The sequence below is a fragment of the Dasypus novemcinctus genome, chromosome 6, assembly GCF_030445035.2.
Source record: "Dasypus novemcinctus isolate mDasNov1 chromosome 6, mDasNov1.1.hap2, whole genome shotgun sequence".
Lineage (NCBI taxonomy): Eukaryota > Metazoa > Chordata > Mammalia > Cingulata > Dasypodidae > Dasypus > Dasypus novemcinctus.
Window position 1 is genome coordinate 95,107,479 of NC_080678.1, and position 144,175 is coordinate 95,251,653.

Here is a 144,175-nt window from a genome sequence, read left to right on the forward strand (position 1 = left end):
AATCTAACAACTCCCCAAGGAGCTAGAAATCACGGACCTTTTGCCAAGGTGGTCGGTAGAAGGGTTGTGGACGAGGTAGCCTGCATCCTCTGGCGTCGAACGTGGGAGCCTCTCCGGGTCTTCTGCGCATGCGCGCGCCCCTCCGGGCCGCTTTGTTTTGGCTTCTGTGTGAGATGTTGGAGACTTCCGGGAGGCCCGCGCGTCTCAGGCCCTGGTGCTGGTGGCAGGACGCGGCCGGTGAGTCCCGTAAGTTGGGGCGAAGGCCGAGGGATTTCGGCCGGGGGTAAGGGTGGGAGGAGGAGGCAGGAACCGGTGGGGGCCAGGGGCACTAGCTCAGGGTAGGCGGGGCCGGCCTTACCGCCTGAATTAGGGTAGAATCTTGCTTGTTTCTTAACTGGGTGAGAACTAGCACGTACCAGCGCTTGCTACCAGTGACAGTGTTCAGTATTACCTGACTCCCATGATCCTGGGAAACAATGAATTGGAATAAATTTCCTCAACCCTTGTGTTACGGAAAACGCCCTAGTGCAGAGACTCGAGGTTGCCCCTTGTTGATGTATGAGGAGGCCAAGCGCAGACCCTCCACATTCCCATTCTTTGTCCCATAAATGATTAACTGAACTGCTTGCCTCTACTGATCAATCGGAAGTAAATGCTTGTTAACCAAACTTGTGGTGAAGCATCTCTCCTTCCTCCAGGCTCCTTAACTCTAAAAGGGCCCCACCCAGAAAATAGGCTGCTGCAGCATAAAACATTCTCTGTTCTACTGTCTGATCACGCCAACTCTTCATTCCACTTCCCCACACCTTGTTTTTAATCCTATTTATTAAAGTAAAACTTCATGTAGCCTAATCCTTGAGAATCCTGCAGACCTTATGACCAGAGCATTCTCCCTACTGCAGTGGTTCCTTCCCTCTATTGCAATAGTCCTTTCCCCCTTTTACTATAATCCTTTAGAATAAACTTTTTCCTTACCAAGTCTGGATTTGTTTTTCATTTGACACAAGTGAAGTCTAATTTTCTCGTCTCTAACTTTAGGGGTCGTGTGAGGCTTAGATACCCACTCTCCCCCACAAGGAAACTGGCCTCCTTGTGGGCTCTCAGTAGATGTTTGTTTCTCTCCAGGAAAGAACCTGAGAGAATAGAATCCTGCTTAATCCTCCCAACCACTTGTAGTCACTGTTGGGTTCCATGTTTTAACAGTGAAACCCATGCTCAGAGAGGTGACAGAAACCTTCAACGAGTCAAAGGAGCAAGGCCTGATTCTATACATTATTCTAAATCTCAGATCTTCACTAAAGGCAAGCAAGTGCCTCTTACAGCAGTTGCAACTTCATGACCCTAACACCTAAAGGAAATAATTTTGCAGTGAGTGTGGCTTTGGATTTTGGGGGACTTCTTGTCTCCAACACAAATGGAGGCTTCCAGATCCCTCCAACATTGTCTGGCCTTGACTGTGCCTCGGTAGCACCAGTTTGCATTTACAAAAGGTCTAGCTTGTGTTTTATAGAGACAAGACAAGAGCTTTAGATCCTAAATGAAGAGCCAAACAAAAAGGCTTAGCTCCAGTTTTTTGGGAACAAGGAAGATCTTGTAAGGTAAAAAGAGGCTCCAGGAGCAGGAATCTCTTCTTAGAAGGACTCTCAGCTAGGTGGCCCCAGAACTCAGCAAAATGCAGAGCCAAGGTAGAAGGTCTTGGCTTGCACAGCCAAGACTGGATTTGCACAGCCAGAAGGATTTATTCCTGCCCGAAATGAGTGAGATCTCATTAATGTCACCATATCCAAAATCCCTTCCAAACTGAGTGATGGCAGAGGCTTTGGACCAGCTCTGAGGAGAGGGAGGTAAGCTGTGACTAGGAGAGGAGAACAAGGGTGAGTAAACAGAAACTACTGCATCCTAGGGAGTTCTGAAGGCATCATCTGAGAGTAGGAGCATACCAGTTACAGATGAGGAAAGTATTTTCCCCATCCCTTCTTTCTTTACACACTTTTTTTTGTCAAATTTTTTTGTCTTTATTTTTTTAATGTTACATTAAAAAAATATGAGGTCCCCATATACCCCCCATCCCCTCACCCCCCTCCTCGCCCCGTAATACACACTCTTTTCTAAATTTTGAGCTGCTCTGAACATGATGGCACAACTAAAGATGATATTGATGCTCCTGATCTTATAGAATGTGTTAGGAAGAGCTTTAAGTTTTATTCATTTCTGCTTTATTTAAAAGATGTGGTGGGAGTGGGGATAGGAATGGGCAGGAAATAGGCCTAAAAGGTTAAGGGACTGGTTTTGCTATGCAGTCAAAAGCAGACATTAAGTCTCTTGATTACTCAGGCCAGTGTCTTCTGTGTTGACAACACAAATGAGTCAAAACCAGTTTTTGTTTTTTTTTTTAAAAGAACCTGAACCCAAATTAGAACAAACTTTTTCCCAGAAAAATGTTAGAATAGAGCATATGTTTTCAATAAATCAGTAGAAAACAAATACTTTTATTTGCATGATGAAAACTAGCATGTCCAATCAAAATCACATGTGGACATGGAAGTGTTCTCTCCTTCACTCTCTTCCATTCTGCCCTTTCAAGAAAATTCCCTTTAGAGGCTTTTCTTCAGGTGCATTGTAGGACTTTTTAGGCAGGTGAGTCCAGGAACTATAAGGCAGGCCACAGCTCTCATGGTCTTTCCTTCTTTCTAAGCTATACTTTCACAGTTCTCTTCACTCTTCCAAGACTGGAAGAAAATGATCACAGCCCAGGTGAGTTGTTTATTTATTCACCATTTTGCTTAATAGTGATAATGTGAGGTTTGTAAAGTGTCTATACATTCATATAAAATAGTGAATGTTTAAGGTAACATCAGAGAAAATATAGAGCAGAGGTCAGCAAACTATAGTTCATGAACCAAATCCAGTTCATTGCCTGCCTTTTTATGACCTGCAAGCTAAAAATGGTTTTTGAATTTTTAAATGGTTAAGAAAAAATCAATATTATTTTATGCTGTGAAGATTACATGAAATTCAAATTCAGTGTCTATAAATAAAGTTTTATTGGGACACAGCCATAGATAGTCATTTATGTATTGTCTGTGGATGCTTTTGCTCTTTAAGGGAAGAGTTGTATAGATAAGACAGAGACTGTATGGCCCACAAACCTAAAATATTTACTCCTGGGCCCTTTACGGAAAATGTTTGCCAACTCCTTGTACAGAGTAGCTGATCTAGCAAAACAGTAGGGTAAAGATGCTGTATACGTAAATGTGGATCTTGTGATCCCACTGAGATATCAAAACTGAACATAAAAAAAATTTTTTTATGGGTTTCATTTGGGTGACATTGTGAACCTTCCATTGACCATTCTGCAGAAGTCCAGTTCATTTCCATTGACCATTCTGCAGAAGTGTTGTAATTTTTTTTTTTTTTTTTTTTAGGGAAGCAGAGGGAATAAGGCCAAAGCAGAACTCAGCTTAGCTTTTCAAGGAACCAATTTATTGTCATCAATTTCTGGTAGATAGTCTTCCTATAATCTTCTTGATCTAGGGTTAGAACCAAGAATACTTGAAGAATAAATGTATGGCATGCATTTAGAACAGCTCTCAGACAGGCTGTGTGCTCTGGTGGCACAGCACACAGTGCATATCTATAGTCCCACATATGTTTCTTCACTTCCCATTCTCTTTCCTGGCTCTTTCCACCTGCCTGGACCAGTGCTGCATATTATTTCCTTACAGTTTGCATCACTTTGGACTCTTGGCCTCTGCTGCACTTGGAACCACTACACACACCTTCCTTCTGGAAAGTCAACTCAAGCAGTTTCTCTGACCTCATTTCTCCTAATGCTTATGATTTCTTTCCCTCTTGTCCCTTAACTTAGCTTGTCCCTATGTTCTGTCTTTGGCCCACTGTTCTTATCTATCCACTCATTCTCCCTAACTCAGTGTATATTACTTATATATATAGTTTTCTTTTGTTTCAAATTTTATTTTGTTGTTTTTTCATTAATGTCCTTTTTCTCTTCCTGGATACAGTCTGGGACACCACATTCCATTTAGTCATCATGTCTCTTTAGACCTGTCTAGGCTGTACAGTTCTCTGTATGTTTTTGATGATTTTGAGAGTTTTGAGGAGGTATTTTGTAAGAAATACCGCAATTTCAGTTTGTCTGATATTTTTCTCATGATTAGACTGGGGTTATGGGTTTTTGGAAAAAATACTACAAGTTGAAGTGCCATTATCATATCACATCAGAGAGTATATGACATCATTTGTGATGATAACCTTGACTATTTGGTTCCATGAATATCTATATATTTTAAACAAATCAATTTTATTAATACATATATTAATAAAACATACAATCCATCCAAAGTATGTAATTGATGATATTTGGTATAATCACATAGTTGTGCATTCATCACTTCAATCATTATTAGAGCATGTCTTCCAGGTTCATCCATGTTGTCATGTGCTTTATGACTTCATTTCTTTTTACATGTTGTCATATGCTTTATGACTTCATTTCTTTTTACAGCTGCATAATAGTCCATTGTGTGTGTATAGTTTGTTTATCCATTCATTGGTTGATGGACACCTGGGTTGTTTCCATATTTTGACAATTGTGAATGGTGCTCTGAACATTGGTGTGCAGATGTCTGTTCATGTCATTGCTCTAATTCTTCTGGGTTTATATCTAATGGTGATATTGCCTAGTCACAAAGTAAGTCTATATTAAACTTCCTTCGGAACTGCAAAACAGTCTTCCACAGTGGCTGTACCATTCTGCATTCCCACCAACAGTGAATAAGCATTCCTATCTCTCCACATCCTTTCCAACACTGTAGTTTTCTCACTTTTTAATGGTGGCCAGTCTAATATGTGTGAAATGATATCTCATTGTAGTTTTGATTTGCATTTCTCTAATCACTAGCAATGTTGATTTTTTCCTTTGTTTTTTTTGCCATTTGTATTTCTTCCTGGACAAATGTCTATTTAAATCTTTTGCCCATTTTTTAATCGAATTGTGTGTTTGTCTTTTTATTATTGAGTTGTATGTCTTTATATATCATGGATATTAAACCCTTATTGGATATGTGATTTCCAAATATTTTCTCCTATTGAGTTGGTTGCCTTGTCAACCTTTTGACAAAGTCTTCGAGGTGCAAAAGCGTTTAATTTTTAGGAAGTCCCTTTATAAATTCTTTCTTTTGTTGCTCGTGCTTTGGGTGTAAGAGCCAAGAAACCATCACCTACCACAAGATCTTGGAGATGTTTCCCTGCATTTTCTTGTAATAGTTTTATGGTCCTGGTGAACTGTTCTGTGGATACAAGTTGACCTTTTACCCCACCCACTCCTGTTGTTGCCCAATGGGCTCATGAACAAAGTGGCCGTGGTGTAGGGATGAAAATTATGCATGTGCTCAGGAACATGGACTTCCCTTCTCCAAGGCCACCTTGGCTACAGTCAGTACTGAATGCCAATGTGTTAGCAGCAGAGACTTAGGCTCTTCCTGCAGTATGGCACCATTCCCCAAGGAGATCATCCTTCAGCCTGGTGGCAGGTTGATTACATTGGACCACTTCCATATGGAAGGTGCAGCCATTTGTTTTACCTGAAATTGACATGTATTCTGGAAATGGGTTTTCCTTCTCTGCATGCAATGATTCTACCAAAACTACCATCCTTGGACTTGCAGAATGTCTTATCCACCGTCATTTTATTCCACGCAGCATTGCTTGTGATCAAGGATCCTCTTCACAGTAATTGATGTGCAGAGATAGACATATGCTCATGGAATTCACTAGTCTTAACCCTGTTCCCTATCATCCTGAAGCAGCTGGATTGATAGAATGGTGGAATGGCTTTTTGAATAATCAATTATGGTACCAGCCCAGTGGCAGTACCTTGCAGGCCTGGGGCATTGTTTTCCAGGAGGTTTTGTAAATCAGCATTCACTCTATGCTCTAAATCAGCATTCACTCTATGGTGATGGTTCTCCCATAGCTAGGATTCATGGGTTCAGGAATTGAGTGGTGGAAACCGAAGTAATACCACTTACTATTGCCCCTAGTGATCCACTAGGAAAATTTGTGCTTCCTGTCCCTGCAGCCTTAACCTGTGCTGGTCTTACAGGTCTTAGTTGCAAAAGCAGGTGTGCTTCTACCAAGAGATGCAATGATTCCATTGAACCTGATTTTTTTGGGCTCCTCATGCCTTTGAATCAATAGGCAAGGAAGGCAATTACTGTACTGGCTGGGGTGATTGATCCTGACTATCAAGGGGAAATGGGACTGCATTACACATTGCAGATAAAGAACAGTTTGCCTGGAATTCAGGAGATCCTTTAGGGTGTCTTTTAGTACTATCATGCCCTGTGATTAAAGTCAATGTAAAACTGCAATGTCCTCATCGAGGCAGGACTGAGAATGGCCCAGAAACTTAAAAAATGAAGGTTTGAGTCATCCCACCAAGCAAAGAATCATAGCAGCTGAGGGGATTCCTGAGGATAAAAGGAACATGGAATGGGTAGTCAAAGAATGTAATGTTAACTATGAATTGTGACCACTTGACCAGTTATAGAAAGGAGGACTATAATGGTCATGAATATTTCTTTCTTGTTTTCTTATATTTTTGTATGTTATTCCCTTATCATGTGACATAATTTGTGTTGGTTTCATTTTGTAGTATTTTAGTTACAGAATGTCAAGTTTGGAGTGAATGTTACCCAAGGACTTACATCCTGTTCTTGGGGGATTTAGTGCATTTCCAGTTTTACAAAGGACATTTGAGTATTGCTAGGCATTAAAAAAATAAGTCTGTTATTGTTTTTATGTAGAGATTAAATATGGTTTAAGGTGATATATGTCTGCCAAGTTGTCAAGGACTGGATTGTGATGGTTAGGCTCATGTGTCAACTTGGCCAGGTAATGGTGCCCAATTGTTTCGTCAAGCAAGCACTGGACAAATTCTACTCCAAGGACAGTTCATGGACTTAAATCATCATTGAGTTGATTGCATATATGGCCTATTACATGTCCAATCAACTGAGGAGATTGCCATCAGCAATGAGAGATGTCATCCATTCAGTGGAAGGCCTTAAAAGGAGAAGCAATTTCAGCAGAGAATTCCTATCTCTACTCACAGACAGCTTTTCCTGGCTGGGGGAACACAGTGAGGACCTTCGCTGGAGTTCCTGAATTGCAGCCTGCCCTGTGGAATTTGGACTCATGCATCCCCACAGTCATGCGTGATAATTTTATAAAATCTCATCTTATTTGCAGATATCTCTTGTCAGTTCTATTTTCCTAGAGACACTGAGTAATACAGATTCCCTCAGTTTGGTTTTGTCTGATGTTTCCTGATGATTGAACTTGAATTATACATTTCTGGCAGGAAAACCAGACTTTAAATTCATAATAACAGGTTGTACACATCATCGATTTGTCCTTTTATTGCTTTTATTGGTTCCTATCACTGATTAAGATGATGACTGTAGGGACCTTTAAATCTAATTAAAAGATTTTGTACTTATCAATTCATAAGTAATTATTACATGTTTTGTAGGGTGATACTTTGAGATTATCCTTTTCTCAATCTTTCACCTACTAGTTTAGCCTTCATTGATGATTCTTGCCAGAATCAGTTATTATTATAGTCATTGTCAGATGATGATTTTCTAATTTTATCTTTCTTTCTACATTTATTAGATGGATTCCATTGTAAAAGAATTTTCCTCCTCCTCTGTTTACTCATTTACTGATTTCAGTATGAACTCATAGATTTTTATTTTATTCAATGGGATATTTAATAGATCATTACTACCATTTATTTATTTCAGTGCTTCAATTGTCCAGCAATTAACCTTTGGGGCCCATCAAGCTGGTTTCTTTGTCATCTTGATGAATACCGATAAATTTAAAAAAAAATTTTTATAATGTGGTAGAATACACAAAACAGGAAATTTACTATTTTAACCATTTTGCAGTATACAATTCAGTGGCATTTACTATATTCCTAGTGCTTGACCATCACCTCTATCTAGTTCCAAAACATTTGCCTAACCCCAAAGGAAACCCCATGCAAATTAAGCAGTTACTCTCCATTCATTCTACCACTAGCCCCAGGCAACCACTAATTGGCTTTCTGCCTCTAAAGATTGGACTATTCATATAATTGGAACATTTTATATAAATGGAATCATAATTCTTGAGTTTGACTTCTTTGACTTATGTTTTCAAGGTTCATGTTATAGCATGTATCAGCACTGTATTCCTTTTTATAGTTGAATAACATTCCTTCTTATGTAAATTTCACTGGAGGTTTATCCATTCATCAGTTGTGGACATTTGAGTTGTTTCCATCTTTCAACTATAGTTAATAGTGCTGCTATAAAGATTTGTGTACAATTGTTTGTTTGAGTACCTGTTTTCAGTCCTTAAGGGTATATACCCTAGGAGTGGAATTGCATGGTCAAAAGGTAATTCTATGTGTACCTTACTGAGAAAATGCCAAACAGTTTTTTCATAGTGCTACACCATTTTACGTTCCCAGCAGCATTGTCTGAGAGTTGCAGTTTTCCTACATCCTCACCAATGTTATTTTCTGCTTTTTTTCCTCCCAATAATAGCCATCCTAGTCAGTATGAAGTTGTATATCATATTTTCTTTCTTTTTTTTTTTTTTGTCTTTAAACTTTTTATTTTGAAATACTGTCAGACTTATAGGACAGTCACAAAAATAGTAAACACTCCATACAGAGAACTCTAACAAACCCTATATCCCCTAGATACCCAGAACCACCAATTTTAACATTTTGCCACATTTGACGTTATCAATTTGTCTAGATTATTTAGTTTATTGGCATATATTTGTATATAATAATCTTTTATAATCTTTTTATTTCTTTAATGTCAGTAGCAATGTCCCTACTTGCATTTCTGATATTATTTTTGTGTTCTCTTTTTCTTTGTCTGAATAAAGGTTTTCAAATTATACTGATCTTTTCTAACAGCCAGCACTTGGTTTTGTTGATTCTATTGTTTTTCTATTCTGTTTTACATTTCTCTGTTCTAACATTTATTATTTCCCTCCTTCTGGTAACTTTGAGTTTGGTTTGCTATTTTTTCTACATCTCAAGCCTTAATACTTAGCTGTTTATTTGAAATCTTATATTTTAATAAAGCTGCTTAAAGCTATAAATGGCCCTGTGTGCACTCCCTTTGCTGTATTCCATAAACATTGGTATGTTGTGCTCTGTTTTCATTAATCTATATGTAATTTCTAATTTTCCTTGTTATTTCTTCTTTGATCTATTGGTAGAGAGTGTGTTGTTTATTTTCCACATATTTGTGAATTTTTCACCTTTCTGTTATTGATTTCTAGCTTCATTCCATTGTGGTCAGAGGTGACACTGTATGATTTCAATCTTTTAAAATTTACTGAGACTTTTTTCAGAAAATGATCTATGTACACTGGAGAAGAGCATGTATTCTGCTGTTGTTGGGTGAGTTGTTCTATATATGTGTTTTAGGTCTGTTCAAATGATCTGTTTCCTTATTGGTCTTCTGTCTGCTTGTTCAATTCAGTTTTTTTTTTTTTTTTCAGAAGGTACTGGGGATTGAATCCAGGACCTTGTACGTGGAAAGCTGGTGCTCAACCACTGAGCTACACTGGCTCCCCAGTGAAAGTTTTTTCATTTGTTTCTTTTGTTTTTAGGAGGTAACAGGGTCAAACCTGGGACCTCATATATGGGAAGCAGGCACTCAACCACTCAAGCTACATCCATTCCCCACAATACAATTTTGAAAGAGTGCCTTTGAAATCACCTAGTGTTGTAGATCTGCTTATTTCTCCCTTCAATTCTGTCAGTGTTTGCTTCATGTGTTTTGGGACTCTGTTGTTAGGTGCATATAACAATATGGAATATTTTTCTTTGTCTCATATAAGAGTGACTTAAAATCTATTTTGTCAGTGAAAATTGGATTGTGTGATTGGGACTCAGGTATGTATTTCCAGTTCACCATTGGCTTCCTGTTACTCATAGCAATGATCTCCAGGTGAAGGGTAGTGGTAGAAAATTATACACTGGATGAGTGTGCAAGATAATCCTGTATTCTACCATTTACTCTAGATTCTTTAAGGTGTCAAAAGAAAATACAGACATGTCTCTTTATACCTTTTTTATGTAAAAAAAAGGACAGAATTAGCCTCTGCTGATTTGTGTATTGACATTTTATTTAATTTATAAATAAATGTAAATTAAATTGGTGGTTGTTCAAAAATATTTTACTGACTTAGGTGAGTGATTAAATATTTTAGAGATCACTAATAGGTTTAAAGCCAAAATATTTCCCAGTCTTCCTTGCCCACTCCCAGTGCTTCTGTAACCTTTAGCCCACTACAGGTTCGGACTTGATTTCCTGTTTTTTGCACAGTTCCATTGACTTGCCACATGTTTTTTTCAGGTCTTAGTTTTTTTTATGGTTTTGCCCCATATTTGCAGAAAAACTACTATTCATACTTAAGCAATGAATGTTTTATCCCCTGAGTGAAATCCAAGGTGCTAGCACACTCTCACATGATCTTGCACTGAATCCTTTTTTGATCCCTGTTTGAAGTGCACATATTTGTAGTGTAGGTCCTTTAAGTCCTGTAGTAGGTCCTTCAAGTCATATAGTAGGTACATCTTTGTATTTATGTGCCCTATGAGAGAATAAGCTCCTTGAGACCAGGAAGAGTATTTTATTCCACTTGGTACACTCAGAAACCGACGCAGATCCAAGTACATGTGGGCACTCAGATACTTTTGCAGTAATAAAGTAATTCATTGACAAGGTATTTATTTTTTACCCACAAAGTATAACACAAAACAAAGTTTATAGTAGAGATCATTTGGAATATATTCTGATCAACTTTCAATAGTAAAAATGGTAAGAATTAGACCTTAAATACCTTTTTCGCATCACCTGATGCTGACCGCTTCATACTGAGCAGAAATGTGCTGTTCCAGGGATCACTGTCCTTCAAGGATGTGACTGTGGGCGTCACCCAGGAGGAGTGGCAGCACCTGGACCCTGCTCAGAGGACCCTGTACAGGGATGTGATGCTGGAGAACTACAGCCACCTCGTCTCAGTGGGTAGGGATTGTTTTCCCATGTAAACTACCAGTATGTATGTCCTTTCTTATTTAAAGAAACTTGTGGAATCTTTATAGAATTTAATATTTAGATTTGGGATTCAGAAATCAAAGAAAATTTATCCTTTTTTTGCATCATAAAGAATATGTTTTCCTCTGCCCCATGATGTGATTAAATGGGTTTTTTTAATTGTGCCCTGCTTGAGGTATGCTGTTCTCTTCCTTTATTTTATTTTTTTAAAAGATGTGTTTATTCATTTCTTCCCTCTCCCCTCTTTGCTCTCTGTGTCCATTTGCTGTGCATTCTTCTGTGTCTGCTTGTCTTCTCTTTAGGCGGCACCAGGAACCGATCCAGGAGCCTTCCAGAGTGGGGGAGACGTGCTCAATTTCTTGCACTACCTCGGCTCCTTGGTCTGCTGTGTCTCTTATTGTCTCTCCTCTGTGTGTCTTTTCATTGCATCATCTTGCTGCACCAACTCTCCACTCGGGCCAGCTTGCCATGTGGGCCAGCACTCCTGAGCAGGCCAACACTCTGCACGGGCCAGCTTGCCTTTGCCAGGAGGCCCTAGGAATCAAACCCTGGACCTCCCATATGGTAGACAGGAGCTCAGTTGCTTGAGCCACATCCACTTCCTCTTCTTGTCCTTTAGAGGCCTAGAAACCCATCCAGCTTGTCCCAAGTCATATAATTCTCATTCACAGGGTATTGTATCTGTAAACCAGAAGTAATCCTCAAGTTGGAACAAGGAGAAGAGCCATTGGTATTAGAGGAAGAATTGCCAGGCCAGAGCTATCCAGGTGAGTTAGTGACTATGAGGCAGATGAAATTTAGGATAAAATTAGACCACAAAGGCTTAGTTCAGAGTTTAAGAATCTTGATATGCTCTTCAGAAATAATTTTTAAACGCTTCAGACCTTTGAAAGTGGCATGTTACTATCACTAAAATACCCAGTATTACTCAATAAACCAATATCTCCCAGTTTTGCACAGAAACACTGTCCTTTTTTGAGATACCAGTTATACATAGTTGAGTACACAAATCTTAAGCATACATTTTAATACGATTTTGCATATATTTTATGGACAACCATGTGCCCATCATTGAATTGAAGATACAGAAAATTATCAGTACCCCACAGGCTTGTTGATATCCTCTTCCCAATATAAACACTGTCCCTCATTCACTGCAAAGCTGGCTACTATTTTAACTTCAATGGCCACATGTTTATGTGTTTTTGAACTTAAGATAAATGGAAATGTGGTATATATTCTTTTGTCTAATTTCTGTGGCTCAGCCTTATATCTGTGACATTTATGTTGTATGTTGTTCATTGTTTCATATTACTGTATAGCAACTATACCAAAGGTTATCTAATATTGAAAGATATTTGAATGGTTTTGATTTTTTGGATATTTGGGGAAAATGTTATAAATGTTGTGTATATCTTTTGGAGGACATAAACTCTCATTTCTGTTAGGTATATGACCAGAAAGAGTGACATGTTTAGCTTTAGTAATATTTAAACAGTTTTACACAGTAGTGGTACTAAATTATGCTATCTCCAGCAATGTATGAGAGTTCCAATTGCATTACATCCTTGACAACACTTAGTATTGTCAGCCCACTTAATTTAGCCATTCTGGTGATTGGTCTATGGTATCTTAGTTCTATTTCACTGGCAACTAATGATGTTGAGTATCTTGTCATATATTTGTTGGCTATTTTGATATCTCTTTTTGTGAAATAGCAGTTCAGGTCTTAAATCCATATTCTATTGTTGGGTTATCAGTCTTTTTCTTATTGATTTGTAGTTTTACTTCTTTTGTCAGTTGTATTTATTGAAAATGTATTTTCTCAATTTGTGCCTTCTCTTATCACTCTCTGAATAGTATATTTTGATGAACAGAAGTTTATTAAAAAGATTATCCTTTCTCCTACTGACTTGTGGTGGTATCATTTTCATTTATCTTTTATTTGATTCAATTTCTGGCCTTTCCATTTTGTTTTATTAGTTGATTTCTCCATCCTTATGACAATACCACTTTCTTTTTAATTATCTTATAACTTAATCAAAGTTTTTGATATTTGACTATGTCAGCTTTCTAGCTTTGTTGTTTTAAAGAATGCCTTGGCTGCCCTTTAGCATAAAGGCATAATGTTGCCAAGGACATCTTTTCTTCTAATTTATTAATTAATTTACTTAAACATTTATTTTAATTAGGAAAGTTGTATGGTCACAGAAAAATCGTGTAAAAAATACAACATTCCTATATACTCCCCATATTTGGATAAGTGTAGTATATTTGTTATAATTCACGAGAAAGCATTTTTATAATTATACTGTTAACTGTAGTCCATCATTTACAACAGGGTTCACTGTATTGTACAGTTCCATGTTTTAGCTTTTAATTTTTACTCTACTGTTTATACAACCTAAAATTTTCCCTTTTAACCATATTCATATGTATAATACAGTTTTGTTAATTACACTCACAATGATGTGAAAAATTTTACAATCAAGCCAAACAGAAGTTCTGTGCAAATTAAATTAAGCCTTAAGTCCCCTTCCATACCCCTAACCTACATTCTACATTCTACATTCTAGAGTCTAACTTTATGAATTTGCTTATTCTAATTTCCTATCAGTGATATCATACCATGTTTATTTTTTAGTGTCTGGCTTGTTTCACTCAACATAATCTCTTCCAGGTTCATCCATGTTGTCACATGAACCAGAACTTCTTTCTTTATATGACTGAAAAATATTCCAGTGTATGTATATACCACATTTTATTCATCTATCCATTCATTGGTTGATGCTCATTTGGGTTGCTTTCATCTTTTGGCAATTGTGAATAATGCTACTATGAACATCAGTAAACAAATATCTGTTCAAGTTCCTGCTTTCATTTCTCTTGGATATATATCTAGTAGACGGATTGCCAGGTCATTTTTTTTTCTTTATTTGAGAAGTTGTGGTTTACAAAACAATCATGCATACAATATAGTATTCCCATATACTACCCAAACAACAAAAACTTGCATTGGTGTGGAACATTAGTGTAGCCACTCCAGCTCTCTTTTGGTTGCTGTTTTTTTCCATCCTTAAACCCTTAGCTTAACTTGTATCTTTGACTTTAATGTGAATCTCTTGGGTCATGGCTTTTTTATTGGTTCTGCTAGTCTCTGCCTTTTGATTGGAGAGCTTAATCCATTTGGCATTTAAAGTCGCTACTGATAGAACAGAACTTTCTTCTGCCAGTTCGTTATTTTGCCTTTGTAAATCTTATACATTTTTCATCCCTCACTTCCATTAATGCCTACTTTCATATTTATTTGCATTTTTGTGCTGCACTGTATTGTGTGCCTTCTCATTTCTATCTGGATATATTTTTCATTTATTTTCCTTGTGGTGTCCAGGGGGTTAAAATTTAACATCCTAAATATGTAATAATCAAATTTGTTTTGATACCAACTTAACTTCAGTAGCATGAACATATAATTTTCCTTTTCCCCTTTGTCCCTCACCATTTCTTTTGTTCTTGTTACCACTTATATCTTTATACATTCTCTGTCCAAAATCGTAGATTTATCATTACTTTTTATGTATGTGATTTTAGCACCTGAGGGAAGTAAGAATTGGAATAACATTCTAAACAATACAATAATTTGACATTTATAATTACCCAAATAATTATACTTTTTTTACTGCAAGTCTTTATTTCTCTTTTTAAAAATTGTTTTTAAATAAGCTTTAGATTTTATAAATATTATATAAAAAATATAGGGGATTCCCATATGCCTCACCACTTCCCCCTCCAACACTGTCCCACAGTAACAATATCCATCTTTAGTATGGTGCATTTGTTACAATTGGTGAACATATATTGAAGCATGAATACTACCATGGAGTAATTTACATTATAGTTTACACTCTGTCTTGTGCAATTTTGTAAGTTATGAGAAAATATAAAATGACCTTTATCCATCATTGCAATGTCATGCAGGACAATTCCAGCATCCTGAAAATGCCCCCATATTACACCTATTCTTTCCTCTCCCTCCCCTTTAAACCTCTGGTGGCCACTGCCTTTATATCATTGATAAAAGTTCTTCCATTGCTAGAATAATAGTAAGTCAATAATAGAGTAATAATAAATCTACTTTAGTCCATTGTTCCTTCCCTAATCTTGAGAATTTGGGGATGGTGATGCCCACTGTGTTTCTAATTGAGAGGGGGCTTAAATCCCATGGGGCAAATGGATCTATCTTGCTTACAGTTGCAGATGCTCTCTGTTGTTTAGGATGGGCTCCATCATCATCTCCTTGTTAGTTGTCCTGGATGAGTCCAGTGAACTGGAGAGTAGGTGTTGCAACTCTGCTGAGATTCAGTGCTTAACTTTAAGGCACATGGATGGACTGTAGATTTAAGTCTTTGGGAAATATATTTATTATATTATATACAGTGCTAATTATAGGTTCAAATAAAAGGGGCAGTAGAGCCATGTTTAGAGAACTTAAATGATGGTAGCTGTTACTCTGGGGAGCATAACATCCAAAGTAAGGCCCACTGACAGGGTGCCACATTCCTGAGTTTGTCTGCAATGCTGATAGTGCCTGGATGTCTCTAGAGCCCTCAGAAGCCCCACTACTTGAGACACACTATTTACTGTGGCAATCAATGAGGTCCTGCTGAGACATGCATAAGCCTAACCTCTGAGATCAGAAGGAGCTGGGACTATGGAGCCTGAGGAGGAAAGAGGAAGGCTGAACCCTCACAAATGTAGCCTGCCATCTTGCTTCAACATGTGGCAACAGTTTGGTGAGGAAGTACCTCTTACTGTACCTGGAGTTGGACTCCTTAGGGCCTTGTAACTGTAAGCTTCTACCCCAGATAAGTACCCTTTATTAAAGCCAACAGATTTCTGATACTTTGCATCAGCACCCCCTTTGGCTGACTAATACATTTAGAATGTCATATCGTTCATTCACTGTTTTCCTGATATCCTGTAGGTCCCTCTTTGTACTTTCTGTTATCTCCTTGAGCATTTTTAGATTTAAAAAAAAAAAATTTAAGCATGTTTAATAACAATTACCTAAATTCATAAAGAAATTAATTTGGGGAAATGTGTTTTGCTCTCCTATCCATTAAATGCATTTTCACTGTGAGTACTTCATACTTACATTCATTCAGACTCAGAAAATGCCACTTATAGCATTTATATCAAACATAGCTGTTACAGTTAGTTCACAAAAAGAGCTTAAAGCACAAAGTTTCCATTTCCAAAGGTCCTAAGTCTATCTTCAAGCAGTGGAGAGTAGATGTTACCACAGCCACTGCACATGCCACTTTATACAACATACCTTTGTCTGTAAAGCAAGGTATATATCTGAAAATAATATATTTGCTCTGATTACGTATTATAGTTATGAAGTAGTCTTAAGATATAGGAAAAGATATACTTCAAACAATTAGTCCCTCAGAGTAGAGACAGTTTTGTAAAAAGCCTGTAGGAGAACAAGGCCTATAAAATCCATTGAGAATCCCAGTCTGGCGGAGACCTCTCTTTGATCAGCTGGAGTGATGGTACCCAGGTGAAGCCCTGTCTGAAAGGTTCCAAATTAATTTCAAGGAAACGGAGCCAAGAGAGGGACTCTGGCTGGCCAAGCCTTGGCAGCCGTCACCTGTGTGCAGGAATCAGTTACACACTAGTCCCAGAGTTAAAGAGCCAGGGAAGGTTCAAATCCCAGCCCTGCAGCCTCCATTATTACATTCAGGCTCACCTAAGTAAATGAACTGGAGGGAAAAGTTATTACATGGCTGAGAGATTCAATAAATGGATTAGTGACAGTTTTTATAAAACCTGTATTTGTCAACAACGCTTTGCCCCACAACAGAACATCTTCAATCCATAATTAATGTTTTAGATTCTCCTCAGAGGGACAGGCAAAGAGTTTTCCCAAAACTTGTTAAATGGATTAACATACCTTAAATATGTTCATCAAAGTGCTTATTTCATAATAATATAATCATAAAGGAGAGAAAATTTTTCTTTTCCTAAAAAGCAACAATAAATCAAACTGTAAAACTGTAAAACAAGAGTCATTGACTAAGTTTTCACTTAGTTACATTTGTGTATCCTAAATCCAGTTCCTCCTGGGACTCAATCTTCAATAAATTCTAACCAGAGCAAAATTCTGATAATCATGCTGAGTAAACACCATGACCTAACTCTTAGATATCAATTTTCTACTTCTCTGCATTATTGAAAATCAGATTCCTGATTGCATGTCATTTAATGAAAGAGGTACTCATTTCTGTTAAATCTGAAAATATCAAAACCTGTAGAATCACCTATTCACAGTTATTTTCTGACTCATCAACCCAACTGCAGGGACATATAAAAAGAAGTAGAATTTAGTTCATTATTTTTTAAAATATATTTTTAATTTATTTTTAAAAAATACTTAGATTACATAAAATGTTACATAAAAAAATGTAAGGGATTCCCACATGCCCCAATCCCCACACCTCCCACTTTCCATCACATTAGCAACTTCTTTTATTACGTGATACATTCATTGCAATTGATGAACACATTTAGCGCATTGCCACATAGCGTGGATTATACTTTACATTACAGCTTACTCTTTCACTCAATTTTATAGGTTATGGCAGGATATATGATGACCTGTATCTGTAATTGCAATGTCATTCAGGACAATTCCAACTCCCAAAAAATGCCCCCATATTATACCTCTTTTTCCCTCTCCTTGCCTTCAGCATCTCCAGTGGCCACTATCTCATCACTGATATAATTTCTTCCATTGCTAGAATCCCAATAAGTCCACTCTAGTCCATATTTTATTCCCCAGTCCTGAGGATTCTGAGATGGTGATACCCATTCCACTTCTCATTGAGTAGGAGCATCGATCCCATATGGCTGATGAATGGGAATCTCTTGCTTGCAGTTATAGACTCTCTCAGTTCTTTGGTATAGTGGTTGTCCATCCTCACCTCCTTGTTAGTGTTCTGGGTGAATACAATGACCTGGAGAGTAGGTGTTGTACTCCACTGAGGCTCAGGGCCCAACTGGCACATAGACAGCCCAAATATTCAAGTCTCTTGGATGTACACCTACCAGTCCCAGTACCAACTATAGATCCAAGTAGAAGGGACAGAAGAGGCACGTGGAGAGAAGTAACATCTGAGTTCAACTCTGTCACACTCAAGAGCAGAAACTCTGAAGTAGGACCCATTTTTGAGGCACCTAACTCTAGAGCTATCTGCCATTACTGTAGGACCTGGGTGTCTCCAGAGCCTTCAGGAGTTTACCTCTGGGATGACCTCCCGACTCACTTTGAAATCTTTTAGCCATATGAAGTCATTTGTCTACCTTTTCCCCCTTTTATTCAAGGTCTTTTTTTTTCCAGTTGCAGTTGCTCAATGGTGTTTGGTAGTAGTCCCTCGGTACCAGGGAGACTCATCCCTGGGAGTCATTTCCCATCCTGGGGGAAAGGTAATGCATTTATATGCTGAGTTTGGCTTAGAGAGAGGTGGTATTTGAGCAACATGGAGGCTCTCAAGAGGTAAGTCTTAAGCACCTACAGCACTAGGCTAAGTGCAGTTTCAAGAGCAAAGGATTATAAGCATGGTAATCAATATCAAGGGCCCATCAACGGACAGTCCTTCACTAGTCATTGCCCTGCACTTGGGGGATTGTTGTTATTCCATTAGACAATGTTACAGAGCTCCCCAGCATGGGAATTTAATATACTTTCAGTGATTGTGTGAATCTCCACTCACTGTGACAATGCCCCATGAACATTTGAACATATTCATGTACGTTATGTATATGCCCAAGTGAACTTCATCCCATGCATCCCCCATCAGTGACATCCCACACCAGTGATCCTCCCCTGCCGCAGTTGTAACCCCACTGTGGTCCAAAACTTCTACAAAGATAAAGCCAAGAATATCACCAAGTACAATTAATAGAAAATGAAGTAATAGTGATAGGTTTAAACATAAGAAATAAAATACATAATTTAGAAAAACTAAAATAAAAATTTTAAATTGGGATGTAAAAAAATAATGAAAAATATTAAAATTTTTTTTTACATTTTGCCTTTCATCACTAATATCTGTTGTCCTTTATGTACAATGACATTTTCTTCCATTTCTTCCCCATTGTCTTACTTTTTTGCATTTTGTCTTGAAAGTAGTTTAGGTCACAGTAAAGTCACATGCAGAACACAGGGGACACCTATATCACCATCCTCCCCCTTTTTCTCCTTTGTGTATTAATAACCTTTTTATATGTGGATGGTACATTTGTTACAACTGATATAAAAATATTGAAACATAACCCCTGAACATGGTCAAAGGTTTACATTATGGTCTACTCTCAAGACTGCACACTTTTATAAATTTTTGATGAAATTCAGCATGTCCTATATCCATGATTGCAAGATCATGCAGACCCCTTCCATTGCCCTTTAAATACACCCTCTTCCATCTACTCTATTTCTCCCTCCCTCACCCCTTGGGGACCATGGCAACCACCAGGATTCACTCCTTGAAGGACAAGGTTCATAGTTTCTTGGAACAACCACTGAGGGCTTGACTCACTGATCTGACTGTCCAAATTGGGAGCCGCTCTTGCTCTCTGGAGACACTCACCCCTCTTTCAGAACATATCTGGCCTCCCTAGAGTAGGAGTCCAACACTTTCCCACTCATTATGTGGGTCTACACCCACTGATACAACACACTATGACAAAATGATCCCTTGCACATTCTCTAGAAGCCTCCCCAAAGTGTGCCCTGTCCCAAATTCCCCCTATGCAATATCCTAAAACAGTAACCCTTCCTTGTCATATTGTAAAAAGAGCTTTCACAACTTTGTAGTTTCAACCATACACCTGCCAATCCCCAGTGTTAATCTGCTCCCTCTCCAATCCTACCCCAGTTCCTTGAACCATCCACACACCCTCCTCATCCTACCCACCTGTCAAACTTGCATCAGCCAAACCAAAAGTATCTCCACACCCCTGTCATATCCCTTCAGTGCACAACTACCCACACCTTATCATAGATTTCTCCCATATAGGCATTGGTTAATAACTTTCTCCCTTTCTATTTCCTGTAAATCTATCTTCCAGACTCTGGCTCCCTGAGTCTGCTTGATTTGCTTAAATCATATCAGCGAGGTCATGTTATAATTTGTCCTTCAATGCCTGCTTGCCTAACTCAACATAAGGTCCTCAAGATTCATCCATATTATCCTGTGTTAATACTGTATTCCTTCTCACTGCTGAGTAATATTTCATTATAGGTATATACCATATTTTGTTTATTCAGTCACCTGTTGATGGGCATTTGAGTTGATTCCAGCTTTTGGCAATAGTGAATAATGCCGCAGTGAGCATTGGTGTGCATATATCTGTTTGTCTCCTTGCTTTCAATTCTTCTGGGTATATACCCAGCGGTGGAATTGTTGGATGATTATGGCAGATCTATTGTTAGTTTCTTGAGGAACTGACAAACTGTCCTCCACAATGGTTGGACCATTCTGCATTCCCACCAGCAGTGGATGAGGGTTGCCATTCCTCTACATCCTCTTCAACACTCTTAGTCTTCTGTTTTTTTTAATGGCCGCCATTCTAATGAGTGTAAGATGATATCTCGTTGTAGTTTTGATTTGCATTGCCCTAATAGCTAGTTATGCTGAGCATCTTTTCATGTGCTTTTTAGCCATTTGTATTTCTTCTTTGGATAAGTGTTGAAATCACTTGCCCATTTTTAAAATGGGTTGTCTTTTTATTTTTGAGATATAGGAGTTCTTCATATATGCTTGATATTAGGCTCCTATCAGATATATGGCTACCAAATATTTTTTCCCATTGAGTAGTCTGTGTTTTCAGTTTCTGGACAAACTCCTTTGAGATGCATGCAAAAGTTTTTAATTTTGAGTAGGTCTCATTTATCTATTTCTTTCACTGTTGATGCTTTGGGTATGAAGTTCATGAAACTATTTCCTATTACAAGGTCCTGCTTTCCTGCATTATATTCCAAGGTCTTTATGCTCTTGGCGCTTATATTTAGATCTTTTTGATCAATTTTGATTTGAGTTTTGTGTAAGTTGTGAGATAGTGTTCTTCTCTCACTCTTTTTGATATGGATACCCAAGTCTCCAAGCACCAATTTTTGAAGAGGCCATTCTCATTCAGTTGAATTTGCTTGTTGGCCTTGTAGAATATCATATGACCATATGTGTGTGGATCTATATCAGAACTCTCCATTCAGTTCTATTGGCCGGTATGCCTACCCTTGTGCCAAAGCCATGCAGTTTTGACCACTGTAGCTTTGTCATATATTTTAAAGTAAGATAGGATGGTTCCTCCAGTTTCATTTTTCTTTTCCAATATGTTCTTGACTCTTCGAGACCTCTTGCCCTTTCAAATAAAATTCACTGTTAATTTTTCCAGTTCAGTAAAAAATACTATGTTGATTTTTTTGGGGATTGCATGAAATCTATAGATCAATTTGGGCAGGATAAACATCTTAATGATGTTTAGTCTTCCCATCCATGAAGAGGGAATATTCTTCCATTTATTTAATCCTTCTTTCATTTCCTTTACAGTGTTGTGTAGTTTTCTGTGTATAATTCATTTACATCTTTAGTTAAATTTATTCCTAGGTATTGAGTCTTTTAGTTGCTATTTGTAAATGGAACTTTTTCTTGATTTCCTCCTGTGATTGTTCATTTTTGGGGTACAGAAATGCTACTGATTTTTGTGGATTGGTCTCAATAACCTGTGACTTTACCAAACTCACTTATAAGCTCTAGAAGCTATATTGTATGTTTCTCAGGGCTTTCTACATATAGGATCCTGTCATCTGCAAATAGTGAAATTTTAATTTCTTCCTTTCCTATTTGGATTTCTTTTATATCTTTTTCTTGCCTCAGTGTTTGAGCAAGTAATTCTAACACAGTGTTAAATAGGAGCTGTGGTAGTGGGCATTCTTTTCTTGTCCCCAATCTTAGAGGGAAAGCTTTTAGGATTTGACCATTGTATATGATGATAACTGTGGGTTTTTCATATATCCCCTTTATCATGTTGAGGAAGTTTCTTCCTATTCCTATGCTTTGCAGTGTTTTTATCAGGAAAGGGTGCTGTAGTTTATAGAATGCTTTTTCTGTGTATGTAGAGATAATCATGTAATTTTTCTTCTTTTGATCTGTTTATGTGGTGTATTACATTGATTGATTTTCTTTTGATGAACCATCCTTCCATACCATGGATGAAACCCATGTGGTTGTGGTGTATAATTCATTTGATTTGTTGTTGAATATGATTAGCAAGTATTTTGTTAAAGATTTTATCATGTTTTAATTAGAGATTTTCTCTAATTTTGCTTTCTTCCGCTGTCTTTGTTTGGCTTTGGTATTAGGGTAATGTTGGCATCCTAGAATCTGAGTTAGACAATGTTCCTTCTACTTATGTTTTTTGGAAGACTTTAAGCAGAATTGGTGATAGTTCTTTCCAGAATGTTTGGTAGAATTCACCTGTGAAACTGTCTGGTTCTGGGGTTTTCTTAGTTGGGAGTTTTTTCATGACTAATTAAATCTCGTTATTTGTGATTTCTCATTACTTGTCTGTTGATTTCATCAGTTTCTTCTTACATCAATATAGGCTGCTTGTGTGTTTCTAGAAATTTGTCCATTTCCTCTAAGTTGTCATTCTTAACATATAATTTTTTTTGACTTTTTTTGTCTTTATTTCTTTTTTTAATGTTACATTAAAAAAATATGAGGTCCCCATATACCCCCTACCCACCTCACCCCACTCCTCCCCCCATAGCAACAGCCTCCTCCATCATCATGAGACATTCATTGCACTTGGTGAATACATCTCTGAGCACCACTGCACCTCATGGCCAATGGTCCACACTATAGCCCACCCTCTTCCACAGTCCACCCAGTGGGCCATGGGAGGACATACAATGTCCGGTAACTGTCCCTGCAGCAACACCCAGGACAACTCCACCCCCCCGAAAAAGCCACCACATCACATCTTTTCCTCCCACTCCCTAACCTCAGCAGCCACCATGGCCACTTTCTCCACACCAATGCCATATTTTCTTCGATTACTAATCACAATAGTTCATGAATAGAATATCAGTAAGTCCACTCTAATCCATACTCTGTTCCTCCGTCCTGTGGACCTTAGAATGGTTGTGCCCACTCTACATCTATGTCAAGAGGGGGCTTAGATTCCACATGGATGCTGGATGCAATTCTCCTGCTTTCAGTTGTAGGCACTCTTGGTTCCCGGTGTAGTGGTTGACCTTCTTCATCTCCACGTTAGCTGAGTGGGGTAAGTCCAATAAACCAGAGCGTAGGAGTTGCAAGTCTGTTGAGGCTCAGGGCCTGGCTATCACATGGTCAGTCCAGAGATTCAGGTCCCCTGGGTATACACTAAACCCCAGCACAAACTACAGATCTGGTAAAAGTAACAGGAGAGGCTTGTGGACAAAGATCACATCTGAGTCCAGCTCCTTCACACAGAAACACAAACTCCAAAGTAGGGCCAACTGACATGGCACTGAACTCCATCTGCCATGACCATAGAACCTGTGGGTCTCTGTAGCCCTCAGAAGAACCAATACCTGGGTTTGTATCTACTTTATCTGTCTCTAGGACTCTGCTGAGTTGTGCATAAGAGTGACCCATCTGATAACTTTCCAGTTCTTTTTGGAGACTCATAGCCATATAAACTCATTAGTCCTTTCCATTTCCCCCTTTTATGCAGGTCAAAAAGAATTTTTAACTCCTGATATTATATGTAGACTGAGATATTCTGCTAGTCCAAGTTGACTCTTTTATTCAAGGTCATTTTCTAGTTACATCATCAGCTGGTACTTGGTAGTAATCCCTCGGTGCCAGGGAAGCTCATCCCCGGGAGCATGTCCAACACTGGGGGGAATGCCACACATTTACATGCTGAGTTTGGCTTCGAGACTGGCCACATTTGAGCAATACAGAGGCTCTCAGGAGGTAACTCTTAGGCATTTTTAAAGCATCCTCTTATTTCTGTGGGATCAGTAGTGATATCCCCTTCATTGTTTCTTGTTTTTGCATATTTCTCTTCTTTTTCTCTGTTAGTGTCACTAAGGGTTTGTCAATTTTATTGATCTTGAAGAACCAGCTTTTGGCTTTGTTTTTTCTAGTGCTTTCTTATTTTCTATTTCATTTAGTTCTAATCTAATCTTTGTTATTTCCTTCTTTCTACTTCCTTTGGGATTATTTTGTTGTTCATTTTCTAAATCCTCTAAGTGTGCAGTTAGGTCTTTGATTTTAGCTCTTCTTTTTTGATATTTGAATTTATGACTATGAATTTTCCTCTGAATACAGCTTTTTCTGCATCCCATAGGTTTTGATACATTGTGTTGTCATTTTGATTAGTTTCAAGATAGTTACTGATTTCTCTTGTAACTTCCTTCTGGACCCACTGTTTGTCTAAGAGTGTGTGGTTTAACTTCCATACCTTTGTTCCTAATCTCATCCCCTGGCTCTTACTGATTTCTAGCTTCATTCCATTGTGGTCAGAGAAATTAGTTTGTATAATTTCAGTCTTTCTGATTTGATTTGAGATTTGTTCCTTGGCCTATCATGTGGTCTATCCTGGAGAATGATCCATGTGCACTTGAGAAATATATTCCACTGTATTTGGGAGTAGTGTTCTGTATGTCTATTAGTTCCAGATTCTCTGATGTACTCTTAAAAGTCTTTGTTTCTTTATTGATTCTCTGTCAAGATATTCTATCTAATGGGGATAATGGCCTATTAAATTCCCCCAGTATAAGTGCAGAGACATCTTTTTCTCCACTTAGTGTTTCCAGTATTTGCCTAATGTATTTTTAGGTGTCCTGGTTAGGTGCATAAACGTTCGTGATTTTTCTTTCTCTTTAAAGATTATACCTTTTACTAATATAGAGTGTCCATCTTTGCCTTTTAAAATAGTTTTGCATTTAAAGTCTATTTTGTCTGATATTAGTATAGCTACTCCCACCCTTTTTTGTTTGTTGTTTGCTTGCAAAATTGCTTTCTAGCCATTCACTTTCAGCCTCCTTGACTCCCTTGGTATAAGGTGATTTTCTTGTAGACAGCATATGGATGGGTCATATTTCCTTATCCGTTCTGCCAATCTGTGTCTTTTGACCACTGAGTTTAATCCATTAACATTCAGTATTGTTACTCTCAAGGAATTATGTACATTATCCCTATTTTCTTTCGGTTTATGTATGTCATATGTTGTTTTTATTTCTCTTTTTGTCCTTTCAGTTGTTCTTACACTGTCCTCCAACTCTCTCCTGTTTTTTCCTTTCAACCTGTATAATTCCCTTTAGTATTCCTTGAAGAGTAGGTTTCTTATTGGCATACTCTCTTACTTTCTTTTCATCTGAGTATTTTGAACTTTCCATCATTTTTGAATGCCAGCTTTGCTGGCTAGAGCATTCTCGGCTGGTAGTTTTTTCTTTTAGCACCTTAACTATGTCATACCAGTGTCTTCTCGCTTCCGTGGTTTCAGATAATAAATCAGCACTTAATCTTACTGAGCTTCCCTCATATGTGATGGTTCTCTTCTCTCTTGCTGCCTTCAGTATTTTCTCTTTGTCTTGAGCATTGGACAGTTAGACAGGTGTATGTTGTGGAGTAGGTCTGTTGGGATTCATACTGTTTGGGGTGCCCTGCACTTCCTGGACATGTATGTTCATCTTCCTCAGTAGGGTTGAGATGTTTTCAGCTATTATTTTTTCCAACACTCCTTCTGTCCCCTTTCCTTTCTCTTTTCCCTGTGGGATGCCTATAATGCGTGTATTTCTGCATTTTGTGTTGAATCCGTAAGTCCCTGCTGGATTTTTTTCTATCATTTTATCTATCCATTCTTCTATTTGATTTCAGCTGTATTGTCTTCCACATTGGTAATTCTTTCCTCTGCCTGTTCACATCTGATGTTATGTGCTTCCAGTGTCTTTTTGATTTCTTGGATTGTGCCATTTGTCACAATCATATCCATTATCTCTTTATGTATGTTTACAGTTTCTTCAGTATGTTCTCCCAGTGTCTTCTTAATATCCTTAATCTCTTCCTACACTTCATTAAGTTGGTCCATGATATTTGTTTGTACAAGTTTGATTAGTTGTTCGATGTTCTGCCTCTCCTCCTGTTTTTAAATTTGTTCATTGGACTGGGCCATGTCATCCTGTTTCTTGGTATGGTTTGTAATTTTTTGTTGCTGTGTGGTCATCTCTTTTTCTTGATGGGTTTATTCAGTTGGTTGGCTGCTCTCTTTACTCTAGGATTTTATTTAGTTATTGTTTTTGTATGTGTGTTAAGTTTTCTGTTTGACACTTTGTTCTTCTTATTCTATTTCTTTGTTGTTGTTTATGTTCCATTGAAGGAAAAATATTAAGGCCAGAAAAAGCAATAGGGATAAGAAAAAGGATAATAATAATAATATTGAAAGTTAGAAAAGAAACCATATAAGACCTAGGAAAATGAATATTTAACTCATATAAGCAGTGTAGAGTAATAGGAATAAAAAAGTGGAGTACCTACAATGAAATGGGAAACCAAATAGAGAGAGATTTATAGAATGAATTAAAAGGCCAGAATCATGAGGATAGAGGGAAAGAGAAAAAAAGGAGAAAAAGAAAAAAAGTTAATAAAGGAAAGAAAACAGAATAGATGATATAGGACTAAACAAAGAGAGGTGGAATGTAAGAAAACAACAGAAAGTGAAGATAGAACAATTAAGGAAGGAAAAGAGATAGCACTGGTAGAGAAAATCGGTATACACAGAAAAAGGGAAATCAAGGAAGAGGAAACATGCAACAAGAAACAAGCCAGCAGCACCTAATTTAAAAAAGGGGTGGGGGGAGGTAAGGGGAAGAAAGAGGAAAGAAAAACAAGAAAACAAAAATACAAACAAACCCATAAACAAGCAGTCAAACAAAAACTAAGAACAGCCTTCCCTCTTAGGCCCCTGTGGAGCTACTCAGACTGCCGGTGTTCATCAATCAGTTTCCCTGCAGCCTTCCTTCTGCAGGTTTTGAAGTGGGTTTTAGCAAGTAAACTACATTAAATTTTTAAAAAATAACCTTTTTTTTTAGGAAAAACAAGAGATCCAATAGAAGCTAATATAAGAATAATGTCTATGTTTTCCCTGTCCTAAATATCAGTTGAATATTTGATATTCCAGTGGATCATTACTCTAAGAGGAGCTGGGAATCAGACTAGGGATCTTGTATATTCAAGATGGAAACTCCTCCACTGAGCTAAACTTTCTCATTGGGTCAGTTAGTTCTTCAGAAAGCTATCCAGTCACTTTCCCTTGGGCACAGTTTGACTCTTTACAGTTGGATAGATTCCTACTGATGAGGAGTCTGTCCTGCCCCCTTTCTATTCTTATTGCTTTTTCTCCCAGGGCAGCAGGATGCAAAAACCTTTGTGAGGGGATCCCCCTTCACCTCTCCTGGTCAGGTTGAGTTCCCTTTTGAAATTCAAATGGGACCCTGGTGACTGAACTCACCACAGAAAAATGACTCTCAACCCTCTCCCAGACCACGCCCTCCTCCCAGGGGACTCTAAATGGGCTCTGGGAAGCTTATTAAGTGCTTCCTACTGTCTGCCTCCCTTAGGGGAGTTAAAATTCTGATCGTTTTCAGCATAGAACTAGTCAGTTGCCTGACTCTGCCCTTTCCCAGGCCAAATTTCTCTATCCCAGGATGATTAAGTAAATCAGAGTCACCTGCCTCTCCCCTCTTCCTGGTTCCACTTTGCTCCTCAAAGCTCAGTGGGAGTCCAGGTAACAAAACCCACAGAAAGAAAACCCCTCTCCATCCATTGCCAGAACCCTCCCACTCTCTAAGAATGTTCCTACCTGCTGGGTGGTTGGCAGGAGTTGGGGCTGGCAGAGGCTTTTTGCCTCGAGGGTGGGACTTAGCCTTCCTGCGTTTTCCAGCCTCAGCAGCAAGAAACTCAGGGTTTTACCTTGAGTAGTTTCTCTTTGTCCAGCTTCTAGATGCCCTGAAGCTTCCTGCTCTTTGGATTCTGAAAACAGCTGACTTGGGCAGGATCTTGCCACCAGTCAGCCATTTTTTGCGAGAGAGATGGTGAGTGCACACTTAAACTGATGCCATCTTGCCACCTTCCCTCTTTATTTTTTAAGGCTATTCATGGATAGTCAATTCCAAAAGAAAGACTCAGTAGTAAGTCTCAGATTCTATTTATTAGCACTCAGTTATATAACTAACGAAACCGGCTTTTTATGAAAAACACACAACTGGTATTTATATTCAGTCAAGCTACAGTATAAACTGTCAACTCTAAAAGATACCTATTTGTAACTATTATTTTTTTTAAGAAAAGGTAAATGTAATATACCAAAATACTAATAATGGCTGAGCTTGGGCAATAGAAATACAGGTTACATTTTTTTCTTTTTCAATCTGTCTGCGGTTTCCAATTTTTCTTTAAAGAGCATATTTACATAACTATAAATGACAACATAAAATGAGTGGGTATACTCCTATTCTCTATATTTACTATCCTAAGGTGATAAGCTATAATGATTTCTGCCCAAATATACCCATTCCACACTACTTTGTCTGCTCTCATTTCATTGGAATCAGTCTCTAGAAGAGCATTCTGGTTTTCATATCAAGAGCATTCATTGTGACATCTTAAATTCATCTTTTGTCTTGGAAAAGAGGGGTGGAAATAGCTCTGTAAGCCTGGCCTCTCACTTCACAAACTCTTCAGATATACCCAAAGTCAAATTTTATCCATATTTCGGATCCTTTTTTTTTTTTTTTTTAAAGATTTATTTATTTTTATTTATTTAATTCCCCTCCCCTCCCCCGGGGGTCTGTTTTCTGTGTCTTTTTGCTGCGTCTTGTTTCTTTGTCCGCTTCTGTTGTCGTCAGCGGCAATGGCAGGGAAGTGTGGGCGGCGCCATTCCTCGGCAGGCTGCTCCCTCCTTCGCGCTGGGTGGCTCTCCTTATGGGTGCACTCCTTGTGCGTGGGGCTCCCCTACGCGGGGGACACCCCTGCATGGGGGGGCACTCCTTGCGCGCATCAGCACTGCGCATGGGCCAGCTCCACAAGGGTCAAGGAGGCCCGGGGCTTGAACCGCGGACCTCCCATGTGGTAGACGGATGCCCTAACCACTGGGCCAAAGTCCGTTTCCCTCGGATCCTTTTTGAAGGCAAGGTCAAAGCCTTGGGGACCCAAGTTGGGGTCATCAGGGATGCCAGGGAACAAGTCCATTATCCTTATTTGTAGAAATGGCCCGTCTTTGTTGAGGTAAAACATCCATCACTGAGGAACACTCAAGTCAGAAAATAAACCTTAAACACATAATATGCCTATACTCCCTTTCTCTATATCTGTGTTTCCACATTGACAAATGGGCTGAAATATACCAGACCTCTCATTATGAGGCATTTTTATACCATGGAATAGATGAGACCAGAATCCATGCCTGGTAAAGGGCAACCCGAAGTGATGACTGACTGATATATTCCTTTAAAAAACACTAAACTTTACATCCAACTTTACATCCAAAGGACTTTTGGACTGAAAGCAGTTTTTAAATTCTGTTCCATAAACCAATTAGGTCTCATAGAGGTACATTAGAGGTCCCAAATATATTTAGTTCAAAGATCATTTTTAAAATATATTTTTTAAACTATAATACAGTATACTCCTTCAATACCAAATGTTTCTACCTTAGAAACCACCAATTAAATTGTATTTTCCCTTCTTTATCTAGCAAATGTTATAAATTTAGCTTTAAAATAGACTAAGCTAATAAAATACAATCTATTTCACACATTGCTGTTCCATGATGATTTCTTACTGCCAACAGAGTCCTGCTGCTAAAATAATTTGAAAATCACAGAAGTAGAATCAAGTCAGTCATTTTTAAATTTGAAATTTAGTTCCTTATTGGGTTTTGTGCCTTGGATCCTGTGTAATTTCTAACAGGTGTAAGATTCTTGGGCATGCCAAAAACTGCTTCTACCCAACTCTTTCTTAGGACACTGACATAATTTCTGTCCCCATAGGAAGGACATGACTGTCCTGCTCTCACCCCACAGGGACTATTACAAAGCAGGAAAAGCCTGAGTTAAAATGAATGTCCCTGAGGGCGATAAATAATTCCCACCTCACTCCTTGTAGAGTTTTGAAATCTTTGAGTCAGCCCAGCAAAGAGAAGATTTGTTGTTGCCATTGTCTCTTTAGGTTAGAAAAACTCAGAAACAGCCAATTTGCCCTGCTGCACAAACACCCTCAGTCAGTCAATGTACCATTATTGCCAGCACTTGAGTAAATCGAGCATCAGATGCTCTGGGAAATGACAGGAAGGACTTTGTACTGTGAGAATGTACAGTCTTATTCCCACAGTAATATTAGAGAAAGAAGAGGTGAGATTCTTGAAGGTAATTCCAGAATAGTGTAATAATATACAGGCAGCTTCAAACAAGCCAATGTCTGAAAAAACTCCATGTTTGCTCCAAATTCTGAACCAGAAACCACACTGTGATTGTAATGAGCCCTTTGGCAATCTTATTAAGGTCCAGCAGTAAGAAGCGTGGGTCATTATATTGAATGTTCAGACTATAACTATTCTTCTCTGTGTATTTCACACTACAGAGCTGGAAGGCCTGGGGAGAGGTTTAAAAGATAACCACATTTATATATTGTGCTCATCTTCAAGAGTGGATTAAAGTGGAGTATAGTTTTTGGCATAGAGGGTTTTTCTCATTAGCTTAACCCTCATCTGAAATCAAGGCTCCATCTCTCAACAGAGGTAACAGAAGGATTCAGAAATGGATGTAAAACCTGGGTTGGTTGAGAGTTGGCAGGTGTCAAACTAGCCTCCTTAGCCATAAGACCTGTGTATGATTCATTTGTTTGGCTTTGTTTATGTACAGTGTCTGGTATCTTCCATTAAATAGAGGATTTTGTTTGTCTTGAAGCTCTGTCAATAGTAGCATTCACACCAAGAGTACCTGGGAATGGCATGGTCTAGAGTAGCAAACTCTCTCCAGAGACAGGTATTGTGCCGCATAGAGTCACTCAGAGGGACCACTTGTCTGCTTCTGAAATTGACACTGAGAAAGATGTGCCCTGGTGCCCCCAAACCTTCTACTTTCCATCTCTGGGTCTGGCAAAGACTTGCTGTTCCCCATGCACAGTGGAATCCTGGTGGCCCAGACATACTTGTTAAAGCCCATGGGAATTGAAGTTTAAAATTACAGACACCCGCCCCCAACCTCTCCCCTCTCTGTGAATCCTTCTGGCTGTCTTCGCTAGCAATTGAAGCCCAGAGAGTGAAGAAAAATAAGTAACAAACACAGCCACCTTCTTGCCATCATGTGATCTTGACTGATGACTTTTTGTTGGTGTAAGGAGGGACATGTAAAGGATACTGGTGAAGGCCCACTTCTCACTGGGCCAGAATATGACAGGGCTTTGCTCAGGGATCTGTGAGGCAGCCTCAAAGTAGGCAAAGCATATGCAGCCCAGGTAGGCAGCAGGGCAGAAGAGAATTTGTCACATGGAGGTTAGGGAAGTAGAAGGATGACAACCGTTCACAGAAGGCCTGATTACTGATCTAGCAGAAGAGTACAGGAGTCCACCAGAGGCCCGAGAAGAGGCCCAGGTTAAACGCATGCGCATTGTCACACCAGGCTTCTCCTCTCAGTCTTGGCTGCTCTACTTTCTTCTTGAGTTTCCCTCATCTCTTCATCTGTGCTCATCTCTTCAACTTTGAGCTGCACTGTGGGCCCAGCCTCTTGGGGGCCTCTGTGCCTCTGTGATCTGCTGGTTGCAGACTCTAGGACCTTTCTTTCAGCCTCTCAGGGCTTCTCTGTTTACCTGGAATTCTTTCTCTCACTTGGCCAGATCACATACTGCAACTTTCTCTTATACTCTGTGTTAAGATCATTTTTTTTTAAAGTTCTGTTTTTTTTTTTAAAAAAAACAATGTCCACATTCTCATCTTCCGTATTGGTGTTTTCTGTATTTTTATGCTCTTCTTTGAGTGGACCATCATTTCCTAATTGTCTTGTACTCTTTTGTTTCACACTATGCAATGTTATCTGGGATTTATTCCTTCAGATGTCTGTTTCTTGATTTTTTACGTCAGCTGGTAGTAAAACTGAGATTGTTTTGAGCATCAGCCCTTCCATCTGAAAGGTCTGCCCAAGCTGAATGGTAGTGTGCTGGGTTTTCCCTTACTTTCTAGGCCTCTGCCTTGTCCTGGTCTTTCCCTGTTAGTTGTTTTGGAGTTTCCCACTTTACAGGAGTCTGGTTGTCTCCTCTCTTTCCTAGGAGAAAGATTTCCCTTTCCCATGTGTTTGCAGCCAACAGGCCTTTGTCCCAGACTGTCTACGTGTATAGTTTTTCACACTCCTTTTGTTTTCTCTACCTGCTTTTGGCTTGAGGGACAATTCTGAGAGGAATGTCTGCCCAGAGAGGACTTTCTCAAGTCAGTATTTCCCAGCCACAACAGAACCAGGAACCTACAAAGGGCAGGCATACCACCTCCAAAGTGTCCTGATGTGAGGATTAGAAAGGTTGACAAAAGCTTCTCTGACTGGTCCCTGAAGATGAGCTTTCCTGGACTGTCCAGAAAATGCATCCCTTCAGCTAACTGTCCACCCCCAGTCCTAAATATGTGCTATATATTTAAATCTGCATTGCCTCCACCCCTGTCCAGGTGGATTGAAGTAATGGCTGCCACTGCATTTTGTGAACTGGGGTTGAAAAAATGCCTTCTGCCACCTTTGTTCAGGGCAGGTTGAAACAATTAGCTTCCCTCAGAGTGGGCTTTCCAAATTCACTGATCAAAAAAAAATAAAAAAATGAAAAAATAAAAGCAAAACAAAAAGATAAAAATAGCAAGAAGAAACAAATAAAAAAGGTGTGATCAGTGATTGGCCTTGCCCATGCCTGGCCTTGGGAAGGAGGACTTTTACATCCCTTTCTGTCACTAGTGAGCTAGTCAGTAGATGGACCACACAGCAGTGAGAGATGAGCTCGGGTATCTGCTACACTGAGAGCAATTTACTGTACTTTATCAGCCTCTTCCTTCCACTCTTGCCTGAATGTTGTAGTGTTCACATAGCCTCTGGAGTTACAAAAGTTTACTTATCACAGTCTTGCCTGTTTAATATTTGTATTGGTAGAAAACTTAGTAACATAGTTCACTACTCTGCCATCTTTCCATAATTTCAGGAGTTTTTAATTTTGATGAGGTCTCATTTATCTCTTTTGTTCTATGTTGCTGTTGGAGTCTTGTTTGGTGACCCGAGGTATCGGGAATGAAAGACAAAGAAAGATTGGGTTTAGGGGATTTGAGAGCATTGATTTTTTAAGCTTATCAGACAACTTTATTGAGTTGAGGGGCTAGTATATATACCCCTAACATACGTGACATTCAGCACAAAATCAAGTTACCTATTACCCTTACTTCATACTATATTAACTAGTGATTGATGAAAACCCAACAAACTTTATTGGAACTACTATTATAAAAATCAGTAACTATACTCATAAATCCTGTTATTTAGGTTGTTCTGTTCTATAGGTATTGTTCTGCCTGCAGGTGTGCTGACCTAGCCAAGATTGTGCTCCGCACCGATAATCATAAGGGACAGCTTGATTCAGTGGTTAAAGAAGTAACTTGCTTCCATGGAAACAACATGCCTTTGTTTCCCACATTTCCCCCTTTTTGTTTTAGTCAGGGTGACTGTGTCTGTCTTAGGTTGAGGCTACGCGCAATTAGCCTTACCCGTTATGGGGAAGTGTGGCAGCGAAAGGCTACGTTCCTGTTTTAGGTTGACTGAAAGGATAGCCAAGTTGCCTGTCACTGACTACTAGCCAAGCGCACTGACTTCGGGGTACTATTGTAGAGTTTTAGCAAGTACTATGTTGTTTGCTTGTCCCATTGTGTCCACACGGTGCAATTTTTGGCAAACACCTTTTCCCAGGCAAGCGACAACCATGAGCAACAGGATTAATACACATATCCCTATTCCTAAGGCAGATAAGAAATGTTGAGATTTCCACCAATTAACAGGATTAAACTTATTTAAATGTGAAATCAAATTATTAAAGATGTCCTTATTACTATCTACGTATATCTGATTATGAGACATTTCTAAAATGTTTTTTTGCAATTCCTCAATTTCTAATGACATATTTCTTTTGTGTTCTAACAAATGATTTCTGATCTTATTCCATTGAAACATAGAAATGTTATAATCTAAAGAAGTAATACAAAAATTACTTTCATTCCAATCACATTTCAATCCTCTTAACAAATTCAAATTATAAACTTGATTTCCTAAGTGTAAAACAGCAGATTTCAAATCACTAACTCTGTTATTAAGTCCTTCATTAATGTGCTCTTGACTATGCCATAAGTTACTTGCATTCTTGTGCCAATTATGCACGGATTGCTGTGTTTGCACCGTCTTATGCAATGCAAAAGCAGCAGTGGCAGCAGCATTGATGACACCAATGAGGCCAAGAATGCCAGCTATGAGAAGTTCTAAAAATCTCTGAGATCATTTAAACAGTCCTTGAGCCAGGTGGAAAAGAAGATGACTTTCAGGTGATGACTGCCACATCCGATTCATTTTCACCGGGATTCACACTCCTCGTTTTTGGTGAGCCATGGTGATAATATCTCCATTCTGTAAGATATTTTCAGACAAGCAAGTATACAAAGCCCCATCCTTATAAAATAAAGCATTTTCAGTAATGGTAGCCTTCTCTACCACAAACACATGTGGATTTCTGACACATGATTGAAAATGATGAATTTGATTTAATTGTAAATATTGTCCATCTATAGTTTTATTACCTTTCCATTCAGAAGTAGACGCCACTCCTAAGAAGACTTTCCATATTTGTTTTTGATCATGGATTCCAGTGCTATTACACCATGGAAAAGGAACCCATTTTCTTATATTTTTTTAATCACTATTATTTTTGGTAAAAATTACTTTCTCATCCAAATCAAGGGAATCATGAAAGGAATACTGCATGTTACTAATTTGTTGTCCTAAGCTATTTATACCATACCAAATAAATCTGCCCTTACATTTGTTGGGATTCTCTATAGGGGCACTTTCCCAAACTATTCCATAGGAATCATTAAAAACAACAGATCCTCTTCCCATATGGCATTCATACCATCTTTGCATATCACTAGCATTCCTCTTAGGACAACTATAACTAGGATACTTATGTTCTTGGTATTGATAGGATGGGAATAAAGTTACTAAAGATTTAGTCTTATTATGGCTAAAATTGATTATAGTTTTATTTTTCACAGCCATACATGGTGGGCGATTGCCAATGCAAAGAGGTTGGAAATCAAATGGAAGAAGGAGATTATAAATCTTTTGTCCTTCTTCTCGTGGCTTAAGTGGTAACCTATCATCTACGGGTTTAGGAAATATAATAGTTTTATTCAAATAGACAGGAAAAGAAGGATCTTTCCAGGTTAACACTCGAAGTAATGGGGGATTAGGGATATAAGCCTAATATGTGTAATTACCATTACCATTGCCGGTTTCACTCACTATCAGTAGGATCTATATGTGTAGAAGACTCTACTTCTTTAGTCCTAGGTTTAATCCTTTTTGCTGGAAACCAGATTTTTTCTCTATTTTTTAAAATGATAAGAGCATAGCCTCGCCCCTATTCTTGAACCCTGCCTTTCTTCCATTCATTACTTAAAACATCTTTCCAAAATACTGGTTGATTTTCAGATTTTGCAATTTCTGTGGATTTTTGAGAATGTCCAAAATGACATTCAGCCAGCGTTATAGAATTATAAACGTTAAGAAAATTTAAGGTAAATAAAGCGTTAGCCAATTGATTTTTAGGAGATATTATACTATTATCTCCCCCTTTTTGATTTAAAAGCATAGTTTTGAGAGTATGATGGCATCTTTCAACAATAGCTTGACTTGTAGGATTATGGGGAATGCCGGTAACATGTTCAATAGCATATTTTTTACAAAAGGAAGCAAAGGATTTACTAATGTAAGAGGGTTCATTATTAGTTTTAATCTTTAGAGGGCATCCCATCACAGCAAAAGCAGACCAGAGATGTGAGCGAACATGATGAAACTGTTCCCCACTTTGAGCAGTAGCCCAAATGAAATGAGAATAAGTGTCAATACAAACATGAACATATTGTAATTTACTAAAGGATGGAAAGTGAGTAACATCCATCTGCCATAATTGATTAGGAGTTAGGCCTCTGGGATTAGTTCCAGCCTGAAAAGGCACTGCTGTTAGTGGTCCACAGGTTGGACAAATATGAAAAATTTCCTGCGCTTTTAGTCTTGTTAACTTTTGATATTTATTTCACAGGCCTTTAGCATTAATGTGAGTTAATGCATGGTAATCACGAGCACTTTGTAAACACCCCACTAATAAATCAGCTTGAGCATTACTCGCTGTTATAGGACTAGGCAAAGATGTATGAGAACGTATATGTGTAATGTAAATAGGATGCTGTCGTAATCTAATGAGATATTGCAAATCAGCAAAAAGTTGAGATAATTCATCAGTAACAAAGATATGAGCTGTTTCAATATGCTTAACAGTAAGACATACATATTTAGAATCAGAAACAATATTCAAAGGTTTCTTAAATATTGTTAACACTTTAATGATGGCAGCAAGTTCAGTATGCTGAGCAGACATGAATGGAGTCTGCCAAGCCTGTTTTTTTCCTTTGCTAACAAATGCTGCTTTTCCGTTACTACTGCCATCAGTAAACACTGTACATGCATTTTCTAAAGGTAGAGATTTTATAATCTTAGGTAATATCCAAGTAGTTTTTGGTAAGAAAGTAAGTAATTTTGAAGTAGGAAAATGATTATCAATAACACCTTGAAAGTTACTGATAGCTACCTGCCATTGAGGGTTGGTTACATATAGATGATGAATTTTTTCCTGTGATAATTCACAAATAATGCGATTAGGGTTAGGCCTTTTAAGTTGCATTAAGTGCACACGTCCTTTTGCCAATATATTGATGATTTTTTGTAAGTAAGTTTGTAATCTCTTTTGTTTATTATTAGGTAGGAAAATCCACTCCAAAACTCTCTCCTGCCACAGTAAAGCTGTGGGAGATTGCACAGTGGAAAATATAATTAAATCTACAATTTTTCCAGGGTTAATTTGTGTTAACTGTCCTTGTGAAATTCTTTCCTCTATTAAATTTAATTCTCGTTCTGCTTTCACAGATAAAGAACGTGCACTAGTAAGGTTTGAATCCCCCTGCAGAGTTTGGAATAAATGAGTTAACATATAATTAGGAATTCCTAACATAGGTTTAATCCAATTAATGTCTCCTAAAAGTTTTTGAAAATCATTAAGAGTGTTTAATTTATCTCTACGAATTTGCACCTTTTGAGGTGTAATACATCTTTTAGACAATTTCATGCCTAAGTAAGAGAATGGAGCTTCCTTTTGAATTTTTTTAGGGGCTATTTGTAACCCATATTCCGGTAAAAATTTTTCTGCCATAACAAATAATTGTTGTAATTTTTCTTCAGAAGCATGAGCAAATAATATATCATCCATATAATGAATAATCATTGCTTTAGGAAATTGATTACATAACTTTTGAAGAGGTTGGTGTACAAATAATTGACACATGGTTGGACTATTCATCATACCCTGAGGTAAAACACACCATTGATATCTTTGCATTGGTGCCTGATTATTAAATGAAGGCACAGAGAAAGCAAACTTTACCTTATCAGCAGGATGTAAAGGAATAGTGAAAAAACAATTTTTTAAATCAATTATAATAAGAGACCAATCTTTTGGAATCATTGATGGTTGTGGAACTCCCGGTTGTAGGGCTCCCATAGGACTTATGGCCTTATTTATAGCTCTTAAATCCATCAGGAGTCTTCATTTTCCAGATTTTTTTTTAATAACAAATACCAGAGAGTTCCAAGGACTATTAGAAGGTTTTATATGCTTTTGCTCCAACTGTTTTTTAACCAAACTATATAGGGCATTTAATTTTTCTACTGTTAGGGGCCATTGATCTATCCATACTGGTGTTTCAGTAAACCAAGTAATTGGTATGGGACTGCCCTTTCTTTCAATGGCCCCTAAGATAAATTTGCTTGTTCAGGATCCGATGAACTGGAAGAAAATCCAACTCCCCTCCTATCGCCTTTTCCTTCTAGTATTATATTGCATATCCATATATAAAGTTTTAGCCTGCTCTGATAAGGTAGGAATATGAATGAAAGCACCCCATTGACTTAACAAATCACGGCCCCACAAATTAATTCCCACATCGGCCACGTAAGGTTGTAAAGTAGATTTTTGTCCATCAGGGCTTAAAACATCAAAAATATTAGTGCTTTGATAGACATAAGTCATTGTACCAACTCCAGTAAAAACTGTAGGTACTTTCTGCAAAGTCCAGGATTGAGGCCAATAACGTTTAGCTATAATAGATACATCTGCTCCTGTATCTATTAAGCCAAAGAACACTTTTCCATTAATTGTAATTGTAGTTTCAGGTCTATCATCATTTACAGAAGTTTGCCAATACATATTTTTTCCAGTTGATCCAAATCCCCCCTTCCTTTTAAAAGGAAGAGTAGCTGGTTTATTATAGGGAAGCAGTAATAATTGAGCAATTCGTTGTCCTTTTTGTATTTGAATAGAATTAACAGCTTGAACCATTATTTTTATTTCCTCTGTAAAATCACTATCTATAATTCCTACTTGCACCAACAATCCTTTCATAAACTACTTCTTCCAACTATAATGCCTACTGTATTGTTAGGTAAAGGCCCTTTTACTCCTGTAGAAATTGTTTGAATGCCTCCTTCTGAAGTTATCAATTTAGTTTCAGTAGATGGAAGATCAACAGCAGCACTACCTTGAGTAGCCGCTCTTAATTCTGAGACTGGAATGCATGATACTGACCGTTGCTGACAGGAAATTGGTCGGCCAGGCTCATATTTTTTGTCTGAGGGCCCTAAGCTAGGCCTGCAAAGCGGTTTCCCAATTTTAAGGGTGTGCCTTTCCAGTCTATTTTTGATCTACATTCATTAGCCCAATGATATCCTTTATGGCACACTGGACAAATTTTTGATGGAGTACGAGGTCCTTTACCTGCTTGATTAATATAGGACCGACAATTCTTTTGAAAATGTCCAAATTTTCCACACTTAAAACAATTCCCTTTCTTTTTCGGGTTATTTCCTCCTCTCAAAGCTGAAGCTAACACTGCTATCTGGTGGGTGGTTGAACCAATGTCCTGACAAGCTTTTATATAATTAAGGACAGACCCACCTGTGGCCTTAATAGGCTGGATAGCTTTCTTACACTCATTGTTAGCTTGATCAAAAGCGAGCGTTAGCAGGATTAACTCTCTAGCTTCAGGAATTTCAATAGTCTTAGTAAGCATATCAGTCAGTCTGGCAATAAATTCCACATAACGTTCATTAACATCTTGAATCACTTTAGCAAAAGACTGCGTAGGCTTTCCTGGAGCTGTAATCCTTCTCCATGTAGCCAAGCATGACTGCCTCACTTGATTAACAGCTTGATCTTCATAATGAAGCTGCCTCTCAAAACCTGTCCAAGCTCCAGAGCCTAATAATTGTTCAGCAGTAATATTAACAGGTGGATTTTGAGCCCTATTTCGTCGTTCTCTCATAGCAGCTTCATCTGTCCTCCAAGTCTTAAATTGTAAGAACTCAGCAGCACTCAATACTGTTTTAGTCAGCATGTCCCAATCCCAAGGAATTAACCTGTAGGTATTTGCAAGTCCTTCCACCAATCCAATAGTATAATGACTCTGAATGCCATATTGAGTACATGCCTGTTTGATGTCCTTCAATACTTTAAAAGAAAGAGGCCCATGATGAGCATAAATTCCCCCTTGTGGGTTTTGAGCATCAGGAGGAATTTGTTGAATAGTTACAGGAAAAGCTGCTACAGCTTGCATAGCCAGAGGCTTACCTTGACTAGATCCCGATAAAAGACATCTCATTAATGGAGTAACAGGCACAGGATTTGGCTTAAAGCTGCTATGAACATAAGGCATGTCCATAGAGAAAAGTCCACTAGGTACTTTTCCAGGTTCTGGAGGTGTAGAAGGAACCTCATGAGTCAAATTAGGATATATATTTACTTTAGAAATATTTAGCTCCGACATGGATTTAGTTAAGAATGGATTTGTGTCTCTAACTTCAAATAACTCCTCTTCTTCCTGTTCCTCCTCCGAATTCCTATCTTTACCTGTATCATTCATAGCCGTTTCCTCCCTTGAGAAAAGAACAATCTCTTCCTCTTCGTCAGACTGCAAAGGATCTAATGCAGCAGCAATATGCTGTCCTAAGGCCCATACTGATACAGGTATATTCTCTCCTTTCTGATATGCTTTTTTAAATTCTTTCATTACTTAACACTACTTAACATTCATCAAATTCTTTCCTTGCAGTTGAAACCAATAACAATGCTTTTGAACCAAAGCAAACAATTCTAACAAATCTGCAGTCTTAACTGTGACGCCTACACTGTGCAACAGTGTTTTCAAAACCTGTGAATATTCTTCCAAGCGTCCTGGTTGATTACCCATACCCTGATGCTAACGGAAAGCAAAACTTAATAATATGAGGCAGCAATTTACCCGGGTTAATTAATTTCGATGCTCCTTACCTTAAAAAAGGCTTTTCAGCTTTCCGCGTTCCCGATCCAGAGGTGGAAGATCCTACGCTGCCGTGTCTTGATGAATCCTCTGCCTCCAGCCCCACGTTGGGCGCCACCTGTCGGAGTCTTGTTCGGTGACCCGAGGTATCGGGAATGAAAGACAAAGAAAGATTGGGTTCAGGGGATCTGAGAGCATTGATTTCTCAAGCTCATCAGACAACTTTATTGAGTCGGGGGGCTAGTATATATACCCCTAACATACGTGACATTCAGCACAAAATCAAGTTACCTATTACCCTTACTTCATACTATATTAACTAGTGATTGATGAAAACCCAACAAACTTTATTGGAACTACTATTATAAAAATCAGTAACTATACTCATAAATCCTGTTATTTAGGTTGTTCTGTTCTATAGGTATTGTTCTGCCTGCAGGTGTGCTGACCCAGCCAAGATTGTGCTCCGCACCGATAATCATAAGGGACAGCTTGACTCAGTGGTTAAAGAAGTAACTTGCTTCCATGGAAACAACATGCCTTTGTTTCCCACATGTTGCTTGATCTTTGAATATAAAATCTAAGAAATCAGACATCCAGGATGGTGGAGCAGGGAATGCATGCTGCACTCTTCAACTAGAAACTGTAGGAAGGTAGGTAGGCTTGCCAGGAATAAGGAAGCTGGGGTGTCACAGGGGTGAAAAGATAGGGCAGCTGGAGTAAGGGGTGCTCTCTGGGCACCAGGGAAACAGGGAGCCACCCAACTGGCCCTGGAGTAGAGGGAGCATACCTGCAACCCAGAAGGAGAGGAAAACTGTCCAGCCAGTCCTGGGGGAAGGGTAGCCACAGAACTGGCTTTTGAGGAGAGGGGAGCTGCTGAAGAACAGTTCCACAGGCTGGTCTGTGCCCAGCCTGCTTAGGGGTGGGGGAGCAGGGCAAGGTACAGAGATTGCTGAGGGAATTTAGTGGGAGGATTTTTTCTTTCTTTCTCTTATTTTTTCCTGTTTCCATTTTTTTTTTCCATCTTCAACTGGGTAGTGGAGAAGAGACAAACAGAAGGGAAATAAACAAGAAAAATTAGAGCATATTCAGATGTCTAGACATCAGCGAAAAATTACAAGCCCTACTGGGAAACAGGAAATGATCACCCAGCCAATAGAACAAACCAAATATCCTGAAGGGATATAGGATTTAAGACAATCAGTGATAATTACACTACTGTCCCAAATCAATTCAAAGAATTTAAAGAAAATATGATTAAAGAGATAAGTGATAGTAAGACGACACTGGGTGAGCATAAAGAACAATTTGAAAGCTTGCAAAGAATAGTAGCAGACCTTATGGGAATGAAAGACAAAAATGGATGAGATTAAAAATATATTAGAGTGAAGCAGATGTCACTCTACTGATAGAGTGTCAGTCCACCATATGGAGGGTCCAGTGTTCGATCCCCAAGGCCTCCTGACCCATGTGGTGAGCTGGCCCACATGCAGTGCTGATGCGCACAAGGAGTGCCATGCCTCACAGGGGTGTCCCCAGCATAGGGGAGCCCCATGTGAAGGAGTGTGCCCTGCAACCAGAGCCCCGTGTGAAGAAAGCACAACCTGCCCAGGAGTGGCGCTGCACACATGGAAAGCTGATGCAGCAAGATGATGCAACAAAAAAGAGATGCAGTTTCCCAGTGCCACCAGATAATGCAAGCGGGCACAGAAGAACACACAGCAAATGGATACAGGTAGCAGACAATGGGGGCAGGGGTAACAGGAGAGAAATAAAATAAATCTTTAAAAAAATACATTAGAGGCACATAAGAGAAGATTTGAATAGCTCGAAGACAAAGTTAGTGATTTGGGGAAGGATAGGAGAACAGAAAGAGAAGACAGTGGGAAAAATGGAACAGAGTCTCAGGGAATTAAATGACATTGTGAAACACCTGAACATTCACATTATCAGTGTCCTGGAAAGAGAATAAAATGGGAAAGAGACAGAAAGAATATTTGAGGAAATAAACTGAAAACTTCCCAAACATTATGGAAGACATAAATATCAGTATCCAAGAAGGACAATGCACCACAATAGAAGGAAAGCAAATGGACTGTCCCTGAGACACCTGCTATTCAGGATGACAAATAATAGAGATAAAGAGAGGATTCTGAAAGCAAGAAGAAGAAAACAAAGCACATATAAGGGAAACAAGATTAAGTGCAGACCACTCATCAGAAACCATGGAGAAAAGAATAAAGTGGTTTGATATATTTACAGTTCTGAAAGAGATGAACTTCCAGCCAACCATTCTGTATCCCACAAAAATGCCCTTCAAAATAAGTGTGAGTTCAAAGTCTTCACAAACAAAAACTGATAAAAATATGTTACCAAAAGACCAGAGTTATAGGAGATAAGTAAAGAGAGTGTTGCTGCCTGAAAGGAAAAAACAAGGGTGAGACATTTGAAGAAGAGTGTAGAAATGAAGATTATTAGGAAAGATAGACTAAAGAGGGAAAAACAGAAAATGGAAAGATATGAAAACCCAGAGCCAAAAGACAAAATGGATGAAGGAAATAAGGTCTTTACAGTGATAACACTGTTAATAGCTTGTACTCCCCAAACAAAAAATACAAACTCAGAATGGATAAAAAATATGAACCATCTCTGTTGTTTACAAGAGAACCACCTCAGACATAATGACACAAGCAGGTTAAAATTGAAAGATTGGAAGAAGATACTCCATGCAAATAGTAACCAAAAAAGAGCTGGAATAAATGATAATAATGGACAAAATGGATCTTAAATGCAAAAATGTTATAAGAGCTGAAGAATGTCATTATATACTAATAAAAGGGGCAAACCAACAAGAAGAAATAATTATACTAAATATTTATCCACCTAACCTGTGTACCCCAAGATACAGAAAGCATACACTGACCAAACTGAAGAAAGAAGTAGATACCTATCCAATAGTAGTTGGAGATTTCAATACACCACACTCAATATTGGATAGAAAACATCTGGACATTGGATAAATAATGTAAAAGAACATGAATACTATGGTAAGTGATCTAGATCTAACAGATTTCTATAGAGCATTGTACCCTATACTATATATATACACATGTATATATATAGTATGTACATGTATATACATTCTTTTCAAGTACTCATGGATCCTTTTCCAAGAAAATCATGTATTGGGTCACAAGACAAGTCTAAATAAATTTTAAAAGATTGAAGTATGCAATCTGGTCATAACACAATGAAGCTGGAAGTCAATAATGACATAAAAAAGGGAACCTTCTTATATATATGGTGATTAAACAGCACTTCTTAAGTAATCAGTTGGTTAAAGAAAAATTGCAAGAGAATTCAGCAAATATCTTGAGAAGAGTAAAAACTAGAACACAACATATCAAAACCTATGGGAGGGAAGCAGACTTGGCCCAATGGATAGGGCATCCACCTACCACATGGGAGGTCCACGGTTCAAACCCTGGGCCTCCTTGACCCATGTGGAGCTGGCCCATGCACAGTGCTGATGCACGCAAGGAGTGCCGTGCCACTCAGGGGTGTCCCCCACGTAGGAGAGCCCCATGTGCAAGGAGTGCACCCAGTAAGGAGAACCACCCAGCACGAAAAATGTGCAGCCTGCCCAAGAATGGCGCTGCACACACAGAGAGCTGACACAACAAGATGACACAACAAAAAGAAACACAGATTTCTGGTGCCGCTGATAAGGATAGAAGTGGTCACAGAAGAACACACACGGAATGGACACAGAGAGCAGACAACTGGGGTGGGGGTGGGGAACAGGAGAAAAATAAAACAAAAAAATAAAAATGATTACTGGTTGTTTAAAAAAAACCTATGGGATACAGAAAAAGCAATGCTGAGAGGAAAATTTCTAACTAAGAGCTAAAATTGAAGATCTAACTACATACCTGGAGAAAATAGAAAAAGAACAAACTAATCCCAAACCAAACCAAAGGAAAGAAATGCTAGAGATCTGAGCAGAAATAAATCAAGAATGAAAAAACAATAGAATCAACAAAACTAAAAATTGGTTCATTGAGAATATTAAAAAATTGAGAAACCATTAGCTACACTGACAGAAAAAAAGAAAAGATGGAAATAAATACCATCAGAAATGAGAGAGGTGGTATTACGACTGACCCCATAGAAATAAGAGATCATCAGAAGATACTATGAAAAACTATATGATAAAAATCTAAACAATGTAGAGGAGATGATCAAATTCCTAGAAACACATGAACCACCTACACTGATCCTAGAAGAAATAGAGGACCTCAACAAACAAATCACAAGTGCAGAGATTAAAACAGTCATCAAAAAACATAAAGAAGGAAAATCCAGGACCAGATGGCTTCACAGGTGAATTTTTAACAATCATTTAAAGATGATTTAATACAAACATTGCTCAACTTCTTCCAAAAAATTGGATAGGAAAGAATGCTACCAAACTCTATGAAGCCAACATCACCAAAGCCAGGTAAGGATACTATAAAAAAAGAAAATTACAGACTAGTAACTCTAACAAATATAGATGCAAAAATCCTCAACAAAATACTTGCAAACAGAATCCAAAAGCACATTAAAAGAATTACACACCATGATCATTGGGTTTTATCTCAGTTACACAAGCATGGTTCAACACAAGAAAATCAATTAGTTTAGTAAACCCCACTGATAAATTGAAGAAAAGAAATTCACACGATCCTCTTGATTGATTCAGAAAAGGCATTTGCAAATACAGTATCATTTGCTAAAAGCAGTTCGAAAGATAAGGATCGGAGAGGCAGGGCAAGATGGTGTCTGAGTGAGTGCACCTTATAGTCTCTCCTGCAAATAAGTGGCTGGGCAGCATTGGAAATTCTTCAGGACCGGGCTGTTTCAGGATTTTGCAGGGCAGGAGGTGTCTGGACATTGATTTGGTGGGACGGTGACAGAGAAGATTTGTGTAAAAGGTATAATTGAGGCTCTCTTACACGGAGATAAGGGCTGCATGCAGGACACTCCCCCCGGGGTGGGCGGTGTGGCAGTGGTGATTCCTGGAGGCTCTGCGGTGCTGGGGGATTCATAAGCCCTGAGCGGGCTCTTCAGGGGCTTGCAGGGCAGGACATCTTTGGAAACCGATTTGGTGAGACAGAGACGGGGTTTTTGCGAGGTGTGGAATTTTGGATTTCTGACATGGAGTTCAGTGCTTCCGGCTAGAGCCCCGCCCCCTAGGCCTGGCTACCAATCTGCAGCGGTACTTAAATTGGCTGCAATAAAGAGGTACTAACAGCAGGCTATTTCGGGGGCTTGCAGGTTGGGAGGTGGTTGGAAGCCAATTAGGTGAAACAGAGGAGTCTTTGATGAGGCGGGGAATTTTGGATTTCAGGCACGGAATTAAGCACTTGTGGCTAGAGCCCCGCCCCCTAGGCCTGGCTGCCGATCTGCAGTGGTCCTTAAATCAGTCACAATTAAGAAGCGCCCCCAGCAGGCTGTTTCGGGGGCTTGCAGGGCGGGAGGTGTCCTGAACTTGAATTGGTGACACAGTGACAGAAGAGACTCTTGTGAGAGGGGGAATTTTGGATTTCTGACACAGAGGTCAGAGTTTGTGGATGTGACCCCCCTCATAGGGCTGGCACCCAGCTGTGAGGATCCCTGAAGGCTGTGTTGCACTGCTGTGCTCCCAGGCTCCCTGTTAACCGGATTTGAGGTTGCCAGGTCTGTGTCCCCTAAACCCTGGTGGCCCACACCCCAGAGACTCACACCTCTTGAGTCTGCAATATCACAGACTTCCCATTCCTGAACCCAACACGCCCTGACGTCAATCTGAGGTCCTTGATTGTCCTAGCCCTCCATGGTTGCGGTTTGTTTTTTGTTTGTTCTTTGTTTTCTCTTTCTTTTTCTTTTTCTTTTTTTTCTTTTTTTTTTATTGTCCTGGTTGCTAATATTGCATTATCTCCTAGTCTTTTCTCCCATTATATCCCCCAAGGTCTTTTTTCATTTATGTAGGGTTTATTTTTTTCCTTTCTCTTCTTTTTCTTGCTTGTTTCCTTCCCTTATCTTTGCCCATCCCCCCCTTTTTTTCTTATCCCTCTTTTTCTTCTTATTTTATTTTATCTTAATTATACAATAGGTGCTGCAGGGGAACACCTCACTTTGCTGGGTTTTCTCATCCTACATTGCCTCATTGCTGTGTGAATTGATTTTGGCCACATACACTGTCCCATTTCCCCCACATCTTGATATTCTCCATCATCTACTGTCTCTCCTATATACCACCTCCCTTCTTTGGTCCCCAAATTGTCTAGCTTTTAATTTCTAATACCTTTGTTTTGTTTTTTTTTTTTTTTCTGTCTTTAATCCACTTTTAAAAAAATTTTTTTTTCATTTTTAAAAAATATTACATTAAAACAAATGAGGTCCCATTCAACCCCACCACCCCCACCCCACCACTCCCCCCACAGCAACACTCTCTCCCATCATCATGACACATCCTTTGCATTTAATCCACTCTTGATACTATTTCTTTTTTCTTTCCCTCCCTCATGAAAACACTGGCTTTTTAATTCATACTATTTCCTCCCATATTCAGTCGACTACTTCATTACAGGTACTCTACTTATTGCTATAACTCTACACAATTTACATGAGTCTAAAACCCATCTTCCCAGATCTCATATTGTTGCTCTGGTAACATTTATTACCAATACTACTTTACACATTTTCCTTTTTTACAAAATTGCCTATCCCTGGCCCTAATATTTTCCTTCAAAGTGAACTCAGCCAGCAACAAGAAATTAGAATAAGAAGAACAAAGTGACAAAGAGAAAATATAACACTTATGCAAGAACTACAGCTAATTAATTCCCAAGACTAGACAAAGAAACTAAGGAACTGATTAAACCCATTAAGATAAAATGATGACCAGACAACAACAAAAAACTACAAACCAAACCAGTAATCAGGAACATATGGCTGAATCCAATGAACAAACTAAAACCAGGAAGGGGAGCAGAACTTCGGACAAGTAATTAAAGATCTCAAAACATATATCAGAGACATACTTAATGAAGTAAAGGAAGAGTTTAACAATATGAAGAAAACATTTGGAGAGGAAGTTGCAGACATACGCAAAAAGATAACAGATATGATGGGAATGAACACCACAGTTCAAGAAATCAAAAATACACTTGCAGCAAATAGCAGCAGATTAGAAGAGGCAGAGAAGAGAATTAGCAATGCGGAAGACAGTACATTGGATATCAGATAGTAGAATTGATGGATAAAAGGCTAGAAAAAATCGAGCTAGGACTTAGGGACCTGAAGGCAATGCAAAACACACAAACAAATGTATTATAGGCATCCCAGAAGGAGAAGAGAAGGGAAGGGGTCAGAAGGGGTGTTGCAAAAATAATGGCTGAAAACTTCCCAAATCTGAGAGAGACAGATGTACATATCCAAGAAGCACAACACACCTCAAACATCATAAACCCCAACAGGCCCACCGCAAGACATATACTTCTCAAATTATCCAGTGCTCAAGACAAAGAGAAAATCCTAAAAGCAGCAAGAGAAAAGAAAACCATCACATACAAGGGAAGCTCAATTAGATTAAGTGCTGATTTCTCATCTGAAACCATGGAGGCAAGAAGGCAGTGGTATGACATAGTCAAGGTACTAAAAGAAAAAAATTTCTAACCAAGAATACTCTATCCAGCTAAACTAGCATTCAAAAATGATGGAGAGTTCAAAATATTCACAGATAAACAGAAACTGAAAGAGTATGCCAACAAGAAACCTCCCCTTCAAGAAATACTAAAGGGAGTTCTGCAGGAAGATACGAAAAAAACAGGACAGGTAGAGTTGAAGGAGAGTGTAAGAACAATTAAAAAAAAGAAAAAAAAAACAAAATATGGCAAACACAAGTCCAATCAAAATATGGCTAACATAAATAATTCCTTGAAAGTAATAACACTGAATGTCAATGGGTTAAACTCACCTATCAAAAGATTCAGACTGGGACATTGGATAAGGAAATATGACCCATCTATATGCTGTCTACAAGAGACACATCTTAGACCCAGAGATTCATGGAGGCCGAAAGTGAATGGTTGGAAAACAATCTTACGAGCAAACAATAACCAAAAAAAGGCAGGAGTAGCTATATTAATATCAGACAAAATAGACTTTAAATGTGAAACAATTGTGAGAGACAAAGAAGGATACTACATATTCGTGAAAGGGACAATCTCTCAAAAAGAGAGAACAATCATAAATATTTATGCTCCTAACAAGGGCGCCTCTAAATACATGAGGCAAACTCTGGAAAAACTAAGGAAAGAATAGATGCAGCTACAATTATAGTGGGAGATTTTAATACACCACTATCAACTCTGGACCGAACATCTCAAAAGAGAATCACTAAAGAAACAAAATATTTGAACAGTGTATTAGAGGAGCTGGATCTAATAGACATACAGATCATTACACCCAAACACAGCAGGATATACATTTTTCTCAAGTGCACATGGATCATTCTCCAAGACAGACCATATGCTAGGCCACAAAGAAAGGCTTAATGAATTCAGAAGTCAAAATCATACAAAATAATGTCTCTGACCACAGTAGAGTGAAGCTGGAAATCTGCAAGGGCCAGAGGCCCCAATTTCACCTCAAGATATGGAAATTAAACAGCACACTTTTAGAAAAACAGTGCATCAAAGAGGAAATCTCAAAAGAAATAACTACCTTGAAACAAATGGTAATGATAACACAACATACCAAAACTTATAGGATGCAGCAAAAGCAGTACTGAGAGGGATATTTATAGCCATGAATTCATACATCAAAAAAGAAGAAAGAGCAAAAATTGAAGAACTAACTGCACATTTGGAGGAATTAGTAAAAAAAAACAGCTGAGTAACCCCACAGGAAGAAGAAAGAAAGAAAGAACGAAGATAAGACCAGAACTAAATGAAATAGAAAATAAGAAAGCACTTGAAAAGATAAACAAGACCAAGAGCTGGTTTTTTGAGAAGATCAATAAAATTGACAAACCCTTAGTGAGACTAACAAAGAAAAAGAGAGAAGATGCGAATGCACAAAATAAATGAGAAAGGAGATATCACCACTGACCCCACAGAAATAAAGACTATCATAAGAGGATACTTTGAAAAACTATATTCCAACAAAAACGACAATTCAGAGGAAATGGACAAATTCCTAGAAACACAAAAGCAGCCTATATTGATGAAAGAAGAAATTGATGATCTCAAACCAATCACAAGCAAAGAGATAGAATCAGTCATTAAAAACCTCCCAACTAAGAAGAGCCCAGGGCCAGACGGCTTCACAGCTGAATTCTACAAAACATTCCAGAAAGAACTAACACCAATCCTGCTGAAACTCTTCCAAAAAATCGAAACAGAAGGAACATTGCCTAACTCATTCTATGATGCCAACATTACCCTAGTACCAAAGTCAAACAAAGACACCACAAGAAAGGAAAATTACAGACCAATTTCTCTAATGAACCTAGATGCAAAAATACTTAAAATACTTGCTAATTGTATTCAACAACACATTAAAAGAATTATACACCACGACCAAGGGGGATTCATGCCAGGTATGCAAGGATGGTTCAACATAAGAAAATCAATGTAATACACCATATAAACAGATTGAAGGGAAAAAATCACATGATTATATCTATAGATGCAGAAAAAGCATTTGACAAAATACAGCACCCTTTCTTGATAAAAACACTCCAAAAGTTCAGAACACAAGGAAATTTTTTGACATGATAAAGAGTATATATGAAAAACCCACAACCAACATAGTTTACAATGGAGAAATCCTAAAATCCTTCCCTCTAAATCCAGGAACAAGACAAAGATGCCCACTCTCTCCCCTTCTATTTAACATTGTCCTTTAAGTACTTCCTCGAGCACTGAGGCAAGAACCAGATATAAAAGGCATTCAAATTGGAAAGAAGAAGTCAAAATTTCATTATTTGCAGATGACATGATCCTATGCATAGAAAACCCTGAGAGGTCTACAACAAAGCTTCTAGAACTCATAAATGAGTTTAGTAAAGTCAGAGGTTATAAGATCAATGTGCAAAAATCAGTAACATTTCTGTACAGCAATAATGAGCAAGCTCAGGAGGAAATCAAGAAACAAATACTATTTACAATAGTAAATAAAAAAAGCAAACATTTAGGAATGAATTTAACTAAAGTTGTAAACAACTTATACACCGAGAACTACACAAGACTGTTCAAGGAAATCAAAGAAGACCTAAATAAATGGAAGAATATTCCCTGTTTGTGGATAGGAAGACTAAATATTATTAAGATGTCTATCCTACCAAAACTGATCTACATATTTAATGCAATCCCAATAAAAATCAACACAGCCTTCTTTAAGGAACTAGAAAAACTATGAAATTTATTTGGAAAGAAAAGAGGCCCCAAATAGTCAAAGACATATTTAAAAAGAAAAATGAAATTGGAGGACTCACACTACCTGACTTCAAAACATACTACAAAGCTACAATAGTGAAAACAGCATGGTATTGACATAAGGAGAGACACACAGACCAATGGAATTGAATTGAAAGTTCTGATATAGAACCTCATATATGTAGCTACATAATATTTGATAAAGCCACCAAACCCTCTCAACTTGGAGAGAATGGCCTATTCAACAAATGGTGCCTGGAGAACTGGATATCCATATGTAGAAGAATGAAAGAATTACTATCTCACACCTTATACAAAGATCAACTCAAGATGGATCAAAGACCTAAATATAAGAGCCAAGACCATAAAGACTTCGGAAAGCAGTGTAGGGAAACATCTACAAGATCTTGTAATAGGAAATGGCTTCATGAACATCACACCAAAAGCATGAGCAGCAAAAGAACAAATACATAAATGGGACTTCCTCAGAATTAATGCCTTCTGCACCTCAAAGGAGTTTGTCAGGAAAGTAAAAAGGGAGCCTACACAATGGGAGAAAACATTTGGCAACCATATATCTGATAAGAGACTTATAACTTGCATATATAAAGAATTCCTATATCTTGAAAATAAAAAGATAACCCATTTAAAAAATGGGAAAAAGATATTTATTTTTTTTGTTTTATTACTATTGTCTTTTTTTAATTCATTTTAAAAAAATATTACATTCAAAAATTAATTAAATAAAAAAGAGAGTAGTTTCTCCTAAAAAAAAAAAAAAATATGAATCCCCATTCAACCCCACTGCCCCCCAACCCCCACTTCCCCCACAGCAACACTCTCTCCTATCATCATGACACATCCATTGCATTTGGTGGGAAAAAGATTTAAACAGACACTTCTTGGCCCTTCTTTGGAGCTGGTGTTTCTGCGTGATGGAACTGGACTCAGATGGGATCTCTTTTCACAAGACTTTCATGCTACTGTACTGGAATTGTAGTTGGTGTTGGGGTTTAAGATATATTTAGGGGATTTGAATCTCTGGACTTACAATATGATAGCCATGCCCTGAACCTCAACAGACTTCAACTCCTACACTCTGATTTATTGGACTTACCGCACTCAGCTAACATGGAGTTGAAGAATGTCAACCACCACACCATGGAGCCTAGAGTGCCTACAACTGAAAGCAGGAGGATTGCATCCAGTATCCAGGTGGAATCTAAGCCCCCTCTTGACATAGATGTGGAATGGACACAATCAATCCAATGCCCACAGAGAAAATGTGGCATTGGTGTGGGAAGGGTGGCCATAGTGGCTGCTGGGTGTGGGGAATGGGAGGAAGAGATGAGATGGGGAGGCGTTTTCGGGACTTGGAGTTGTCCTGGGTGGTGCTTCATGGACAATTACGGGACATTGTAGATCCCCCCAGGGCCCACTGGATGGAACGTGGGAGAATGTGGGCTATGATGTGGACCATTAACTATGAGGTGCAGCAATGCCCAGAGATGAACTTACCAAATGCAGTGGATGTGTCATGATGATGGGAGAGAGTGTTGCTGTGGAGGGAGTGGGGAGTGGGGGCGGTGGGGTTGAATGGGACTTCATATTTTTTGAATGTAATATTTTTTAAAAAAATGAATAAAAAGTAAAAAATAAAAATAAAAAAAACACAAAAAACAAAAAACTGACACTTCTCCAAAGAAGAAATATAAATGGCTAAAAAACACATGAAAAAATACTCCAAATCTTTAGCTATCAGAGAAATGCAAATCAAAACTACAATGAGATACCATCTTACTCCCATAAGATTGGCAGCTATGGAAAAAAACCCAGAAGAATACAAATGCTGGAGAGGATGTGAAGAAATGGGAACACTCATCCAATGCTGGTGGGAATGCAGAAAGATCCAACCATTCTGGAGGGCAGTTTGGCAGTTTCTCAAAAAACTAACCATAGATTTGCCATATGACCCAGAAATTCCACTGCTGGGTATATACCCAGCAGAACTGAAAACAAGGACACAAACCACAATATGCACACCAATGTTCATAGCAGCATTGCTCACTATCCCCGAAAGTTGGAATCAACCCAAATGCCCATCAACAGATGAATGGATAAATAAAATGTGGTATATACATAAAATGGAATACTACTCGGCTTTAAGAACAAATACACTACAAACACACACATGATAACATGGATGAATCTTGAGAACATGTGCACTGAAGCAACCCAGGCATTGAAGGACAAATATTACATGACTTCAATGATATGAAATAAGTAAACCAAGCTGCCTCAGAGATCTAGTGACTGGAAGATAGGCTTACAGGAAACCGAGGGGTAGAGGAACTATGTAAGCTGACATCTACATGGGTGAAATCTATGATAAGCTGGAGGTAAGTATAAAAGGGATAAAATGGGGGCATAGGGTTACCTTTAGGTGGGGATTTGCATAATTGAGGAGGGCTAGGGATGGGAGGATGGGTAATATTGCCCAAGAAATCAGGCGGAGGGTAGGCCACATACGAACATAGGAGATTGTCAGGTGTTGGTTGAGAGTATAATCTGAGAAAACCTTTTCAAAATATAATTAGGAAAATTACCTGTTTAAGATACTTAAAGGGGATAATCTGATGTAGGACTGACTCCTGGGGAATATGGGAATGTTCATTTTGCCAGAGTGGGTTATACCGTTGGGTAGAGACCCATATAATGAGAGTGAAGGTATACCCACATCCTGGGGAGGACTAATGCCATCAAATAGAGAGAACTGTATCTCTCAAGAGAAATGGTGGCTCCCAGGGCATTAGGGCAGTTGAGCAAGTCAAGCTCTCAGCACTGTTGCAAGTATCTCTGAACATGGCTCATCAAGAAATGAAGATTGACTGTCACTGTGGGCCCCAAGGTTGGATATAAAACATGTAATATTACACCAAAAACATATAGGGGCCGACAGACTAATAATGTAAACTATAATGTAAAACATAGGATAACTAAAAATTTAGAAAATTGTATAGCCTAAAGTATAAACCACAATGTAAACACAAATGTTATCTTGTTTGAAAGCTATTGTCTCAATATCTGTACATCAGTTTCCGTAAATATGTATGAATATGTTAAAAGATTATTGCTGTTAAAGGGAAAAGGTTTTATAATGGATATGTGGGAGTACTGTATATTGTATATATGAATTACTGTGATCTATGGTTCTTGTGAAGAGAAGCTCAATAATTAGGAAAAAAGAAAAGAAAAAATAGGATGTAGAATTTTTCCAAATCAATATGTATTCTATATCTAACCTTTAAACTCATCGCTGTATTCCATTTTACTATTAAGGGAACATGGCATTATATTGGGCTTCACTTTTCAGGAAGTTTTGGATTACAGAGTGATTCTACAATGGCAGTAGAGGAATACTGGTATGGGATGTTTTTGACAGGGGACATATGGTTGACATATGGTTGACATATGGTTGACAGGGGACATATTGTTGACAGTTATACAGGGCATGTGTCCAGGGTGCATAGAAATGTTTGGATATACTCATAGTGGAAACAATGAAAAACAATAGCTGGGGGGGGTGCTGGGTTCCTGGTCAGGGGTGCTCTGTCATGGTCCCTAGGGGAGCAGTAGCAGTTCCCTGGGTGCAATGGCAAGGACCAGGAAGAAATGAGGGTCCAACAGTGAGCCCCTGATACTAATGACTATGCTTGTGAGCCTATACACCTGAAATAAGAACAAGGCCTAGAGCAGCACTGTGCCTAGGAGTTCCCTCCTGACACCCTCCATGTTACTCAAATGTGGCCAATCTCGAAGCCAAACTCAGCCTGTAATTGCACTGCCTTCCCCCCAGCATGGGACATGACACCTGGGGATGAGCCTCCCTGGCACCGAGGGATCACTACCAAGTACCAGCTGATGACGTAACTAGAAAATGACCTTGAATTAAAGGTTCAACGTGGACCAGCAGAATATCCCTGTCTACATATAATAACAGGAGTTCAAAATGCTTTTTGACCTAAATTAAGGGGGAAATTGAAAGGACAAATGAGTTTATATGGCTATGAGTCTCTAAAAAAGAGTCTGGAGGTTGTCAGAAAGATTGCCCTTATGCACACCTGAGCAGAGTCCCAGAGACAGATAAAGTAGATACAACCCCAGGTATTGGTTCTTTTGAGGGCTAAAGAGACCCACAGGTTTTATGACCAAGGCAGATGGAGCTCACTGCCATGTCAGTTGGCCCTTCTTTGGAGTTGGTGTTTCTGCGTGATGGAGCTGGACTCAGATGTGAGCTGTTTTCACAAGCCTTTCCTGTTACTTTACTGGAATTGTAGTTGGTGCTGGGGTTTAAGATATATCTAGGGGATCTGAATCTCTGGACTGACAATATGATAGCCAGGCCCTGAATCTCAACAGACTTCAGCTCCTGCACTCTGATTTATTGGACTTATCCCACTCGGCTAACATGGAGTTGAAGAATGTCAACGACCACACCATGGAGCCTAGAGTGCCTACAAGTGAAAACAGGAGGATTGCATCCAGTATCCATGTGGAATCTAAGCCCCCTCTTGACCTAGATGTGGAATGGACACAACCAATCCAAGGTCCACAGGAAGGAGGAACAGAGTATGGATTAGAGTGGACTTACTGATATTCTATTCATGAACTATTGTGGTTAGTAATCGAGAAAATGTGGCATTGGTGTGGAAAAAGTGGCCATGGTGGCTGCTGGGTGTGGGGAATGGGAGGAGGAGATCAGATATGGAGGTATTTTCGGGACTTGGTGTTGTCCTGGGTTGTGCTGCAGGGACAATTACCAGGTATTTAGATCCTCCCATGGCCCACTGGATGGAACGTGGGAGAGTATGGGCTATGATGTGGACCATTGACCATGAGGTGCAGTGATGCCCAGAGATGTACTCACCAAATGCAATGGATGTGTCATGATGATGGGGGAGAGTGTTGCTGTGGGGGGAGTGGTGGGGTGGGGGTGGTGGGGATGAATGGGGACCTCATATTTTTTGAATGTAATATTTTTTAAAAATGAATTTTAAAAACTTTAAAGAAAAGATAAGGATCAAGGAAACTTTCTCAATATAGGAAAGTGCATATATGAATAACCTACAACTAGCATTTTACTCAATGGTGAAAGACTGAAAACTTTCCCACTAAGATCAGGAAGAAGACAAGGATGCCCACTGTCACCACTGTTATTCAGTATTGTGCTAGAAGTTCTAGCTAGAGTAGTTAGGCTAGAGAAGGAAATAATAGGCACCCAAATCGGAAAAGAAGTAAAACTTTCACTATTCCCTGATGATGTAATCCTATATCTAGAATCTCCTTAAAAATCCACAGCAAAGCTATTGGAATTAATATATGAGTTCAGCAAATGGGCAAGATACAAGATTAATATACAAAAATTAATAGTCTTTCTATATATTACTGATATGCAATCTGAGGATAAAATCAGAAAAAAAATTTCAGTTATAATAGCAATTAAAACAGTCAAATACTTAGGAGTAAACTTAACCAAGGGCATAAAGACCTGTAATCAGAAAATTGCACAACCTTGCTAAAAGAAACCAAAGAAGACTTAAATGAATCGAAGGATATTTCTGTTTATGGATTGGAATTCTAAATATGTTTAGATGTAAATTTTACTGAAACTAATTTACAGATTCAACACATTCCCAATAAAAATCCCAACAGCCTTTTTTGCAGAAATGGGAAACCAATTTTCAGATTTATTTTGATGGGTATGGTACCATAGCCAAAACATCTTTAAAAAGAACAATGTTTAAGGACTCTCACTTCCTGACTTTAAAGCAGTTTACCACTTAGCCACAGTGGTAAAAAAAAAAAAAAAGAATGGTTCTGGCCTAAATACAGACACGCTGACCAATGGAACTGAATCGAGAACTCAGAAATAGACCCTCATATATACTGTCAAGTGATTTTTGACAAGGCACTCAAGCCCCCCACAGCTGGGCCAGAACAGTCTGTTCAAAAAATGGCGCTGGAAGAACTGGATAGCCATGCCAAAAACAAAGGAAAGGAACCCTGTCCTCACACCTTATTAACTCACAGTGGATCAAGGACCTAAATATATAAGTGACAACCATAACAGTCCTAGAAGAAAATGTAGGAAAACATCTTCAAGATCTTGTGTAGGTAGTGGTACCTTAAATCTTACACCCAAAGCATGAACACCATAAGAAAAATTAGATAAATGGGACCTCCTCAAGATTAAACACTTACCACCTCAAAGGACTTTGTTAAAAGTGTGAAAAAATGTCTCAATGGGAAAAAATATTTGGCAGTCATGTATCTGATAAATGTTTAGTATCATACAAGTCAACAATAAAAGGACAAACTACCTTGTTAAAAAAATGGGTAAAAGACAACTGTCCAAAGAAAAAATACAAATGGCTAAGAAATACCCACATCCTGGGGAGGATCAATGTTCTCAAACAGGGAATTGTATCTCTCAAGAGAATTGGTGGCTCGCAATGGGTTAGTTGCAAGTATCTCTGAATATGGTCCTTTAAGTAATGAAGATTGATTGCCATGGTGGGCCCTGAGGGGAGGGGGAATGAGGTGTTGAATACATGGAATCAGTGTAACTGTGGGGCAATGGAAGTGTTCCACAAGATCATGCAATGATGGATATAGGACATGTTAAATTACATAAAAAATGTATAGGGGTCTATAGGCTAAAATGTAAATCATGGGAAACGGACTTTGGCCCAGTGGTTAGGGCGTCCGTCTACCATATGGGAGGTCCGCGGTTCAAACCCCGGGCCTCCTTGACCTGTGTGGAGCTGGCCATGCGCAGCGCTGATGCGCGCAAGGAGTGCCTTGCCACGCAAGGGTGTCCCCCGCGTGGGGAGCCCCACGCGCAAGGAGTGCGCCCGTGAGGAAAAGCCGTCCAGCGTGAAAAGAAAGAGCAGCCTGCCCAGGAATGGTGCCGCCCACACTTCCCGTGCCCACACTTCCCGTGCCGCTGACGACAACAGAAGCGGACAAAGACACAAGACGCAGCAAATAGACACCAAGAACAGACAACCAGGGGAGGGGGGGAAATTAAATAAATAAATCTTTAAAAAAAAAAAATAAAATAAAATGTAAATCATAATGTAAAACATAACTAAAAATTTTGAGAATTGTATAGTCTAAAATATAAAACATAATGTAAACCCAAATGGAACCATGTTTGAAAGCTATTGTTTCAATATCTATGTCAGCTGCAGCAAATATAATATGAACTTGTAAAAAGATAATTGCTGGGGAAGGGACGAAGGGTTTGATGTTGTATATGTGGGAGTACCATTTATTGTATATGTTAATTACTGTGATCTAAAACTTATGTAAAGACAAACAATAATTAAAAAAAAAAAGGATGTAGACACTGAGGAAGAAATGGAAGAAATTGCCTTGCCACTGTACATACAGGGCAGCACCTATAGCAGTGATGAAAGGCAAAATGTCAAAAAAAAGCTTTTTCATTTTTTTCATTTTTTGATACCCCAATTTATTTTTCCCTTAATTTTTCTAAGTTACTATGTACTCTAATCTTTAAACCCATCACTGTATTCCATTTTACTCTTAATGGAACCTGGCAATATATTGGGCTTCTTTTTTTGAAGAAGTTTTGGGCCACAGAGAGGTTCAACTATGGCAGGGGAGGAGCACTCGTGTGGGGTGTTATTGGTGGGGGTCACATGGTTGGAAGGGAGTTCTCCAGGGCATGTATACATGATACATAGAAACATTTGGGTATTTTCATATTGGTTTCAGTTGGAAATGACAGCTGAGAGAGTGCTGCTTTCCTGGCCAGGGGAGCTCTATCACATTCCTCAATGGAATAGCAACAATCCCCCAAGTGCAATGGCAAAGACCAACAAAGATGGCTGGTCCAACGATGAACCCTTGATACTGATAGCTCCGATTATGTGTCTGTGTGCCTGAAATATGAACTAGGCCTACAGCTGCAGGGTCCTAAGAGTTACCTCCTGAGAGCCTCTATGGTGCTGAAATGTGGCCACTCTCTAAGTCAAACTCAGCATGTAAATGCATTGCCTTCCCCCTAGTGTGGGACATGGCTCCCAAGGATGAGCCACTCTGGTGCCAAGGGATTATTACCAAGTACCAGCTGATGATGTAACTAGAAAAAGACCTTGAATAAAGGGGTCAACTCAGACTGGCAGAATAGCTCAGCCTGAATGTAATATCAGGTGTAAAAACTGCTTTTTGACTTTGTATAAAAGGGGGAAATGGAAAGGACAAGTGAGTTTATATGGCTATGAGTCTCCAAAAAAGAGTTGGGAGGTCATCAGAGGGGTGATGCTTATACACGCCTCAGCAGGGTACCAGAGACAGCCAAGGTAGATGGATACCCACGTGCTGTTTCTCCTGAGGACTGCAGAGACCCACAGGTTCCGTGATCATAGAGATGACTGGAGTTCAGGGCCATGTCAGTTGACCCTACTTTGGAGTTTGTGTTCCTGAGTGTGATGGAGTTGGACTCAGATATGACCTTTCTACACATGCCTCTTCTCTTACTTTAACGAGACCTGTGGTTGGCATTTGGGTAGGTGTATACTAAGGAGACGTGAATCTCTGGACTGTCCATATGACTGCCAGGCCCTGGGCCTCAGTAGACTTGCAGCTCCTACCCTCTGGATTTTTGGACTTACCCTGGCCAGCTGACAGGGAGGTGAAGAGAGTCAGCCACCACACCAGGGACCCAAGTGTGCCTACAGCAGCAAGCAGGAGAATTGCATTCATCATCCATGTGGAATCTAAGGCCCCTCTTTATGTAGAGGGGACTGGACATAACCATCCCAGGGTGCACAGGATGGAGGAATAGTGTGTGGATTAGAGTGGACTTACTGGTGTTCTGGGGAACTATTGTGATTAGTAAGGGAAGAAATTGTAGTAGTGATGTGGAGAGGGTGACCATGGTAGCTGCTGATGGTAGGGAGATGGAAGATGAGATATGGTGTGGGGGCATTTTCAGTATTTGGAGTTGTCCTGGGCAGTGCTCCAGGGGCGGATGCTGGGTGTTGTGTGTCCTGCCGTGGCCCACTGGGTGGACTGGGGGAGAGTGTGGACTGCAATGTGGACCACTGTACATGTGGTGCAGTGGTGCTTCAGAATGTATTCGCCAGGTGCAGTGGATGTCCCGCAGTGATGAAAGAGATTGTTGGGGTGGGTGGGTTGGGGTTTATGGGGACCTCGTATTTTTTGAATGTGACATTTAAAAGAAAAATACATAAAAAAATATTCAACCTCACTAGCAATTAGAAAAATGCAAATCAAAACTACAAGATATCATTTCACACCTATCAGATGGGCTGCTATTAAAAATTCAGGAAACTAAATATTGGAGAGGATGTGGAGGGATAGAAAAGCTTACTCACTGTTGGTGTGATCTCTAGAATGGTACAGCCACTGTGGAGGACTGTTTGTGGGTTTCTAAGGAATTATAATATAGACTTGCTATGTGACCCATCAATACCACAATCAGTTATATACCCAGAAGAATTGAGAGCAAAGACACGAACAGACATCTACATACTGATGCTCAGAGTGGTGTTATCTGCGATTGCAAAAAGGTGGAAGCTAGCCAAGTGTCCATAAACAGGTGAATGGATAATCAAAATGTGGTATATACATGTGATGAATATTCCTCAGCCCTAAGGAGGAATGAGATATTGACCACATGCGACAACATGGATAAATCTTGAATACTTTATGTTGAGTGAAGTAAGCCAGTCACTAAAGGACAGATACTGCATGCTCTTACTAATGTGAACTAAGGTGGTCTGGAAGATAGTTTACCAGGATATAGAAAGGGAGTAGAGAATGGTGAACCAATGCTCAATCTTGGAAGAATGTATGACCAGGTTGATGGGCCTGGTTTGGCAATGGTGGTACAGCAATATGAGTGGGGTTGATGAAGCTCAAGTGAGTGGGAATGGGATTGGAAGGGTTGAGTTGGGCTATCCATGGAGCTGGGGCAAGAGCTGGAGGAAGGAATAGTTGAACTCTGGGGAGGTTGACTGTGAGAATACAATTGTGGAAGTGTTTTTTTGGCAACTATGGCAGGAAAATACCACTGATGCAGGGTGTCAGTGGTGCGGGGATGTTTGGGGAAGAGTGCAGCTGTGGCATGCCTTTATGGAATATGAATGTGTTCATGTTGTCACAGAGTGTTATTTCAATGGGTGGAGACCCACAAAATAGCCAACTAATTATTAAATTCTCATCCTGGGGAGTCCGAATACCTAGAGAACATAAGAAGTGCCTAATAAAAGAAAGCAGACCAATAGGCCATGCCCTCCATATTAATGCTTGTAATGATGAACCTTATTTTTGTAAAATTGAAACTTAGGCTAATATCTATTGTCTTAGAATTACCCCCTGAAAACCTCCTTGTTATTCAAATTTGGCCTCTCCCTAAGCAAAGCTCAGCAAATAAACTCCCTGGTGTGGTGTACAGTGCTCCTGGGGATGAGCCTCCCTGGCACTGAGGGATTATTACAAATGAGCGATGCCTTTGGAAAAAGACCTCGCCCTAAAGGGTGAAAATTAAATACAGTTATGGCTGAGACTTCAAAGTTAGGTGGGAGGTCATTCCAGAGGTTATGCTTATACATGCCTCAGGTGGCTGTCACTAAGTTCCACAGTAAACAAATCCTCAAATAAGAGTGCTCCTAAGAGTTTTAGAGACATCTGGACACTCTAGGCAAGGCACACAACCCCATGAAATCAGCCCGCATTGGTGGGCATTACCTTGGAATATATAATAACCTATTTCCCCAATGTAACAGAGTTAGACTCATAATTTTCCTACACGTGATTTTTCTACTCTTTTTATTTGAACCTATAGTTAGCACTATAACCATTAAACATAGAGACTTAAATCTTCAGTCTGTTCATATGCCGGTTGAGTTGTGAATCTCAGCAGAGTTGCAGCCAACACCTCTCCATTTCATCAGACTTGCCAGGGCAACTGACAAAATGGTGATGGAAAATGCCCATGCCCAAAAGCAAAGAGTATTTATAACTGCAAGGAAAACAGTTCCTTCCATCTGCCCCATAAGATCTAAGCCCTTCTCAATCTGAAGCAGAGCAGGCATCACCATCCAAAAATCCTCAAGATTGAGGAATGAACAAATGTAAGGGGGAAATGCAACCGTGAACCAAAGTAGACTTGTTATTATAGTAATGGAATATTTTGTAACATTGATATAAAGGTAGTTGTTACTAGAAGTTCTGAGTGGTAAGGGAGGGAAGACTAGGTGGAACATATGGCATTTTTGGAACTTTGAAATTGTTCTGCATTGTATTGCAATGAGAGATACATGCTGTTACACATTTTTTCAAAACCTATAAAATTGTATGTTGCCAACTGTAAGCCATAATGTACAGACCATGGTTAATAACATGCTTCAATAAGTGTTTATCAATTGTAACAAATGTACCACCCTATATAAGATGTTATCAATAGGGGGAAATGTGAAGGGGGGTGGATATATGTGAATCCCCTACTTTTCTGATGTTACTTTTCTGTAATCTAAAACTTATTTTAAAATCTTAAAAAGTTTAAAAAAAAGGGAAAGGCAGTTCACCCAGATTTGGTCTGTTCAAGTCAAATTTAGCTGATATCCTAGGGATTGTAAATTCCTACAAGTTTCAAAATAGTAGGGATTCCCATAGGAATGGTTTACTTTCCTATAAAAGGGATGAGTTTGAAGTACTTTAAAATAACACAGAAGCAAACCAGCAAGATGGCAGAGTAAGGAGCTCCTAGAGTCAGCTCCTGCTACAGGGCAGTTAGCAAACACCCAGAGTTCTTGAGCTAGCTGAAGCACCTGCTTGGGGGCTCCAGGAGGCCAGAAGAGCATTCTGCAACATCCTTGGGGGAGTGGAAGGAGGAGACTGCTCATCTGCAGAGAAGACTCATAAGTAGGGGGCTCAACGCCATGGAGACCTGTGCCCATCCTCCACTGGAGGCACAGGCCGCCTCAGGAGCTGTTTCCCAGCTGGAATTGAAAGCTCCACTTCCCCAAAATGGGGGAGGAAGAGATGGTTGCTCACCAATTTCAGCTATGATGAGGAAATTCAGTGGGCTAAAGTATGATCCTGAGAACAGCTAAGGTTTGAGCCTGTTCAAGTCAGAAAGAGACCGGGAGCAGCCATCTTAACTCTATACCTAGCACCAGGGGAAGCAGAGTGGACTGGCTTCTTCCCATCCAGATCATATTGCAGGTCTAGCCTAGGCCCCAGTGCCTCCTCCAGCAGGAAGGAAGCTGCAGGGACCTACATAAGCCTCTCCGAGAAATTACCGGCCAAACCATGGAGGCCAGTGATTATCCTACTCTGGCGGCACAAGCCATCCCAGGAGGTGTTCTGTGACTGGAATTGGAAGCTCCATTTCCCGGAAATGGGAGGAGGAGACAGTTGGCTGCCAATTTCAGCTACTGATTGGGAGACTTGCTGGCTAAGAGATAATCCTAGGAACAGCAGGGGTGAGAACCAGCCCAATTCAGAAAATGGCCAGTAGCCACCATTCTGACTCCACCCCCAGCCTGAGGGGAAGCCAGGCTGACAGTTTCTTTTACATAGAGCAGCCTGCAGCCCGCCTAGGTTTCAGCCCCACCTTTGGTGGAGGAGGTTGAGGAGCCCCTACACCAGCCTTTACAAATAACTGCAGGGAACTTTGGCATTGACTGAAAATCAGAAGTCTTCATAGATTGCTGCCCACACCTGCAGCTCCATCCCTGCTCCAGGTAGGGGAGAAAGAGACGTGAAGCTTCATCAGTCTCTCTGGGCAACTATAGTATAGGCCTGCACAAGGATTATTCCACATAGCTGTGACTGTCCCTTCCCCTGGCAAAGGAGAAAGTTGGAAGGAGCTTCATTGGTCCCTGGTGCAATGAAGGCAGCTTGAGCCTCCACAGCTTACAGCACCAACTACATGCTTCGCTCCTACTGCATAACCAGCAAGGGAGAAATAATAGGAAGCCCTAAACTAGAGAGAAAAACTGCACCCAGAAAAAATATTCTAATAAGCCAGATAAAAAGACACCAACAAAAAATTACAATTCACACCAAGAAATAGGAAGCTATGGCCCTGTTAAGGAACAAGATAAGCCTCCAGATGACATAAAGGAGTCGAGACAATGAATTATAGATGTTCAAATAAATCTCCTTAATAAATTCAGTGAGATGACTAAAGAGATTAAGGATATTTTGATATTGGGTGAGCACAAAGAATAATTTGAAAGCATACATAGAAAAATAGATCCTATGGGAATGAAAGGTGCAATCAGTGAAATTTAAAAAAAACATTGGAGCCATATAATGGTAGATTTGAGGAGACATGAGAAAGGATTGGTGAGCTTGAAGAAATGGCCTCTGAAAGTGAACATACAAAAGAACAGATCAAGAAAAGAATGGAAAAATTTTGAACAAGGTCTCAGGGAACTAAATGACAGCAAAAGGTGTGCAAACATATGTGTCATGGGTGTCCTAGAAGGAGAAGAGAAGGGAAAAGGGGCAGAAGGAATATTTAAAGAAATAATGGTAAAAAATTTCCCAACTCTATTGAAGGACATAGATATTCCTGTCCAAGAAGCACAACGTACTCCCTTCCAAAAAATCAAAATAGACCAACTCCAAGACACATACACATCAGAATGTCAAAGAGAAAAGAAATGCATAACATATAGGGGATATCCAATAAGATTAAGTGCTGATTTCTCACCAGAAACAATGGAGGCAAAAAGACGGTGGTCTGATACATTTAAGATACTACAAGAGAAAAATTTCCAGCCAAGAATCTTATATTTAGCAAGACTGTCTTTCAAAAAAGAGGGCAAAATTAGAATATTCACAGATAAACAGCCAAAGTTCTCTGCAGTTATCTGCTTATCTGTTTCTTGCTTAGAAACAATTTCTAAGCAAGAGACCAGATTTTCAGGAAATACTAAATGTGCTAAAACCTGAAAAGACAGGAGAGAGGGGCCTGGAAGAGAGACTGGAAATGAAGATTATATAATAAAAGTAACTAAAAGTGTCAAAAGAGTGCTGAAAATAAAATGACAGATAAAACTAAAATAGGAATAAATGTAACCAATGAGGTAAAGCACTTGTATTCAGAAAACTGCAACTCAATGTTAAAACAAATCAAAAAAGCCCTTGAATAACTGGGAGAATATTCCATACTCATGGATTGGAAGACTAAATATCATTAAGATGTCAATTCTACTCAATTTGATATACAAATTTAATGCAATCCTGATAAAAATTCCATGAGCATTAAAGAAAATTTGAAAACATGATCATTAAATTTATTTGGAAGGGTAAGGAGTCCTGAATAGCCAGAAACATCATGAAAAGGAAAAGTGAACCCTCATTTCCAGACTTTAAATCATTACTTAGCTATAGTGGTAAAACAGCATGGTACTGGCCTAAGGACAGACACAGTAGACCAATGGAACCAAATTTATGGTTCAGAAACAGACCCTCAAGGTATGGTCAAGTGATTTTTGACTAGCCTTTCAAACTCACACAGCTTGGGCAGAACAATCCATTCAAAAAATGGTGCTGAAAGAATTGGATATCCATAGCCAAAAGAAGGAAAGAGGTTTCCTATCTCACACCTTATCCAAAAATTAACTCAAAATGGATCAAAAACCTAAAAATAAAAAGCAAGAACCATAAAACTTCTAGAAGAAATTATTGGAAAATATCTTCAAGACCTGGTGGTAGGTGGTAGATTTTTAAAGGAGATAAGAGGAGGTCTGAGTGGACTACTGATGTTTAATGTATGTAGAAGTTTTAATTAGCTTTACTGTAAAAGTGTGGAAATGTATAGAGTGGATGGTAACACACAGTGAGTAACAGCTAGTTTATAAATGGGGATGTGACTGAAAATGGTAGTCTAGTTATTTAAATGCCACTTGACAGAATGCTTGAGAATAATCTCGGAAATGGATAACACAGTAAACCAAGAGGTGGTGAGAATTATGGTTGATGGTAGATAGCTAGAACAAATGTATATCACTACTGCTGGGTGTTGGGAATGTGGAGAAGCATGGGAAAACTACAGCTGAAGTGACCTATATGGATTGTGGTTAGTAGTAATAATATTCTTGCATCTATGCAAAAGATGTACTGTTTTGATACTGTGGCAGTATGGAGAATGCAAGCCAAATGTACACTATGGACATGGCAATAATCAGATGATATTATTTTATCTGTAGCAAATGACACACCACATTGTGGTGTGTTGATGGAGAGGTGTTGTTTGGGAATTCTGCACATGTGCATGATTGTTGTATAAGTTTACAACTTCTGTCATAAAAAATATTTTTAAAAATAATAATAGGGTGGGTTGGGGAAAAAACACACCAAATGTAGGATAAGAACTATGATTACTAGTAAGATTTTGACAATGTTCTTTCATAGTTTGCACTGAATGTCTCATAACAATGGAAGGTGTTGGTGGAGGGTTGATATATGAGACCCCTGTATGATGTTATGCATATTTCCTTTGTAAGTTCACAACTTCTACTCTACACTTAATTGTTTATGTATGTTCATGTATAAATGATATAAAGATAATAGTCAGATTGGTTAGGGGAAAATACTTTGTTTAGTAGTAATATTTTGGCAATACTTTTTAATCACTAGTTAAAAAGGTTTACACTGTCCATGTGGTGCAGCAGTGCTCCAGAATATATTCTCCAGGTGCAGTGGATGTGCCACAATGATGGAAGAGGTTGTAGATGTGGGAGGGGTGTGGTGGGTGTGGTGGGGGGTATTAGGGACTTCATATTTTTTGAATATAACATTTAAAAGATAATAAAGAAGGAAAAAACTATAAAATGTGACTCAAAAAATGTTTAAAAATAATGCAGGTTACTGGTAGGGTGAGATGTTATACATGTTTGTTTGATGTAGTATATATTTGTTTTGTAAGTTCACAATTATACATTTATTGTTTATGTATGTTTATGTATGTGTGATATATTTAAATAAATTTAAAAGTAACACTATAGCATGTTTTGCTCAGTTGGTGTGTGTTTACTTTGTATGTATGAGGTCCCGGGTTCAATCCCTGGTTACTCTTTAAAAAAATAAGGAGTAGGGAAGTGAATGTGGCTCAAGTGATTGGGCTCCTGTGTGCCATATAGGAGGTCCAGGGTTCAATTCCCTCGGCCTCCCAGTGAAGCCAAGTTGGCCCTCACAGCAGGCTGGCCCTAGTGGAGAGCTGGCCTGTGCAGAGTGCTGGCCCATGTGGAGTGTTGGCCCGTGCACCAGTGCCCACACAAAGTGGTGGCCAATGCAGAGACCTGGCATAGCAAGATGACACAACAAAAAGAGACACAGAGAAGAGACAATAAGAAACACAGCAGACAGGGGGATTGAGGTGGTGCAAGAGATTGAGAACCTGTCTTCCACACCAGAAGGTCCTAGGATTGGTTCTTGGTGCTGCCCAAATAGAAGACAAGCAGACACAGAAGAACACACAGCGAATGGACACAGAAAGCAGTGTGTGCAAAACAATGGGGCAGGGGGGTGGGGATAAATGAATAAATAAATCTTAAAAGAAAAATAAGGAATGCCTCCTTGAAAAAAAATAAGTTGTTAATGGGGGAAAGTGGGGGAGAAGGAGGGAGTGGTGTATATCAATGTTCCCTGTACTTTTGATGTGACATTTATTTAATCTAAAGCTTCTTTAAAAATAAATAAATAACTATTGAAAGGTGGAAAGGTTTTGGACATATCTTCATATGGAAAATTAAATTATTTCTGAAGCAAAATCAAATAATATATTTTTATTTTAAGTTCAGGCATTTGAATTTGATTCCAAAGGAATATTTAGTGTTTTTTTTCCCCTTAACACAATCTTCTGTAAAACAATACATACATACATATATGCATGCATGCATACATATATATATGTGTGTGTGTGTGTGGTCTGTGTTCTTTTAGTAGCATGCTTTTTAGGTAATCAGATACTCAATTTTTTTAAAAATTTTTTAAGAATTTTATTTTTTTAATTCATTTTTTAAAAAATATTACATTCAAAAAATATGAGGTCCCATTCAACCCCACCGCCCCCACCCCACCACTCCCCCCACAGCAACACTCTCTCCCATCATCATGACACATCCATTGCATTTGGTAAGTATATCTCTGGGCATCGCTGCACCTCATGAAGCAGTTGGAAAGGACAGAATTAAAGAATGAAAAGAAGAGAAATAGCAGAAAAAGAAAAGGAAAGAATGTGAAAAGGAAGAACTAATGGAATGTCTAGGGCAAATGGAAGGACAATGAAAGGCCAGAAAGAACTAAAAGAATAAAATCACAAAGCTCTTGAGTAGGACCAGGAATGGAAATAAGCAAAAGAAGCAGCAGAAGGGCCTGAAAAGGAGCATTGTGCTGTTGAAGTGGCCAAGTCTACTGTAGCAAAAAAGGTTTTCGATCAGATGAAGAATCACAAATGGCTAATAGCAGAACTTGCTGAATTTACTACCAAGATTTCATTTCTTGAAGAAGCCAAGACAAAAAGGAAGAGAAAGCTGCTAAAGTGGCAACCCAAAGCTTTTGCAGCCTAGGAGGACTTGGAGAAGACCGAAGAAGAGTTAAAAACTGTTTGATCAGCCTCACCCCACCACCCCACCACATCATTTCTCTAACAGAAAACAAGGATGTTAAACATGAGAATAATGCACAGGCTAGTGCTGAATTATCAAACAAAGGGGTGTATTAGCCAAAGAGATGCTCATGCAAAGTACCAGAATTCTGTTGACTTGTATAAATATATTTGGGGTAGAAGCTTACAGTTACCAGCCCCTAAATAGTTATAACTCAAGGAATCATAAGAGATACTTATAAGAGGTCAATCATAACTTCCCACCTTTCATTTCTGATTTTCATTTATTTGCATCTTCTCTCTTTTTACCTTTGTTAGTCTTGCTCTAAGGGTTTGTCAATTTTGTTGATTTTCTCAAAGAATCAGCTTTTGGTGGTGTTGATTTTCTCTGTTGCTTTTTGTTGTTCTCAATTTCATTAATTTCTGCTCTAGTCTTTATTATTTAGTTGGGATTTATTTGCAGTTCTTTTTCTAGATTCTCCAGTTGTTCAGTTAGATCTTTGATTTTAACTCTTTGCCTTTTTTAATATAGGCATTTAGGGCTATAAATTTCCCTCTCAGCACTGCCTTTGCTGCATCCTGTAAGTTTTGATAAGTTATGTTCTCATTTTAGTTCTTCTCAAAATATTTACTAATTCCTCCTACAGTTTCTTCTTTGACCCACTGGTTGTTTAGGAGTGTGCCTCCACACATTTGCAAATTTTCCCCTTTCCCATCTATTCTTAATTTCCAGTTTCATTCCTTTATTACCTGAGAAGGTGCTTTAAAATTTCAATCTTTTCATGGTTATTGATACCTGCCTTGGGACCCAGTATATTGTCTACCTTAGAAAGATCCATGAGCACTTAAGAAGAATGTATAACCCACTGATTTGGTATGCAACGTTATGTATATGCCAGGTGTAGCTCGTTTGTCATGTTCAATTTCTCTATCTTGTTGATCTTCTGTCTAGCTTTTCTAATTATGTAAGTGGTGTGTTGAGTCTGCAACTATTATTGTAGAGATGTCTGTTGTCTGTTTTTCCTTTCATATATTCCAGAGTTTGCCTTGTGTATTTTGGGACATCCTGATTAGGGGCATAGATATTTGTGACTGTTATTTCTTTCTGGTGGAGTTTCCCTTTTATTAATATATAGTGGCCTTCTGTATTTCTTGTAACGTTTTTGCATTTACAATCTTTTTTGTCCAATATTAGTATAGCTACTCCTGTTCTTTTTTTGGTCACTGTTTGTGTGATTCATCTTTTCCCAACCTTTTGATTTGAGCTGATATCCCTGATGAGTCTTTTATGGGCAGCATATGGATGGCTCATACATTTTTAAATTCATTCTCTCAGCCAATATCTTTTGATTGGGAAGTTTAATCTGTTCACATTCACATATATTACTTTAAATGCATTATTTACTTCACCATTTTATCTTTTGGTTTTCATATGTCATATCTTATTTTTGCCTTTTTCCTTTTGTTATCCTTTCTACTACACTCACTCTCTACACTCACTCTCCTTCAAACAACACTCTCCTGTCTTTTTTTTTACTGTAAGTTTCCCTTTAATACTTCCTGCAAGGGTGTATTCTTTTTTATGAACTCTCTAGTTTCTGTTTGTAAATGTTTTAAACTAACCTTCATATATAAAGGACAGTTTTTCCTGATAAAGAATTCTTGGCTGGCAATTTTTCTCTTTCAGTATCCTAATTATATCTCACCACTCTCTTTTTGCCTTTGTGGTTTCTGATCAGAAATCTACAATAAGTCTTATTGGACATTCCTTGTATGTGATGGTTTGCTTTTCACTTGCTGCTCCATAATTTTCTCTTTATCTTTGACGTTTGACATTCTGAGTAGTATGTGTCATGGAGTAGGTCTATTCACATTTACTTTGATTGATATACACCATACTTCTTGGGCATGTAAATTCATTTCTTTCATGAGACTTGGGAAATTTTCAGCCATTATTTTCTCAAGTACTCTTTCTGCCCCTTTTCCCTTCTTGTCTCCTTCCAGAGTTCCCAGGACATGTATGCTGCTGTGCTTATCATTCAACTCCCTCTACCATCATTTTCTCTCTCTGTTCCTCTCTCTCATCAATTTCAGCTCTTCTGTCTTCTGCATCCCTTATTCTTTCTTGTCATTTTGAGTCTGCTGTTGTAAATGTCTCTGTTTTTTAAAATATATTTTTTTATTAGAGAAGTTGTGAACTTACAAAATAATCATGCACGTTTGTGAAATTGCCATATAATATACCTCTCATTTGTTATAGATTGAGATAATCATCAGACTATTACCACTAACTATTGTCTGAAGTGTACATTTGGTATATATTTTTCCATAGCCCCAATCCAATGTGCTTTTGATCTCACCTCTTGTGTATTTCATCTCCATAAGCTCTGTTGTTTTTCTATTCTGGTTCTCAAATTCTTCTTTGTACTCACTCAGTGTCTTCTTGATGTCCTTTTTCTCTTTAGCTATATTGTCTTTCAACTAATTTATTTGATTTTAGAGATTCTTATGTACCTCATTGATTAGTTGTCTCAAATCCTATGTCTCATTAGGGCTTTGATATATTCCTTTGCTCAGTCCATTTTTTTCCATTTTCTTTGTATGTCTTGTAATTTTTGCTGATGTGTGGGCATCTGTTTATGATAGTGAGTTGGCTGTGATACTCCTGTAGGTATTTAGTGATGTGATTCTGGGTTACTGCCATTCTTTGATTTTTGTTTCAATCTGTTTTAGTTGTTTAGAATTGTCTATGTTACTTGTTCACATCTAGGCCGTGGACCAGGTGCCTTAGGGAGGAAGGATGTAAAGGCCAGAAAAAACCTCTTTTATTTATTCGTACACACTTATTTGGTCCACCATCAGATGGCCTTCTTCATCATCACTCTCAGTTCAAACTGATCATGTTTGCTCCAACACAGAGAGCAACAGTGTGGCAGAGGATCCTGCCTTGGGGCTATTCTGAGCTGTCAATTCAAACTTTCTCATAGGCAATTCTCCATCCTTTCCCAGTATCTGCCTCCTTTTTCCCCAGGTACAAAATAATTCTACTCCCTTCTGTATCCTCAACAAGCAGTCCTGATCAGTAGAGAGGGTGATTGAGAAGGTTGGATCACTTTAGTCCTCTTCCAGGTCCCAAGGCAAACAATGTTGTAGCACAAGCGAGCCTAGAAGGGCTCATAGCAGAGAGAATTTGTTGACCAAAAGCTGAATGAGCCTTACCTGCACTCTTCTCTCCTGTTTCCTGGGGAGGTAGATCCCTGCCACCCCCTCTGACAATAGCCACAGACTTCAGGCCAGACATTTGTCTGCTCATAGGGTGGGGAAAGGGTGCTATTGGCAGCATATGCAGCTTCTATTCACAGTCTTTCTATTGACATTCTTTTCCTGTGCCCCTCTCTTCACGGTGGCATCCAGCCTTCCCCTTGTGTCCTAATAAACCCTAGAACATTTTTTCCAGGTCATTTTTGCCATTTCCAGATCCTGGGGATTGAACCCAGGACATCATACATGAGAAATAGGAACTCAAACCACTAAGCTACATCTGCTCCCCTAACCTTATATATATATGTATATATATGTATGCGTGTCTTTTAAATTTTATTTTATTTATTTCCCCCCTCCCTCATGGTTTGCACTTGCTGCCTGTTTTTTTTGCAGAAGGCACCAAACCCGGGGCTTCCCATGGGGGAGGGAGGTGTCTAATTGCTTGAGCCACCTCCGCTTCATTTGTTGTGTCTCTATTTGTGTTTCCTGTCTTTTGGTTATGTCATCTCACTACATCATCTTGCATCAGCCTGCTGCACCAGCATATCATGACAGTTCTGTCTTGTGCATCTTCTTTAGGAGGCAATTGGAACCGAAACCTGTGGTAGTCGAGCCCAGTGGCTTGAGCCACATCCACTTCTGTATTCTTTTTTTTTTGCCATATTCAATTGATTTAATTTTTTTTAACAAATCAATTTGTTGATACAAATTAATAAAGTATAAATCCAACTGTAGTGTACAATCAGTGGTATTTGATATAATCACACAGTTGTGCATTCTTCAGGCATTTTTAGAGCAATTTTTTTATTATTTCAGAAGTAATAATACTAAAAAAACAACCAATGAAACAAACAAAACTCATCACCTCTCAGTTTCTCTATGCTTCCCCTACCGTACAGTTGCTATTCTGTTTCCTCTTCTCTAGTTTATTTGTATTTATATTTTGTAAAAACAGTCGTATATATATGCATAATATCCATATCATGTTTTCCATGAGGTTTTATTATCTTATGTAGTCTCACATTACAGATTTCAGCTTTCCTTCCTGGAATATACATGACCTTACACTTTCCCTTTCAACCACTGTCATACCCATATAATAGCTCTGCTAGTTAAAAACACTATGATGTGCTTTCACCATTTCTATTCATTTCCAAAGATTTACAAACAACCTTTTTACCAGTTCCGCACAGATTGACCCTCAGCTTTCCATTCTTTACCCTCCTATTTTTGAGTGACCTATATTCTAATTATTAATTCCATGAGTTTATATAATATATTTAGTTCATAATAGCACAATCATACAGTATTTGTACTTTTGTGTCTGGCTTGCTTCACTCAACATAATGTCCTCCAGGTTCATTCATGTTGTCATAGGCTTCATGACTTCATTTCTTCTTACCGCTACATAATATTCCATCATGTGTATTTGTTTATCCATTCATCTGTTGATGGACACCTGGGTTGTTTCCAACTTTTGGCAATTGTGAATTATGCCAGCATGAACATTGGTGTACAGATATCTCTTTGTGCTGCTGCTTTAGTTCTTCTGGGTATATACCTAGTAATGCTATTTCTGGGTCCCATTGCAAGTCTATAATCGGCTTCCTTGGGAACTACCAAACAATCCTCCACAGTGGCTTTACCATTATACATTCCCACCAATGTGAATAAGCATTCCTATCTCTCCACATCCTCTCCATTTAGTTTTCCAACTTTTTAATGGTGGCCAGTCTAATAGGTGTGAAATGATATCTCATTGTAGTTTTGATTTGCATGTCCCTAATTGCTAGTGATGTTGAGCATTTTTTCATGTGTTTCTTCACCATTTGTATTTTTTCTTTAGATAGTTGTCTTTTCAAGTCTTTTGCCCATTTTTTACTAGGGTAATTTGTCTTTTTTGTTGAGTTGTATGATCTTATATATCATGGATCTTGTCCTAAATGATATTACAGGGACAGATGCTGGACATTATGTATCATGCCATAACCCACTAAATGTACTGGGGGAAAGTGTAAATTACAATGTAAACTGTAATCCATGCAGTAAAGCAGTGCTCCAAAATGTATTCACCAAATGCAGTGAATGTGCTGCAATGATGAAATGGGTTGTCGATGAGGGAGGAGTGGGATGGGGTATGTGAGAACTCATATTTTTTAATGTAACATTTTTTGTGATCTCTGTATCTTCAAAAAAATTACAATAAAAAATAAAACCTTTATCAGATATGTGGTTGCAACCTTTTCACCCATTTGACAAAGTCCTTTGAGGTGCAAAAGTGTTTAATTTTGAGGCGTTCCCATTTATCTATTTTTCCTTTTGTTGCTCATGCTTTGGGTGTAAGGGTTAAGAAAATACTGCCTACCACAAGATCTGGAAGATGTTTCCCTACACTTTCTTCTAGGAGTTTTATGGTTTTTGTTTTTATATTTAGGTCCTTGATCCATTTTGAGCTAATTATTGTATAAGGTGTGAGATATGGGTCTTCCTTTTTTTGGATATGGCTGCCCAGTTCTTCCAGCACCATTTATTGAATAGACAGGCTCAGCTGGGAGGGCTTAACAGCCTTGTCAAAAAATCACTTGACTGTAGATGTAATAGTCTATTTCTGAGTTTTCACTTTGGTTCCATTGGTCAGTGTGTCTGTCTTTATGCCAGTACCATGCTGTTTTTGCCACTGTAGCTAAGTAATATGCTTTAAAGTTAGGAAATGAGAGTCCTCCAACTTCATTCTTCTTTTTTAAGGTCTTTTTGGTGTTTGAGGCCCTTTACCCTTCCAAATATTAATAAATTTGATAATTGGCTTTTCCACTTCTGCAAAAAATTGACTGTTGCAATTTTTTTGCGATTGTCTTGAATCTGTATATTAGTTTGGGTAGAAATGGCATCTTAACAACATTTAGCCTTCTAAATCATGAACACAGAATGTCCTTCCATTTATTTAAGTCTTCTTTAGTTTTTTTTAGCAATGTTTTGTAGTTTTCTGAATACAAGTCCTTTGTGTCCTTGGTTAAGTTTATTCCTAAATATGTGATTTAGTCACTATTATAAATGGAGGTTTTTTTTTTTCTAATTTCCTCCTCATATTGCAGAGCAGTAGTGTATAGAAACACTATTGATTTTTTATATTAATCTTGTATCCCGCCTCTTTGCTGAACCTGTATTGTAATTCTGGTAGCTTTGTTGTGGATTTTTCAGGGTTTTCTAGATATAGGACCATATCTTCAGAGAATATTGAAAGTTTTATTTTTTCCTTTCCTATTTTGGTGACTTTTATTTCATTATCTATCCACTATACTTTTTTAAAAAAATTTTAAATTTTTTATTACATTCAGAAAATATGAGGTCCCCATATACTCCCCACCCCCCTCCCCCCACTCTTTCACCCATAGCAACATTCTCCTCCATCATCATGAGACATTCATTGCATTTGGTGAATACATCTCTGAGCACCGCTGCACCTCATGGTCAACGGTCCACATCAGAGCCCACATTCTCCCACATTCCATCCAGTGGGCCATGAGAGGACATACAATGTCTGGTAACTGTCCCTGCAGCACCACCCAGAACAACGCCAAGTCCTGAAAACGCCTCCACATCTCATCTCTTCCTCCCATTCCCCACACCCAGCAGCCACCATGGCCACGTTCTCCACACCAATGTCACATTTTCTTCTATTACTAATCACAATTGTTCATGAATAGAATATCAGTAAGTCCACTCTAACCCATATTTTATTCCTCCATCCTGTGGACCTTGGATTGGTTGTGTCCACTTCATATCTATATCAAGAGGGGGCTTAGATTCCACATGGATGCTGGATGCAATCCTCCTGCTTTCAGTTGTAGGCACTCTTGGTGCCCTGGTATGGTGGTTGACCTTCTTCAACTCCATGTTGGCTGAGTGGGGTAAGTCCAATAAACCAGATTGTAGGACCTGAAGTCTGTTGAGGCTCAGGGCCTGGCTATCATATGGTCAGTCCAGAGATTCAGATCCTCTGGGTATATATTAAACCCCACCACCAACTACAGTTCTGGTATACATAACAGGATAGGCTTGTGAAAAAAAGGTCACATCTGAGTCCAGCTCCATCACACAGAAACACAAACTCCAAAGAAGGGCCAAATGACATGGCACTGAACTCCGTCTGCCGTGACCATAGAACCTGTGGGTCTCTGTAGCCCTCAGAAGAACCAATACTGGGGGTTGTATCTACTTTATCTGTCTCTGGGACTTTGCTGAGGTGTGCATAAGGGCGACCCCTCTGATAACCTCCCAGCTCTTTTTTGGAGACTCATAACCATATACACTCATTTGTCCTTTCCATTTCCCCCTTGATTCAGGTCAAAAAGCATTTTCAACTCTTGGTATTATATATATACTGAGATATTCTGCTGGCCCAAGTTGACCCTTATATTCAAGGTCATTTTCTGGTTACATCATCAGCTGGTACTTGGTAGTAATCCCTCGGTGCCAGGGAGGCTCATCTCTGGGAGTAATGTCCCATGCTGGGGGGAGGGTAATGCATTTACATACTGAGTTTGGCTTCAAGACTGGCCACATTTGAGCAACATGAAGGCTCTCAGGAGGTAACTCTTAGGCACCATGCAACTCTAGGCCTTGTTCTTATTTCAGGTGCACAGGCTCACAGGCATATTCATTAGTATCAAGGGCTCATTGTTGAACCTTCATTCTTTTTTGGTCTTTGCTGTTGTACTTGGGGGATTGTTGCTGTTCCTTTAGGGACTGTGATAGAGCTCCACTGGCTAGGAACTCAGCACTCCCTCAGTTGTTTTTAATTGTATCCACTATGAAAATATCCAAACATTTTTATGTACCCTGGATATATGCCCTATAGAACTCCCTGCCAACTATGTCTCCCCTGTCAATAACATCCCACACCAGTATTCCTCTGCTGCCATTGTTGAACCATTCTGTGATCCAAAACTTCCTGAAAAGTGAAGTCCAATATATTGCCAGGTTCCCTTATTAGTAAAATGGAATATAGTGATGAGTTTAAAGGTTAGATATAGAATACACATTAATTTACAAAAATTAAGTTAAAAATAAATTGGGGTATCAAAAAATTTAAAAATGCAAAAGCTTTGTTTTGATGTTTTGCCTTCCATCACTGCAATAAGTGTTGCCCTGTATGCAAATTGGCAAGGCAACTACTTCTGGCTTTTCCTCAGTGTCTATGTCCTATCTTTTTCTTTTCTTTTTTCTAATTATTAAGCTTATCTTCACAAGAGTTTTAGATCGCAGTAATTCATATATACAATATACAGTACTCCCACATATCCAACATAAAACTTCTTCCCTTCCATAGCAATAATCTTTTTACTTATTCATACTATATTTACTGAAACTGATGTACAGATATTGAGACAATAGCTTTCAAACAAGGTAACGTTTGTGTTTATATTGTGGTTTATACTTTAGACTATTCAATTTTCTAAATTTTTAGTTATCTTATGTTTTACATTATGATTTACATTTTACCCTATCAGCCCCTATATATTTTTGATGTAATTTTACATGTCTTATATCCATCCTTGCGTACTCTGGTGAAACACTTCTATTGCCCACACAGTTACATTGGTTCCGTCTATTCAATCCTCTTTCCCCCTCCCCTTAGGGCCCACAGTGACAGTCAATCTTCATTGCCTGAAGGGCCATGTTCAGAGATGCTTGCAACAGTGTTGTGGGCTTGACATGCTCCACTGCCGTAATGCCCTGGGAGCCACCATTTCTCTTGAGAGATACAGTTCCCTCTATTTGATGGCATCAGTCCTCCCCAGGATGTGGGTATACCTTCACTCTCATTATTTGGGTCTCTATCCAATGATATAACCGAGTATGACAAAATGAGCATTCCTATATTCCCTAGGAGCCTGTCCTGCATCAGATTATCCCCTTTAAGCATCTTAAACAGGTAACTTTCCTTATTATATTTTTGAAAAGGTTTTCTCAGCATTATACTCTCAACCAAATACCTGACCATCTCCTATGTTCGTATGTTGCCCCACCATCCCCCCAATTTCTTGGGCAATATTACTCATTCTCCCATCCATACCCCCCTCGAGCCTGCAAAGCACCACCCAAAGGTAACCCTATGCCCCCATTTTATCCCTTCCTTGTACAAATACTTACCTCCAGCTTTTCATAGATTTCACCCAAGTAGGTGTCAGCTTACATCATTCCTCTACCCCCCCCCCATTTCCTGTAAGCCTATCCTCTAGTCTCTAGCTCTCTGAGGCAGCTTGGTTTATTTACTTTATATCATTGAGGTCATGTAGTATTTGTCCTTTAATGCCTGGGTTGTTTCACTCAACATAAGGTTCTCGAGATTCATTCATGTTATCATGTGTGTTTGTAGTGTATTTGTTCTTAAAGCTGAGTAGTATTCCATTGTATGTATATACAACACTTTATCCATTCATCTGTTAATGGGCATTTGGGTTGATTCCAAATTTTGGTGATAGAGAACAATGCTGGCATGAACATTGGTGTGCATATATCGGTTTGTGTCCTTGTTTTCAGTTCTACTGGGTATATACCCAGCAGTGGAATTGCTGGATCATATGGCAAATCTGTGGTTAGTTTTTTGAGAAACTGCCAACTGTCCTCCAGAATGGTTGGATCCTTCTGCATTCCCATCAGCAGTGGATGAGTGTTCCCATTCCTCCACATCCTCTCCAGCATTTCTAGTCTTCTGTTTTTTTTCATAACTGCCAATCTTACAGGAGTAAGATAGTATCTCATTGTAGTTTTGATTTGCATTTCCCTGATAGCTAGAGATTTGTAGCATTTTTTCATGTGCTTTTTTAGCCATTTGTATTTCTTCTTTGGAGAAGTGTCTGTTTAAATCTTTTCCCCATTTTTTAAATGGGTTTTTTATCTTTTTAATTTCAAGATATAGGAGTTCTTTATATATGCAAGTTATAAGTCTCCTATCTGATATATGGTTACCAAATATTTTCTCCCATTGTTTAGGCTTTCTTTTTACTTTCTTGATGAATTGCTTTGAGGTGCAGAAGGCTTTAATTTTGAGGAAGTCCCATTTATGTATTTGTTCTTTTGCTGCTCGTGCTTTTGGTGTGAAGTTCATGAAGCCATTTCCTATTACAAGGTCTTGTATATGTTTCCCTACACTGCTTTCCATAGTCTTTATGGTCTTGGCTCTTATATTTAGGTCTTTGATCCATCTTGACTTCATTTTTGTATGTGAGATGATAATCTTCTTTCATTCTTTTACATATGGATATCCAGTTCTCCAGGCACCTTTTCTTGAATAGGCCATTCTCTCTCAGTTGAGAGGGTTTGGTGGCTTTATTGAATATTATATGGCTATATATATGAGGATCTATATCAGAACTCTCAATTCAGTTCCATTGGTCTGTGTTTCTCTCCTTGTGTCAATACCATGCTGTTTTCACTACTGTAGCTTTGTAGTATGTTTTGAAGTCAGGTAGTGTGATTCGTTCAATTTCATTTTTCTTTTTAGATATGTCCTTGGCTATTTGGGGCCTCTTTCCTTTCCAAATAAATTTCATAGTTAGTTTTTCTATTTCCCTAAAGAATGCTCTTTTGATTTTTATTGGGATTGCATTGAATGTGTAGATCAGTTTTGGTAGGATAGGCATATTAATAATATTTAGTCTTCCTATCCATGAACAGGAAATATTCTTCCATTTATTTAGGTCTTCTCTGATTTCCTTGAACAGTCTTGTGTAGTTCTCTGTGTATAAGTTTTTTACATCTTTAGTTAAATTTATTCATAGGTACTTGATTTTTTTATTTGCTATTGTAAATGGTATGTGTTTTTTTATTTTCTCCTGAGCTTGCTCATTTTTGGTGTAAAGAAATGCTACTGATTTTTGCGCATTGATCGTATAACCTGAGAAATTACTAAACTCATTTATGAGTTCTAGAAGCTTTGTTGTAGACCTCTCAGGGTTTTCTATGTATAGGATCATGTCATCTGCAAATAATGAAATCTGACTCCTTCATTTCCAATTCGAATGCCTTTTATATCTGATTCTTGCCTCAGTTCTCGAGTAAGTACTCTAAGACAATGTTAAATAGAAGAGGTGAGAGTGGGCATCGTTGTCTTGTTCCTGATCTTAGAGGGAAGGATTTTAGGATTTCACCATTGTAAACAATGTTGGCTGTGGGTTTTTCATATATACTCTTTATCATGTTCAAAAAATGTCCTTGTATTCCAATCTTTTACAGTGTTTTTTCTCAAGAAAAGTGCTGTATTTTGTCAAATGCTTTTTCTGCATCTATAGATATAATCATGTGATTTTTTTCCTTCACTCTGTTTATATGGTGTATTACGTTGATTGATTTTCTTATGTTGAACCATCCTTGCATACCCGGAATGAATCCCACTTGGTCATGGTGTATAATTCATTTAATGTGTTGTTGAATATGGTTAGCAAGTATTTTCTTGAGGAATTTTGCATCTAGGTTCATTAGAGAAATTGGTCTGTAATTTTCCTTTCTTGTGGTGTCTTTGTCTTTGGTACTAGGGTAATGTTGGCATCATAGAAGGAGTTAGGTAATGTTCCTGTTTTGATTTTTTGGAAGAAGTTCAGCAGGATTGGTGTTAGTTCTTTCTGGAAAGTTTTATAGAAGGCACTTGTGAAGCTGTCTGGCCCTGGACTTTTCTTAGTTGGGAGGTTTTTAATGACTGATTCTATCTCTTTACTTGTGATTGGTTTGTTGAGATCATCAGTTTCTTCATTTGTGAATATAGGTTGCTTATGTGTTTCTAGGAATTTGTCTATTTCCTCTGAATTGTCATTTTTATTGCAATATACTTTTTCAAAGTATATCCTTATGATAGTCTTTGTTTTTGTTGGGGCAGTGGTGATATCTCCTTTCTCATTTCTTATTTTGTGTATTTGTGTCTTCTCTCTTTTTTTCTTTGTTAGTTTCACTAAGAGTTGGTCAACTTTATTGATCTTCTCAAAGAACCAGCTCTTGGTCTTGTTTATCTTTTCAAGTGTTTTCTTATTTTCTATTTCATTTAGTTCTGCTCTTATCTTTGTTATTTCTTTCTTTCTTCTTCCTGTGGGGTTACTTTGTTGTTTTTTTAGTAATTCCTCCAAATGTACAATTAGTTCTTCCATTTTTGCTCTTTCTTCTTTTTTGATGTATGAATTCATGGCTATAAATTTCCCTCTCAGTACTGCATTTGCTGCATCCCATAAGTTTTGGTATGTTGTGTTATCATTACTATTAGTTTCAAGGTAGTTATTAATTTCTTTTGAGATTTCCTCTTTGATCCATTGTTTTTGTAAGAGTGTGCTGCTTAATTTCCATATCTTGGTGTGAAATCTGGGCCTGTGGCCCTTACAGATTTCCAGCTTTACTCCAATGTGGTTAGAGACATTATTTTGTATGATTTTGTTCTTTCTGAATTCATTGAGCCTTTCTTTTTGGGTAGCATATGGTCTACCTTGGAGAATGATCCATGTGCACTTGAGATAAATGTATATCCTGCTGTATTCTCATATAATGATCTGTATAGGTCTATTAGATCCAGTTCTTCTAATATACTGTTCAAATATTTTGTTTCTTTAGTGATTCTCTTTTTTATTATTATTATTTATTTATTTATTTCTCTCCCCTTCCCCCCTTCCCGGTTGTCTGTTTTCAGTGTCTATTTCCTGCATCTTCTTGGTCTGTTTCTGTTGTCAGTGGCACAGGAATTGTGTTTCTTTTTGTTGTGTCATCTTGTTGTGTCAGCTCTCCATGTGTGCAGTGCCATTCCTGAGCAAGCTGCACTTTCTTTGGCTCTCGATGGCTCTCCTTACAGGGTGCATTCCTTGCATGTGGGGCTCCCCTATGCGGGGGACACCCCTACGTGGTTTGGAACTCCTTGCGCACATAAGCACTGCACATATGCCAGCTCCACACAGGTCAAGGAGGCCCGGGGTTTGAACTGCGGACCTGCCATGTGGTAGATGGACACCCTAACCACTGGGTCAAGTCCACTTCCCATAGTGATTCTCTTTTGAGATGTTCTGTCCAGAGTTGACTGTGGTGTATTAAAATCTCCCACTATAATTGTAGAGGCATCTATTCTTTCACTTAGTTTTTCCAGTGTTTGCCTCTTGTATTTGGAGGCGCCCTTGTTAGAAGCATAAATATTTATGATTGTTTGTTCTTCTTGAGAGATTGTCCCTTTCACTAATATGTAGTAGCCTTCTTTGTCTCTCACAATTGTTTTGCATTTAAAGTCTATTTTGTCTGATATTAATATGGCTACTCCTGCCTTCTTTTGGTTAATGTTTGCTTGTAAGATTGTTTTCCAACCATTCACTTTCAACCTCCATGAATCCCTGAGTCTAAGATGTGTTTCTTGTAGACAGCATATAGATGGGTCATATTTCCTTATCCAATGTCCCAGTCTGAATCTTTTGATAAGTGAGTTTAATCCGTTATCATTCAGTGTTATTCCTTTCAAGGAATTATTTATGTTAGCCATATTTTGATTGGGCTTGTGTTTGTCATATTTTGTTTTTTACCTTCTCTTTTTGTCTTTTTTGTTGCTCTTACACTCTTCTCCACCTTGGCCTCTCCTGTTTTTTCCTCTCTTCCTCCAGCACTCCCTTTATTATTTCTTGAAGGGGAGGGTTCTTGTTGGCATACTCTTTCAATTTCTCTTTATTTATGAATATTTTGAACTCTCCATTATATTTGAATGATATTTTAGCTGGATAGAGTATTCTTGGTTGGAAATTTTTTTTTAATATTTATTTATTATTATTATTTTTTAATTACATTAAAAAAATATATGAGGTCCCATTCAACCCCACCGCCCCCGCCCCCCACTCCCCCCACAGCAACACTCTCTCCCATCATTGTGATACATCCATTGCACCTGGTAAGTTCATCTCTGAGCATCACTGCACCCCATAGTCAATGGTCCACATCATAGCCCAGACTCTCTCACGTTCCATCCAGTGGGCCCTGGGGGGATCTACAGTGTCCCGTAATTGTCCGTGAAGCACTATCCAGGACAACTCCACATCCCGAAAACGCCTCCACATCTCATCTCTTCCTCCCATTCCCCACACCCAGCAGCCCCCATGGCTACCGTTCCCACACCCATTCCACATTTTCTCTGTGGACATTGGATTGGTTGTGTCCATTGCACACCTATGTCAAGTGAGGGCTTAGATTGCACATGGGTACTGGATGCACTCTTCCCGCTTCTAGTTGTAGACACTCTAGGCTCCATGTTGTGGTGGTTGACCTTCTTCAACTCCATGTTAGCTGAGTGGAGTAAGTCCAATAAGTCAAAGTGTAGGAGCTGAAGTCTGTTGAGGCTCTGGGCCTGGGTGTCATATAATCAGTCCAGAGATTCAAATCCCCTACATATATCTTAAACCCAGCACCAACTACAGTCCAATAAAGTAGCATGCAAGTCTTGTGAAAAGAGATCCCCTCTGAGTCCATTTCCATCACGCAGAAACACCAGCTCCAAAGAAGGGCCATCTGTCATGGCAGTGAACCCCTTCTGCCATGACCATAGAACCCGTGGGTCTCTTTATCCCTCAAAAGAACCAATACCTGGGGTTGTATCTACCTTATCTGTCTCTTAGACTCTGTTCAGTTGTACATAGGGGTATTCCTTCTGACAACCTCCAGACTCTTTTTTAGACACTCACAGCCTTATAATCTCATTTCTCCTTTCCATTTCCCTCTTACATTAGGTCAAACCGCTTCCCGAAGTCATGTTATTATATGTAGACAGGTATATTCTGCTGTTCCGCATTGAATCTTTAATTCAAGGTCATTTTCTAGTTGCTTCTTCAGCTGGTATGTGGTAGTGATCCCTCGGTGCCAGGGAGGCTCATCCCCGGGTGTCGTGTCCCACGCTGGGGGGAATGCATCACATCTACACGCTGAGTTTGGCTGTGAGAGTGGCCACATTTGAGTAACATGAAGGCTGTCAGGAGGAAACCCCCAGGCACAATGCTACTCTAGGCCTTGTTCTTATTGCAGGTGCATAGGCTCAAAAGTGTAGCCATTAGTATCAAGAGCCCACTGTTGGGCCCTCCTTCCTTCCTGGTTCTTGCCGTTGCACCTGGAGGATTGCTGCTGCTCTCCCAGGGCCCACAACAGTGACCCCCTGGCCAGGAGCCCAGTACCCCCCCAGCTGTTGTTTTTAATTGTTTCCACTATGAGTATATATAGACATTACCATATACCCTGGGCCTATGCCCTGTATAACTCCCTGTCAACCATATATATCCTGTCAATAACATCCCATATCAGTATTCCTCCACTGCCATTGTTGAACCACTCTGTGATCCAAAACTTCCCGTAAAGTGAATCCCAACATAATGTCAGCTTCAGAAGAGTCTTAGATCACCAAAATTCATATATACAATATACAATATTTCCCCAGATCCACCATAAAACCTTTTCCCTTCCACAGCAATAATCTTTTAACTTATTCATATCATATTTCCTGAAACTGATGTACAGATTCCGAAACTATAGTTTTCAAACAAGGTAACATTTGTGCTTACTATGTGGTCCATACTTTAGGTTGTACAGTTTTCTAAATTTTTTAGTTATCCTATGTTTTGTCTTATGGTTTTCATTATTAGTCTGTCGTCCCCTATATGTTTTTGGTGTAATATTAGCTGTTTTATATTCATCCTCGTGTACTCTCACATAACTCCTCTTTTGCCCCCTTATTTACCTTTGTTCTATCCATTGCACGTCCATTTTCCCCTCCCCTTAGGGCCCACAACGCCTGCCAATCTAATGCCCTGGGAGCCGTCCTTTCTCACGAGAGATACAGTTCTCTCTATTCGATGGCATTAGTCTTCCCCAGGATATGGGTCCACCCCACCCAATGGTAGAACCCACCTTGGCAAAATGAGCCTTCAGCTATTCCCTCCGGAGTCCGTCCCGCATCAGACCATACCCCCTGAGCGTCCTAACCAGGTGACCCTCCTACTTATACTTGATACGTTTTACTCAACATTTAGTTCTCAATGAACTTCTGGCTCTCTCCCATGTTTGTATGTTGCCCCTCCCTCCCACCTATTTCTTGGACCATATTACCCCTCTTCCCATCCCCAGCCCCCCTCAAACCCAGAAAACCCCACCTGAAGGTAACCCCTTGCCCCCATTTTGTCCCTTCTTTGTGCTCATACTTACCCCCAGCTCATCACAGATTCCACCCCTACAGACATTAACTCACATCCTTCCTCCACCCCCCGATTTCCAGTAAGCCACTTTTCCAGACTCTAGCTCTCTGAGGCAGTTAACTTATTTCATATCATTGAGGTCATATAGTATTTGTCCTTCAATGCCTGGGTTGCTTCACTTAACATAAGATTCTCAAGGTTCATCCATGTTATCACGTGCGATTGTAGTGTATTGGTTCTTACAACTGAATAGTATTCCATTGTGTGTATATACCACATTTTATTGATCCACTCATCTGTTGATGGACTTTTGGATTGATTCCAACTTTTGGCGATGGTGAACAATGCTGCTATGAACATTGGTGTACATATATCGGTTTGTGTCCTTGTTTTCAGATCTGATGTGTATATACCCAGCAGTGGTATTGCTGGGTCATATGGCATATCTATGGATAATTTTTTGAGAAACTGCCAAACTGTCCTCCAGAATGGTTGGATCCTTCTGCATTCCCACCAGCAATGGATGAGTGTTCCCCTTTCTTCACATTCTCTCCAGCATTTGTATTCTACTGTTTTTTTCATGGCTGCCAATCTTATGGGAGTAAGATGGTATCTCATTGTAGTTTTGATTTGCATTTCCCTGATAGCTAGGGATTTGGAGCATTTTTTCATGTGCTTTTTAGCCATTTGTATTTCTTCTTTGGAGAAGTGTCTGTTTAAATCTTTTTCCCATTTTTTAAATTCGTTGTTTATCTTTTTGTTTTTGAGATATATGAGTTCTTTATATATGCAAGTTATAAGTCTCTTATCAGATATATGGTTGCCAAATATTATCTCCCATTGTGTGGGTTCCCTTTTTACTTTCTTGACAAACTCCTTTGAGGTGCAGAAGGCTTTAATTTTGAGGTAGTCCCATTTATCTATTTGTTCTTTTGCTGCTCGTGCTTTTGGTGTGATATTCATGAAGCCATTTCCTATTACAAGGTCCTGTACATGTTTCCCTACACTGCTTTCTAAGGTCTTTATGGTCTTGGCTCTTATATTTAGGTCTTTGATCCATCTCGAGTTGATCTTTGTATAAGGTGTGAGATGGTAATCCTCTTTCATTCTTCTACATATGGCTATCCAGTTCTCCAGGCACCATTTTTTGAATAGGCCATTCTCTCCCAGTTGAGAGGGTTTGGTGGCTTTATCGAATATTATATGGCTATATACATGAGGTTCTATATCTGAACTTTCAATTCGATTCCATTGGTTTGTGTGTCTCTCCTTATGCCAGTACCATGCTGTTTTCACTACTGTAGCTTTGTAGTATGTTTTGAAGTCAGGAAGTGTGATTCCTCCTATTTCGTTTTTCTTTTTCAATATGTCTTTGGCTATTCGGGGCCTCTTTTTATTCCAAATAAATTTCATAGTTAGTTTTTCTAGTTCCTTAAAGAAGGCTGTGTTGATTTTTATTGGGATTGCATTGAATGTGTATATCAGTTATGGTAGGATAGACATCTTAATAATATTCAGTCTTCCTATCCATGAACAGGGAATATTCTTCCATTTATTTAGGTCTTTGATTTCCTTGAACAATCTTGTATAGTTCTCAATGTATAAGTTTTTTACCTCTTTAGTTAAATTTATTCCTAAGTATTTGATTTTTTTATTTACTATTGTGAATGGTATTTGTTTCTTGATTTCCTCCTGATCTTGCTCATTATTGGTGTATAGAAATGCTACTGATTTTTGCGCATTGATCTTATAACCTGCGACTTTGCTAAACTCATTTATGAGTTCTAGGAGCTTTGTTGAAGATCTCTCAGGGTTTTCTATATATAGGATCATGTCATCTGCAAATAATGAAATTTTGACTTCTTCCCTTCCAATTTGAATGCCTTTTATATCTGGTTCTTGTCTCAGTGCTCAAGCCAGTACTTCCAAGACAATGTTAAATAGGAGTGGAGACAATGGGCATCCTTGTCTTGTTCCTGATTTTAGAGGGAAGGATTTCAGGATTTCGCCATTGCAAACAATGTTGGCTTTAGGTTTTTCATATATACTCTTTATCATGTTCAAAAAGTTTCCTTGTATTCTGATCTTTTGGAGTGTTTTTATCAGGAAGGGGTGCTGTATTTTGTCAAATGCCTTTTCTGCATCTATAGATATAATCATGTGGTTTTTTTTCTCTCAATCTGTTTATATGGTGTATTACATTGATTGATTTTCTTATGTTGAACCATCCTTGCATACCTGGGACAAATCCCACTTGGTCATGGTGTATAATTCGTTTAATGTGTTGTTGAATATGATTAGCAAGTATTTTGTTAAGTATTTTTGCGTCTAGGTTCATTAGAGAAATTGGTCTGTAATTTTCCTTTCTTGTGGTGTCTTTGTTTGGCTTTGGTACTAGGGTAATGTTGGCATCATAGAAGGAATTAGGCAGTGGTCCTTCTGTTTCGATTTTTTGGAATAGTTTCAACAGGATTGGTGTTAGTTCTTTCCAGAATGTTTTGTAGAATTCACCTGTGAAGCCGTCTGGCCCTGGGCTCTTCTTAGTTGGGAGATTTTTAATGACTGCTTCTATCTCTTTGCTTGTGATTGGTTTGTTAAGATCATCAATTTCTTCTTTCGTCAGTATGGGCTGCTTATGTATTTCTAGGAATTTGTCCATTTCCTCTAAATTGTCATTTTTGATGGAATATAGTTTTTCAAAGTATCCTCTTATGATAGTCTTTATTTCTGTGGGGTCAGTGGTGATATCACCTTTCTCATTTCTTATTTTGTGTATTTGCATCTTTTCTCTTTTTTTCTTTGTTAGTCTCGCTAAAGGTTTGTCAATTTTGTTGATCTTCTCAAAAAACCAGCTCTTGGTCTTGTTTATTTTTTCAAGTGCTTTCTTATTTTCTATTTCATTTAGTTCTGCTCTTATCTTTGTTATTTCCTTCCTTCTTCTTCCTGTTGGGTTACTTTGTTGTTGTTTTTCTAATTCCTTCAAATGTGCAGTTAATTCTTCAATTTCTGCTCTTCTTTTTTGATATATGAATTTATGGCTATAAATTTCCCTCTCAGTACCGCTTTTGCTGCATCCCATAAATTTTGGTATGTTGTGTTATCATTATCATTTGTTTCAAGGTAGTCATTGATTTCTTTTGAGATTTCCTCTTTGACCCACTGTTTTTCTAAGAGTGTGCTGTTTAATTTCCAAATTGTCGTGTGAAGTCTGGGTCTCTGTCCCTTGCAAACTTCCAGCTTGACTCCACTGTGGTCAGAGATATTGTTTTGTATGATTTCGATCTTTCTGAATTCATTAAGCCTTTCTTTGTGCCCTAGCATATGGCCAATCTTGGAGAATGTTCCATGTGCGCTTGAGAAAAATGTATATCCTGCTGTGTTTGGGTGTAATGATCTATATATGTCTATTAGATCCAGCTCTTCTAATATACTGTTCAAATGTTTTCTTTCTTTAGTGATTCTCTTTTGAGATGTTCTGTCCAGAGTTGATAGTGGTGTATTAAAATCCCCCACTATAATTGTAGATGCATCTATTCTTTCACTTAGTTTTTCCAGCGTTTGCCTCACATATTTAGAGGCGCCCTTGTTAGGAGCATAAATATTTATGATTGTTCGATCTTCTTGACAAATTGTCCCTTTCACTAAAATATAGTATCCTTCTTTGTCTCTCACAATTGTTTCGCATTTAAAGTCTATTTTGTCTGATATTAATATAGCTACTCCTGCCTTTTTTTGGTTGTTGTTTGCTTGTATGATTGTTTTCCAGCCATTCACTTTCAATCTCCATGAGTCTCTGGGTCTAAGATGTGTCTCTTGTAGGCAGCATATAGATGGGTTGTATTTCCTTATCCAGTGTCCCAGTCTGAATCTTTTGGTAGGTGAGTTTAATCCGTTGACATTCAGTGTTATTACGTTTAGAGAGTTATTTATGGTAGCCATATTTTGGTTGGATTTGTGTTTGTTCTATTTTGTTTGTATTATTTTATTTTCCCCTTCTATTTTTGTCTTTCTTGTTGCTTTTACACTCTCCTCCATCTCTGACTGTCCTGTTGTTTCCTTTCTTCCTGCAGAATTCCCTTAAGAATTTCTTGAAGGGGAGGTTTCTTGTTGATATACTCTTTCAGTTTCTGTTTATCTGTGAATATTTTGAACTCTCCATCATTTTTGAATGCTAGTTTAGCTGGATAGAGTATTCTTGGTTGGAGATTTTTTTCCTTTAGTACCTTGACTATATCATACCACTGCCTTCTTGCCTCCATCGTTTCAGATGAGAAATCAGCACTTAATCTTATGGAGTTTCCCTTGTATGTGATAGTTTTCTTTCTCTTGCTGCTTTTAGAATTTTTTCTTTGTCTTGAGCATTGGATAATTTGACAAGTATATGTCTTGGGGTGGGCCTGTTGGGGTTTATGACCAGTGGAGTGCGCTGTGCTTCTTGGATATGTACATCTGTCTCTTTCAGTAGATTTGGGAAGTTTTCATTCATTATTTCCTGCAACACTCCTTCTGACCCCTTTCCGTTCTCTTCTCCTTATGGAATGCCTATAATACATATGTTTGAGCGTTTTGCATTATCATTCAGGTCTCTAAGTCCTATCTGGATTTTTTCTACCTTTTTATTGACCACTTCTACTATCTGTTTGATTTCCAATGCACTGTCTTCCACATCACTAATTCTCTGCTCTGCCTCTTCTAGTCTGCTGATATTTGCTGCAAGTGTATTTTTGATTTCTTGAATTGTGGTGTTCATTTCCATCATATCTGTTATTTTTTTTGTGCATGTCTGCAATTTCCCCTCCAAGTGTTGTCTTCACGCTGTTAACCTCTTTCATTACTTCATCAAATTTGTCGGTGATAAATGTTCTGAGATCTTTCATTGCTTGTGCGAAGTCCTGCCCCCCTTCCTGATTTTCAGTTTGTTGATTGGATTCAGCCATGTTTTCCTGATTACTGGTTTGGTTTGTAGATTTTTGTTGCTGTCTTGTCAACATTTTTTCTTGACGGGTTTAATCAGTTTCTTAGCTTCTTTGTCTAGTCTTGGAGATTAATTAGCTGTTGTTTTTGTGTAAGTGTTATATGTTCTTTTTGTCACTTTGTTCTTCTTATTCCAATTTCTTATTGCTAGTTAAGCTCACTTTAAAGGAAAGTATTACTGCTGGGGAAAGTCAATTGTGTAAGGAAGGAAAAAGTGTGAAGTAGTATTGGTGATATATGTTTACAAAGCAACAATATGAGTTCTGGGAGGATGGAGGTTAGATCATGTAAATTGTGTAGAGTTATAGTAGTAGGAAAGTACCTATAATGAGGTAGACGACTGAATATGGGAGGAATGTGGTACGTACTAAGAGGCTATTGTTTTCGTGAGAGAGGGAAAGAGAAAAGAAAGATAATAGTTTCAGGGACGAATACCAGATGGAAAACTAAACAAAGGTATTAGAAATTAAGAGTTAGACACTTCGTGGATCAAAGAAAGGGAGATGGAATATAGGAGAGATAGCAGATGGTGGAGGATATCAAGTTGTAGGGGAAAGGGGATTGTGTAGATAGGCTAAATCTATTCACAGAGAAATGAGGCAGTGGAGGGTGAGGAAACCCAGCAAATGTGAGGTATTTCCTGTAGGACCTATTGTATTGTTAAGGTAAAATAGTATAAGAAGAATATTGGGGACAAGAAAGAGAGGATTGAAAAAAAAAAAAAAGAACAACAACAACAACAACAAAAAATTAAAAACAAAACAAAACAAAACAAAAAACCAAAGAACAGAAACCCCGCCGCCAGGCTCGGCTGGGCTCAGCTGGGCTCGGGTCCCCCGCCTGCCACCCGCTGCGGCTCGGCTGGGCTTGGCTGGGCTCAGCTTTCCCGCCCGCCGCCCGGCACGGCGCAGCGTGGCTCGGCTCTCCCGCTCGCCGCCCGGCGCAGCGCAGCTGGGCTCGGCCGAGCTCAGCTGGGCCCGGCCCCCCCGCCCGCTGTAGCTCAGCCAGGCTCGGCCGGACTGGGCTTCCCCACCCACCGCCCACCGACGCGGTGCAGCGCGGCTCGGCTCTCCTGCCCGCTGCCCGCCGCGGCACGGCTAGGCTCGGCTGGGCTCAGCTCCTTCGGCCGCCACCCGCCGCGGCACAGCGTGGCTCGGCTCTCCCGTCCGCCACCCGCTGCGGTGCTAGCTGCCTCGGCTCCGCCTACCCAAGGAGGGAGTCCTCCACACGTAGCTGGGATCTCCGTGTATATTTCACAGATGGATCCTCTCTGTTACCTTCCCTCCAAATCGATGTCCAGACACCTCCGGACCAGGAAAAATCCCGAAACAGCCGGTCCCAAAGAGTCTCCGACGCCTCCCAGCCGATTCCCCCCAGGAGCTAGTTACCGGGAAGTTCACTCAGCCGCCACCTTGCCTCCCCCTCGAAATTTTTTTTCTTTTAGTACCTTGACTATATCATACCCCTGCCTTCTTGCCTCCATGGTTTCAGATGAGAAATCAGCACTTAATCTTATGGAGCCTCCCTTGTAGGTGATGGTTTTCTTTTCTCTTGCTGCTTTTAGAATTTTCTCTTTTTCTTGAGCATTGGATAATTTGACAAATATATGTCTTGGGGTGGGCCTGTTGAGATTTATGATGTATGGGGTGTGTTGTGCTTCCTGGACATGTACATCCATCTCTCTGAGTAGATTTGGGAAGTTTTCAGCCATTATTTCCTGCAACGCCCCTTCTGTCCCCTTTCCCTTCTCTTCTCCTTCGGGTATGCCTATGATACTTAATGTGTGCATTTTGCATTGTCATTCAGGTCTCTAAGTCCTAGCTGGATTTTTTCTACCTTTTTATCGATCAATTCTACTATCTGTTTGATTTGAGATGTACTGTCTTCCGCATCACTAATCCTCTCCTCTGCCTCTTCTAATCTGCTGCTATTTGCTGAGAGTGTATTTTTGATTTCTTGAACTGGTGTTCATTCCCATCATATCTGTTATCTTTTTGCAAATGTCTGCAATTTCCTTTCTGTGTGTTTTCTTCATATTGTTAATCTCTTCCTTTACTTCATTGAGATGGTCTCTAATATATGTTTTGAGATCTTTAATTACTTGTCTGATGTTCTGCTCCTCATCCTGATTTTTAGTTTGTTCATTGTATTCAGCCATGTTTTCCTGATTATTGGTTTGGTTTGTAGTTTTTTGTTGCTGTCTGGTCATCATTTTATGCGGCGGCTTGCTCAGTCGGTAGAGGTGGGGTCTGGCTGCGGACGAGGGGTCAGTCCAGCTCTGGACGAGGTGTCAGTCCCGCTTGGGAAGAGGGGTCGGTCCCACTTGGGATGAGGGGTCAGTCCGGCAGCAGACGAGGGATCGGTCTCACAAGGGGTTGCGCGGTTCGGCTGATGGGGTCGCCCGGCGAAGCCGGCGACGAAGGGGTCGCCTGGAGAAGCAGGCGACGAACTGGGGACAAGGGAGGCCAGGCCCTTGTCGGGGGCTCTCAGGACTGGAGGGCGCACGGCAGAAGAACTACCGTGGAGACAAGGTAAACACGCAAGTCCAACTTTATTGAGGGAGAGGCAACAGTTTTATAGGGGCTGGGGAAGGCTGATTGGTCGAAGCCACGCCCTGTTCTGATTGGTTGCCGGCGAAAGGTCAGTGGGTGGTACTGGATGGGGGAGGGGTGGTGGTTAGGGATTGGCTGTCGCTGTTGCTGGGGGAAGGGGCAGGGTTTAGGGATTGGTGGCTGCTGTTGCTGGGGTGGAGGGCAGACTTGAGTTTCCCGCCCACGCCTGGCTGTTGCTGCTGTCGGGGGAAGGGAAAAGGGTGGGCTGGATTTTTCCGCCCATACCTGGCTGTTGCTGCTGTCGGGGGAGGGGAAAAGGGCGGGCTGGATTTTTCCGCCCACACCTGGCTTTTGCTGCTGTCGGGGGAGGGGAAAAGGGCAGACTGGAATTTTCTGCCCTGCGCCTGCGCAGGGAGAAGGAAGAAGAAGGGTGCCGCCCCACAAGGCATCGGGTGGCACCATCTGGGAGGAGGGGTGGCCACGTAAGCATGGCTGCCGAGAAGGGGAGACCCAAGGGCACTCTGCGCCCATGCCGAGCTTCCTTCAGGGGTGGCGGTGAGTCTGACCAGCCACCCTATTATGGGGGCAGCGGAATTAGGCCTACCGCGGCCGCTCCCCTGCCAGGCCAGCAAACCACACTTCAGCCCGAGGGGTGACCGCATTTCCCCCTTCTTTTCAAATAAGGGCCAGGATGGCAGCAGCAACAAGTAGCCGAGGCCCAAGAGGCAGTAAGCAATGAGGGAAGCGGGGCTGAAGAGGGAGGTGAGTATGACGGGGATACAAATGTACAATTTGGGGGGCAGTATCTTGCCATTGCAAGCAAGGGTGGCCAATGTCCAATTCTTGTTGATCTCGGTGGCTATAAGGTCCATCTGCTTGTTAAAAGTCCAGGATGACAGCGCGTTACAGGTAGTTGTTCTCTTCTTGGCGGCGAAGAGCGGTAGAGGCAGACTGTGTGATGGTCTGGAGGATCGCAGCGGTGAGGACAAGTCGCGTCAGGGCACCAGTGACGGTGGTGGCGGCAGCATCAGGAGTGGTGGAGACGTAGGCGAGGACAATAAGAAGGCCAAAGTCTTCATGGGCGCGAGAGAGGCCGATGTTAAAGGGGCGGGTGACATGGGGCGGCCCAATCTGCAACGCAGTAGGGGTTCAAGCGAAAAAAGGAGGGGGGCGGGGGACGAGAAAGGACGCTTTGGATGGCTGAGAAGAGGAGTGAGGTCGAGACAGGAGGAAGCTCCACAGAAGTATGGGGAGGCAAGAGCAGAAGCGTTATTGGATGCTAGAAAGCAGGCCGCGGGCCGGGGAAAGTGGGTTGCGGGCCGTTTAGCGGGGCTGGAGCTGCTTGAGAGCGATGGCAGCATGGAGGGCCATGGTTACAGAAGACTTGGGGCTGTTTCAAAGAGATCTTACACCGGTGAGTGTCTAGGAGACCGGCGAGGGCCCGAACTTGTGGGGCTTGCTTAGCAGATAGGATGTTACCCATTGCTAATGGCCTTTTGGAGCCGATAAGAAAAGGGGCCCTTACCTTGAGAGCGCGGCGATGGGAGCCGAGGTGCGCGGTGAGACAAGGGGTCGGAGCCGGTGGGGCTCCGACGGAGGTCGCGGGCCAAGGGAAGGCCCCGACGAGGGGAGGGCGGGACGACGAGCAGTGGAGCAAGGCAAAGGGGAGCAAGCGTGGAGGGGAGGAGGCAGAGGTGAAGGCAGGGGTGGAGGTGCTCAGGCACGCGCTCCTGAGAGTTTTATTGGCGCCTCTTAATCATAGCGGGTCGGTATAAGCCCCCGACATGGAAGGAGAAAGCCATCCAGCGATTCTCCCAGACCGCCGTGGATCATATGAGGTCACCAAGGTTCAGGAGCAGCAATGCAGAGCGAAAAGATAGGGGTGAAAAGAGAGGAGGGCGTAGGGCTGTGGTAGGGTTACTTCAGATGTGCAAGCGCGTGCTCCCGAGAAATCCAAGGCTCCTCTTAATCATAGCGGGTCGGTATAAGCCCCCGACATGGAAGGAGAAAGCCATCCAGCGATTCTCCCAGACCGCCGTGGATCATATGAGGTAGTCAAGGCTCAGGTAGCAGCAATGTTGCACGAAAGAAGTCCCAAGGTGAGAAGAGAGGAGGCGGTAGGGCTGCCAGGTTATGGAGTGAGGCTGTGGTGGGGTTGCCTTGCCCCACGTTGTGCTGTCGTGGGGTTGCCTTGCCCCACGTTGGGCGCCAACTGCGGCGGCTTGCTCAGTCGGTAGAGGTGGGGTCTGGCTGCGGACGAGGGGTCGGTCCAGCTCTGGACGAGGGGTCGGTCCCACTTGGGACGAGGGGTCGGTCCGGCAGCAGACGAGGGATCAGTCTCACAAGGGGTTGCGCGGTTCGGCTGACGGGGTCGCCCGGCGAAGCCGGCGACGAAGGGGTCGCCTGGAGAAGCAGGCAACGAACTGGGGACAAGGGAGGCCAGGCCCTTGTCAGGGGCTCTCAGGACTGGAGGGCGCACGGCAGAAGAACTACCGCGGAGACAAGGTAAACACGCAAGTCCAACTTTATTGAGGGAGAGGCAACAGTTTTATAGGGGCTGGGGAAGGCTGATTGGTCGAAGCCACGCCCTGTTCTGATTGGTTGCCGGCGAAAGGTCAGTGGGCGGTACTGGACGGGGGAGGGGTGGTGGTTAGGGATTGGCTGTCGCTGTTGCTGGGGGAAGGGGCAGGGTTTAGGGATTGGTGGCTGCTGTTGCTGGGGTGGAGGGCAGACTTGAGTTTCCCGCCCACGCCTGGCTGTTGCTGCTGTCGGGGGAAGGGAAAAGGGTGGGCTGGATTTTTCCGCCCACACCTGGCTGTTGCTGCTGTTGGGGGAGGGGAAAAGGGCAGACTGGAATTTTCTACCCTGCGCCTGCAGTTAACAGGCATCCTGGGAGTACCACAGCACAACACAGCCTTCAGGGATCCCCAGAACTGGGCACCAGCCCTAGGGGGAGGGGCCACACCCACAAACTCTGGCCGCCATGTCAGAAACCCAAAATTCCACCTCTCACAAGAATCTCTTCTGTCACTGTCTCACCAAATCGACTTCCAGACACTTCCTGCCCTGCAAGCCCCTGAGACAGCCTCCTGGGGGTGCTGCTGCACTACAAACAATTCAGGGACCACCGCAGATGGGCCACCAGCCCTAGGGTAGGGGCTCCAGCCATAAGCTCTGACCTCCATGTCAGAAACCCAAAATTCCACCTCTCACAAGAATCTCCTCTGTCACTGTCTCACCAAATTGACTTCCAGACACCTTCCACCCTGCAAGTCCCTGAAGCAGCCTGCTCAGGGCTTGGGAACTCCCCAGTGCAGCAAAGCCTCCAGGAATCACTGCAAGTGGGCTGCCAGCCCCAGGGGAAAGGCTCCCACACAGCCCCGACCTCTGTGAAAGAGACCTAAAATTCTACCTCTTACAAGAATCACCTTTGTCACCATCCCACTAAATTGACATCTGGACACCTCCTGCCCTGCAAACACCTGAAACAGCCCAGCCCAGCAGGACTCCAACCTTACTCAGCCACTTCTTTGCAGGAGATTATAAGGTGCACTCACTCAGACGCCATCTTGCCCCGCCTCCAGTATTGACATTTCTATCCACTATACTTTTAATGTAACTTTTCTGTAACCTAAAACTTCTTTAAACATAGATTTTATTATATGAAAAAAAATCTAAGAAACCATTACCAAAAATCCTGAAGGCACTTCCCTCATTGTCTTCTAGGGGATTTATACTCGTGATTTTTTTTTTAGGTCTTTGATCCATTTTGCTTTAATGTTTGCATATGGTATGAGATAAGCATTCTCCTTTCTTTTGTATATGGTTATCCAGTACCATTTGTTGAAGACACTGTTCTTTCCCAATTGAGTGGACTAGCCAGCATAGTGAAAAATCAATTGGCCATAGCTGGAGGATAAAATACAGAATATGTAACAATGATTTCGGCAGATTAGCATTGTGGCTAATAACAACAATACAGGAATGTTCTTCTACACAGCACTAAGAATGTGGTGATACATGGGGAAAATATAACTTAAGTAATTTATAAACAGTTAACCACTGCTTTGTAATGTAGCAAAAGTGAAGTTGGTATAATATTAATGCTAAAGGTCAGAAAAAAAGTGTTGAATTTGTTTTTGTGAGACGTGAATGATTAATCATTTTTTCTTTGTTTTTTTCACTAATTAGGAGACATTGACTTTGTCATTTGACTAATCTGTGTTCATCTGTATCTTTTTAAACACTAGAGGAATAAATGAGTTTTAGTAGTTGGAATTAACTGAGATGAAAGTGCCTATACTTTTTGGTAGTAATTTTTCCATCACTTGTTTAGCTGCATTTTCTGTTATTTTTTATCTTGAAATAAAATTATTAAAAAATTTAAAAATCAATTGGCCATAGATGTGATGGTCTATTTCTGAACTCTCATTTCAATTCTATTTGTCTATATAGCTGTTCTTGTGCCAGTGCCATGCTATTTTGAGCACTGTAGGTCTTGTTAATAAGCTTTAAAGTCAGAAATCATGCAAACCTCCAACTTCATTCTTCTTTTCTATGATGTTTTTCACTATTCGGGGCTCCTTTCCATTTCCTCTTCAGATCGCTCACTATTAAGTGTATAGAAACACTAATGATTTTTGTGTGTACCATCACTTTGCTGAATTTGTTTATTAGCCCTAGGAGCTTCGTTGTAGATTTTTCAGGATTTTCCATAAAAAGAATCATGTTATCTTCAAATAGTGAAAATTTTACTTCTTTTTTCTAGTTTTGATGAATTTTATTTCTTTTTCTTGCCTGACTGCTCTGGCTTGAGCTTCCAGTACAGTGTTGCATAACAGTGCTTGCAGTGGGCATCCTTGCTTCATCATTGAGTGTGATGTTCACTTGGGTTTTCATATATGCTTTTCATCATTTTGAGGAAGTTTCCATTTATTCCTATTTTCCTAAATATTCTAATCAAGAAAAGATGTTGGATTTTGTTAAGTGCTTTTTTTGCCTCAATCTAGTTGGTCATTTGTTTTTTCTTCACTTTGTTTTTTTTTAATGTGGTATATTACATTAATTGATTTTCTTATATTGAACATAAGTGTTCTTCCTTTACCTTTTGAAGTATAAATAAATCCCTCCAGGGGAAATATAAGACCATTTTCTCCAGATTTATATTTTAGGTATGTCTCCTTTCCCCGTTCTCAGGCTCCCCTTCACCCCACCTTGAGATAAAAAATAATACTGCTGGGAGGTAAGCGTCTCTGTAAATTTTTTCTCTATGTAATCACTTATAAATTGCTTTCCAAAGTTTTTGTTTTGTTTTGTTTTTTGTTTTTTTTGCTTAGGTCTCAACTTTCATTAAATTTGCTCAGAATTTTCTGACTGCAGAAATATAAAAGTTTATTCTCTACAGCCCCAAAATGCTATTCTCTGTTAGGTGGCGTCTGCCCAATTTTTCTATTGATGTGCTGTTCTTTGTTCACATAGTTTTATTCTTTAACCATAAAGGTCTATTTAGAAAGCCAGGTGTATCCTCCTTAAGTTTTTATATTAACCATTTTGCCTTGACCTGCAAGAAATAAGTGAAGGCACATTTTGCCATCCATACAAGTCTGGCCTAAATGACGCTGATCTGAATACCTGCCAGCCTGAGGTGTGGTTATGAATCACTTCAGCTAAAGCCAGGGACAAATTCCATACTGAGTTTGTAGTGGAATAACCGTACTCACAGTATACATATCTGAGATCTGTTACACTTCTCGGAATATTTTTTCAGACACTTCATTGTTTCTGACTAATCACCAAATGCTTAAATCACCAGTTAATGCTTTTCATGCATATAGAAGCACAATCCCAGAGGGAAAAGCGTTTACAATTGTTAGGGGCCCCACATTGGGGCATTAATTATTAGTCTAGCAGCATAGGTTTCTGCTGCCTCTGGTGTGAACTCCTACTGGCTTTTAGCTTTAGATCCTCCATTTCCCCACCATTTTCAGTCTGAAAATTCAGTTCTGGAGGTGTTCCACAAGAAAGTGTAGGAACTGTCTCCTAGTTAGAGGTCAGGTGGAATGGTCGAAGCAGCTGCCAGTTTGAATTCAAAGAATAAATCTCTTTTCCCAGTTGGGTTATACAGCACAGGTAGCAGTTTGAGAGAGTAGCAGGGCATTTTCCTTCTGGGAGGAGGGATCCAAGGGAAGTCCACAAGAATCAGGATAATTAACAACCCTTTTCCCCTATGCCTCTATTAAAATAAAATATAGATTTTTTTTTAGTGGAGTTTATTTAAGTGTTTTACAAGTCATGAATTGGGCAGCATCTTAACTACCCATGGAAAGGAGCTCTGCCAAGAGAGTGGAAAGGGGAAGCTTATATAGGATAAATGCAGAAGCAAGCAAGGAAATATTTCCATTGACTGATGTTAAGTATCCATTTTACATAGGGAGGTCTCACAAAGGGAGAAGTAAGCATAAATTGATTAGTATGGTATTTTTGTCCATTCTGATAACCTGTTTCTACTAGACTGAAACTGATTTTTCTCCAGGTGTTTTTTATCTGAAGTTCTTTAGGGTACATTCTGTTCCATTTTCTTGGAAAGCCCTGTAGGTAAATTGTTTTTGTCTTCTGGATAATCCTTTCTTGGAAAGGGGTACCTCTTGGAAATGTCCAGTGTAGGTGGCCATTTTATTTTACTTCACAACTTTTGGTCTGAAGGTTCACTTCCTCAGATGCCAGTGTCTGCTTTCTCTCCATTGTTGCAAAATCTGTATGTCCCCTTGGTAAATGCAGCTTAATATTTTTTTCTAATAGTCTTCTACTCACCCAGACCCTTTATCTCGAAGGGCCAGTGCAAGAGAGACCAAAAGTTTTTCAACAGAAAAATTAATATAATTTGAACAGAAAGAAGTCTGAGTCACCTAAACAAAGCATTCTTAAAGCTTGAATTTAAATTAAAAAATTAACATTCTTGTGGGGACATGTTGGAGTGGGCATGATATATTTATTAAATAGCACATAGTATAGTGTGGCCTTGGTAAGAGGTCCATGGTTTTCACCTGACTGGCAAAGGGGTCAGTGGAATAAAAAAGGTTAGGAACCCCTGACCTAAATCCTCTCTGCAAAGCTTGTTTGGAATTTCTGTTAGGAGGAAGACACATCAAGCCCAGGGGGTTGATTCACTTTTCCAGATGGAGCAGAACTTTGCTCACTGCTATTCATCCAGAATCATAAGCCAAGAATCTGCTATCTGTATTCTGAGGTTTTTTCATCAGAATAAACCCTTTCAGTGTAAATGAATGACAGCTCAGCCAGCATCCATGTTCTTTACTCAAAATGCACAGCCTAACAGAGGTGTCTTTCAACAGTGTCATAGTTCTCTACTCAGCAGAGTGATCACACACCTTTCAGCATCACATAGCTGAAGGCCACAGCAGAAAACATGCTCTGTGGGAATTTCTGGCTCCAAGCACTGGAGCCTATATACTTTCTGGCCAGCAAGGCCTTTCTTGCAGGATATACTTATTAAAAATCCTTGTCCATTGTCAATGATTGATACCAAATTGATCCACTCAAAAATGTATTCCTTAAAATTTTCATGGTATACTGAGATGTTGAAACCGATATAAATGCAATATTGAGAATTAATATTATAATAGAGGAATCTTTTTTGAAGAAAAGTCAGAAAACATCAAAACAGGCAATAAGAGGATTTGATGGCCAGGAATGATTCACTGTGTTGAACAACTCTGGAATACGAGAAACCCCACAACCAGAATAGACCATGTATCTGATCCTGTGGCAAAAATGGTTTGTCCCTTCATTGACTTTATTTATTTTGTATATTTTCCCATTCCTAGTGAATCATAGCTAGAAATAGGCTTAGAGTCTGGACTAAAGGACTATTCCTTTATGAATTAGAGCCCTCAGAGATTTAATTTATTGTTGCTATGAAGAATTGAAAAGAGGGATGAAACTAGAGGTGTGCATACTGTTGTCATAAATCATAACCTAGGCTTGAGAGGATAATGGCCTTAACTAATCTGTTCCTCCAAACCTAATGCAAAGTCTGTTTTTCGTAAATATCCTTGTCAACTAATCTTCCTTCTTACTCTACTTATGTTTCAGAATTAATTCATAACAATAGAAACTACTCAAGAAAGAAGTTTAATGAGTTTAACAAGGGTAGAAAATGGCTCCATGATAATAACCAAGAAATAGCTCACTCTGAAGAAAAAACTTATGAATGTAATAAAAATGGTAGAGTCCTATGTCTTAATGAAGATCTTGTTCAGCATAGGAAACTCCAACGTTTTAAGCAGCCTTTTGAATACAGTGACTGTGGGAAAGCTTTCCGTGAGAATTCACTCTACTTTTTACATAAAAGAAGTTTGCCAGGAGAGAAAACCTGTGAAAATAGTGGATATGAGAAAATCTTCTGTGATATATTATCTCTCATTGTTCATCAGGAAACAGATCCAAGAGAGAATCACTATGAATTTAATAAATGTGGAGAAAATTTCTTTCAGGAGTCCTTTCCCTTTGCACATCACAGTGTTCACCTTTTCAGCCAAAAATCAAACTTCATTCACATTCAGAGAACCCAAAAAAGAGATAGTATAATTGAATATAATGAATGTGGGAACTTTTTTAGTGAAAAGTTAGTCCCTGGTATACATCAGCAAACACACCTACGTGAACAACCATATGAATGTTATGAATGTGGGAAAACCTTCAACCAGAAGTCATCCCTCACAAGACATCAGAGAGTACACACAGGGGGAAAATCCTATGAATGTCATGAATGTGGGAAAGCCTTCTACAAGAATTCAGACTTTGTTAAACATCAGAGAATTCACACAGGGGAGAAACCTTATGAATGTCATGAATGTGAGAAATCCTTCAGTGAAAAGTCAACCCTCACTCAACATCAGAGGACACATACTGGGGAGAAACCATATGAATGTCATGAATGTGGCAAAGCATTTTCTTTTAAGTCAGTCCTTAGAGTACATCAGAAAACACACACAGGGGAGAAGCCCTATAAATGCTGTCAGTGTGGTAAGGGATTTCTGAGAAAATCAGACCTTAGTAAACATCAGAGAATTCACACAGGGGAAAAACCTTATGAATGTAACAAATATGGGAAATCCTTCTCTGAGAAGACAGCTCTCACCAAACATTTCAGAACTCACTCAGGTGAAAAACTGTATGAATGTATTGAATGTGGAAAAATTTTCCACTACTACTCAGGTTTCACAGAACATCAGAGAATACACACAGGGGAGAAACCTTTTGGATGTAACGAGTGTGGGAAAAACTTCCATCAGAAGTCAGCTCTAATTGTTCATCAGAGAACACACAGAAGAAAGAAACCTTATGAATGTAGTGAATGTGGAAAATCATTCTGTGTGAAGTCAAAACTTACTGCACATCACAGAACACATGGAAAAAACCCTATGAATGTAACATTTGTGGAAAGTCATTCTATGTGAAGTCAAAGCTCACTGTACATCAGAGAAGACATATGAGGAGAAACCCTATAAATGTAATAAATGTGGAAATTATTCTGATGAAGTCAAAACTTAGTAGAACAGAGACCACAAAGGGGGAGATGAGTCTATTGTAATAAATTTGAGAAAACCTTTGTCAAGGTACATCAGATGATTTAGATAGGGGAGGAAACAAAAATGAAACTATTGAATATAGGAGAACATTTTATTGGAATTTGGTACCATATATTATATCACAAAGCTCAGAGTGAAGCAAACCTATTGATGAACAAATATAGGGAAACCTTTGCCCAAAGTCATACCTTGCTAAACATCAGAAACTAAATGTTTCAAAACCTCTTACAACACCTGAGGATAATAGTGATATTTTTTAGGGGAATCAATGGATGATTTAGTATTCAAAAATCAATTTGACCTTCCCTTCTTCCATCCCCATTCCCTCTTTCCCATTACTTGCCTTCCCTTCCAATGCAGTGGAGTCAGAACAGGTCTATCTGCTCAGATCCAAGGAAATAGAGTGCTGAGGGGGGTGTAGAAGTGGCAGGTTGGGAAAATAACATGGTTAAGAGATTGGTTACATTGCACAAGTAATATGTTGAAGAAGTGAGAGCTGTACTTCTTGTTGGAGAAGTTATTTATAAAAATGGAAAGGGAGAAAGCTAGAAAGAACCTTGTGGTGTTAGACTGGAAGAGAACTTGTATTTTTGAAATATGTATAAATAGTTATAAACATGAATGCACATGTAGTTTCTGGCTCTGGTTGCTAAGAGGACCTAAAATGCAGTGACACCCAATAGCAGTGAGCACACCAAGTATCCAGTTATTAATTTCTAAGTGCTGTCCTCCAACAAAAGGAATCAGGACTGATTCCAGGTCAGGGTGAGGGAGAAATACAAGATGGGCCTGGACCATCTTATGTACCAGACAATAAGAAAATGCTCAAAGAATTATGGAGAAGTATGGGAGCAGATGTGGCTCAAGTGGTTGAGCTCCCAACTCCCACATGAGAAGTCCTGGATTCAGTTCTTGGTGCCTCCTGAAAAAACAAAAGTAAAGCAAATGAAAAAACTAACTTGGGGAAGCCAGTGAGGTTGAGTGGTTAAGCACTGGCTTTCCAAATATGAGGTCCTGAGTTCAATTCCCTGCCCCCAGTACTTAAAAAAAAAAGGAATTATGTAGACATATAAAAGTGGATATGGCCATTGTTTTGGTGTTGGTTAGTCAATAAGGAATCCCAATTCTGTGTTTTTAAAGTTTTACATGCCTCAGGGTTCACTATTGTGTGTAAGGAAAATATCAGTTACACAAAATATGCAAAATTAAGTTAAAGCAGTTGAGAATAGTGTATTTGAACTCAATACAATATATTTTTGCTTTATATCAAGAAAATAATCACTATTATTTTCCTGATATGCTTAGATGAGTAGTCTACTTAAATCAGTAGTCTACTGATCTGAGTTGCACAACCCATGGAAAACAGGAACTGTGTATATTTGTACTATAATATATGTCATATATTCTTTTCCCTTCCTAATACAGATTTAAAAGTGCAGACTTTGATACATGACTGTCTCGGTTCAAGCCCTGGCTCTGTCACTAGATTTGTGAAAAGTCAGTCTGGTACTCAGGCCTTTATCTGTAAAATGTCACAAATAACATCTACTTCATTAGGTTATTATGAGAAAATAAATGTGAATTGCTCAGAATAACCCATGGCAATTAGAGTTACATGTATTATTTCTTGAATTACTTTTCAAAAAATTGGTAGGCTCTTACAGACTCTTTATAACCATTGCCATTTTTTTCCTTGATATTTTTCTTCCATAATCTCGAAGAGCAGAGCATGGAAAATATATTCTCAGTAGGGATTTGTGGAGGATGGAGGAGTGTCCTAGTTCTGACTAGATTTGTTGGTGGAAATGTTCTTGGAACTTCGGAGAACAAGATTTTTTGTGCTGCTAAAAATGTTACTTGCTGCAAAAGCTTCCTGACCCCAATGTAAGTCAAGAATTTCTATTCAAATCAGACTTTCAGGAAGCTCTTGAATGTCTGATAGCCACCAAATCCCACCTCGCTGATCTCCAATCTTCCTGACAGTTAGTAGCTTGTTGCTGTTTAGGAGAAAACACAAAGCGGTGTCAGAAACCTCATATGGGGTGTTTTGCCAAAGCATGGGCTCAGAGATTGTCATGATTCTTACGCGCCCATAGGGGCAAAGATATGTGGGAGTCTTCCTGAGGAAACTGGGCTATCCTCTTAGAACAAAAGGACAGCCCCCCCCTTTTTTTTTTAATCTCACAGCCTTTCCTTCAGAACTGAGATGGAGGACACAGATGTCCATTCCTTTTGTACTTGATAAGTACACCTTTGAGAGTGTGGGGTGACTGCCATTGCTAAAACTCTCCCTTGAAGTTTAAATTCATCAGTTTACATAATAGTGGCCACTGCCTCACTTCTGTCCACTCTGTTGCACTCTGTAAACTACAGCCATCATGAACCTTGTGCCTCCGTTCATTTCCCCTTCTCAAACACAGTTCCCTTTCCCTCAGCTTCTGATCCTGTCTTTGGGGAAAGTCTCACCAGACTATGGTGCTCTGTCTCATGAGCCATCACACATGTCACAAATCTGGCCCAAGACACCATCACAGGCACACAGGTTTACCTGGTTCAGCCTGAGACATACCCCGAGAAGTTTAGAAGGGGCCAAACCCTCCCCAGAACTAAAAGTATATATAGGTGCCCCTGCTTCTTTCTCCTAGGAGTAGGCACTATGAATAAATCCAAACATCTGAGACACCTGCCTTCAGGGCCTCTGAATCCACTTTTCAAGAAGCTCGACAGGAAACAAATCTATTTCCAGCTGCTATCTCCTTATTTAGGTATTTATTTTACTTTTGTTTTGCCTTTTGTTCTTTTGCCTCCTGTAATTTTGAAATTATGAATGTTTATATTCTTAATGAATTTCAGTCAATTACACCCATTTTTATGCTAAAATTGTTACATCTTTGGCCAGTGGAAGCCCAGTCATGTTAGTCCTTCTGCTGATTTCTCATGACTCATTAGTCTTTCCTTCCTTGCATTCTGGTACAAGATATCCAAAGTTGATCTGTATATTTCCTCCCAAACTGAGAACAAGCCATGCAGTCAAAGGACCCTCATTTCTTTTGCTGGGGAAATGGTATTTAAACACCACAATCTGGGCATTAGATATGCTTATTTGCTCTAGGGTCGATATTGCTTCTAATCCTCTTCAGAGAGCTCAAGAAATAGATTTTTCTCTAAAATACGATTTAAGTAAAAAATATTTCATTTTATGCCCGTATCTCTTTTCTTTTCCACTGAGAAAGCTTTGATCCCAATCACATTAACATAATTAGTTATTCATATTAGCCTACGATATCTATAATTTTTACAAAATCAATTATTTTTTTGATTTACTGATTATTTTATTGATTTACTGATTATTTCTTCTGATGGATTGCCCCTTTTATTAATACATAAGTCCTTTATCTTTGATAAAACTTTCTCATTTAAAGTCTGTTTTGTCCATTATTAGTATCACTATCTTGCTCTTTTTTGGTTCCTGTTTTCATGGAATATCTTTTTCCATCCATTCACTTTTAGTGTATTTGTATCTTTGCATCAAAGGTGAGTGTCTTGTAGATAACATGTAAATGGGTCATTTTTAAATCCAATTTGCATCTTTTGGAGAGTTTATTAATATTCGGTGTTGTTACTGGAAAGGCAGTATTTACTTCATTTTATTCTTTGGTTTTTATATGTCATATCTTATTTTTGTCTCTTTTTTTACCCTTTTTGATAATCTTCATTTCTACACTCTCCTACAAGCCTTTCTCTCTTGTCTTTTCTTTTCCACCTGCAGAAATCACTTTACTATTTCTTGTAGGGCAGGGCTCTTGGTGACAAATGCTCTCATTTTCTGTTTATCTGTGAATATTATAAACTCTCCCCTAATTTTTATTTTTTATTCATTTTTTCAAAATATTACATTCAAAAAATATGAGGTCCCCATTCACCCCCACCACCACCACCCCACCACTCCCCCCACAGTCACACTCTCCCCCATCATCATGACACATCCATTGCATTTGGTGAGTACATCTCTGGGCATCGCTGCACCTCATGGTCAATGGTCCACATCATAGCCGATACTCTCCCACGTTCCATCCAGTGGGCCATGGGAGGATCTACAATGTCCAGTAATTGTCCCTGCAGCACCACCCAGGACAACTCCAAGTCCTGAAAATGCCTCCATATCTCATGTCTTCCTCCCATTCCCCTCACCCAGCAGCTACCATGGCCACTTTTTCCATACCAATGCCACATTTTCTTGATTACTAACCACAATAGTTCATGAATAGAATATCAGTAAGTCCACTCTAATCCTTACGGTATTCCTTCTTCCTGTGGACCTTGGATTGGTTGTATCCACTCCGCATCTATGTCAAGAGGGGGCTTAGATTCCACATGGATACTGAATGCAATCCTCCTGCTTTCACTTGTAGGCACTCTTGGCTCCATGTTGTGGTGGTTGACATTCTTCAACTCCATGTTAGCTGAGTGGAGTAAGTCCAATAAACCAGAGTGTAGGAGCTGAAGTCTGTTGAGGTCAGGGCCTGGCTATCATATTGTCAGTCCAGGGATTCAGATCCCCTAGATATATCTTAAACCCCAGCATCAACTACAATTCCAGTAAAGTAACAGGGAAGGCTTGTGAAAAGAGATCACATCTGAGTCCAGCTCCATCACACAGAGACACAAACTCCAAAGAAGGGCCAACTGACATGGCAGTGAACTCCATCTGCCATGACCATAAAACCTGGGGGTCTCTTTAGCCCTCAGAAGAACCAATACCTGGGGTTGTATCTACTTTATCTGTCTCTGAGACTCTGCACAGGTGTGCATAAGGGCAATCCTTCTGACAACCTCCAGACTCTTTTTTAGAGACTCATAGCCATATAAACTCATTTCTCCTTTCCATTTCCCCCTTTTATTCAGGTCAAAAAGCATTTTGAACTCCTGTTATTATATGTAGACAGGGATATTCTGCTGGTCCACATTGAACCTTTTATTGAAGGTCATTTTCTAGTTACGTCATCAGCTGGTACTTGGTAGTGATCCCTTGGCACCAGGGAGGCTCTTCCCCAGATGTCATGTCCCACGCTGGGGGTAAGGCATTGCATTTACATGCTGAGTTTGGCTTTGAGCCTGGCCACACTTGAGTAACACGGAGGCTGTCAGGAGGGAACCCTTAGGCACAGTGCTGCTCTAGGCCTTGTTCTTATTTCAGGTGTATAGACTCACAAGCATAGTCATTAATATCAGCGACTCACTGTTGGACCCTCATTCCTTCCTGGTCTTTGCCATTGCACCCAGGGGACTGCCGCTGCTCCCCTAGGGACCATGACAGAGCCCCCCCCGGCCAGGAACCCAGCACTCCCCCCAGCTGTTGTTCTTAATTGTTTCCACTATGAGTATATTCAAACATTTCCATGCACCCCAGACACATGCCCTGTACAACTTCCTGTCAATCCTATGTCCCCTGTCAATAACATCCCATACCAGTATTCCTCTGCTGCCATTGTTAAACCACTCTGTGATCCAAAACTTCCTGAAAAGTGAAGCCCAATATAATGCCAGGTTCCCTTAATAGTAAAATTCTTCCCTAGTTTTTGAATGACAGTTTTGCTGGAAAGAAAATTCTTGGCTGGCAGTTTTTCTCTGCCTTATTGCCTCTATTGTTTCTGATGAGAAACTGGCACATACTCTTGAGGACTCCTTGTATATGACAATTTGCTTTTTCTTGCTGCTGTCAGGATTCTCTCTAGCTTTGGCATTTGACTTTTTTTTTTTAATTAGAGAAGTTCTGCACTTACAATCATGCATAATGTGCAGAATTCCCAAGCATCAACACTCCATCAACACCTCACACTGTTGTGGAACATTTTTTGCAGATTATGAAAGAACATGATCTGACTGTTACCACTATGGTTTATAGTGTACACTTGTTACATTTTTTCTATACACCCCTGTGCTGGTATGTTTTTTCAGTACACCCCTGTGATAAGCTAATATGTCAACTCAGGTAATGGTGCCCAGTTTGGTCAAGCAAGCACTGGGCTAAATGTAATACAAAGATTTTTCATGGACTTTAATCATCAGTGAATTGATTGCATAGATGCCTGATTATATCTACAGCAACTGAGGAGATTGTCATCAGCAGTGAGTGAAATCTCATCCAATCAGTTGAAGACATTAAAAGGGGAAGTGATTTCAGTATTTGAAAAGAGAATCCCCATCTCTACTTTAGACAGCCAGAGTCTCCTGACAACTCACCAAGGACCTTCATTGGAGTCCCTGGTTTGCAGCCTGCCCTACAGAATTTGGACTTGTGTAACCCCATGGTCATGTGAGACAATCATAAAATCTCATAAAATTTACTGAGATCTCCTATTGGTTCTGTTTCCATAGAGTACCCTAATACAACTCTGTAGCAGTTTGATATAGTTATGAATTCCAAAAATAGATATTGAATTATGTTTGTAAACTGGTCTGTACCTGGGCATGATTAAGTTATGATTAGGGCTTTGATTGGGCCATGTCATTAGGGTGTTCTGTCCCCACCCTTTAGTGGGTGGGCAATCTCAGATAAAAGGCATGGCATATTGATGTGGAAAAGGTTGCCATGGTAACTGCTGATGGTAAGGAGAAGGAAGAGGAGATTTGATATGGGCGCATTTTCAGGATTTGGAGTTGTCCTGGGTGGTGCTGCAGGGACAGATGCTGGACACTGTGTCCTGCCATGGCCCACTGGGTGGACTGGGGGAGAGTGTAGACTACAATGAAGACCACTGTCCATGGAGTGCAGCAGTGCTCCAAAATGTATTCACCAGGTGCAGTGAATGTGCCATAATGATGGAAGAGGATGTTGATGTGGGAGGAGTGGGGTAGGGGGGCTTGGGGTATATGTGGACCTCATATTTTTTTAATGTAACATTTAAAAGAAAATGAAGAAAAAAGATACTAAAAACAAACAAAACAAGGCATGGCAAATAACAGTTGGCAGTTTTTGATGTTGGATTTTTGATATTGGAGTTTGAATGCTGAAGCCTTAAGCTGGAGCCCTGGGAAGTAAGCTCACAGAGGAAAGAGAAGCCAGCCCCAGGAGGAGAACCCTGAGCCCAGGAAGAAGAAAGCTCCAGGAAGAAAGGATCCTTGAACCCAGAGAGAAGCAAGACCCTGGAAAGGAGGAATCCAGGAAGCCTGAACCCTTGCAGCCGTTGGCAGCCATCTTGCTCCAACACGTGAAAATAGACTTTGGTGAGGGAAGTAACTTATGTTTTATGGCCTGGAATCTGTAAGCTCCTACCAACAAATAAATACCCTTTATAAAAACCAACCAATTTCTGGTATTTTGCATCAGCACCCCTTTGGCTGACTAATACAAACTCCTATTATTAACACTATGTACTATACATTCGTTATAGTTCATGAGAGAACATTTTCATATTTGTACTGTTAACCACAATCCACCTTCCACCACATGGTTTGCTGTTTTATGCAGTGCCATGCCTTTTACATTCTATCCAAAGTGTACACTCAGTGGCTATCACTTTCATCACAGATTTGTGCATTCATTGCTTCAGTAAACCTTTTACATTTTCCATAGTTCAAAAGAAAAAATTCCCAAACCCCCATGATTGAAATTTAGTATTGATATAGTATTTTTGTTAACATTAATGGGAGAATATCACAATATTGCTGTTAACTGTAGCCTATGTTACATTAATTGTATTTTTCCAATACTTCACTATCTTCTTATTAGCTTGTAATAGTGATATAAATTGTTCTAATTCATGGAACATTTTTATATTTGTGTTGTTTACTAAAATCAACATCCTCCTCTGGGTTCACTATGTTATTCAGTCCCTAGACTATTCTCTTTCTTTCAATGGACATTTATATCCCTAGACTACCACTTTCAGTCACAATCCTGTTTACAAATTAACTCTGTTAGTTGTAACCACTGTAATGTGTTACCATCAACTCTACCCATTTCCACACATTTACAGTCAAGCTAATTAAAATGTTTACCTACAATAAGCATCACTGCCCATTCTCAGCCCTCATCCTATCTCCTTGTAAGCCAAGTCTAGGTTTTAACTCCATATATTCTTCATGTTTAGTTCACTTTAGTGAGACCATGCAATATTTGTCCTCTTAGGTATGGTTTATTTCACTCAGCACAATGTCCTTAAGGTTCATCCATATGTGTCCCAATTTCATTTCTTCTTACAGCAGCATAGTATTCCATCATAGGTATATACCACATTTGTTTATCCATTCATCTGTTGATGGACACTTGGGTTGTTTCCATCTTTTGGCAATTGAATAATGTTGCTATAACATCAATGTGAAAATGTCTGTCCGCTTCATTTTGGGATACCCCAGAATGTACATATGTTTGTCTTTTGCTGTCATTTAGTTCCCTGAAGCCCTATGCAATTATTTCCATTTTTTTCTTTATCTGTTCTTTTGTATGTTCATGTTCAGAGGTCCTGTCTTCAAGCTCATTGATCCTTTCTTCTGCCTCTTCAAAATATGCCTCCAATAAATGGAATTAAAATACACTTTAATGTATGACTTCAAATTCTTCTTTGGGGTCACCCAGTTACCCAGTTGTTTTTTTTTTTTACTGTCTCCCCCCTGAGTTGGCTTCCTCTTCTCTTTGCTCATTGTTTTTGCTCATTTTCTGCTTTGTTTTTAGCTCTTTGCCTGCTCTTTGCCTGTTTTCATAAGGAAGCACCAGGAACTTGGGACCTGTGATGTGGGAGTCAGGATGCTCAACTGCTTGAGCTCCATCTATTCCCTGCTCATTTGTTTTTGCTCATTGTCTTCTCACTTGCTCATTGTCTGCTCATTGTTGCTTGTCTTTTTTTCTTGTTCACTCATTGTTTTTTGCTCAGTATTTGCTCATTTTCTGCTCACTTTATTTTCTTTAGGAAGCACTAGGAATCAAACCTGGGACTTCCCATGTGAGAGGCAGATGCTCAACTGCTTGAGCCACATCAAAAAAAAAATCATATACCAATATCTCTAATGAATACAGATGCAAAAATCCTCAACAAAATACTTGCGAACTGAATCCAGAAGCACAAAAGAGTTATACACCAAAATCAATGGGTTTTATCTCAGTTATGCAAGCTTGGCTCAACACAAGAAAATCAACTAGTGCACATTTGAAAACCCTACAGCTAGCATTGTACTCAATGGTGAAAGATGGAAAACTTTCCCACTGAGATTGGGAAGAAGACAAGAATGCCTACTGTCACAATTGGAATTCAATATTGTGCTAGAGGTTCTAGCTAGAGCAGTTAGGCTAGAGAAGAAAATAAAAGGCATCCCAATAGGAAAAGAAGTAGTAAAGCTTTCACTATACACTGATGAAACACTCCTATATGTAGAATCTCCTTAAAAATCCAAGCAAGGGAAGCAGACTTGGCCCAGTGGTTGGGGCGTCCGTCTACCACATGGGAGGTCCGCAGTTCAAACCCTGGGCCTCCTTGACCCGTGTAGAGCTGGCCCACGTGCAGTGCTGATGTGCGCAGGGAGTGCCGTGCCACGCAGGGGTGTCCCCACATAGGGGAGCCCCATGCGCAAGGAGTGTGCCCCATAAGGAGAGCCGCCCAGCGTGAAGGGAAATTCAGCCTGCTCAGGAATGGCGCCACACACACGGAGAGCTGATGGAGCAAGAAGACACAACAAAAAGAAACACAGATTCCTGTGCTGCTGACAAGAACAGAAGCGGACAAAGAAGAACACATAGCAAATAGACACAGAGAACAGACAACTGGGGTGGGGGGGAGTGGAAGGGGAGAAAAATAAATAAATAAACAAATAAATAAATCTTAAAAAAAACAAGCAAAGCTACTAGAATTAATAAATGAATTCAGCAAAGTGACAGGATAGAAAATTAATATGCAAACATCAATAGCAGTTGATGTACAATCTGAGAAAGAAATAAAAAAATTCCATTGACAAGTGCAAATAAATCAATGAAATATTTAGGAATAAGTTTACCAAGGAAATAAAGGATCTGTATTCAGGAAACTACAAAACATTGCTAAAAGAAACCAAAGAAGACTTAAATAAATGGAAGGACATTCTGTGTTCATCAATTGGAAGACTAAATATCATTAAGATGTCAACTCTCCTCAAACTGACTTACAGATTCAATGCAATCCCAGTAAAAATCCCAACAGCCATTTTTACAGAAATGGAAAGATCAATTAGCAAATTTTAAATTTTTTTTATTTTTAAAGAAGTTTTAGATTATATAAAAGTTATATTAAAAATATAGGAGATTCCAATATGGCCCACTCCTCTCCCCTCACCACCACACTTTCCCACATGAACATCTTACATCAACATGATACATATGTTACAATTGATGAAAACATTGAAGCATTGCTACTAACCATGGACTATAGTTTACATTATAATTTACACCCTGCCCTGTGCAATTTTATAGGTTTTGATAAAATGTATAATGGCCTGTATTCATCATTGCAATGTCATGCAGAACAATTCCAATGTCCCAAAATGCCCCCATGTTATACCTATTTTTCCCTTTCCTCAGAACCTCTGGTGACCACTCCATTTATATCAATGATACAGTTCTTCAATAGCTAGGGTAATAATATAATTATACCCTATAATTATAGGGTATAATAGAATCCCCAATCTTGAGGATTTTGAGATGGTGATAACCAATTTGTTTCTGAGAGGGGGCTTAGATTCCATGGGGCAGATGGATGGAACTGTCTTGCTTGCAGTTGCAAACGCTCTCTGTTCCTTGAGATGGGCATTGTCCATCATCATCTCATTGGTCATCCTGGCTTTGCAACTCTGTTGTGATTCATGGCTCAACCAGCACATGAACAGACCAAAGATTTAATTCTCTGTTACATACATTTAATAATTATAATGCTCATTATTGGCTCAAATAAAAGGGCAGAAGAGCCATGTGTAGGGAAACTAAATGTGTCTACCTCTGTTACACTGTAATCAAATTTATTTGGAAGGCTAAGGAGCCCCAAATAGCCAAAAGAAATCTTAGAAAAATGAAATTGGAGGACTCTCACTTCCAGACTTTAAAGCTTATTACTTTCCTGCATTGGCAAAAACATGGTAATGGCATATAGACAGACAATTTGACAATGGAACTGAATTGAGCAAACATGTAGACCCTCATATCTACAGTCAAGTGATTTTTTACAAGGCTGTCAAGCACTACCAGCTGGGCCAGAACAGTCTATGCAACAAATGGGGTTGGGAGACCTGGATTGGCACATACAAAAGGAAAGAGGACCCCTATCTCACAACTTATACAAAAATTAGCTCAAAAGGTATCAGCGAACTAAATATAAAATGACAACCATAAAACTAGAATAAAATTCAGGAAAACATCTTCAAGATTTTGTGCTTTGTGGTAGTTTTTTTAAACCTTGCACCCAAAGCATGAGCAATGAAAGAAAAAATAGAAAAATGGGACCCCCGCAAAATTCAACACTTTTGTACCTCAAAGGAGTTTTCATAAGGGTGAAAAGGCAGCTGACTCAATGTGAAAGAATATTTGGCAATCACATATCTGATAATGGTTTAATATCCATGACATTCAAAGAGATCCCTCTTCTCAACAATAAAAAGACAAACTACCTAAATAAGAAGTGGGTAAAAGTTATGATAAGGCAATAGTTCAAAGAATACTAGTGGCAAAGAAACACATGAGAAAATGTTCAGCATCACTAGTGATTGGGAAATGCAAATCAAAACTACAATGACATATTTCACACTTAAGAGAATGACTGCTATTAAAAAGTTGGAAAACTAAATGTTGGAGAGCATGTGGAGAGATTGAAATGCTTATTCACTTTCAGTGGGGGTGTAGAATGGTAAAGCCACTGTGGTGGATTGTTTGGCAGTTCCTAAGAAAGTTGAATATAGATGCCATGTGACCTGGAATACCATTACAAGGCAGACAGAAGAAGTGAAAGCAGAGACACAAACAGACATCTGCACACCAGTGTTCATAGCAGCAATATTCATGTTTGCCAAAAGTTGGAAACAACCAAGCTGCCTATCACCTGCAGATAAACAAATTGTGGTGTATACCTGTGAATATTTAGGCTATTGTGTCAACTCAGTGAGGTAATTGTACCCAGTTGTTTGGTCAAGGAAGCACTGGGCTAACTGTATTCTAAGGGCATTTATGGACTTTAATCACCATTGACTTTACTGCAGTGGTAAATCATAGATAGCTGGTTACAATTATATCAGTCATGGAGATTGCCATCAGCAATGAGTGGTGCTTAATCCAATCAGTTGAATGCCTTAAAAGGGGAAGTGATTCCAGCACTGCGTGAGAATTTCCCAGCTCGTCTTTGGACAGCCAACATCTCCCAGAACTCAAGAATCTTCATTGGAATTTCATCAGCGCTCCTGGTTGCAGCTTGCCTGTGGAACCTTGACTTGTGCATCCCCACAGTTGCATGAGAGACCCTGATAAATCTCTTACTATCCACAGATATCCCCTGTTGATTCTGTTTCCCTAGAGAACCCTGACAAATACAATACCCTTAATGGAATATTATGCAGCATAAAAAGAAATGAAGTTGTGAAGCCTATGACAACATAGATGAACTGGAAATACATCATGTTGAGTGAAGCAAGCCAGACACAAAAGTACAAATACTGTATGACTGCTCTACTATGAACTAAATATACTGTGTAAACTCATGGAGTTAATAACTAGAATATAGATTACCAGAAAATAGGATGAGGATACAGAATGGAAAGGTGAGGGTTAATCTGTGCAGAATTGGTAAAATTGTCATTTGTAAATCTTTGGAAATGAATAGAAATGGTGAAAGCATATTATGGTGAGTTTAATAGAACTATTATATCAGTATATGACAGTGGTTTAAAAAGGAAGTATAAGGTCATGTAAATTACTAGAAGGAACTGTTTAAGATAGTAAAAGCTCATGTAAAACATGAATATGATATTGATAAGACTGTACAAAATATAAACACAAATGTACTGGAGAGAGGAAAAAGATAGCAACTATAAATGGTAAGGGAAGCATACAGAGATTGAGAGGTGAGTTTTGTTTATTATTATTACTACTGGAGTATTGAAAGTGCTGTAAGAATGACTGAAGTGATAAATGCACAAATATGTGATTACACCACATACCATTAATTATACTCTTAGGATGAATTTAAGCTTTATTAATATGTATTGATAAAATTGATTTTAAAAAAAGAAATACTAAAGGGAGTTCTGTAGTTTTAAAGGAAAAAAACAGGAGAAAGAAGTTTGGAGGGGGTGAAGAAAGGAAAATCATTAGTTAGAATAATGAAAAACACAAAAAAAGATATAAAAAAACACAATATGACATGTAAAAACCTAAAGAAAAATGACTAAGTACTGCCTTAACAGTAATAACTTTGAATATTAATGGATTAAATTCTCATTAAAAGATACGGATTGGCAGAATGGATAAGGAAGTATGACCCATCTATATGCTTTCTATAAGAAACTCATTTAAACACATGGACACAATTTGGTTGCAAGTAAATGGTTTGAAAAGGATTTTACATGCAAACGGTAAGCAAAAAAGTGCAGGAGTAGCTATGCTAACATCAGACAAAATAGACATCAAATACAAAACTATTGTAAGAGACTAAAAAGGACACTATATATCTATAAAATGAAGAAAATGGCTAACTTATTAAGAAGAAAGAACAGTCAAACATTTATGCACTTAACCAGGGTGTCCCAAAATGCATGAGGCAAACTGCTGTGGGAAAATAGTAGGAACATGGTTTGAAGTTGAAATGTTTCCATAACACAGACATAAAGTGCAGGCTTAGTAACACTGGGTCTTGACTGGATGGAACACAGTTTGGTCAGCATGAAAAAATGTTTAAAAAAATGTTTGCATCAGGAGGTGTTTGAACTCTATATGACCTGTTCCTTATTATTGTAAATGTTGCACCTGGTTGTTATTATTGTAAATAACAAACAGCTGCTTGTTAGTTCCTAAATAAATAAAATGTGGAGAATAGGGTCAGGCTCTCAGTTCCAGAAGCTGAGTCCCCTGGTCCCATCTTTATTTCCTCTCTTACATCTTTCTCTCTGTCTTTTCTTTAAGTTCTGCATTACCTTCCCTTTGAGGTAACCAATTACTAGGCTAGCACAGCAGCAAACATTGGGAAAAATAAGTGGAGAAATAGGTGCTTCTACAATTATAGCGGGGGACATTAATGCACCATTATCACCATTAGAACATCTTGACGGAGGGTGAATAAGGAAACCAAGACCTTGAATAATACATTACAGTATAAACACCTTATAGACATATCAGAACATTACACCAAATACAGCAGGATATACATTCTTCTTGAGCACTCATGGATCATTCTCCATGATAGAACACATACTAGGACACAGAGCAACTCAACAAATTAAGAAAGATTGTATTTTCTCTGACTACAATGGAATGAACCTGGAAAATATTAAGGGACAGAGAACCAGAATAGGCACAAAGTTATGGAAGCTAAATAACACATTCTTAAAAAATCAGCGTGTCAAGGAGGAAATTGCAAAAGAAATCAGTAACTATGTTGAAATGAATATAAATGAAAATGAGAACACAATTAGATGCAGCAAAAGCAGTGATGAGAGGGAAATTTATCACCATAAATGCCAATATTAAAAAAGAAGAGAGAACTAAACCAAAGACCTAACTGCATGCCTGGAGGAACTGGTAAAGAAAAAACAAACTAACACCACAGCAAGCAGAAAGGAGGAAATAACAAAGATTAGAGCAGAGCTAATTAACAACGCCAAAGTCTGGTTCTTTGAGAAGATTAATAAAATTTACAAAACCTAAGGTAGACTAATAAAAGAGAAAGTGCAAATAAAATAATGTGGAAGGGGATATTACAATTGTATCCCATATAATAGAGTATAATAGAGAACACTATGGAAAATTGTATGCCTACAAAATGTCTGTCCTACCCAAATGGATTTAAAGATTTAATGAAATCCCAATAAAAATTGCATCAGTGTTTTTACAAAATTGGAAAAGCTAATTAAGAAATTTATTTAGAATGGCAAGGGAAACCAAATAGCCAAAAACATATTGAAATAGAAAAACAAAATTGAAGGAATTGTTACTTGATGTTAAAGCTTACTACAAAGCTACAGTGGTCAAAACTGCATGGCATTGGCACAAGGATAGACATACTAACCAAGGGAACCAAATTGAGAATCCTGATATGATCCTTACATTTACAGTCAACTGATATTTGAAACGATACAAACCCCATTCGCCAGAATGGTCTCTTCAACAAATGGTGCTTCAAGAACTGTCTATCCATATCCAGATGAGATAGAATCACCATCTCATGACCTATAAAAAAATTAAAGATGTATCAAATATCTAAATATAAGGACCAAGATCATAAAGCTCACACAAGATAATGTAGGGAAACATTTATGAGATCTTGTAGTAGGAAATGGCTTCATAAATTTTATACACAAGTGGAGGTGGGGCAAGATGGCATCTGCATGAGTGCACCTCATAATCTCTCCTGCAAAGAAGTGGCTGAGTAGGGTTGGAGTCCTGCTAGAATGGGTGGTTTCGGGTGTTTGCAGGGCAGGAGTTGTCTGGACATTGATTTTGTGGGATGGTGACAGAGGAGATTCTTGCAAGAGGTAGAATTTTGGGTCTCTTGCCTGAAGGTTGTAGGTTGTGGGCAGGACCCTTCCCCCTGGGGCTGGCAGCCGAGCTGCAGTGATTCCTGAAGGCTTTGTTGTGCTGGGGTGTTCCCAAGCCCTGAGTGGGCTGTTTCAGGGGTTTGCAGGGCAGGAAGTGTCAATTTGGTGAGACAGTGACAGAAGAGATTTTTGCAAGAGGTGGAATTTTGGGTTTCTGACATAGAGGTCAGAAGTTGTAGGCAGAACCCCTCCCACTAGGGCTGGCAGCCTGGCTGCAACTATCCCTGAAGACTTTGTTGTGCTGTGCTGTTTCCAGGCCCCATGTTAATCAGGTGCGTGGTTCCCAGGTCTGTGTCCCCTAAGCCCTGGTGGCCCATGCTCCAGAGATTCACACACCTTGAGTCTGCAATAACACGGACTTCCCATCCCCAAATCCACCATGCCCTGAGGTCCATCTGAGGTCCTTGATTAGCCTAGCCCTCCATGTTTTGTGTTTTTGTTGTTTTCTTCTCTCTCCTTGAACTTGGAGAAGTGTACCAGCTGACTTGTGGAGAGTCTGGGAAGAAAGGAGAGGCGAATCTGCTGAGAAAGCCTAATTTAACTAAATGTCCTGGGATAGGAAACTTGGTCTGGGAGAAGGTGGAGTCAGAAAATCAATTAGACCTCCCCTAGCATACCTAAGGGGGGAGGGACTGTAGGACGTGCTATCCAAACTTCCAGTAGCATATTTGGGGTTTCTGGTGAGGTGTAGGTGCTCTAATGCTGGAAATAAAGAGCCATAATCTTCTGTGTTGAGTTGGTTCAACAAGGACCTACTTGAATCTCCTACTGGACCTCTCAGGCAGCTTTCCTGCTGTGCTGGGAGAGAGAGAAGTGAGGAACAGAGAAAGGGGGAAGGTCAGATCCCTAAGTATATTATTTAACTGCAAAGAGCATTCCTAGCTTGAAATGGTTCTTTTTTGTTTGTTTTTTGTTTTTGTCATGGTTGCCAATATTGCATTGTCTCCTGGTCTTTTCTCCCATTTTATCCCCCCAATGTCCTTTTTCATTTATTTAGGTTTTTTCTCCTTTTCTTTTTCTTGCTAGTTTCCTCCCCCATTTTTTTGCTCCCCTTTTTCTCTTCTTTTTTTATGTTCTCTGTTTCTTTTTTATTTTATTTTCTTTATATAATAGGTGCTCCAGGAAGCGCTTCACATTTGCAGTGTTTCCTCATCCTCCATTTCCTCTTTTCTGTGTGTATTCATTTTGGCCACCTACACTGTCCCCTTTCTCGTACATCTTTCTATCCTACATCATCTACTGTTTCTCTTATATTCCACCTCCCTTTCTTTGGCCCCCAAATTGACTTTTTATTTCTAATACCTTTGTTCTGTTTCCTGTCTTTTATCTACTCTTGATATTATTGTCTTTCTTTTCTCTTTCTCTCTCTCATGAAAACACCAGCCTTTTCATACTATATTCCTCCCCATATTCAGTTGACTATCTCATTATAGGTACTCTACTTACTGCTATAACTCTACACAACATACATGAGTCTAATATCCATTCTCCTAGATATCACAGTTTTCCTCTGTTATCATTTAATACCAATACTACTTCATATACTTTCTTCTCTTACTCATTTTGCTTTCCCTGCCCCTAATATTTTCCTTCAAAGTGACCTTAGCCAGCAACAAGAAAATAGAGTAAGAAGAGCAAAGTGACAAAGAGAAGACATAACACTTATGCATGAACAATTAATTAATCCCCAAGACTAGACAAGCTAAGGAACTGACTAAAACCATCAAGATAAAATGATGACCAGACAACAAAAAACAACAAACCAAATGAATAATCAGGAAAACATGGCTTAATTGAATGAACAAACTAAAAACCAGGAAGAGGAGCAGAACATTGGACAAGTAATTAAAGATCTCAAAACATATATTAGAGACCAACTTAATGAAGTAAAGGAAGAGATTAACAATATGAAGAAATCACTTGGAGAGGAAATTGCAGACATACACAAAAAGATAACAGATATGATGGTGATGAACACCACAGTTCAAGAAATCAAAAATACACTTTCAGCAAATAGCAGTAGATCAGAAAAGGCAGAGGAGAGAATTAGTGACATGGAAGTACATCTGAAATCAAACAGGTAGTAGAACTGATCAATAAAAAGATAGAAAAAATCCAGCTGGGACTTACAGACCTGAATGACAATGCAAAATGCACAAACATATGTATAATAGGCTTCCAAGAAGATGAGAAGTGAAAGGGAACAGAAGTTGTGCTGGAGGAAGTAATGGCTGAAAACTTCCCAAATCTACTGAGAGAGATGAATGTACATGTCCAGGAAGTGCAACGCACCCCAAACACCATAAATCCCAACAGGACTACCCCAAGACATATATTTGTCAAATTATCCAATGCTCAAGACAAAGAGAAAATTCTACAAGCAGCAAGAGAAAAGAGAACCATCACAGAAAACGTAGGCTCCATAAGATTAAGTGCTGATTTCTCAACTGAAACTATGGAGGCAAGAAGGCAGTGGTATGATATAGTCAGGGTACTAAAAGGAAAAAATTTCCAACTAAGAATACTCTACCCAGCTAAGCTACCATTCAGGAATGATGGACAGTTCAAAATATTCACAGATAAACAGATACTAAAAGAGTATGCCAACAAGAACCCTGCCCTTCAAAAAATACAAAAGAGAGTGCTGCAGGAAGAAAGAAAAAAAACAGGAGAGGCAGAGATGGAGGAGAGTGTAAAGCAACAAAAAAGACAAAAAGAGAAGGAAAAAAACAAACAAAATATGACATACACAAGTCCAAACAAAATATGGCTAACGTAATTCCTTGAAAGTAATAACACTGAATGTCAATGGATTAAGCTCACCTATGAAATGATTCAGACTGGGACATTGGATAAGGAAATATGACCCATCTATATGCTGTCTACAAGAAACACATCTTAGAACCAGGGTTTCAAGGAGGTTGAAAGTGATTGGCTGGAAAACAATCTTACAAGCAAACAATAACAAAAAAAAAAAAAAAGGCAGGAGTAGCTATATTAATATCAGACAAAATAGACTTTAAATGCAAAACATTTGTGAGAGACAAAGATGGATACTACATATTAGTGAAAGGGATAATCTTTCAAGAATGAACAATCATAAATATTTATGCTCCTAACAAGGGCACCTCCAAATACATGAGGCAAACACTGGAAAAAATAAGTGAAAGAATAGATGCCTCTTCAATTATAGTGGGAGATTTTAATACACCACTATCAACTTTGCACAGAGCACCTCAAAAGAAAATCAATAAAGAAACAAAAACTTTGAACAGTGTATTAGAGGAGCTGGACCTAATAGACATATACAGATCATTACACCCAAATACAGCAGGATATACATTTTTCTCAAGTGCACATGGATTGTTCTCCAAGACAGACCATATGCTAGGCCACAAAGGCTCAATGAATTCAGAAAGATCAAAATCATTCAAAATAATATCTCTGACCACAGTGGAGTGAACCTGGAAATCTGCAAAGGCCAAAGGCCCCAATTTCACACCAAGATATGGAAATTAAACAGCACAGTCTTAGAAAAACAATGCGTCAAAGACGAAATTGGAAAAGAAATTAATAATTAACTTGAAAATAATGAAAATAATAACACAACATACCAAAACTTTTGGGATGCAGCAAAAGCAGTACTGAGAGGGAAATTTATAGCCATGAATTCATACATCAAAAAAGAAGAAAGAGCAAAAATTGAAGAACAAACTGTGCATTTGGAGGAATTAGTAAAAAAAATCAAAGTAACCTCACAGGAAGAAGAAAGAAAGAAAGAAAGAACAAAGATAAGAGCAGAACTAAATGAAATAGAAAATAAGAAAGCACTTGAAAAGATAAACAAAACCAAGAGCTGGTTCTTTGAGAAGATCAATAAAATTGACAAACCCTTAGCTAGACTAACAAAGAAAAAGAGAAGATGCAAATACACAAAATAAGAAATGAGAAAGGAGATATCACCACTGACCCCACAGAAATAAAGACTATCATAAGAGGATACTTTGGCATTGGATTGGGAAAAGTGGACATAATGGACAAAGGGTAAGGGGAAAGGCAGGAAGAGATGAGAGGTGGAGGCGTCTTCGGGACATGGAGCTGCCCTGGATGGTGCTTCAGAGGTAATCACCGGACATTGTAAATCCTCACAGGGCCTACATGATGGAATAGAGGAGAGTATGGGCCATGATGTGAACCAATGTATATGAGGTGCAGAGGTGCCCAAAGATGTACTTACCAAATCCAATGGATGTGTCATGATGATGGGAACGAGTGTTGTTGGGGGGGGGAGAGGGGGGGTGGGGGGGTGGGGTTGAATGGGACCTCACATATATATTTTTAATGTAATATTATTACAAAGTCAATAAAAAATAAAAAAATTAATAAAAAAAAATAAGAGGATACTTTGAAAAATTATGATCCAACAAAAATGACGATTCAGAGGAAATAGACAAATTCCTAGAAACACAAAAGCAGCCTGTATTGATAAAAGAAGAAATTGATGATCTCAACAAACCAATCACAAGTAAAGAGATAGAACTAGTCATTAAAAACCTCCCAACTAAGAGTCCAGGGCCATACGGCTTCACAGGTGACTTCTATAAAACATTCCAGAAAGAGCTAATGCCAACCTTGCTGAAACTCTTCCAAAAAAATTGAAACAGAGGAACATTACCTACCTCATTCCATGATGCCAACATTACCCTAGTACCAAAGACAAACAAAGACACAGGAAAATTATAGACCAATTTCTCTAATGAACCTAGACACAAAAATCCTCAACAAAATACTTGTTAACTGTAATCAACAACACATTAAATGAATTATATACCATGATCAAGTGGGATTCATTCTGGGTATGCAAGGATGGTTCAACATAAGAAAATCAATCAATGTAATAAACCATATAAAAGACACTAAAGGAAAAAACTGTATGATTATATCTATAGTTGCAGAAAAAGCATTTGACAAAATACAGCACACTTTCTTGACAAAAACACTGCAAAAGATTGGAATAAAAGGAAATTTTCTGAACATGATGAAGAGTATATATTAAAACCCACAGCCAACATCATTTACAATGGTGAAATCCTAAAATCTTTCCCTCTAAGATCAGGAAAAAGACAAGGATGCCCATTCTCACCTCTTCTATTTAACATTGTCTTAGAAGTACTTGCTTGAGCACTGAGGCAAGAATCAGATATAAAAGGCATTCAGATTGGAAAGGAAGAAGTCAAAATTTCATTATTTGCTGATGACATGATCCTATACATAGAAAACCCTGAGAGGTCTATAACAAAGCTTCTAGAACTCATAAATGAATTTAGTAATTTCTCAGGTTATACGATCAATGCACAAAAATCAGTAGCATTTCTTTACACCAAAAATGAGCAAGCTCAGGAGGAAATAAAAAAACACATACCATTTACAATAGCAAATAAAAAAATCAAGTACCTATGAATAAATTTAACTAAAGATGTAAAAAACTTATACACAGAGAACTACACAAGACTGTTCAAGGAAATCAAAGAAGACCTAAATAAATGGAAGAATATTCCCTGTTCATGGATAGGAAGACTAAATATTATCAAGATGTCTATCCTACCAAAACTGACCTACACATTCAATGCAATCCCAATAAAAATCAACACAGCCTTCTTTAAGGAACTAGAAAACCTAGCTATGAAATTTATTTGGAAAGGAAAGAGGCCCCAAATAGCCAAAGACATATTGAAAAAGAAAAACGAAATTGGAGAAATCACACTCCCTGACTTCAAAACATATTACAGAGCTACAGGGATGAAAACAGCATGGTATTGGCACAAGGAGAGACACACAGACCAATGGAATCAAATTGAGAGTTCTGATATAGATCCATATATATATAGTCATATAATATTCGATAAAGCCAGCAAAACCTCTCAACTGGGAGAGAATGGCCTATTCAAAAAATGGTGCCTGTAGAACTGAATATCGATATGTAAAAGAATGAAAGAGGATTACCAACTCACACCTTAAACCCAAATCAACTCAAGATGGATCAAAGACCTAAATATAAGAGCCAAGACCATAAAGACTTTGGAAAGCAGTGTAGGGAAGCATCTACAGGACCTTGTAATAGAAAATGGCTTCATGAACTTCACACCCAAAGCACAAGCAGCAAAAGAACAAATAGATAAATGGGACTTCCTCAAAATTAAATCCTTGTGCACCTCAAAGGAGTTTGTCAAGAAAGTGAAAAGAGAGCCCACACAATGGGAGAAAATATTTGGTAACCATATATCAGAATGGAGACTTATAACCTGCATATATAAAGAACTCCTATATCTCAAAAATAAAAAGACAAACAACCCATTTAAAAAATGGGAAAAAGATTTAAACAGACACTTCTCCAAACAAGAAATACAAATGGCTAAAAAGCACATGAAAAAATACTCCAAACCTCTATCTATCAGGGAAATGCAAATCAAAACTACAATGAGATACCATCTTACTCCCATAAGATTGGCACCTATGAAAAAAACAGAAGACTAGAAATGCTGGAGAGGATGTGGAGGAATGGGAACACTCATCTGCTGCTGGTGGGAATGTAGAAGGATCTAGCCATTCTGGAGGACAGATTGGCAGTTTCTCAAAACACTACCTATAGATTTGCCATATGACCCAGCAATTCCACTGCTGGGTATATACACAGTAGAACTGAAAACAAGGACACAAACCAATATATGCACACCAATGTTCATAGCAGCATTGTTCACTATTGCCAAAAGTTGGAATCAACCCAAATGCCCATCAACAGATGAATGGATAAATAAAATGTGGTCTATACATACAATGGAATACTACTTGGCTTTAAGAACAAATACACTACAAACACACGTGATAACATGGATGAATCTTGAGAACCTTATGTTGACTGAAACAACCCCGGCATTGAAGGACAAATACTACATGACCTCAATGATGTGAAATAAGTAAACCAAGGTGCCTCAGAGAGCTAGAGACTGGATGATAGGCTTACAGGAAATTGGGGGGTAGAGGAAAGGATGGGTGAAATCTATGATAAGCTGGAGGTAAGTATTTGTACAAGGAAGGGATAAAATGAGGGAATAGGGTTAACTTTCTGTGGGACTTTGTGGGCTTGAGGGGGCTAGGGATGGAAGGATGGGTAATATTGCCCAAGAAAGTGGGGGGTAGAGTGGGGGAACATACGAACATAGGAGATTGTCATGTATTTTGTTGAGAGTATAATGCTGAGAAAGTATAATGCTTTTTCAAAAATATAAGGAAGGTTACCTGTTTAAGATGCTTGAAGGGGATAATCCAGTGCAGGACAGGCTCCTCGGGAGTGTGTGAGTGCTCATTTTGCCATAGTGGGTTATATCATTGCACAGAGACCCATATAATGAGAGTGAAGGTATACCCACATCCTGGAGAGGACTGATGTTCTCAGATAGAAGGAATTGTAACTCTCGAGAGAAATGATGGCTCCCAATGCATTAGGGCAGTTGAGCATGTCAAGCCCTCACCACTGTTCCAAGTACCTCTGAACATGGCCTTCAAGCAATGAAGATTTACTGTGACTGTGGGCCCTAAGAGGAGGGGGAAAGAGGTATTGAATAGATGGAACCAATGTAACTGTGTGGGCAATAGAAGTGTTCCACAAGATTATATAAGGATGGGAAACAGACTTGGCCCAGTGGTTAGGGCGTCCATCTACCACATAGGAGGTCCGCGGTTGAAACCCCGGGCCTCCTTGACCCATGTGGAGCCAGCCCATGCGCAGTGCTGATGCGCACAAGGAGTGCCGCACCACTCAGGGGTGTCCCCCGCGTAGGGGAGCCCCACGTGCAAGGAGTGCACCCATAAGGAGAGCCGCCCAGCGCGAAAGAAAAGTGCAGCCTGCCCAGGAATGGTGCCACCCACACTTCCCTGCCGCTGACGACAACAGAAGTGGACAAAGAAACAAAATGCAACAAATAGACACAGAGAACAGACAACCGCGGGAGGAGGGGGGGGAAATTAAATAAAATAAATACATCTTTTAAAAAAAAAGATTATACAAGGATGGATATAAGACATTTTAAATTACAATAAAAATATATAGGGGCTGATAGGCTAAAATGTAAATCATTATGTAAAACATAAAATAACTAAAAATTTAGAAAATTATATAATCTAAAATATAAACCACAACGTAAACCCAAATGTTACCTTGTTTGAAAGGTATTGTCTCAATATCTGTACATCAGTTTCAGTAAATATAGTATGAATATGTAAAAAGATTATTGCTGTGGAAGGGAAAAGGGTTTTATGTTGGATATGTGGGAGTACTGTATATTTTATATATGAATTACTGTGATCCAAAATTTTTGTGAAGACAAACTTAATAATTAGGAAAAGAAAAAAAAAAGAAAGGATGTAGACACTGAGGAAAAGACGGAAGAAGTTTCCTTGCCAATTTGCATACAGGGCAACACTTATTGCAGTGATGGAAGGCAAAACATCAAAAACAAAGGTTTTGCATTTTTAAATTTTTTGATACCCCATTTTATTTTTACCTTAATTTTTGTAAATTAATATGTATTCTATATCTAACCTTTAAACTCATCACTATATTCCATTTTACTATTAATGGTACCTAGCAATATACTGGGCTTCATTTTTGAAGAAGTTTTGGATCACAGAGAGGTTGAACAATGGCAGGGGAGGAATGTTGGTGTGGGATGCTATTGACAGAGGACACATGGTTGGCAGGGAGTTCTCCAGGGTACATAAAAAATGGATATTTTCATAGTGGATACAATTAAAGACAACTGAGGGAGTGCTGAGTTCCTAGCCAGGGGAGCTCTATCACAGTCCCTAAAGAAACAGCAACAATCCCCCAAGTGCAATGGCAAAGACCAAAAAAGAAGGAAGGCCCAACTATGAACCTTTGATACTAATGACTATACTTGAACACCTGTGCACCTGAAATAAGAACAAGGCCTTGAGCTGCAAGGTGCCTAAGAGTTACCTCCTGAGAGCCTCCATGTTGCTCAAATATGGCCAGTCTTGAAGCTAAACTCAGCATGTAAATGTGTTTCCTTCCCCCCATTGTGGGACATGACTCCCAGGGATGAGTCTCCCTGGCACCAGGTAATTAATACCAAGTACCAGCTGATGATGTAACTAGAAAATGACTTTGAATAAAAGGCTCAACTCGGACCAGCAGAATATCTCAGTCTACATATAATACCAGGAGTTAAAAATGCTTTTCGACCTGAATAAAAGGGGGAAATGGAAAGGACAAATGAGTTTATATGGCTATGAGTCTTCAAAAAGAACCAGGAAGTTATCGGGTTGCCCTTATGCACACCTCAGCAGAGTCCCAGAGACAGATAAAGTAGATACAACCCCAGGTTTTGGTTCTTATGAGGGCTACAGAGACCCACAGGCTCTATGGTCATGGCAGATCAGAGCCATGTCAGTTGGCCCTACTTTGGAGTTTGTGTTTTTGTGTGATGGAGCTGAACTCAGATGTGAATTTTGTCCACAAGCCTCTCCCATTACTTTTACCAGCACTGTAGTTGGTGTTGGGGTTTAATGTATACCCAGGTGACCTGAATCTCTGGACTGACCATGTGATAACCAGGCCCTGAGCCTCAACAGACTTGCAGCTCCTACACTCTGGTTTATTGGACTTACCCCACTCAGCTAATATGGAGGTGAAGAAGGTTAACCACCACACCAGGGAGCCAGGTGTGCCTACAACTGAAAGCAGGAGAATTGCATCCAGTATCCATGTGGAATCTAAGCCCCCTCTTGACATAGATGTGGAGTCTACACAACCTTTCTAAGGTCCACAGAATGGAGGATTAGAGTATGGATTAGAGTGGATGTACTAATATTCTATTCATGAACTATTGTGATTAGTAATCGAAGAAAATGTGGCATTGGTGTGGAGAAAGTGGCCATGATGGCTGTTGGGGGTAGGGAGTGGGAGGAAGAGATGTGATGTGGGGGCATTTTTGGGGGTTGGAGTTGTCCTGGGTGGTGCTGCAGGGACAGTTACCACACATTGTATGTCCTCGCATGACCCACTGGTTGGACTGTGGGAGAGTGTGGGCTATGGTGTGGACCATTGACCATGAGGTGCAGTGGTGCTTAGAGATGTATTCACCAAGTGCAATGAATGTCTCATGATGATGGAGGAGGATGTTGTTATGGGAGGGAGTGGGGTGACGGGGTAGGGGGTATATAGGGACCTCATATTTTTTTTAATGTAACATTAGAAAAAGACAAAATAAATAAAATTTACAAAGTGCAAGCAACAAAAGAAAAAATAGATAATTGGAGCTCCTGAACTTTTAAAAAAATGTTCAAAGGTGTTTATCAAAGTCAAAAGGCAGCCTATTTATGAGAGAAATAATTTGAGAACCATTAATCAGAAAAGGGCCTAAGAGTAGCATATACAAAGAAATCCTACCTCTAGATAATAAAAGGACAAACAACCTATTTAAAAAATGACAATGAGATGAATAGATGCTTTTTCAATGAGGAAATAGAAGTAACTAAAAAGTACCTGAAATATTGATGTGGAGACAGTGGCCACAGGAGTTGCTGGAGGCAGGGAGCGAGAAAAAGAGGTGTGATATGGGTGCATTCTTGGGACTTGGAGTTGTCCTCACTGATATTGCAGGGACAGATACAGGGCAGTATATATCCTGCCATAAACCACTGAATGGCCTGGAAAGAGTGTAAACTACAACATAAATTATAAACCATGCTCTGTAGCAATGCTCCAAAACCTACTCATCACATGCAATGAAATGTACCACACTAATGAAAGAAGTTGTCAATGTGGGAGGAGTGGGGGTTGTAGGAAGTGGGATATATGGGAACCTCATTTTTTTATTTAAAAATTTGTATGATCCATGTATCTTTAAAAAATAATAAAATAAAAATCAATTTAAAAAGTACATGAAAATATGTTCAATATCACTTGCTACTAGGGAAATGCAAATAAAAACCAGAATGAGATATCTTCTTACACCTATTACATTGGTGGTTATTAAAAAACAGAGAACTACAAATTTTGGAGAGAATGTGGAGGAAAGAGCACACTTATTCACTGCTGGTGGAAATATAGAATGATGCCACCATTGGGGAGGATGGTTTGGTGGTTCTTCAGGAAGTTGAATATAGAACTTCCATATGAACCAGCAGTCCCACTGCTGGGTATATTTGCCAAAGAATTGGAAACAGGACATGAACAGATATATGCACACCAATGTTCAAGTGGTATTATTCACTTTTGCCAAGAGTTGGAAGCAACCCAAGTGTCCATCAACAGATAAGTTGTGGTACATAGATATAATGGAAATTATTCAGTATTAAGCAATGCAGTATTAACACAGGGATGACATGGATGAATTGTGAAGTTCTTGTGTTTAGTGAAGTAAACCAGTAACTTGAAGGACAAATATTACATGACCTCACTGATATGACTTAAGCAAATCGAGCACACTCAGAGAGCTACAGTCTGAAAGAGAGGTTATCAGGAAATATAAAGAGAGTAGAGTGTGGTGAGCCTTTGCTCAATATGGGCAAAACCTACAGTAAGTTGGAAGGGCTGGTTGGATAGTGAATAAGGGTGATAGTGGTTCAGTGATATGATTGGGGTCAATGGTGCTGGAATGTGAGGAGTAGTAGTTTGAGGAGTATTAGGTTGGACTATCCATGTAAATGGAGTGAGAACTGGAGAAAGGAACAGGTGAACTTTTGGGATCTGTATGTCTGTGTTATAACTACAATGGTGGGAATGTTCTTTTGGCAAATATGGCACAAGAGTATTACTGTGCAGGGTACTGGGGTGGGGGAATATGTGGGATAGGGCACATCTGGGGCATGAATCTATGGAATATGAAAGTGCTCATCTTGTCATAGTGTGTTTTCTCAGTGGTTGGAGACCCACACAATAAACAAGAAATTATTAAACTCCCGTTCTGATATTCCCACTATGTTCTCAATTACAGGAACAAGAATCTCTCAAAAACATAGGCCATGCCTAATAAAGAAAATGGACCATATCTTAAGCCCTCAATATTATCGCATGTAACTATGAATTATTCTTCAAAAATTGAAACTTATTGATTAATATATGTTCCAAGAGGAGAGGAAGGGAAGAATAGAATAGATGGACCGTAAGGCATTGGGATTGTTTTGCATGATCTTGCAATGTCAGATATAGGCCATTATACATTTTGTCAAAACCTAAAAACGTGTATGTTGCAAAATGTAAACCATAATGTAAATCATAGGCCATGGTTAATAGCAATGCTTCAATATTTGTACATCAATTCTAACCAATGTATTATCCACATGTAAAATGTTATTAAAAGTAGAGAATTGGGAGAGGGGGAGTGTGTTCAGTTACGGGGATCCCCCATATTTACCATGTGACTTTTATGTAACCTAAAGTTTCTCTGAAGATAAAGGAAAAAAAAAAAAGTAAGACAGTAGGGGAATATATGAAAGAAATTGTCACTCTAAATAAAAGATAGCAGATCTTAGTACCAAAAGAAACAATGTATAAAATTTTTATTTCATTTTTATTTTATTTGTTATTGTTAATTTTCTTATTAATTGTATTTGATTATTCCTTGGCTTTGTTTTTGGAAAGTTTTGGAAAACAGAAGTGTCACAACAGTGGCAGAGGAGGATCACTGGTTTGCAGTGATGAGGACTATGTGGGCAGAGGTTGGCCTGGGGCATGCCCCTAAGGCACACGAACACACTCAAGTATTCATAGGGCATTGTCTCAGTGGGTGTAGATATAAACAAAAGATATCAAATTCCCATTCTAGGAAGTCCTGCTACAATCTCTAATAGAGAAGCACAAATCCCCCTAGTATGATGGCACTGCTATCAAAGGAGGACAGACCATTATGCCATTGATTTTTATAATTGTGTGTATGAACCTTTTCTTGTGAAATTGAAACTTAGTATGGTTTTGTATATTGCCTAAATGTTACCTCCTTAAAGCTTCCTTGTTGCTCAAATATGGTCTCTCTCTAAGCCAAACTCAGCATATAAATGCACTACATTCCCCCTGGTGTGGGACATGACTCCCAGGGATGAGCTTCCCTGGCATTATTACCAACCTGGGATTATCACCAACTACTTACTAACAATGCACCTGTAAAAAAAGACTTTGAACAAAATAGGGAAATATTAAAATCAAATGAGTTTTTACGTCTAAGAGATTTCAAAGTTGGGAGGTCATTCCAGAGGTTATGCTTATGCACATCTCAGGAGTATTTCATTGATTCCCACAATAAAAAGTTCCTCAAGCAGGGGGCTCCTGAGTGTTCTAGAGAAATCTAGACATTATAGGCAGGGGGTGGGTAATCTCAGGTATTATTTGAACCTATAATTAGCACTATACTCATTAAATATATGTCCCAGCAACTTAAATGTTTAGTCTATTCATATGCTGGTTGATCTGTGTGTCTCAGCAGAGTTCCAACACCTACTCTCCAGTCCATTGGACTCACAGGCCCACTAACAAAAGGATGATGATGCACAGCACCCATCCCAAAGAACAGAGAGCATCTACAACTTCAAGCAAGACAGTTCCATTCATTTGCCCCATGAGATCTAAGTCCCCTCTCAATCAGAAACAGAGAGTCATTACCATCCCCAAATCTTCAAGACTGAGGAATGAACAAGCATAAGAGTGAATGCAACTATGGATGAAAATCGTCTTACTATTATTCTAGCAATGAAAGAACTTGTAACATTGATATAAAGCAGTGGCCACTAGGAATTCTGAAGGAGAGGGAACAATAGGTATAACAGGGCATTTTGGGGACATTGGAATTGTTCTGCCTGACACTGCAGTGATGATACAGGCCATTATACACTTTATCAAAACCTATAAAATTGTGTGGTGCAAAGTGTAAACTATAATGTAAATGATAGACCACAGGTAAAAGCAATACTTCAATAAGTGTTCATGAATTGTAACAAATGTACCACATTAATGAAAGCTGTTGCCAATGGGGAAAAGTGTGGGAGGGGGAGGGTCAAGGCATATGAGAATCCACATATATTTTCAATGTAGCATGTCATCTAGAGTTTCTTAAAAATAAAAAAACCAAGTACAATTAATTTGGTTATTTTCTTGGCTTCATTTTTGAAGAAGTTTTGGATCACAGAATAGTTGGAACTGTTCAGGGGAGGATCGTTGATGCAGGGTGTCAGTTAGGGAGGATAAATAGGAGGAGGTTCACTTGGGGCATACCTTTAAGGCATATGAATGTGTCCAAGTGTTCATGGAACATTGCCACGGTGGGTGGCATTTCACATAATAACTGAAAGAATATCAAATTCCCATCCTAGGGAGCTCTGCCACATTCTCTAATGGAATAGCAAGAATCCCACAAGTACAAGGGCAGTGACTAGTAAAGGAGGATGGGCCATTGATGAGCCCTTGATACTGATGACTGTACTTATGAAACTTTACTTTTGAGATAGAAACAGCCTAGTATTATAGGGTGCATAAGAGTTACCTCCTGTGACCGTCCTTGTTACTCAAACATAGCCCCTCTCTAAGCCAAACTCAGTATATAAATGCATTATCTTCCTTCCAGTGTGGGACATGACTCCTGGGGATAAGCCTCCCTGGCACCAAAGGATAACAACCAAGCACCAACTAGCAATGCAACTGGAAAAGGGGAAACTGTAAGGACAAATGAGTTTATATGGCTCAGAGTTTCCAAAGTGAGTTGTGTGGTCTTTCCAGAGGTTATGCTTTTGCCATCTCAGCAGGATCTTCTTGACTGCCAATGTGTATATTCCTTCAAATAGCAGGGCTCCTGAGGGCCCTGGAGACGTCCAGACACTATAGGCAGTGCAGACAGCTGAGGAGTTTGGCACTCTGTCAGTGGGCCCTATTATGGAATTTTTGCTCCCAAGTTTGATAGAGCTGGACTCAGTTGTGGTTTCCCTACACATGGCTCTTCTGTCCCTTCTATTTGAACCTATACTAGAGTTGATAGGTATTTGTCCAAGAGACTTAAATTTTGGGCTGTCCATGTGCCAGTTGGGCCCTGAATCTCAACAGAGTTGCAGCACCTTTTCTCCATTCATTGGACTCACCCAGGACAACCAACAAGGAGGTGATGATGGACAACTACTATCCCAATGAACAGAGAAAGTCTGCAACTGCAAGCAAGATTGTTCCATCCACCTGCCCCATGGAATCTAAGCCCCCTCTTAACAGATATGTAGTGGACATCAACATCCCATAATTCTCAGGATTGGGGAATGGACAATGGACTACAGTAGTCTTACTGATATTCTACTATAGACTTATTGTTATCCTAGCACTGGAAGAACTTTTATCATTGATGTGGAGGCAGTGGCCACTGGATGTTTTGAGGGAAGGGAGAGGGAAAAATAGGTGTAATTTGGGGGCATTTTTGGGACTTGGGAATTGTCTTGAATGACATTGCAATGACAGATACAGGCCATTATATATCTTGCCATAATCTACAAAATTGTATGTGAGAGAGTGTAACCTACAATGTAAACTATAATATATGCTCAGTGGCAATGCTCCAAAATATGTTCATCAATTGTAACAAATGTACCACACAAATGAGGTATGTTGTTAATGTGGGAAAATGTAGGAGATGTAGATAGTGAGGCATTTGGGAATCTCCTTTTTTTTTTATTTAACATTTATGTAATCTAAGTATCTTTAAAAAAATAAAGTATAATAAAAAATAAAATAAAGTAAATAATATAATTAAGAAAGAATGCACCCAGTGGTGATGGTGAAGAATGGAAACTGAAGGATGGTTTTAGTCCAGAGGCAGGTTGAAGGACAGGATTAAGGAGGCTAGAGTGATGACAGGTAGATATGAAATGTAACACAGAGATCCTCTTCCTCAGGTCCTTGCATAACACAGTGTTTACTTTCATGTTTGCTTTACCATTTTCCTTTAAGAGGTTAAGTAGAAACTTTTCTTGGGAATAGAATGTGAATGCCCCAGCCAGCGGGGCAGTAAACGGGGGCTCGTGGTTGCGTGGAGGAGAATGGTGAGACAGGAGACGAGAGGAATGACAGCGAGACAGGTTGAGGATCAAGCTGCAAATTTTATTGAGGGGAACAAAGCATATATACTCTTGGGAAGGGGAGGGGTAATAGGCAGAGGTGGAAGTTAAGGGATTGGTTATGGTTACTACTGACGTGTAGGGTAGGTTTCAGTTTCCCTGCCTTGCGCCTGCGCACTGCTTTATCAGTCTGGGCAGTGGCGGGAAGACGGAGAACAAAGGCCTGAAAGGGAAGAAGAATAAGGAAGCGACAGGGCAGATTTGGATTCCGCCATGTTGTGGGACCTGACATATTGTGAGGAGCTAATTATGGTTTGCTCAAATGAGAGGGTTGGCTCTTCTCTGGCAGCCGTGCTACTGACTCTCGCTGAGTTTGGCATACATTCTATTTTATCGCTCCCAACAATAGAAAACATCAAAATTAGATCCTGAGAGTTGCAGACAGTATGAATCAAAGCCAAAGTGTCAATGATAGCAATATTAAAGTTCAGGTATGTACAATCTGCTTCTTTTAAAAAGTGATTCTATGAATACTATCCTAGGTGAATCATCACAACCACCCTGTGAGGTGAACAAGCCAGATGCACTTTCAAATGCAATTCTGAAAATTTAGAAACTTAATACATTTTACAAAGTACTGAATAATTTTGTCTCTGAAAGACCAATAAGTCTTCCACTACATCTTACTCTACCACCTAGTTGGCAAGACGTATTATGCAGCTCCATCAGTGTTTAATTTCTATGTAAGGGCAGAGAAGTGTAGATTACTTACTTGTGGTTAATAATTGATATCAGAATATCACAGTTATCATTTTCTTCATTAATTCCTGACTTCCTTTGGTACTTGTTAAATGAAATAAAAGAGTACTTTAATTTCCCCTGACAAGCCTCAAAGTACACTACCTATATTTCTTCTGACTCAGATACCTACTTGATTTATTGGCAATACCTCCAGAAAGCAATTCCCAAATAGGGATGAACAGAAGATTTTCTACTTTCATCTTCTGTTCCAGTTGTTTGTGATTATGATTAAGACTAGGTTATAATTCATCCAAGAGGATCTTAACCCATAGCACCGTAGTCCTCTGTGACCAAAAAAAAAAAAAGTTTTAATTTCTGCTGGAGACTCTGATGGTAGAAACAGATGGTTTGTGTCTTCTGATTCATCATCATAATCGATTTTTATCTGTTCCACAGAAGTGTGAAGCAGGCCCTTTCATTCATACCCCCCCAAAAAAAGGGACCTTTTTTCTCTTGTTTTTCAGGCCATGGCTCCATGATACATTCCAGCCAAGAAGGAGCTAAAAACTTTCCTGTATGAGGCCCCGATTCAGAGTAAGGGGATTTCCTATGGCTTCACAAGAAGTTTTTCCTAAATAACAACCACAGAACTTTTCATTTTTCTGGTCTATTTCTGTGTTTTATTCTTTATATTCTCATTTAATATTTCAGCAAGTCTTATTCTACAACAAAAGTATCCATTTATTGACATTTAGTGTTTTGATGTGTTGAAATAATGTCATGCTATAGTATTTTTTTTTTATAGATTACAGATTGTTTCTAGGGATAAAAACCCTAATTCAATTCAGAGAAAGGAGGAATGCATATACAGTTATGAAACAGATGTACAAAATATTGGGATCTTCCAGTCAGATGAATTGGGGACAGGCCAGTGCCTGGTGAGCCATATTAGTGCCTGAAATGAAAGGGAAAAATGATTCTCCTACGTACATGTTTTTATTAAATTTTTACTGGTTAATTTTCTTGCAATATTAAGTAACTGAAAAAACATGGAAAAATTGGAGAGACATAAAAATTACATTATTTTAAATTTCCATATCATATTTATAGCAAAACCAGAATTATAACTTTACTTTCCTGGCATTAAGAGAAGCTACAATCAATAGCTTAAAAATGTATTTCTTTCAAATGAGAAAATTGTCATGCTTGTCATTTTGTCAAAAAAAGTGGCAAAATTAAACAATTTTTAATTAAATTTCTCCAGGACCCCACTGTGAATGGAATTTATAAAATAACAACTAAATCAAAGCCATTTCCAAAATTTTAATATGACTACACTAGGAAAATTTATGAATCAGATTGAAAAGATCAAAGAATGGTGGTGATATTTTAATGTCAACAATTGCAGGCTATGTAAAGCCATTGAAAAAACTTTTCATCTATTTGCAACAAGATGCTTCCAATTCATAATGGTAGATTTTCTTATTTGATATTATAAATATTGGCAGTTGATAAATGTTCATTTGCATGATAAGCAAGGATCAATGACATTATATCCTGATGCCGTTGGGTGTTCTTCTTTTTTTTTAAGATTTATTTATTTCTCTCCCCTTCCCACCCCAGTTGTCTGTTCTCTGTGTCTATTTGCTGCATTGTCTTCTTTGTCCACTTCTGTTGTTGTCAGCAGCACGGGAATCTGTGTTTCTTTTTGTTGCATCATCTTGTGTCAGCTCTCCATGTGGGTGGTGCCATTGTCAGGCAGGCTGCACTTTTGCACTGGGTGGCTCTCCTTATGGGGTGCACTCCTTGCACGTGGGGCTCCCCTACACAGGGGACACCCCTGTGTGGCAGGGCACTCCTTGCACACATCAGCACTGCGCGTGGGCCAGATTCACATGGGCCAAGGAGGCCCGGGGTTTGAACCACGGACCTCCCATGTGGTAGACAGATGCCCTAACCACTGGGCCAAGTCTGCTTCCTGCCATTGGGTGTTATATGTGCTTAGGATAGTTTTTAAAACAGATATGAGAATATTATACCTCTTCATTGAATTCACAAAAAATGTGTTTTTCCATTTTGTAATATTTTAAAATGTTATATTGAATTCATAGCAGAAGAAATTGAGCATATTAACATAGAATAACGAGCTGAGCAAGACACAAATTTGACTTCTATCCCTTTGTGCACTATCACTGATGTTCCAGTATATCTCAATGCATGAGTATTTTTATATCCATATATTCTTTCATCAACAAGTATCTAAGCTAGTCTATATTTATATTTTTTCTTTCATTTCAATAAAGTCAATACATCTTTTTTCTACTGTTATGGCAGTATTCTTTTTTTTATTTGTTATTTTTTTAAAGATACATAGATCACACAAAGAGTTACATTAAAATATATGAGGTTCCCATATCCCACTCCCCACACCCACCCACTCCTCCCATATCAACAATTTCTTTCATTACTGTGGTACATTATTGCATTTGATGAATAGTTTTTGGAGCATTGCTACACAGCATGGATTAGTTTATGTCATAGTTTACACTATCATCTGGCATAATTTGTGCTTGGCTTACAGCATTTGTTGTTCCTTATAACTGATATATTTATTCATGGTTGTACAAACTTTGGTTGTACAAACTGTATAAACAGTAAGGAAAAATATTTTGCTTCTTATGTTGCAATTTTATTTCATTCTAGCATGATTTCTTACTTGCTATATATTGTCCTTTTGAATTATACTTTAAAAATAGGTACTTTTAAAAACAAATCTATTGTATTTATACATATTAATGGAGTATAGATTCATCCAAAGTATACAATCATTGGTATTTGGTATAATCACATACATAGTTGTGCATTCATCACTTCAATAATTTTAGAGAATTTTTGTTTTTGCAATAATAATAATAAAACAAAAACAGGGATAAACCTCATCACCTCTCAGTCTCTCTTTGCTTCTGCTGCTTGTACATAGCTGCTCTTCTGTTTCCATCTCTCTAATTTATTTGTATTTCTATTTTGTAAAAAGTCTTATGTATGCAATATCATCCATGTTCATATTTTACATGAGGTTTCACTATGTTTTACAGTACCATATTATTTTTTAGCTTTCTTTCTAGTAATGTACATGTCCTTAGACTTAACATTTCAACCAGTATCATTCCATTATTATAGCTCTGCTAGTTACAAACACTATGATGTGCTTTCACCATTCCTATCCATTTTGAAAGATTTTCAAACAACCTTTTGACCAATTCTGCACAGATTAGCCCTCAGCACATATCACTTTTTAAATTTAAATTTTATTTTGCTTTTTCTTCATTTAATATATTGTTCCAGAAAATAGTGTTTCCAAAACTTTGTTCATTTTGCTGTCATTCATTTTTTAAAAATATTTTTAATGTGGTAGCAAATATAAAACACAAATTTTTACATTTTAACTCCTTAAATATGTACAATTTAGTGTTATTAATTATATTCCCAGTATTGTGCTACCAACACCTCATCCTTTATTAAAACCTTTTAACTGTACCAATTAAGCAAAAGTTCTGCATTTCATTCCTCTTCTCTACACATCATCCACCCCCAATCAACACTGGCAACTTGCAATCTACCATCTGTCTCTACATATTGGTTTATTCTATTTATGTATGGAAACACAACTTTTTCTCAAAATCTTGTACCCTGAAACTTTGCCAAATTTTATTAGTTCTAGTAGTTTTTGCAAATTATTCAGAACTTTTTCTAGGTAGGATCATATCATCTGCAAATAGAGACATCTTATTATGTCCTTTTGAATTTGCATGCCTTTTATTTCTTTTTCTACTTAATGGCACTGTCTAGAACTTCCAGTACAATGTTGAATAGAAGTGGAGAAAATGGACATCATTTTGTTCCTGATCTCAAGACAAAAGCTTTCTGTCACTGTTGACTATGATGTTAGCTGTGGGTTTTCTTTCCATAATTTATCCCCTGCTCTTCTGGACTATTGTCCATTCTGTCTCTCTCCCTTTTTCTCTCTCTCTCAACTTTTTTTTTAATTGATTTTGTAAAAATATTACATTAGAAATATATGAGGTCCCATTCGACCCCACCACCCCCACCGCACCCCTCCCCCCCAGCAACACTCACTCCCATCATCATGACACATCCATTGCATTTGGTAAGTACATCTCTGGGTATCTCTGCACCTCATGGTCATTGGTCCACATCATGGCCCACACTCTCCCCCATTCCATCCAGTGAGCCCTGGGAGGATTAGCAATGTCTGGTGATTGCCCCTGAAGCACCATCCAGGGCAACTCCAAGTCCCAAAGGCGCCTCCACATCTCATCTCTTCCTGCCATTCCCCATACCCATCAGCCACCATGTCCACTTTTCCCACTCCAATGCCACCTTTTCTCTGAGGTCCTTGGATTGGTTGTGTCTGTTGCACCTCTATGTCAAGACGAGGCTCAGATACCACATGGTTACTGGATGCAATCCTCCTGCTTTCAGTTGTAGGCACTCTAGGCTCCATGGTGTGGTGGTTGTCCTTCTTCAACTCCATCTTAGCTGAGTGAGGTGAGTCCAATAGTTCAGATTGTAGGAGCTGGAGTCTGTTGAGGCTCAGGGCCTGGCTATCATATTGTCAGTAAAAAGATTCAATCCCCTAAATATATCTGAAACCCCAATACCAACTACAATTCCAGTAAAGTAGCATGATAGTCTTATGAAAAGAGATCCCCTCTGGGTCCAGTTTCATCACGCAGAAACACCAGCTCCAAAGAAAGGCCATCTGCCATGGCAGTGAATCCTATCTGCCATGACCATAGAACCCGTGGGTCCCTTTAGCCCTCAAAGGAACCAATACCTGGGGATTGTATCTACTTTATCTGTCTCTTAGACTCTGCTCAGTTGTGCATAAGGGCAATCCTTCTGACAGCCTCCAGACTCTTTTTTTTTTTAGAGACTCATAGACATATAAACTCATTTCTCCTTTCTATTTCCCCCTTACATTAGATCAAACAGCATTTTAAAGTCATATTATTCTATGTAGACAGGGATATTCTACTGATCCGCATCGAACCTTCAATTCAAGGTCATTTTTCAGTTGCATTATCAGTTGTTAGTTGATAGTGATCCCTTGGTGCCAGGGAGGCTCATCCCCGGGTGTCATGTCCCACGCTGGGGGGAAGGCATTGCATTTAGATGCTGAGTTAGGCTTCGAGACTGGCCACATTTGAGTAACATGAAGGCTGTCAGGAGGAAATTCCCAGGCACAGTGCTACTCTAGGCCTTGTTCTTATTTCAGGCATATAGACTCACAAACATAGTCATTAGTATCAGGGGCTCACTGTTGGACCCTCATTCCTTCTTGGTCCTTGCCGCTGCACTTGGGGGACTGCCGCTGCTCCCCTAGGGACCACGGCACAGCACCCCCAGCCAGGGACCCAGTATCCCCCCAGGTTTAGTTTTTAATTGTTGCCTCTATGAGTATATCCAAACATTACCATGCACCCTGGACATATGCCCTGTATAGCTCCCTGTCAGCCATTTATCCCCTGTCAATAGTATCCTATACCAGTATTCCTCCACTGCCATTGTTGGACCACTCTGGGATCCAGAACTTCCTGAATATTGAAGCCCCAATATCATGTCAGGATCTCTTACTAGCAAAATGGGATATAGCGATGGGTTTAAAGGTTAGATATAGAATACGTGTTGACTTGGAAAAATTCTACATCCTATCTTTTTCTTTTCTTTTTCTTTTTCCCCTAATTATTGAACTTCTCTTCACAAGAGCCCTAGACCACAGCAATTCATGTATGCAATATACAGCACTCCCACACATCCACCACAAAACCTTTTCCCTTCCACAGCGATACTCTTACAACCTATTCACATCATATTTACTTACAGTGATGTACAGAGTCTGAGACAATAGCTTTCAAACCAGGTGACATCTGTGCTTACATTGTGGTGCATACTTAAGGATGCGCAGTTTTCTAACATTTTTAGTTATCCTATGATTTACATTATGGTTTACATTATCATTCTGTCGTCCCCTATATGTTTATGATGTAATATTACATATTTTATATCCATCCTTGTGTACTCTCACGAAACTCCTCTCTTACCCCACATTTACCTTGGTTCCACACATTTAACATCCGTTTTCCCATCCCTTTTGTGCCCACAGTGACAGTCAACCTCCGTTTCCTGTGGAGCCACGTCCAGAGATGCTTGCAAGTGTTTAGGGCCTAACATGCTCAACTGCCCCAAAGCCCTGGGAGCCACCCTTTCTCTCGAGAGATACAGTTCCCTCTATTTGATGGCATTAGTCCTCCCCAGGATGTGGGTCCACCCCCACTCTCACTACTTGGGTCTCTACCCAATGGTATCACCCACTCTGGCAAAATGAGCATTCAGACATTCCCCAGGAGCCTGTCCCACATCGGACCATCCCTTCCGAGCATCCTAAACAGGTAACCCTCTTAATTATATTTTGATACGATTTTCTCAGCATTTTACTCTCAACCAACACCAAACACTCTGCCATGTTCGTATGCTACCCCTCACTCCCCACACTTTTTGGGCAATATTACCCATCCGCCCATCCCCAGCCCCCCCAAACTCGCAAAGCCCCACCCAAAGGCAACCTCTTGCCCCCATTTTATCTCTTCTTTGTGTTCATACTTACCGCCAGCTCATCATAAATTCCACCCCTGCAGACATTGGCTCACATCCTTCCTCCACCCCCCGATTTCCTGTAAGCCTATCATTCAGTCTCTAGCTCTCTGAGGCAGCTTGTTTATTTCATATCATTGAGGTCATGTAGTATTTGTCCTTCAATGCCTGGGTTGCTTCACTCAACATAAGGTTCTCAAGATTCATCCTTGTTATCACGTGTGTTTGTAGTGTATTTGTTCTTACAGCCGCGTAGTATTCCATTGCATGTATATACCACATTTTATTGATCCACTCATCTGTTGATGGGCATTTGGGTTGATTCCAACTTTTGGCGATAGTGAACAATGCTGCTATGAACATTGGTGTACATATATCGGTTTGTGTCCTTGTTTTCAGTTCTGATGGGTATATACCCAGCAGTGGTATTGCTGGATCATATGGCAAATCTATGGTTAGCTTTTTGAGAAACCGCCAAACTGTCCTCCAGAATGGTTGGATCCTTCTGCATTCCCACCAGCAGTGGATGAGTGTTCCCCTTTCTTCACATCCTCTCCAGCATTTGTATTCTTCTGGTTTTTTTTCATAGCTGCCAATCTTATGGGAGTAAGATGGTATCTCATTGTAGTTTTGATTTGCATTTCCCTGATAGCTAGAGATTTGGAGCATTTTTTCACATGCTTTTTAGCCATTTGTATTTCTTCTTTGGAGAAGTGTCTGTTTAAATCTTTTCCCCATTTTTTAAATGGGTTGTTTATCTTTTTATTTTCAAGATATATGAGTTCTTTATATATGCAAGTTATAAGTTTCTTATCAGATATATGGCTGCCAAATATTTTCTCCCACTGTGTGGGCTCCCTTTTTACTTTCTTAACAAACTCCTTTGAGGTGCAGAAGGCTTTAATTTTGAGGAAGTCCCATTTATCTATTAGTTCTTTTGCTGCTCGTGTTTTGGTGTGATATTCATGAAGCCATTTCCTATTACAAGGTCCTGTAGATGTTTCCCTACACTGCTTTCCAAGGTTTTTATGGTCTTGGCTCTTATATTTAGGTCTTTGATCCATCTTGAGTTGATCTTTGTATAAGGTGTGGGATGGTAATCCTCTTTCATTCTTCTACATATGGCTATCCAGTTCTCCAGGCACCATTTGTTGAATAGGCCACTCTCTCCCAGTTGAGAGGGTTTGGTGGCTTTATCAAATATTATATGGCTATATATGTGAGGTTCTATATCAGAGCTTTCAATTTGATTCCATTGGTCTGTGTGTCTCTTCTTATGCCAATACCATGCTGTTTTCACTACTGTAGCTTTGTAGTATGTTTTGACGTCAGGTAGTGTGATTCCTCCAATTTCGTTTTTCTTTTTCAATATGTCTTTGGCTATTCGGGGTCTCTTTCCTTTCCAAATAAATTTCATAGTTAGTTTTCTAGTTCCTTAAAGAAGGCTGTGTTGATTTTTATTGGGATTGCATTGAATGTGTAGATCAGTTTTGGTAGGATAGACATCTTGATAATATTCAGTCTTCCTATCCATGAACAAGGAATATTCTTCCATTTATTTAGGTCTTCTTTAATTTCCTTGAACAGTCTTGTATAGTACTTGGTGTATAAGTTTTTTACCTCTTTAGTTAAATTTTTTCCTAAGTATTTGATTTTTTTATTTTCTATTGTGAATGGTATTTGTTTCTTGATTTCCTCCTGATCTTGCTCATTATTGGTGTACAGAAATGCTACTGATTTTTGCTCATTGATCTTATAACCTGCAACTTTACTAAAGTCATTTATGAGTTCTAGAAGCTTTGTTGTAGATCTCTCAGGGTTTTCTATGTATAGGATCATGTCATCTGCAAATAATGAAATTTTGACTTCTTCCTTTCCAATTTGAATGCCTTTTATATCTGGTTCTTGCCTCAGTGCTCGAGCAAGTACTTCTAAGACAATGTTGAATAGGAGCGGAGACAATGGGTATCCTTGTCTTGTTCCTGAGTTTAGAGAAAAGGATTTTAGGATTTCTCCATTGTAAACAATGTTGGCTGTAGGTTTTTCGTATATACCCTTGATCATGTTCAAAAAATTTCCTTGTATTCCAATCTTTTGGAGTGTTTTTATCAAGAAAGGGTGCTGTATTTTGTCAAATGCTTTTTCTCCATCTATAGATATAATCATGTGATTTTTTCCCTTCAATCTGTTTATATGGTGTATTACATTGATTTTCTTATGTTGAACCATCCTTGCATACCTGGCAT

The 144,175-nt window shown here is 39.2% G+C and overlaps 1 protein-coding gene across 1 annotated transcript; it reads left to right on the forward strand.

Annotated features, from left to right (window-relative positions):
• The first annotated feature begins 2,739 nt into the window (after nucleotides 1-2,739).
• LOC101418726 (zinc finger protein 37A) lies at nucleotides 2,740-102,655 on the forward strand. Its single transcript, XM_058299518.1, is given in 5 exon segments — nucleotides 2,740-2,754; nucleotides 10,931-11,126; nucleotides 11,828-11,923; nucleotides 101,155-102,471; nucleotides 102,474-102,655. Coding segments are annotated over 5 exon segments (1,806 nt in total).
• Nucleotides 102,656-144,175: the final 41,520 nt, after the last annotated feature.